This window comes from Sander lucioperca, chromosome 8, assembly GCF_008315115.2.
Source record: "Sander lucioperca isolate FBNREF2018 chromosome 8, SLUC_FBN_1.2, whole genome shotgun sequence".
NCBI classification, from domain to species: domain Eukaryota; kingdom Metazoa; phylum Chordata; class Actinopteri; order Perciformes; family Percidae; genus Sander; species Sander lucioperca.
In genome coordinates this window covers 10,709,771-10,822,503 of record NC_050180.1, presented here as the reverse complement: position 1 = coordinate 10,822,503, position 112,733 = coordinate 10,709,771, and the positions used below count along the sequence as shown (strand labels likewise).

The 112,733-nt window shown below is 41.6% G+C and overlaps 4 protein-coding genes and 1 long non-coding RNA gene across 20 annotated transcripts; 3 read left to right on the top strand and 2 right to left on the bottom strand.

Moving 5' to 3' along the window:
• The first annotated feature begins 653 nt into the window (after window positions 1–653).
• myo1b (myosin IB) lies at window positions 654–70,171 on the top strand. 13 transcript variants are annotated; one of them, XM_031281795.2, is made up of 33 exons: window positions 654–937; window positions 9,744–9,891; window positions 12,526–12,641; window positions 35,683–35,777; window positions 38,786–38,890; window positions 40,340–40,386; window positions 42,519–42,582; window positions 44,661–44,759; window positions 45,933–46,036; window positions 47,631–47,778; window positions 48,793–48,911; window positions 49,366–49,452; window positions 50,103–50,168; window positions 50,882–50,887; window positions 52,655–52,759; window positions 54,812–54,874; window positions 55,294–55,494; window positions 55,783–56,009; window positions 56,262–56,462; window positions 58,099–58,192; window positions 59,582–59,731; window positions 59,866–59,934; window positions 60,712–60,798; window positions 61,206–61,292; window positions 62,369–62,455; window positions 63,125–63,211; window positions 64,566–64,640; window positions 64,759–64,893; window positions 65,634–65,740; window positions 66,269–66,401; window positions 66,852–67,004; window positions 67,575–67,705; window positions 67,832–70,171. In XM_031281795.2, exons 2-33 carry the CDS (start codon window positions 9,766–9,768, stop codon window positions 67,962–67,964), a joined length of 3,507 nt encoding a protein of 1,168 aa, XP_031137655.1. In that variant the 5' UTR covers window positions 654–937; window positions 9,744–9,765; the 3' UTR covers window positions 67,965–70,171. The 13 variants fall into 13 exon arrangements, with proteins under 13 accessions (XP_031137655.1, XP_035859962.1, XP_035859964.1 ...); XM_036004069.1 differs by lacking the exon at window positions 50,882–50,887; XM_036004071.1 differs by lacking the exon at window positions 61,206–61,292.
• Window positions 70,172–87,407: 17,236 nt separating this feature from the next.
• Window positions 87,408–90,979, top strand: LOC116037788 (motor neuron and pancreas homeobox protein 1-like). Its single transcript, XM_031281818.2, has 3 exons — window positions 87,408–88,018; window positions 89,171–89,331; window positions 89,632–90,979. The coding sequence occupies exons 1-3, from the start codon at window positions 87,550–87,552 to the stop codon at window positions 89,968–89,970; spliced, it is 969 nt and encodes a 322-aa protein (XP_031137678.1). The 5' UTR covers window positions 87,408–87,549; the 3' UTR covers window positions 89,971–90,979.
• A 323-nt stretch (window positions 90,980–91,302) lies between these two features.
• cfap65 (cilia and flagella associated protein 65) lies at window positions 91,303–104,653 on the top strand. 4 transcript variants are annotated; one of them, XM_031281786.2, is made up of 35 exons: window positions 91,303–91,456; window positions 91,781–91,857; window positions 92,500–92,687; window positions 92,921–93,020; window positions 93,390–93,556; window positions 93,712–93,920; window positions 94,579–94,715; window positions 94,796–95,021; window positions 95,174–95,442; window positions 95,644–95,838; window positions 95,977–96,215; window positions 96,344–96,500; window positions 96,665–96,793; window positions 96,906–97,157; window positions 97,262–97,401; window positions 97,536–97,620; window positions 98,157–98,303; window positions 98,492–98,645; window positions 98,853–98,981; window positions 99,094–99,307; window positions 99,582–99,710; window positions 99,946–100,036; window positions 100,175–100,260; window positions 100,403–100,469; window positions 100,744–100,854; window positions 101,288–101,479; window positions 101,835–101,993; window positions 102,203–102,340; window positions 102,637–102,753; window positions 102,928–103,062; window positions 103,145–103,195; window positions 103,311–103,531; window positions 103,745–103,876; window positions 103,980–104,384; window positions 104,528–104,653. In XM_031281786.2, the coding sequence occupies exons 2-35, from the start codon at window positions 91,783–91,785 to the stop codon at window positions 104,604–104,606; spliced, it is 5,325 nt and encodes a 1,774-aa protein (XP_031137646.1). In that variant the 5' UTR covers window positions 91,303–91,456; window positions 91,781–91,782; the 3' UTR covers window positions 104,607–104,653. The 4 variants fall into 4 exon arrangements, with proteins under 4 accessions (XP_031137646.1, XP_035860503.1, XP_031137645.1 ...); XM_036004610.1 differs by having other exon boundaries at window positions 98,492–98,657; window positions 103,311–103,520; window positions 103,743–103,876; XM_031281785.2 differs by having other exon boundaries at window positions 98,492–98,657; window positions 103,754–103,876.
• A 1,610-nt stretch (window positions 104,654–106,263) lies between these two features.
• On the bottom strand, window positions 106,264–107,919 carry LOC116037795. Its single transcript, XR_004101949.2, has 2 exons — window positions 107,792–107,919; window positions 106,264–106,780 (listed from the first exon to the last, which is right to left on the bottom strand). It is a non-coding gene; the product is annotated as an uncharacterized LOC116037795 (long non-coding RNA).
• Window positions 107,920–110,050: 2,131 nt separating this feature from the next.
• On the bottom strand, window positions 110,051–111,116 carry LOC116037794 (FAST kinase domain-containing protein 3, mitochondrial-like). The gene is made up of 3 exons (XM_031281824.1): window positions 110,566–111,116; window positions 110,307–110,457; window positions 110,051–110,197 (listed from the first exon to the last, which is right to left on the bottom strand). Exons 1-3 carry the CDS (start codon window positions 110,776–110,778, stop codon window positions 110,115–110,117), a joined length of 447 nt encoding a protein of 148 aa, XP_031137684.1. The 5' UTR covers window positions 110,779–111,116; the 3' UTR covers window positions 110,051–110,114.
• Window positions 111,117–112,733: the final 1,617 nt, after the last annotated feature.

The following is a 112,733-nucleotide window of genomic DNA, read 5'->3' as shown; positions in this document are numbered from 1 at the left end:
AAAAAAAAAAGTAGGTTAGTTAACGGGTCAATGAATAGAAGACATGTCTCACACACCCCAAACAACTGTAATGGATCAGTTTTCTGGCCGTCAGAAGTGCGTTTATCCCTCTTTATTGACACAGCAAAATGACCAAGAGTTAGCCTATCATTAATAAAACGAGTCAACAAGTCGTTGCTATCTAGCATTAAGACACAGGAGGGGGGTGTTGTGCTGTCGGGCGGATGGTTTATCTGTCTATGGGATGAAGGGACAACTTTAATGGTGCGTTACCATTCTCCTCGTAAATCTTGGTTCTAATTCTAGGAATTTATGTTTGTTCAATTAAATCCCCTCACCCCTTTTTGGGTAAAGCTTGATTTTTTAGCTATATGATTGCTATTATTTACATGTATGCCAAACAAAATAGTTTAAAATAGGCCTACATGACAAGTCTACCCTCTGGCCCAAAGAAGGTTTGGGCATATGAGTTAATGCTGTTTGGATGGGAGGTACAATATTATAAATGGCTGGTGTTTGGTGAGGTTAAATTTATGGAAAGCTTTGTATTTCCACACAATCACCGTGGGAGTCATGAAGTGCTTCATGTGGCCAACCAAATATTTCCGACAACATTTGAAGGCATCACAGCCCCACCTCCCCCGCGCTGGAGGTGATTAGGGGACGCTGGACTAGCCCAGAGACGCCGCTCCAGCCACTCCCTACGCCCGGCGGACCCTGCACTCTCAAGTCCATCCAGAGCTCCTTTCAAAGTGCTGAGAGATCCAGATGAGAGCCGCGTTCCGCCTCATCCAGCACAGCAGACACGAGTTAAACTAAAGGCAGCGGAGAAGGGCTTCAGGAGCCACTCCACACTTGGAGAAACACCTCTGGGATCCTACTTTTGTCCGTAGAGTGGATTTAAGACGAGAGGGATCAACTCTTGTAGAGATAAGAGGCAAGTTTGACATCTTCTGTTTGCTACTCGGCTAGGTGCTGGAAATGTAACAACTGCGAGTCCTTTCTTAGCCAATGGTTAGGGTCATATATCATATTTGTTACACCGTTGCAGTCGCTGCAACTTTTCTCCAAAGTTAAGTTTGCATTGTCTTTAGACCGTCTGCTTCCCCAACTCATTCATTCCTCCTCACTTCGTGCAGGAGGGGGTTGGGATTTTTTTTTCTGTTTATCTTTCTTTTCTTTGTGTAGGCTAAGGATTGCAATGGTTGGAGGATAAAACTGGTTGGACTAGCTATGTCCGAGTTTAGTTTCGATGTTTGTCTTAATTCTTTCTTAACCCCAACCAAGGCTGATTTAGCATTTCCGATTGTTGTCGCTAATTGCATACATCTGCGGGTTTAAGCACCGTCTTAAGTCATTCAAGAGTCAGTCAAACCACTGCAGACCCCGACGCAGGGACAGCAGCACATGTGTCAACTCTCAAAAACTCATTCAGAGTTCAGTCTTTTCAGATGGCGCTGTGATAGAGTGGGCCTATAACGGCAAATGCTCGTGTATCATCACACAACTGAATGAACAATGTGTGAATGGCAAGCTCTCTGTGAAATGGGCGTTTTCCGTCAGTTGTGTAGAGTAGGGCTGAATGAAAACAGTAAATTCTGATCGCCACGTTGGGATCATTCAAAGTAATTTCATTAAAAGTATGTCCTTACATCCCCACTTGGATGTATGATAGGCTATACAAAAATAAGATCAATGCCAGCTTTAAACTAACTGAAGGTGGGTTTAGCCTCCAGTACGCCCGTCGCTGACTGGAATAAATTACTGCCCAGCATGGACTGCATGAATAAAACTATTCACCTCTCTGAGAAACATCCTAGAGTTCCTTCTTGTCAGAGTTGGCCTGCTTTCTTTCTGCTGGGATCCCCCTGTGGGATCCAGCCTGGAACTTATAAAATCAAACGAGGAGAGGAATGCCTTTATGGGAAGAAAACTGTAGTAGATTTAGGGGGGGGGGGGCTACACTACAGTATTAAATACACTGTGGTTGCATTAGATACAATAATAGTCTAAATCAGGGGTCTTCAACGTTTTTTAGGCCAAGGACCCCATAACTGAAAGAGAGATGGAGCAAGATTTAGTTGCATATTAAAGTGGGCTGCATAGATGAAAATGGATGGATCAGTATTTATATTTATACATCATGTTTTAATGTGAAACATACATGTGAAAGGCACAGTGCATCCTTAAGCTTAACTAAAGCGAGTCATCAATATTGTGTAAATTAAATGTTTTTTTGTTTGTTTTTTTACAAATACGCCGATTTATCTTTGCTAATAATATGTTGGATTCATGGTAATGTCTATTTTCAGGCATATTCTAATTTAAAAAAAAAAAAACAAGAAAAACTTTCAAAGAAATATCAAACAATAATTTGGTGGCCGCCCTGCAGCAACTCTGAGGACCCCCCTAGGGGCCCCGGACCACCTGTTGAAGATCTCTGGTCTAAATAATTATACCATAGAAGACATGTTGCTGTAAAATCACTATGGATGCATGTAGCCTAATGTCTTTGTTTCTGTAGAATGCATCGAATGTGTCTGCATTTTGTAATTGCAAACAGCAACTGTGATAGATGTTTTCAGATGTGAGTCAAGGCCTGCACAAACTGCTGATTACACTCAGTCTAAACAGAGGCTAAGTTTTACCTTGGCTTTTTCTCTTTTAGTATGAAGCAGTTTAAGTCAAACTATGAACATTTGCACATATTTAGGCTACAGTATATACACACATTAATGCTTCTGATGTATTGGGCCACAACTGATTCAAAACATGAATTCAGTGGAAATGTTACAAACTTGCAGTCTTGTTCTGCTTTAAATGTTCTGGCTTGTCTTTTGATGCCAGATTGTTTCTATGCTTGGCTCTGCTTTGAATCCTTAACCCCTAATTCCATTTGTGAACTTAAAATCCCAAGAGGATCAGATAAGACTTTTTTTTTTTTTTTTTTTAAGGATTGTGTCTTTCTCTTTGTGGTTTTCCACAAATATGTCCCGCCTCTGTTGGCCGGAGTCTCTCTCGGGAAGCCAGATGGGAACTTTATTACCCGCGCTGATCAAACAAACAGTGATGTAAGATGACTGTGAAAGGTAGTGTGTGGTAAGCCTTCAGAGTTGCACAGACTCCTGGAAAAAGTAACAACCGTTTTAGCTCAGACTTGGAAACGTCAGTGTGTGGGACTGTTGGCTTCTCTAGGCGCTCTCCTCAGTGTAAGCTTGTTGGCCGGCCTGCTTTGAGTTGCATCAGTGTTTTCTCAGTGTGCCAAAAAGCCTCTTCATGAACACTTTCGGGTGAGATGCAGTGGTATAATTGGGTGTGTATAGAGGACCAAAGTCCCCCGGCCAGTTCCATGGTGATGGATATTGTTTGCACTTGTCTGCCCGTGCAGCTTAGCGTAGTGAGGCGTGCGCCTTGTGTTCACCCTGCATCAACAGAGGTGGACAGGGGCACACATACAGCCCCACTGACTGGATCATGAAAAGCCTTCAACAGCCTCTGTTAAAGGATTTTCTAAAGCCAGGAAGCATCCAAAGTCCTGTTAGTGATATGTAGTTGCATCTCCAATTCAGTGACTTTGTGATACACCAGATCGTGTGTGTGTGTGTGTGTGTGTGTGTGTGTGTGTGTGTGTGTGTGTGTGTGTGTGTGTGTGTGTGTGTGTGTGTGTGTGTGTGTGTGTGTGTGTGTGTGTGTGTGTGTGTGTGTGTGTGTGTGTGTGTGTGTGTGTGTGTGTGTGTGTGTGTGTTCTGTTGCTTTATGCTACTTTTGAGTTGAAAGGGTAAAACAAATCACACATTGCCTTCCAGTCCACTATCCTAGCAAAGAACTTTCCCCTGTGCTGTTTGACTCGGAACATTTTCCACCAATTCAACTTAACTGCTTAAACTGTACGTCTCCAAGTCTCCCCGTGGAGCTAGAGTAATAACGCTGTACATTTTTCATTCAGCTCACTGTTGCTTTGTTAAGTCCACTGCAGCTGCTTTCTCCATTCATTTATGGCAAACCAAGCCAGACCAAGTGTTTGACTGCCTGTTGTGCAGACGCCGCCATAGCTGCTAATGCCGAGCAGTCTGGGGGAAACGTTTGAATGTAGTCATGTACTTTTAATCAAGTGAAAATTGTAACCTTGCAGGGTTCTCCTGCGTGAATGCATTAGATAGTTGCTAAGTGGTTAGGCCGCTTTAGAGCTGTTGTACTCATAAAGTGCAACCGCTTGGACCCTAAGGATCCAGAAGAGGACCGTTGACTATATATATATATATATATATATATATATATATATATATATATATATATATATATATATATATATATATATAATATATATATATATATATATATATATATATATATATATACACATACATACATACATACATACATACATACATACATACATACATATAATGCTGTTGATCAGTGGTACAGGCCCATAGCTTTTAACCTGGTCACCTGTTTTTTTTGCAGTGTGTTTATACTGCAAAGGAAACTAAGAAGTGCATAATATGTCTAAGCACACTTGTGCTCCATTGCTTATGAAGAGAAAGAGGAAATGACAAACATTCATCTGCTCCATTTGTTAAAATATATAAATGCACAAAGATTTAAGATTAAAACTCAGTCCTATAACATTTTCCTTATATAGCCTATTCAATTTTCTAATTGGGGGAATGGAGAGCCAAATAGTCCAAAACGGAGGGAGCCATTGCAGCTTGGTAGCTGTGTTGCACAATCTACTTTCATTTAAACTCCTGCCGGGGTATAAACTGCTCCACAAAAAAAGGAATTGTTTGCAGACACTTTTTTAGACGATGTGATTATTATTATTATTATTATTATTATTATTATTATTATTATGCAGACTATTTTGTGATCATGTCGGATCCCATTTATCATAGTAACAAGCTAATAAGGAAAATGTCTTCAGGGCCTTGTTTAAAAGCGAACACATCATACAGTTGTTCCTGTCATCTGGTCTCTTTTCGATCAAGGTTTTGTATGCTTGGTGGAGTCGTTATGGTATGGTTGTTTGATCCTTTTGTCATTTTGATTGCCAGCTGTAGGCTCATGTTTTGCAAATCGACCAGTCTCTCTCTGCTGTCGGAGCTGTCTTGTAAATAAAGCGCAGTGTTTGTTTGGATTACAGGTTTATGTTTAACCAGGCTGGAAGGTTGTTTGGCATGAAAGCTCCATTTGACTCGCAAATGTCCGCACTTTTTGACAGAAGATAGAAATCTTAAAAATCAGCAGTCAGTAAGTGCAAGTTGTGTCAAAGGGGTTTGTTCAGTCTTAGTGTGCCTGCGAGTGGCCTGCCAAATTGTCCGTGTGCCAGCCTTTGCTCACTCACTCTCGCACAGATGTGCACATGGAGCGGTGTTGAGGACCCTGGATTCCAGGTCACTTTCTCAGGCAGCATCTCGCTCTCTGCCCCTTTTTAAAACCTCCGTCCTCTCTGTTCTGTTCTGGCCTGCTGTTGGGCACAGCCCCATGCCCTGCTGCTGCTCCAGTAGGGAGGGCTTTAATCTCCTTCGTTACCTGCAGCCTGTGATGTTGTGAGTCACCTACCTCCTGACAAGGCCAGCCCGATCTGCAGGGAATTTTACGGGCCATTATGCTGCATTATGCCTTTTTATTATCATTTGTTTGCAAAGAGACGCCTCTTATGTTCTCTCAAACAACCGCTCCCAAGGTAGAATGACGCCAATCATCTCTCCGTGTAGCTCACACAATGACCATTTGCTTTCTCTCACACCACATGACGTTGTAGACTGCAAGCTTGCTTTGTTGATCATGATGACAATATTGTATTGATGGCCACTCTGAGCTGCTTTTTATTTTTAATCAAGCACATGCACCCTAGCGAGAAACGGCTGGTTTATTGGCTCCACTTTCTGTGTACTTTCACTACTTGCGTGTTTTGCGTGCATGTGAGTGCCAGCACGGCCTTTGACCTTTTGGTTGAGTGACGTTTCTCCTTGCTAAAGGACAGAAAAGAAAACGTGGCCTCACGTCTAGGGCCTGTAAATAATATATGTACATTTAATGGTGTTTTTTCATGTTGTCCCTCGTAGCTTGATCTGGCCGTGAAATCTAGGTCAATGTCAGCATCAGGAAGCATAGGGTGTCTCATAATATTGGTGGTGACAGGCATTGAAATCCCCAGGGTCCAGCCCACCCAACACACACAATCTCTCACTCGTGTTTTTTTTTTTCTTTCTGTTGAGCAACTTGGCTCTTCTAAATACACCACTTTAATCTGTAGTATTTATAGTTCAAACTCTAATTTAATATTCTTTAATTTGTACTGTGTGTAGGATCAAAACCTCCCCATACTGACATTTAAGGTGTGATCTTGATGATTTCGTCAGCAATGCTGCACATTGCATGACATCGAGGAGGGGGGAGGGGGTGTGTGTGTGTATGTGTGTGTGTGTGTGTGGGGGGGGGGGTTAGTGCCAGCAGCAAGTATTATGTTGAATTTATATTGCTGATAGCAGAGAACCAGGAAGCCCTAGCAAAAACTAATTATAATGAAATCCTATTGTATTGTATTTTTTTTTCTTAACATAATCTAATGGATGAGTAAGGTCAGCAGTTAATGTGCCAAACTTAAATGATGTGTATACTCCCATCTGACATACATCCAGAGGAGGGGTATTTGACCATAAGTTTCACTACATCACAGATTCACGAGATTATGATTTAAGATTAATAGCAGCTAAACCATGTGGGCACATGTGATGCTTACCTCCTAAACATGCATCAAAGAGATTTAATCAATCTCTCTGATGCAAAATGCATCAGAGAGATTGATAAAGCAGCACACTTCTAATCCAGTTCTGAGAGTCAAAGGTTCATACTAGAGTCACTTTGATTTAGACAGATAACATGAGTGTAGGCTAATTTAAAAAAAAAAAAAAAAAAAAAAAGTGTGTACATTGAGGCAACCCACTAAACAACTGTTTTACCAACATAGACTGGTTATATTCGTCACCTCTCCACCACTCAGCTATGAGGATAATCCCCCCGAGTTTAATCAAGACTGTCCGGTTTTTCTCTCATTCTCCCGCTGTGGATCCAGTACAATAGTTACACAGCAGGCAGCAACTCCTATTAATGGGATTGTGTCACTGGCTGCCTAGAAGCCAGTTCCAAATTTGGGGTAGTGGGTTATCAGCTGAGGGCACGCAGCATCCAGGCTGCAGACGGATGCAATATGTTGTTGGTCAGAATAGCATGGGCACTTAGGCGACATTAAAGGCTTCAGCATCTGGTTTCACTAAGGAGTGGGCTGTGTCCTTTTAGACTCCTGTTTGTTCACACCAAAGAGTAAACTAAGCACTTTCACTGTAGCATGGCTATGCACTTCCTGCCAGTCAGTATTAAGTCTGCAGAAGCTGGTTAGTTAACTACTTTTTAGTAACTGATTTTTACCAATATTGATTGTGGCTGTCCCTGGCTAATACATTCATCATCTGATGCTCTCAGGATGACCAATATTAAATAATGGCCATGACCTGTTTGTGAATTTGTGTGTATTTACATGCAAGTTATATGCATGTCAAATTCTTACTCTAGGAATCTATCTATAAGCTAATGTAATGCTCTGTTGTAGATACAGTATCTACAACAAAAACCTGGAATGTTGTAGCAAAGCCGCAGCATTTTGAAGCACCACAGATAACATGGCCTATGATGTGAGATCACAGAGCAGTTGATTGCCGTTTCATCCCTCTGCAACAATGTAAAAAGGAAATAACTTGATTTTTAAAGTAGCGTTGCAGACAAGCAAAGCAGCTGGTAGACATGAGCCGCCGCTGGCACAGTGCCATCAGAGCGGCACATTGCATTAGTCGGCATGCACAAAGTAACAGACCTCACTGGACTGGGTTGAAAAGTAAGCAAATATTTCTCCCCCTATGTTGTACATGCCTCTGAGTTGGGATGGAGCTGTTACAGCCCATTTTAAAAAAGGTCTTAATTGCAAAAGAACATCAATCATTTTTCAACATTCTGCCGCCTCTGTCTCAGCCCTCCTTTCAAAGATTTGTTTTCATGCTGAGTGTGAGAGTGAGTAGTTTTGGAACTCGAGTCTTGCCTCCCACTAAGAGCTGGGCAACTTATTTATGGGCCACTAACATTGTGCCCTGCAGGGGAACAGAAGCCAGGGAAAAAGTGAAGGGGAAGTCTACACCGGGAATCCAATTTTTATTTTCAGGAACGTCATGCTGCTCCGAAGTTGCTGCTAAAAGTTGATTTTGACAGATGATAGAGGGTTATGTCTTGTCGACAAAGTTTGGGTTTTTTGTGCTATGTTGTTTCGAGTCGTCCTGTTTTGGCTGTCGGGCAATTGTTTCAGGTCACATACTGTATTATCCCCTGATCCAGTTGTTTTAATCCCCCAAACAAGAACATCCCACTTCACACTTCACTTCACTTCTGTGGTTGCATTATCAGATATCTGTGTTAATCTATACAACATTTTGTTTTTGCCCACATTGTCATCATGCGTTTGCTAATTTCGGTGCTTCTTCTTCTTCCAATTCCCTTCACTGCTTTATTTATTTGAAAGCCTATCTAAAACGGAGTGCATGATAGATATGTAGCTTTGCCATATTGTTTTATTCTGTACCAGCCAGTGTCTGTTTCTGGTTATGCAAAAAAAACACATCTGTGCTAAGAGAGCAGTGAACAATAGAGGACTACATGGCCTGATCTATTAGCCTGTTGTGGACAGCCTGTCACAACAGCAGACATTGGGTTTTTAGTACAGCAAAGCCCTGTGTCAAGGCCCTGAATGTTTCGTAGGCCCCTCTTTTATCTCTGGCCCAATAGCTTTGGGATTACTGTCCCAAAGGAGACGGAAGGCAACACGGGACAGAAAACTGCCGCCCCCAGCAGTGCCTTTGTCATGGTGCACTCCAGCCCACATCCTTTACCAGCCCCAAATATTATATTGCTGCAACAAGCAAGACTGGTGCAGAAAAAGCCATGATGCCGTTTAGAAGTCCTGAAACGGGAGCAGATTCCAGCTGAGCGGACACCCAGAGGTCAAGGACAAAGTTCCTTAGTTATGTAATAGCCTATGGGATGTTCTCACATGCCACGGGACTGGATAGCCAATCAAAAGACCCCGCTCCTCCCCTTGAGTCAAACCACTGCTGTCCAAACATGTTCACCCCGGAGTTTATTTGCATTGGCTAAGTTTAGGACTGCTTATTTTCCGATCAGAGAATGGCTCTTAAAAAACTTTATTGGGCCTCACAAATAATGGACAACCAACACAAAGTAATGGCCTTATCGGTGTAATCAAGGTGTGTGTGTGTGTGTGTGTGTGTGTGTGTGTGTGTGTGTGTGTGTGTGTGTGTGTGTGTGTGTGTGTGTGTGTGTGTGTGTGTGTGTGTGTGTGTGTGTGTGTGTGTGTGTGTGTGTGTGTGTGTGTGTGTGTGTGTGTGTGTGTGGTCATGACAAGGTTATTGACCCTTTGCAAACACATCACACGACCACGTGACGGCGCCATGACGGACGGCGGAAGCACAGGCTAAACAGTAGTGGACGAGCGGAAAGTTTCATAGTTTCAATCAGTTTGAAATACATAACACTAAATAAACTGTATTTGTGTGTGTGTGTGTGTGTGTGTGGCGCCACTAGTGGTCCAAAAACCTCTGCACCTAACTTTTTTTATTTTTTTTATTTACAGTATGTGTGATGTATCTTTTCCTTCCTCTCAATTTTTCTTGCAGGGGGCGGACACCTGCAGCCAAAATGGAGGTGAAGACGTCACTTCTAGACAACATGATTGGGGTTGGCGACATGGTCCTCCTAGAACCCCTGTCTGAAGACTCATTCATCGAGAACCTGAGGAAGCGCTTTGACCACAATGAGATCTACGTAAGTCTACCACTGATTGTATCAACGTAGCTAAACCTCAGTGAGTAGTAGTGTAACAATATGGCTTGTCCCTGCTTCCAAAGACTGATCTAGACGGCTTCCCCAAGGAAACGTGCAGATACTTTTCATAACTCTATTGTTCTTTCATTCCCTCACTCATTTTAGTCTTGGCCACAGTGGCACAGATACAGAGACCACAGTAACCAACCAATCAATAAATCACATCACCAAGGAATGTAGAGGATGCCTTTTTTAAATGAGGCATGAAATCCAGAGCTCAGGGACAAGAAGGAGCTGGAAGGCTCGCTGGCTAATCTCTAGAAGAAAGGGGGTTGTTGAACTATCATCCCTTCATCAGACAATTGGTTCTGGGCTTTGCGCTGTGATACTTCTTCTCTGCAGGTTGGCTGCTCCCGACGTCAGCCAAGATGATTACAGCTCTGCTCTGGTTCCTGTTGGCTCACAGGGACCAGGGCCCAAGGGATGATGTCACCTCATATAGCGATGATTGCCTTAGCGACGCGCTAGATATTTTGCCGAGATGCAGCCCACATCCTGCTGAGGAATGGGAATGATGTTTTTACATTTCAGATGCCCTCAATTTTTCGGTCCTAAACCCTTTTTTAAAATTGTTTATGTAATCTACGCTCCTCCAAGATGCAAAATCATAATATTGCCCACTATTACCTAGTTTAGTCCTGGCTGCCATGAAGTGAAAGTAAAAGTGGCGCGTTCACGGAAAGGTAAATCACATGGCTCGAAGTCTTAAATGTCAAGCTTTTTGGTGGCACAAGCTGCCCCTCAAGAGTGATGACCAGGGAAAGCACTGAAGCCTGTACTTATCCAATAAATCTGTGGTGTACAATCCTTGCCTGTGAATGTATTTTTCCCTCATGTGGCATCATTCTTTACAAATGGCCCCAACCCCCACCCCAGACTATCATATGACAGCTCACAGCCAAAGAAACATGGCTTTGTTTTCCAGAGGGACAGCGCATCATGTATCCAGTAACTCTGTGGAAAATCAAAGGGAATGGAAGTGTCCCTGTTAACCGATGCCCTGCTTCTTATGTCAGACTCTTGATCTTTTTCTGAGCAAGATAAAATCAATGTGTTTCTTGCATGCTTATTTAATTCCTGAAGCCCTCCTTTGTTTTAATCATTAGCTCTGCGTTGTTACTTGCATGTTTAATTCCCTTTTCCGTCAAACCAAAACTGTGGCAGGATGATCAGTGCCTTTCTTTATCCCAAATGGATTCTCTTAAATTGTAACTACCATCTACGCCTTTTTTTTTTTTAATGGCTTTTAATGACAAAGGAAGATATCAAGATACCTACGTGTTTTGTACATAATTGCTGAGGTTTCAGCCCCACCCGTTTTTTTTCAATTACTCATAATCCTAGATCCTAAAGGTCTTTTCACACCAAGTCCCAATTTTTCACGTAAACACCTGCCAGTTTTGTAATGAACAAGTCCTATCTCTGCTGTCTTGTACACAGATTTCCAAACCTTCATGCTAAAGTGTTGTGATTTTTATCATTGCTGCTGAAAAAAATGATTAATGTAGCTGTTGGGCAAGTGATGTATCATCCACGCAGCTATACTTTTAGTGACTGAACAGATGGCGTATTATAACGAGCAGGACAGCAGGTGTAGAAATGCAAAAAAAGGAAACAGTAAATGTTTTGTTTAGTTTTTTGTCATTTTTAATGTGCTTTGTGGTTTTGGTCAAGAGAACACCCACATTATCACGTGGAACTTTGTTTACATTGCACACACTCCCTTTGTTATCCGTCCTCTGCACTTGAAAAAGCCTCGCTTTGCCTCCGGTGGGCTATTGAACAGGAGTCTGTGGGAGGCTGTGGCGTTGCCACAGGGAAGGCCATGCTCCGCTCTTGTCAGAGTGGGTTATGCAACAGCCATTACCATGGAAAGCAAATGAAAAGAAACATTTTTTCAGGTTGATGTTTGAAAGTGCTCTCTGGGTTTTGAGCGTAGGAGGATGTGGAAGATGATGGCTGGTTACATTCACTTTCAGATATCTGTTAATACCTGTGCAAATGTTACATAAAGGTGTTTTTTTTAAAAAAAAATTTATATGAAATGTGAAACCGAAAGCAGTGCTTTTTATGTTTTGTTGATGTCTGATTAAAACCCCACTGCTGACATGTTAGATGTCTTGCATTGTAATTACATTTTATGTAATTGACCAATGCTACAATGTTTTTAATTGGAAGCAAATAACTTAAAATTATTCAGTTTTTGAGTTGTAGGTATTACATAATGGGCATGTCAAGCATTGGTATGGCAGCATGAATACTTGCACACATTACTAAAACCCTCCTTCAGCATCTTGACCACTTTACAGTCTGTGTATACTGCCCATCCCACAGATTCCATGAAATGTTCCTTGTTTTTACATGTCTTTAGTTTCACTTCAGGCATTGCATGCCTCGACAGTGCATTAAGAACACCCAGCTGGGAAAAGCTGACAGTGGCAGAATTCCTCCCACCTAGACTTAGCAATTAACACCCAAATGGATAGAGGGGAGAAAAAGCTGTTGGAACCAGTCTGTGTTAAACAAAAAAATGTGGATTCCTACTAACGGTTTAGTTTTTTCTTCTTCTTTCAGACGTACATTGGCAGTGTGGTGATCTCCATGAACCCCTACAGGTCACTGCCCATCTTCACGCCAGAAAAAGTGGAGGAGTATCGCAACAGGAACTTCTATGAACTTAGTCCACACATGTGAGTCCGCCTCCTAGGTCTCCTCCAAAACCACCTGGTATCTATGTAAATGTCACGTCCTGCCTAAGGCTCAAGCACTAGAGTTTGACAGTGAGGTTTTTGCCGTAATTAAGAACTGCTAAGGATGGCACTTCACAAGGTTTTGTTAGTTTGAATGTTTTGACCAGGATCTGTCATCTGTCCATTGACGATACAGTGTATTGCAAACCACTGTAAGGATTATCAATTTGGTCCCAGTGATTAATGAAGGGGAGTAGGGAGGGGGCTGAGATCAGAGGGACACTAGCTCTTGCATGGAGAGTCAGTCTGGTGCACTTGGTGGCCATTCAGCACTGTGGCATGCCATCTGTCCATTGGCAACATTAAGTCAGCATTGCTGTGAGGCTGCCAAGAGAAAACAAAGCCCGCCACTCGTCAATTAGCCTGCTGCGTCTCTAGGCTGCAGCAAAACCCCTCGGAGAGATGGACTCAAAGAGCGAGAGTGCCCTTGTCCCAGAACAGACATACTCCCTGCAGACAAAAGCAAGCTCCTTGGCTTTACTTTACAGCCAGCTATACAGAACTGGCATGAAACAGTTCCAGGCCGTTTTGCCCCCCTTTTCTCCCTTTAGTTGTACAGTGCCTGTCTCTCCCCTCTTTTATTTTGTATACTGGTAGAGACTGCTGGTGTGTAAGTAAGTAAGTAAGTAAGTAAACTTTATTTATATAGCACCTATCACAGACAGTCACAAAGTGCTTTACATGCAGCAAGTTTAACAATTTAAAAAACATCATACAAACATAAAAACAATGATAGTTCAGTCAAGTGAAAGCTTGTCTGAATAGGAGTGTCTTCAGCTGTTTTGTAAAAGAAACAATAGAATCGGCCACACGCAGCGACAGGGGCAGGGCATTCCACAATTTGGGAGCAACTGCCTGAAAGGAGCGGTCTCCCCGAGTTTTAAGGCGGGTTTTTGGGACCATCAGGAGATTTTGATCTGAGGAACGAAGCGTGCGGAAAGAGGAGTAAGGGGTCAACAAATCAGCGATATATTTCGGCGTCTGTCCATGTAGTGCTCTAAAAGTTAAAACTAAGATTTTATAATCAATTCTGTATTTTACTGGAAGCCAGTGGAGAGTAAACAAAATCGGGGTAATGTGTGCCCTTCTGTTCTGTACAATGAGGTTTTCTCATGGTCAGCTACTCAGTGTACCGTTTTAAAGGAAGGCATCAAGTTTTTTAGGAGGTGTTGTGATTTACCTGTTGAGCGATGATAACTAATTTACAAGAAATTCCCCTTCAAAATAAAACTTCTGTTAGTGCTGTGTGCTTTTGTTGGCATAAAGCTGGGACATGTGCTGGCTGTGCTCTGGTAAACACAGCTCATCTGACAGACCAGCTTGGTAATTAAAACCTATAACAGAAATGTTGCACTGGAAGTGGATAAAGAAGGTCTCTTGTCATTTTGTTCTGTAAAGTCTGCCATTTAACCAATATTGTGTAAAGCACATATGCCCACGTGTTCCCAATCTGTGAACTCTGACATTAACCAAATAGGTACGTTGCTAGAAGGATAACCCAATGATTGTTAATATTGGAGCATTTAAACAACGTTGCTGTTTGGCAGTGGACAAGCATTTTCAAAAATGGTCACTGCTCTTAGCATTACCACGAGATAATTTACATAGTTACCAAAGGCTAAATAGCCAACTATTTGTCAACGTCTTTGCAAGATCATTTTCATACCTGACATGAACTGAAACCAGTGGCTGCCTTAGAAGAGCAGTGATGAGGATGTATATGAGCTGGACATGCAAAAAAACATTGGTATGGTTCGTAAAGCTGCTAACTTAAAGCTTGTGACTAAAACTTGACAGATGTAATGCTTGTTGCATATGTAATCCATCACCTTCTAAAGTGGAACCAGCTGCAATAGAATACACAACCAGAAAACTATACAAACTAGAGGCATGGTCAAATAGAAAGAAGCCTGCCATGTCCTTCTCTGTTCTCAACTTCTGCATCTCTAGTGTCAGATGACTTAGTTACATTTGCAAAAAGAAATTATTTTCTCTTGACTGAAATGAACATTCTCTAAACATGTTGAAAATCATCTTACCATTAGTCTGTAAGTAAAGAAGATTAAGCCCTCTTTTAATAGGACAGGCTCTTGTAAAAGAGCTAAAATGCCAGTCAAAGGCAGATTGTTTCAACATGCTACATAAATTGATCTTAATCCTCTGGTCAGGCCATCTGGACCAAGCTTTGTGGCTTTGCATTGATTGTCCACAAGTAATGTTAAACCCTCAGTCCTGTCATAGACGTCAGCACAGTTATTTTCAACTCCATGTCATTTTTAGCAAACAAAATGACTCTACGGTTATTCATTCATTTATGTATTCTGTCTAGAGATTTGAGCTGTCTAATTAAATGATGAGAAGAGAGACAGCAATTTGTATCTGTGTGTTCAATGCAGATAACCCTGTGACCTGTTTAGCGTCAGTTAGCACAACAACTAGCAAGGAGAAACGGCTAGCATGTCAAAGGAAAAACACATTCTTCACCTCCAAACTATTACTACGTCTTGTATCTTGAAAGCTAGCAATATACGTTACAAATGCATCCAACATTGAGCTTGATTAACGTTAAGCTAACGTTAGCAACTTCACTATGTGGACAAGACCTCTATTGTAGCCTACTGCTTGTGCAAGCTAACTGCTCCTTTTTTAAATTACAATGTCTATTTTATTTCTACACAGAGACAACATTTGGAGTATGACTTTTTTAAATACATTAAAATGTATAAGCCTAGAAGCAGCTGGATGGTTGCGGTTTGGTAACATATTTGGATGTTTGGTATTCTGGTATTCAAGGTATTCAAAGCAGAGTAGCGAGCAACTAAGCATCACAGGGGATTTAAATGCATGATGTGTCATGTCTCAAACACAAGGCAAATCATTTCTTTCCACTTTACCCTATAAGATACAGCTCACTTATCTTCACATTGATTTGGGTAAGTTATTTTAATGCCACAGATAATGCAAAGCAAGAACAGTAAATGCATCTATTAGACACACCAGAGTTCTGTAAATCAGTTTAAAAAACTGAAACAAAAAAAAAAAGAGTTCATGAGAATCAGCCTCGCTATGCTTTAGCTATAGCTCTACTGTCATACAGCTTTGCTGCTATACACTGCTATATTTGCATTTTGAGCAAGGCAGACAAAAAACACATACTGAGATAACAGACATTTAACAAATACAAACCTTTTTGTTTGATTTCTTTTTATGAGTGCAACAAAATTTGGATTTGAGCTTAATGCTTACTTTTAGAAGATGAGGTGATGTTTAGATTTAAAAAAAAATGACTTCCAATTTCTGGTGATGTTTCCAAAGCAGAAAAAGTTTTTCATGACCCTGTTATTTTTGCATGGCTGAGCTTTAACATGGCTGAGGGGCATTACTAGCGCATTGACTGAAGGGGATCAGTGTTGGGCTTTAATTAAGGTAACAGGGGGTCCGCGGAATCTTCCTCTTCCTGTCTTTGATCCTCATCAGACTATTGAACAGTATAAAGTCAGCAGCTCAGAACAGGTTGCATCGGTCAAGGTCTAGTAGTTCACCGGGGTGTTTTGATTTGCCATAGCCCACATCATACGTTGTATGTTGTTGCAGGAAAGATGGTGTTGTGACACGTCACATGATTGTTTGCAGAGATAATAATCTCCCAGCCTGAGATTTTTTTTTTTTACACTGAACATACATAAGAGCGAAATAAGTCATGTCATTACTACTAATTGGTACATTGTTAGTGTGTATTCAGCGCTGAGAGCATCGGGGGTCTCAATACCTCATTAAACATTGGGGAAATACTTGCTCCATTGAATTTCTCACCTTACTGTTGCTATTTTTCAAAATGACAAGCAACAGATAACTGCTCAACCCTTAAACCCCCTTCAGAACACACACACACACATACACACACACACAATGTAAATAATGCTACTGTGTCAGTCAGCAGCACCCACTTGGATTCTAATGTTTAAGATTTTTTATATTGACCCTTTGCACGTGACGTCACGCTCCACTCGCGCGAATTATGAACGCCATGACGGACGGCGGAAGAGCTATGCTGTAGATGGATGGCAAGCTAAACTCATACGTTTTCGTGCGTGTTTGTGTTCTCACATTCACAATGTGCAGAGTAATCCTCACCAACACAAGCATGTGTATGTATTGCCTTTGTTTCAAATGGAAATGAGTGATAAATAAAATGATCCTCAACCAGCTAGCTGCCGTGCTAACCAGCTAACAGGTCCAACCCGATGATGACCCACATAACTAGCTAACCGGTTATTCATTGACCTAGCTACATATCCAAAAAAGAAAGCCGTTCCATTGATCATTTAACTTAACACACATACAAAAAATATCGGTTAAATTAAAGATGACATAGCACGGAAACTAGCTTCAAAAACGAGTTAAATGCGGGTCTGCGGAGCTCCTACCCCGGCTAGCTGACGAGCTAGCTGCAGCTAGCTTTGGACGGCTCGCTAGCTGCTGCCCATCGCGTCGTAATATCCATCGGTCAAATCTAAACATAGGCTACGCAGCGAAAATAATCACAGATAAGAAGATGGCTAGATGTTACAATTATGTGTGGTTACTACTGATCATAGACACTCCGTGATTTACTGCATGGATTAACGTGTGATAGATAATTAATGACTGCACTTCCAAGAGCTGGGATGTGTTCAGGCATCCATTAGCTAGGAAGTTGCAGTGGCACACCCAGTGAACAACGGTATGGGTAGCCACGACCGACCATGTCCTCTAAAAACATGGGCTACGTGTTATATAAATCTTTAATTAAAGGAGAATTCCGGTCATTTTTTACGTTAGTCTTGATCGCTATGCTACGCGAGTACTTTCGATAGAAAAAACCCCGACCCGAATCAGTGCAGGTAACACGGAGAAGCTGCAGCTACGTACTACAAGCATCCACTGAGCTAAAACGGCAGTGGTCGGGGCCTTTGTGCCTCTTAACAGACACAAAATGCAATTAATATGTCCGTGCCACATGAACAGGGCCCTTACGTGTCAACAAGATGCGTTTTCAACTCAGACATTGTTTAAATTCACATAACCTGGTCCCTGTCTCGATCCTGCTGGTAGCTAGCTTGCCCTGCTAGCTGATAGCCGTTAGCTGCCGTCCGGCGAGTGCCGTCCAGCTACTACCACACTACTGTTTTTTTTTAGGGGGGAATAAACTTCAAGACGTGACATGACCTGTCCTCTGGAGGACATAGCCACACCACCGCCGCTCCGTGGATTATCATTGGGATGATTATCATAGAAGCCTGTCTGAATACACTCACCGGACGGCAGCTAACGGCTATCAGCTAGCAGGGCAAGCTAGCTACCAGCAGGATTGAGACAGGGACCAGGTTATGTGAATTTAAACAATGTCTGAGTTGAAAACGCATCTTGTTGACACGTAAGGGCCCTGTTCATGTGGCACAGACATATTAATTGCATTTTGTGTCTGTTAAGAGCCACAAAGGCACTCTAAAACTTGAAGTCGGGCAGACTGTGATTTAATGAGGTCCGTGAAAACGGAGGGAGAACGAATTAAGGGTCTGTATCCAATCCTGCTATCTCCAACTTCTCCAAATACTGCTCTTTGTGAGCACCTACCAGATGCCCTACCTCGACCGATAACGGCACGACAACTTGTTGTTCAATAGAAGAAACCATATAAAGCCACAAATACAGTTTATTTTGTGTTATGTATTTCAAACTGATTGAAACTATGAAACTTTCCGCTCGTCCACTACTGTTTAGCCTGTGCTTCCGCCGTCCGTCATGGCGCCGTCACGTGGTCGTGTGACGTGTTTGCAAAGGGTCAATAACCTTGTCATGGCCACCACCATGTCAGAATGTCACAAATCTTTGTTTTCTGTAATTTCTGGCAGAACAATGTGCCTATGTTGTCAGCCCCACTGTAAAAAGCTGTGCACGATGACATGTCAGCTGATGAGTCAAACACATGCTGTCCCCAAAACAATCACTGGTCCTCTCTGTCCCAGAACACATACCACAGTCTGTGCATGAAAGTTTATTCATTGTCTAACTTGGTGTTGTCTAAGCATCCTGGATAGTCTGTTTGGATGAGATGAAAGATGGATGTATCTTAAGGTTATTGACTAAAGCCTGAGCAGAATTAGTTTTGCAAAACGTGTTGCTTTTTAACGCTTTAGGCAACGACGTTGCATCGTAATTGGCTCATCCTGTGTATGATTGGCAGTGTTGTTGTGTGTTTTGTATGATCACAAGGTAAAGAATGGTGAGTGTGTGTGGAGGTGCTTATCCATTTCACACCTGCTCTTGTAATCCCCAGACACATCGAGAATATGTTTGTGTGTGTATGTGTGCATCAGCTGGAAGGAGAACTGCAGCTGGTCCTCTATCTCTAAAGTTGTAGGCAGACTAATTGCCTGTTAAGTTACATCTTACTTAAAGTTATTGCAGATCAACAGTGGTCTCTTGCCCAGTCCAGAGACCATTACAGTACTTATTGATCAATAAAGGAAAAGTCAGACAACAGATGTTTCCATGCAGTTGTCAAGTGAAGTTTACCAACACTGACAATATACAGGGGTGTGATTCTTCCGGATAATTCCGGAAATCCGGCTTTTCTGACCTGAAAATGAAGCTCTCGTAAATCATGCAAATCCGCTTTTTTTCCTTTTTTTTGGGGGGGGGGGGTGTCGCAAGGCACAGGTCGGGGGTATTGGTAAACATACTCTGACTCATGTCTTCATATCACTCCGCAAGTGGTCCATTAATTTGTCACGATGTAACTTCATTCAAAGCAGAGCTTCACCAAAGAGCCTGCAATCGTTGCGGAAGGTTATTTGAATAAGAATTTTGGACGTGTGGGGGCGAACTATCTTCTTAGCTGAAGCCGACAACGGGACAATATTGTTGCATGTTGGCAATGCAAGCTGAAGCGATGTAGCAGATGACGTTGAGAAGTTGCAGTGAGGAATATTTTAGGAGCACCATTTTCGGCAGTGCAGAAAGGTAGTGGCCCACACTAACTTAGTGTTGAGCCGGGAAACATTGCTAAAAGAGCTCTACAGCGAAAAGATGTGCTGGGCGAGCCGTCAGTCGGTCGAAGCTAACAGAAGCTAGCTGGCGTAAGCTGACAGCTGACCAACGCTACCAAGTGATCGGCGGAGACAGGGAGTACATGTATTTGAAAGAGTCCGGCAGTTGTGGTAGACGAAGTCGGGATATTGGATGGAGAGTCCACTGAAGTCCACTGCGGTCTGAAGGGCTAATCCTCGCTAGATCAGTAGCTAGTCGGGAGGTTGACAGCTAACGTTAGCCAGCTGAAGCTAACAGTCGATCGATGGTGAGTAACGTACGTTACACAGGCTGGCAGCAGCACAGAGTCCAGAGTTGATAAGTGTGTGTGTGTGTGTGGGTAGAAAGGTGTTGAGAATGACCAACACCTAATCTTAAACTTAGTGTAGCTACTTAATTTGCTACGACCCGATCAGAGGTTACTTAAATTGAGACGTTCAGTCAAAATCAATCATGTCACCTTCAAACGGGATCTCTGTTTGCAGGGTTCAGGCTGGACCCTCCCGGTGATCATGCTGCTCTGGGGGACCGGCTGTACAGTGAGAAGCCGCTGCTGACGGGCGCAGAGCTCTACCAGAACTCCGACTGCTGTCTGTCCGCGCGGCCGTCTGACGGCATCAGTATTAAATTGAGACAGTTTCATTAGCGGTTAAAAACGTCTCGCGTTAAATAGTAGTCTAATTCGGTACAATTGGTTTTAACGCCTGATGCAAAGTGTAGGCCTATTAGGAGTACACATGAAAACCCTGAACAAGCAGCGTCGCTCTGCTCGGTCTTTCTGCTGTGCCCCATTCACGTAGTAGTTTTACACTATGTAGATTAAACTCTGCAATTAATCCGCGGTTCACATGTATGTATGAACTGTGGTGGTCCGTTACACTCAAGGCTATATTCAACATCACTGATTAAGTAGCCTAAGTCAATCCAACAAACAACTGGACTTTAGGGTCAAGTGTTGTTGTATCCGGCCCATGTCCTGGATGTGAAAGCCTCCTTACTGGACTACTGAATATAATAATATTCCATTATATTTTGAATTGTTACCTGCCACCAGAATTTTGTGATTTCCTAAAAGACAGACTTTTTGCAAAGACAAATTCTGAGCAAGGAAAAACCCTGAAGTATAATCACAGACAGCCATAAAAAACATTTAAATTGCAGAGTTAGAGTTATAACTTAATATGTACAGTGTCAACAGAGAAACACGGACAATTGAACAGACAGTGACAACATACATACTACATACCTACATACTGTAGAGAATGACAGTAACAGCATACAAACGGCATAAATAAAAATTTGTTATAAACGTGTGCTCTTTAAAAAGTAGAAAGCATTGTTTGCCAGTTACGTTAAATGTTTAAAAATCCGTAAATGTCCGTGGGTGGGGCTGCATGGGCGTGGTAATGTGGGTGTGGGTGGGTGTGGGTGTGGTAGTAAGGAGAAAGAATAGGAGAAGGAAGTTTGTGTGAGGTGGACCTGGTCACCACAGACCCAAATCTTCTCAGCTGTTGCTACTGTCATATGCTGCACTGTCTCTTCATGTGGCACTATTATTTATATTATAACAAGGTAATGCAATGTGTGATCAAGTGATGACTGATTAACAGTAATGTAAATGCTAAATGCCCTAATACCTACATATCATGTAAGACTCAATTTCTCCATTTCTTTGCACAAAACTCTCCAGAAAGTGCCATTTAATGGTTTATTTTTTTTTTTAAAAATGAGGGGGGGAGGGGGCTGTCGCAGCGTCATGGGTGCGCCGTATATTTTCCTGCTTTTTTGTCCTTTGCCAATCACACCTATGAATATAGTGTACAGAATGTGATTCAGGTACATTTTCATCGACTGAATTGAAGCAAATGAGATATCTAAAAGGAAAAACAAAACAAAGACATGCATCAATGAGAATGCATGTACCAACTACAGGAAGCATGCTATCAATGTAGATGGCAATATATTCAAATTATGTCAGGAAATTGTACCATTGAGTTCAACATTTTTTCAATACGGAACATTTGTAAGAAATTTGATTGGTTTTCATTTGAAATATCATAATCATCAAAACAAAGCTACCTAAATGTAAGAAGAAATGGCCCTGGCTGTGCATGTCTCTGGAAATGTGAATGAACTCTCCAGCTGGGTTACAGAGAGGACCACACCTGTCCATCATTTCCTCTGCCGGCCAATTTAGTAAAACGCCGTCTGCCCAGATGAGGCGCCTCATAATTAACTGGCAGGTGTTTTCCTCCCCTCTACACAAAGTCGAAGCATTAGAGATTAACTAATTACTGGCCTTTCGCCATGCACAGCAGCATTACAGATGGCCTGAAGTCATCTTTTGTATGTCCCCTGCCACCCAAGCCGGACACAGATTGAGAGGTGTGTGTGTGTGTGTGTGTGTGTGTGTGTGTGTGTGTGTGTGTGTGTGTGTGCTAGTCCCACGTCTCTAGGGTAGGATCATATTTCCCCAATGTTTAATGAGGTATTGAGACCCCCGATGCTCTCAGCGCTGAATACTCCAGTGCCACTAGAGCATTGGCTACAGGGGGGCATCGCGACTGGCTAATGGAGCAACGAGGCCCTTTGCAAGGCGTATTTGTCAGGGTTTTCAGCAGTTATGCACGTGGTTATGACAGCTTGACTGTGAAATCTGCTTTGTTGTAGTGTGTGTGTGTGTGTGTGTAAAAATAGTGACAGTAAGGTGAGAAATTCGATGGAGCAAGTAGCTTTATGCTAAAAAAAAACCCAACACACTAACAATGTACCAATTAGTAGTAATGACATGACTTATTTTGCTCTTATGCATGTTCAGTAAAAAAAAAAAAAATCTCAGGCTGGGAGATTATTATCTCTGCAAACAATCATGTGACGTGTCACAACACCATCTTTCCTGCAACAACATACAACGTATGATGTGGGCTATGGCAAATCAAAACACCCCGGTGACCGATGCAACCTGTTCAGAGCTGCTGACTTTATACTGTTCAAGAGTCTGATGAGGATCAAAGACAGGAAGAGGAAGTAGTTTCTTCACAAGAAGAAACTGCAATGTCTACACATCATTGGCTAATAACACGAAGCACTGATTACATTGAATCATTCCTTCCAGTGAAAGACCTGTGCCCTCCATGTCAAAAGCACTGAAGAAGACCAGACATCATATGTGGAGGAGTAAGCTACTTTACTGAGCGTCTGCCTGACCAGCATCAGACTAGAAGCATTCCCTCTATACAATCTCGTCCCACGTAAAGTGGATGTTCATTACGACTATGAGGTGCTTCTCATCATATTTTTGTCGACCCTTTGCATAGACCTGTAAATGTGACTTTTGCAGTAGTCCTGTATTTAGAAACAGTTGATCCATTGTAGCTGTAAAGCTACAGGCTTACTTACTACAGGCTTATAATAATATAATAATAACTTTATTTATATAGCACCTTTTTTATAAAAACTGAGTTTACAAAGTGATTTGGTAGACAAAGCAGAGCACAAGCAGGATACCCGGAAGCCAAAATAAAACCGCTGCCAAGTTTGTGAGAGCGAATTGATGACTGTATTGTGCAACACAAAACTCCCAGCGACCCTTTTATGTTAGAGTTCACTTCAAATATGATCAATAGGCATACGACTAAGTGTTTTACAGCTCGATGGTGTTTTAAGCCCCCAACGTCAACTTCACGGCAGCGCTGCGACCGTAGACTTCAAGGAACCTAACCCTAACCCTAACCATTGCCTAATCCTAGTGCCTTCCGCTGCCTGGAAGGCGACGTTGGGGGCTTAAAACACCAAACACCTGTTTTACATGCAGGATGTTGGATTAAGATAAAGGACCCATGGTAATTTACCGCGCTGTCCGTGGGTAGGGTGGACTTTGGAGCCATTTACAGCATCATGTCATCATACCTGTGTTTACCTTTCCAGTGTCGTCAGACACACACACACACACACACACACACATATATATATATATATATATATATATATATATATATATATATATATATATATATATATATATATATTTTTTTTTTTTTTCACTCTCGGTTCCTTAGCATAACGAGGAGTGAACCCACTTATGAGTCGCATGGTCTTTAGAGAGAGAGAGAGAGAGAGAGAGATTTTCGCCAAAATGAGGACTGAAACAGAACTATTTTGGTACAAACATTTACTCGCCATGTGGCAGATAGTCACATAGAAATACATAGATATAATGTATTATTTAAATGTAATATTTAGTGTTTAATAAATAATTGTTAAATGCAGTACAGAGTCTGTAGTCTATCACAAACACTCGACTAATGCTGCAAACATTTGACAGCCAGTACGAATTGCCTGGGAGAACATACGTGTCACAAACGGCAATTCCACAACTGTACAACAGCGTGGAAGACGACATACTACAGGAGATCAAAGACATATTGTGGATATTTAAAATGTCTTCCAGTTCCAGTGTTAAATATTCTTTAGAAATAAAAGTGTATTGATCTTTGAAAAGGTGTACCTGCGTTATTATGTCATTATCATTATATTAGATGAAAATGGTCTCAGAACGACAATATTATCGTTTATCGCAATCATTTCTGAGACAATTTATCGTCCAGCAAAATTTTTTGTATGTATGTACCCTTGCCTTGTATTGGTCTAACCTTTTTAAAATTCTTTAAACTGCAAGAATACTACATTCACCTACAAGTTTTGTGGATAAATGAGTTCCCTAAGTTGAAAAGTGTGAATGCAGTGTTGTTTTGCAGCAGATCCAAGTGTCAGTTTGTTGTAAAATCTCAAACTGTAGGAAAACCGACTGCAATGTAGGCCCTTAGTAAGAAACATGGATGTTAGTTATAGGAAAGTCTTGTTTGGTGTCCTTGTTTTTTAAAAGATATGAACCATGGACAGCCACATCTCTGTTAACTAGTACTTTATTATATTCTTCCTGTTATTTTATCTATTACAGCTGCAGTTATTCAGTAACAAGCTTATGCCACGTGTACACTGGTATTGGTATTATATAAGATTGTTTTCAAGGAGGCCTACATAAGTTGCAGCCCAGAACCTGTACGTAGGTAGATATAAGTGGGCACTTGTTGAAATGGCATTTTGACTCAGGTGGGCAGAGCGAGTCCTCTCCAGCATGTGTGTTGGCGTAATGGTGAGCTCGGTGAACCTAGAGAGACACGAATGCGAGTGTGTGTTCCTTTGTCCACCCACTTCTTCAATTGAAGAATAAAATCAAAATGTATTACACTGGATAAGGCAACCATTTATAATTATAATAATTGCTACATGTGTGCATACAGGTAGCATGTCTAATAAGTTACACACAACACTTCTATACACACTTGCACACACAGCCCTGATCTCTTTTCTCCCCATAAAGTGTATAGATCCCAAGCAGAGCAGGTGTCAATTTAAAAATGTACTCATATTTACCATTTGAAGTCATTGACCAACCTAATACTGTTTCTTCTTCCAGTATGTTGCTAATAGCTTTCCCTTGGCACTTAGGAGAGCTGTCCCTTACCACATACAGTAACCTCAATGTCCCTGGTTCACGTTTGGCATGGGACTTTTGTTACATGCCATCCCCCGTCTCTCCCCATGGAGTCTGTCACTATACCATCAAGCTGGGAAATGCAAAATGCCAGAAATGGTGCATGTATAGGCTTGTAGTTCCCATAGGAGGGACCTGATGCTAGTTTAAAAAAAAAAAAATGTAATTGCATTTTATTTATTTATGGTAATTTTATTTCTACCTTAGTGGTTTTACCATTTTGTATATTGAATTTGGTATCGTGTGTGTGAACCAGGCTCGGCTAGCACATAGTATCTGAGATTACTAAGCCTTTTGGAGCAATCTTCAGCGAAAGGTTATGAATTCCTGTTGTTTTCAAAGATAATGGACCTACCTGCTGATAGGTTAACACAATACTGATTAAACATTGCATGCACTTTCATTTATTGCTTCTGTGAGCATAAGATTTTTCTTCATAGATCTCTTTTATCCGTGACCATTGTAAACTCTCATAACCAGAACAATGGGTATTGAGCTTTTTATCTGTGTACACGTCTTGCATAACAACGCGCGATGGGCATACCAAAATGGAGGCAAATAGATAGACTCTTATCAGCAGTGTAGACTATTCCACCAATGAACCTTAATCTATGACAATAGTAAGATATTTTTAGTTAATTTTTTTCATCATCAAGAGGCACACATATTTCAAATAATTCAGTGAAGGTGCTATGTACAAAAAATGTTGTATTGTTGTAAGGACATGTTTTGGGTCTGAATCCTCTTTTTAGGGTTTAATCTACTTTTTTGTATATTTGGCCATGCACAGCAGTACTGTACTAAAGTGATGTAGACAATATAGAAACAACAATTTTTGATGGAGGACTGCAGCTCCTGCTGTTGTACAGCTGAAGTGCTGCTTTCACTGTGCAGTTGGTGCACAGTCATGGTGGGGCAGCATGTGATTGGTCACATGCAATCAAACAAGCTGTCGAAGTGATTTGTGCGGATTGAGGATTCAGTTTGTTTTGGAAATTTGGCCAACACCTCCCAAAGGGCCTGACTATGGGCCATAAGGGCCAGGCTGGCATTACACAGAGAGACTGTAAATGCTAATGGAAATGTAATCTGCCAGACATCGTAGCGGGGTTAAGCTTGTGTCAGATAATGTCCACTGCCAAACTATTTTTTTTGCATTTGAATTTGGGCTTATACCATTTATATTATAAAACGTTGATAAATCGGGGCATAATTATCAATGTCTTATTTTAAAACTGAATCCAGCGCATGTATTCTGTACCCATATACAGCAGACATGGATATGAGCTGTTTGACTCCAGTCGAAATACATTTTAAAGGGTTATACTATGTTGCCTTTTAATGCAAAGTGAACATAAAGTGTGATTGATCACTGCATGCTCATTTTCACTAAAGGTTGATGCTTTATTATGATAATGGTGTATTCATTTTTGGTTGGAGCTGCTCTTTATTTCAGCCAAGGCAGCCCACCTCTGCTATTAAATGCAGCAGGAATCCCTGTTTGATGTCAGGGTTTTGATTCGCTTTTGCAGGAACCCAGTTTCAAAAAGTTAAAACAGTTGTTGAGCACAACAAGCGGCATGCGAGTCGGTCCCAATATGGTGAGCGCAAATGGAACGCTGGGGCTGGAAGACCCGGTATTGGAATGAAAACGCATCAAAGATCACCTGATGTGTCAATCACCAGGACGAGGAAAAAGCAAATCGAGCCCAATTCCTTATCCCTGCAGCTTTGAAAGCAGTTTCATTTTAAATATCATAGCGTAAGAGATGCTTTTCAGTTTTAAAGTGTATTGGGACCTGTTGCCTTTTTGTACAGTGTAATACAGGAGTGTTTGAAATGTTGCTCATGTTTTATAATGAAAATAGTTAACCAAAAGTTGCCAGAGGGCAAAATGCTACCCAGCAAGAGGATTCCGTCTGTCCTTGATACTTGCACTACAGCCTGCTCAAAATAAATCAAAACATATCCTTATGCATTTTGGCTTTTTTTTTTTTCTCTCGTTGTACTGAACTCCCAACAAACCGTGACTCCTAAACCAGGGTATGAACTGAACCGTGACTTCTGTGTACCGTTACACCCCAACTTTCAACTGCAATATTTCATCGTAAACTGTTTATTTTGGCTCTGGTAAAAAGAACCCCATGATGCTTTATTCATTTCCACCATAACCTCTCAGTCTGTGGCCTCCTCATTTCCTGGTGTGCGGAGCAGGAGAAGTTGTCACCCAACACTGTGGTGCTGATGTAGGACCAACATTACACTGTGGGTCAAACCCACAATGACTCTGCCTGTTGTCTGAATGGGCTCAGCGGGTCACACGGTCACCCTGAGGCCTTTCGCTTCTTTTGAAGACATGACAAGTGATCTTGTGCTAAATTGGGCATAACAGTTTATTTCTATGAAGCCTTTGTGGGCATGCGAGTGTGCACAGGGGCAGTTGCAATGCCTGTTGGGCTCAAAGATTAAACATCTATTTTAATTTTGAAAAACTAATCAAACAATACAGTGTAGTAGATAAGACATCATCAGGTAGGTAGGTAGGTAGGTAGGTAGGTTTGAGATGCCAGCTGCAGTATAGTTCATACTAGTCTAGTTCGGTTAGTTTCACAGAAGATCAGTTGGTCTGTATATGTCAGCTAGGGGTGCAAGATATATCGACTCAATATCGTTATCGCAATATATCAAAAGTGTTGCAGTAAGTATGCAATATCTTGTTTATTTTGTGGAGTGCTGCGTCCCAACCGTTGGCTGTGTGGCTTAGTTGTGTTTGATTTAGAGCCCGCTTGAAACGCTATAATGATCATGTTTTCATTGGCCAGTTACCGTGCCACTTGCACATGTTAGTACACGTCAGCGCACGGGTCCACTACGTGACAAACCCTATGGAGCGTACCACGTGTGTGCATATTTCGACAGAGTGACAGTGTTAGTGAATAAATAGAGACAACAAAACGGAACAAATCGGAGAAGAGAAAGAAAAGTTGTGTCCTGTTCTCTTTATTTATTTATTTATTTATTTTATACTGTCCAACCAGTAAAACATGTCCTGTTCTGTAGACATGGTCCTTATTTATTTATTCATGTTGGACCAGTCCAATATGACCGTCACTTGAAATAAACCTTGTAAGAAAACTTGTTTAATTTGTTATGAATCTATTTTGATCCGTTTTCCCGTAATTTTAAAATTAATATCGATATCGCAATATGCATAATCAATATAGCAATATCACATTTTGTCAATATCGTGCAACCCTAATGTCAGCATGCTTCAGTGTCGAGGTGTGTTTTACGTTGCAAGGCCGCAGTGGAAGGCTGAGACATGGAGAGCAGGATGAAGAGAGGAAGTCCTCAAACCTGACAGAGCTGGTGCTTTCTGGGCTATAAAAAGACATCTTGCTCCTCTGTTTCCATCATCCTGTCTGTGGCTTTGCACATGTGGCTATGTGTTATTTTTTTCCTTAAGTGTGTTTTTTTTTTTTTTTCTGTATCTTCTAGCCAAAAGCACAAGGCCTCCATTTATCATTCTATGAAATCTCATAACCCAGTCAATCCGGTCAACTCTTTTAGCCCTTTTAACACCCGATAATTTGGAGTCATTTGAATATTCTGTTTTTTTTTTTTTTTTTTTTTTTTTTTTTATAAATATGCCGCATGCTGATTCCTGCAAACAGGCTGAAAGTGGCTCAGAAGAGTCTTTGTTTGAGCATTACTTTGAGGATGTTTTGCTAACTTACTCAGCATGCTTTTTCCCTGCTTTACCATGGATCAGACAAACAATTTGAATCTGTGTTTTCCCCTGCTGTGGAACACTAAATTGCTGTGCAGTGAAGTAATTTAAAGCCCTGGACCCCCTCAAAGTTTGATGTATGGGCCGGGGGAGTATCAATGAGTAATTTAGCAGAGGTCTCAGGCAACCCCGAGTGAGTGTTGAATAAATTAGAGATCTGTGGCAGCAGTACTTCACTCTGAGCTTTTAATTTAGAGAGTTGGAGGTATTCGTTATTGCACCTTGTTGGTTGTGGGTGCTCTTTTGAATATAGGGCTGTCATTATGATTTTGTGTCGGAGGTTTGCTAGATTATTACATTGGCTAGAGTATTACATTTCACTGGAATTGTACCTCGTACGAATCATTGTGACAAAAAAAGATTTATTGATTGATTCTTGCCCTGCGTGCTGATCTTTTCCTCACCACCTTTGTACAGCAACACATTGCCATTACACAGATGGGCCACATCTGTCCGAACCAAGATCTTTTTGTCAGTATGTGTGCATGTGTGTATCTGCTCCCTGCTCATCCACACCAGCAGCTTCCCTAACAATCTCTGAATGCATGCCACTGTACTGCCTCTGTGTGTTTCTCACACCAGCCAACCACTCATCCACCTGGTCATAAAGCATCAGGAAAGTGTTGCTTCCTTGGCTGCTCTGTCAGAGCCAGGCGGATTTCCTGTGGCCTTTAGAGGAGCCAGATCACACTGAGATCAGAGGCCCCACTCCATGTATACAAAGACATAATAGAAAAATAGCTGGATTTAGCATCAAAGTACTGAACCTTTTTTTCCATTTTAGAGCTGGACATTTATTTTTTCTTTTAAAAAAAAAAAAAAAAAAAAAAAAGAGTCTATGTAAATGTGCTGCATGTCAGTATGAAGACATGGATAACAGCCTCTGAATAAGATTATTATTGTTTGCAAAAGTCCTGTCATCTCCCAGTAGCTGGGTGCGCTGCAGCCCATATTACAGCTTTATTCGCTTCTGCAAATCATGACTTTTAAGTGTGCTGAATCTGCCCTCAGAGTACTCCACCCTTTTTTAAGATTTACGTCATACGCTGCAGGCCAAGTATCTTCTCCTGTGCCCCAGTTACCAGAGGTCTGTAGCAAAAAGAACTGACTAGACTATTTTCTACTGCTTACCTCATGCCAGTGTGGCTTTGTGTTCACCGCTGCCACGTGCAAGTCCAAATTACAGCCTGCAGGCAGATGTGAAGGGGAGGTGCCAAGTGGCACTTATGGTCCGGGGCCTTATCCCAGCCTAACCCCCACACACCCAGCTCCACACACTGATCAGGGAGGCCTCTGGGATTTCAGTACCTCACTCACTGCTTCCTCTGTCTTTGATGGTGACCTCGGCGCTTCATCATTTTGACTTTCCGCGTTTGTGAAGTGGTACAGCCAGTCGCTCCTAATGATAGCACACTGTTGTAGCCACAGGGGTGATCATTAATTCTAATTCTGCCTGCTCCTTCTTGCTTTTGTATGTGGGAATAAAAAAATACAGATTAGTTTCTTGTAAGAGGTCGGTTGTGACTTGCATTCTTTTTTTTTTTTTTTTTTATGTTTTAAGATTTAAACATTTCTATAATCTGGACTTGCATAATTTGAGGTATAGCCCCTCACTTCTGCCAACTTCTGTTCATATTGTGATTGTGCAGTGGCCATTCATATTCATATGACTAGCTGTGTGTGTCTGGCAAAGGACCTCCCACTCCTATTTTACACCCCTTAGCTTTTCCTGGTGCACTCCCCTCCCACTGGCCTCCGCTGGGGGCTAGGTAATTGTGTGATGGTTTGCTCATTGTCAGGATCAAGTCAGGCAACAGGAGTGTTTTCACAAAGCAGACATCTGCTGCGCTGTGCTGCCGTTTTTCAACAGTGACATAACGTCCAGTGGCAAGTCTCATCCATACAAACGTGGTGTACAGGAGAGGGTAGGGGCTGGGCTGTGGTCAGAGATTGTGGGGGTGGGGATTTGTGAGTGAGAGGCTTGTGCCAAAAAACATTTGATGCATCTGAGGGCACCAAATTTTACATTCACTGCTTCTCACCAGAACAAGTTGTTTGTACCTTTTGAGGCACACTAAGCATGTTGAATGCAGTTCTTTCCTTTTGTTGAACGTAGTTGTTCCTATGTTAACATTGGTTAGCTGTCTTCGTCCCTGCATTTTGCTTTGGTATTGCTTAGTTTCTTGGCTAATGTGGATGAGTAGTGTGAGGACATTGTATGATTAGCATACAATACAAATTTGAAAAATTGAATGCCCTCTACAGTCGGCAGGGATATGTTTTGCTTCACCTGGGTGCTCATCTGTGTACACCACGGATGTATTAAAGGGTATCTTTGGTTTTTCTCAACCTGGTCCCTATATTCCTATGTTTTTGTGTGTAAGTGACTGATGTGAACAACAATATTCCGGCTTTTCATAGTTTTATTTTGTTTCTGTCCAATTTCAATGGAGTGTATTTTAAAATAATAAAATTACTGTTTATTTACATGGAGTCTGGTGGGTTTAGCGATCTCGGGGATGGTTTTATGTTTAGAAAAATGATTTTACCCTTTAACAGAAAGGTCTATCTCCTGTAGGGATCCTTTCCATAGTGTTGTCAGACACTTGGAACAATAATCTGAGCCTGTCAGTGGCAAAACAAGCACTTTTGTGGGCGTAAATTGAAGGTTTTTGTCGCTGCAGACTGCAGCAATCTGGCTGAATACTGGACCAATTTCAAAGATTGTTGTTCCCATCAGTCACTTAGACACAAAAACATGGGGAAATCTGGTCCAGGTTGAAAAAAAAAGCTGAAGTTAACCTGAGTGCTGCATACTGGAGTGCCGATCGGGCCGCATTTTTCTGTCCGAGCCCGGCCCAAGCACGACAGACATTAAGATATTTATGTCCGAGCCCGACACAGTTAAAATCAAATTTTTTTTCTCCTACTAATGACACATGTACGTTTGTTTGTGTGGAAAGCCCGCTTTTATTAAACAACTGTAGGAAGGCATTCGGAAATGTCAACAGATGAGTGCATCAACGCACACGGGGCAACATATGCATGTGTTTCGTTGTCACAGCTACATACATTTTGGCACACAGTAAGACGGATATTAGGGTAATATTTTAAATTTATTTTAATCAGAAAAACAAACTTTTGCATCAAGTGAAATGGGCCCATTGGCTACCTACATAATAAGCTTTTTTAAATTTAAATTGTTCAATGCCTTATTGCGCTGATGTGACCGAGCCCGACCCGAACCCGAACATCATTTCTAAATGGGCTCGGGTCAGGTATCCATCCTCTACTGCAGTGGTTCCCAACCTGGCAGCCCTCAGGGGGGCGGCAAAGATCACAGGGGGGGTGCAAGTCTTTATCTGGTTTGAGGTTGAGGTAAAAAAAAAAAAAAATTATGATAATACATAATAATAAACAAATTATGATAATACACTAGAATATATATAATGTATACGAAAGTCTGTATGAAAACTATATATTTTTGTTCTTGCTTAAAATTGTAGGCAGGCTACTTAGTAGGCCAAACCTCCGGGACCTCTTAACCTGGGACCTTGCTGTCATCAGGTCAGCTGCTAGCTGCTATTATCCTCGTTTTTCCTGCCGCCACGGCATCACTATTTTATGAATGAAACATGGCGGAGAAACGTAAAAGTGCTGATAACTCCTCTGTATCAAAAAAGAAAGTAAGGCTCTATCTCGAGAGTTACCTCAACTTTGGTTTTGGGGGGGGGGGGGGGCTCAGCTTTTCTTAGACATGAGTAGGGGGGGCGCCAAGGAAAAAAGGTTGAGAACCACTGCTCTACTGCATACGGCACAACCAGTCAGCTCTGTCAGTGGCCAGCTGCGGTACTGCAACTAAGAAAATTCACTGGGTCCCAAAAAGCATTTCCCTCATGGACATCCATTATAAAACAAAACTGTTGACAGGACACTTCCAGCTGCAAACAACCTCAATCAGTACTCTTCGTCCTATGCCGTTTTAAACCACGAAGATTTTATGCTTGCAAAACTATGTGTGCGACATGATTCCAATGTAAAGCCCTGTAACAAAATACTGCACCATAGCACCTTTTTAGTGTTTAAAAAAAAATGCACCTTCTTGAGTAATTTGACCACCAGCTTGACTCAAAGGAACCCCTTCTGTATTTGCGTACCCCTTTTCCCGAGGGTTTGTTGGTGCAGGGCCCACACTGGGGTCTGACGGGAGAGGACCAGTTGCCGGGCTGCATAGGCTCTGGTCCAAAACCAAGTGTGACGGTGCAGAACCCTAAGCTCCATTAGCCAGCCTGAGCTTTAACTTTGTATTGTGCCCTGGAATGCATTCATCTGGCTGTCCATCTCTGGCCCCCTCTCGGTCATGGCTTCTTACTAGCAATCAGCTACTTTTCAAATTGGAGGTCAGCAATAGTTCGGCAGCATGTGATTATATGCTAAGTTCTGCTCCTCACCACACTGACTCCACTAATGCATTCGTTGCTGTATACAACATTAGATTTATTTTAGACATTAGCTTCTTTTTCCACAGCTTGATGTATTTATGGATTTTGAACTAGATAATAAACCAATTGCACAGTAATGCTGCATAACCGTTCAGCATACAGACTCAAATGCAGTCTGAACTTCTTAGAAATCACTTTGAACCCTGTCTATCTAATTTAGTTTTAGCCTGCTGCCTGGTGCCACGCTACATTTTGCTACGCAGTGCGCTTGAATGTGACAACAGCTTTGCCTCGACAAGTAAATCTAAACTCGGCAACCATGCTCAAGAGTACAATATCCGATTACAGACTCAGGTACAGTCCATTGTTGGTGCTGTATGAAAACCCCTGTTAGCATCTGTGAATGTCAGACATTCCTGCGTTCATGTCTAGCACTCTTAGTGCATACAAATACTTGATTAATGATATTACTCAGACCTGGGAGACTTGGAGTGCCCCCACCCTCCAGACAAGGCATTAGACCAAATTAGACACTGGGGAGAAACTATTTTTAAGCATTCCTATACAATTACGTTAAGCTATATTTACCCTGTGAAACATAAGACTTAGATGTTAGATCTTAGCTTGATATTTAAAAATCTGAGAGGTCATGCCATTGATGGTTTTGAAGCCAGCAGCGTTCACCCATAGACGTTGCGTTTCATTGTGATGTCTGGTCTTGATGCAGCAATTTGCCTATCTCCAAGACAATTTTCTCTAAAGGGATACAATAAAGTAACCTTGACCTTAACATAACACTCCTGTAGAGATGGTAGGGATTTATCATCTTGCTCAAGGGTACTTCAGTCTGAAACAAATTTGACTGATATTCTCCTCAGTTACCTTACCTGTTTCCCTCCTGTGATTGTCCACCAGTACAGACAGACCTTAAAGAGACTCTCCATAAATCTAGCATAGCTGATACATTCTTCCAACTCCACTTTACCTGTTCACAAACTAACTCCCCTAACTCCTCAACAGCACAGGGCACAATCACTGCTATTACCAGACGTGGCTTTGGAAAGAATTCCTGAGTAATGAATGTCAAAGTACGGAGGGCGGGGGGGAATGATAAAGAAAGCAAAGTTGCAGTCTCGTGTCCTGCTGGAGGAGAAAGTTGGAACACACTGCTCGCAGCACTGTACACGACTGTTTGCTTGCCAAAATGGATGCTGTAAAAAGCTATTGCCACAGCCTCTCCCTTTTTAGTGTTCCTTCTTTGTGGGTGTATCACATTGAAATTACAGACCACTGTGCCACCCAAGTTAAAAACGTCATTGTGATAACACCATCCACACCCTTCTCTCAAACCATTATACTGTAAGGGATTGTCTGCATAAAGAGAACAAATAATGTATTGTTCTGGAATTCGGTGGGGGGTGAAACTGCAATAATCAGTCCCACTTTGCCAGTGTATCGCTGTCCTGGAATGTATAACAATAGGATTCACTTTATAATAGGCGCTCCACTTTTATCATTCACTAATCCACCAAGGGTTGTTTTACATTGTTAGTGACTAATTGCATTATTCAAACACCTGTCGGAGTCTTGTTTATATATATATATATATATATATATATATATATATATATATATATATATATATATATGCATGCATGCAGGAAGAAGTCTGAAAGTTATTAGTTATTATGTGACCGTTAAAACAATTATTTTACATAAGGGGGGAAAAAGGCATGTAACTGTTCTTGTTTTGCATTTGGGTGCAGTAGCTTTCACAGCATTAGTGTAGTAGTTAGGAAAAAGAGCAGAAAATGGTCAATATTCCAATTATCAAAGCCAGATCCCAAATGTGAACCAGCCAGGGTAGCTAAATTAAGCTGCAAGTCACTCCAGTCCTGTGGCTGTTCTACAGATGCGACCTAATTTCCAATAAAGCCACATGTTATTGATTAGGATGGACGCCATGCGGCCTGGCACAGTAGTGAGTCGTTCCTCTGAACTTCTTTTACCCCACTATCTCCACACCGCTGGGAAATACTTGGGAAATAAGGATGTTATGCAAGCTGAGGGCATGTAACTGTAATGTGAAAGCTTATGACTTTGTGCCTTTTTATCTTCCAGCTATGCTTTGGCAGATGAGGCCTACCGTTCACTGAGGGACCAGGACAAGGACCAGTGCATCCTCATCACAGGGGAGAGCGGTGCTGGGAAGACCGGTATGTAGCCAAATGCTATCTCCCTTTAATCCTAACATCTGTTCATTCCAGGAGAAATTGAACTCTCGATATCAGGCAATCTACACTCCGGTCCAGCATCACCCTGCTTTAATATTCTGTTACACACATTCATACCTTGGATCTGCTCAACACAAATGCATACCTTAAGGCTACTGATATCAGTAATGCATATGTTCCCAGTATGAAAAGTTATCCATTTATTATAAGTTAAGGGGGGAAAAACACTTTAAAATTATACAAGTATCCTGTTAGGAGAGTTAAACATGTACCACAAGACCCTGTTGTCTGCTCAGCTCTTCTTGTTTGTAGTGCTGAACACAAGTTTGTTCAAAGTGTAGTCAAAACCTATTTGTAAAGGTGGTTCTAAGATAAGGGTTGTTATGTATAAAGCCACAGTGCAGATTGAGATCAGATGTACCTTTGACGCCACATTTTTGAGAACATCATGTTTGTACATGAAACGTGACTGTAACCCTGTGATGATCTGTATGTGGGTGTGAAATGACAGAGGGAGACAAATCAAAGTAGACCAGCAGCACACAGTTGGATCCCTGGTTTACAGTCAGCATCCACTCTTCCCAGTTAAGAAACGTAAAAGCTCATGTCGGACTGTGCGTTGGACGAGAAATATTAAATGGAACCTGCTGATGCCACTGGTCTTTTTTTATTATTATTATTATTATTATTATTATTATTTTATTTTTTATTTTTTTACAATAGTTAGGCCATGTTCGTGAGCAGTTTCACATACTTTACAGAAATCCAAGAGGAATGGAATTTCCTGGTCTCTGTTGGCCGTGCTGTGTCGCAGGTAAAAGCCATGTTGAATTAGCAGAGCAAAAACTGGAGGAAGCAGTCACAATCTACTCATAAAATACCTTCCTGTACAGTAAAGACACAGATATGCATTCATACTTTAGAGTGTTTAATGTTGACCCTTGCACTTTGGTTGCGTGACTGATTCCAGTATATACTAATGGCTTGGGGCATTTCAGCTTTGATAACTTCTTTAATGATTGTTTCTTTTTTCATAAGCATTTGAAGCACCGTACCAGTGCCTAGACTTGAGGTCGGTTGGAAGCTCACTCTCAGCTTCAAACTCACACACTGGATTTGCATGTGTGCGACAGACTTTAAGTGTGGGAGTGATTCGTAATCACAGTGTCCATTTGGTTCCAATTAAGACTGGCTTTAATCAAGGGGTGAGATAGATATATATATATATATATATATATATATATATATATATATATATATATATATATATATATATATATATATATATATATATATATATTTAAAAAAAGTTATAACAACGCTAGCTATCACAGCGTTAGCTCTATGTTGGAATATTAAGTCCTGAATATCATACAGCGAAAAAGTTCATACTTGTGCTTGTCCCATTTAACCCATCACTCAATTAGACACAAAGGCACCGAAGGCAAGATGAATGAACACGTGGATTTATAAACTGCATCATGCAGAGTTATGGCTCTGTATGTATGCATGGCTGTCCCCTTTTTACTATAAGTTTAATCTATTACCCAGCCCTACCTATGTCTCTTTTGTGTAGTACCACACTGATGCCATATCCGTTGCCTGTATTGATAATGTGACCTACTGTTTTCATGCTGCTGATGGCTTTAAACCATTGGCCCATTGATTTCCGGCTGGAGTTAACAACATCCCTTTCCCTGTAGCACTTTGGCAGAAAACATCAGGAGCCATGAAGCCACACGACACACACTTTGAACAAAAGCCACTGTCAACAACACTGTATGAGATTGTCAGTCATCCACAATAATCCTAATCATTTCAGTAGGGTATTGCCGGGAAACGACAATAAAACAGACCCAGGACAAGGCAATGGACGGTACAGTTTGATGCACTAGCCTTTATTTGGGTTCTCTCAGCCTCTCATGAATATTAAAAAAAAACCAGTCCAAGAAGCTGCTCAGCCAAGTTGAGAAGATAACTTTGGATTTAAGTAATCTCATCGGCCCCGGAGCTTTGTGGTGGAATAAGGCCATCCAAAATGTGCCTACCCCATCGATATGGGTCATTGGCTTTCATGTCTATTTCTTGTGCTGTGTCTTGCTGTGGCTCTTATAGAAGCGAGGAGCCCAGACGAACATTATTATCAGATGCCAGCAACAGCGTACAGGAGACATAACAGTTCTACTGTCTGCGAGAGATGACAGTAGTTTATTTTGCTAACCTGAGACATAAATGTGAGATTAAGCCGGGCGTACCTCGTTACTCAGCAGAGCAGTGACTCTTGATCTCTGCATTATTTATTTTTTTGCACACCCTCCTCTACCTTGCCAAAATGTATGAGTGTGTCTGGAGCTGTCTGTGTCCCAGGCTCGTCAGCAGTCTATATCAGCAACTACTGCCAAGCTCTTCTCTATCCCTGCTTGGCACATCGCACACATCATCAGTACTGGGTCACTGTCATCTCACCGGACAGGAGAGATGATCCTGATGCCAGCAGTCATCCTACAAGGCATGTTACTTGTTTCTGACAAGATGCCGCAAGATGCCTTGTAATATGCCTTTTGAGCCTGTCATGTTTCTCATCCAGAAAACTTTGGGAACACGCTTCAGTCACAACACACACTCTCTGAGTCTTTCAGATCAGCTTCAGTTCTAACATGAGAAGTGGATGAACAGGGATCACATATGCAACCACCTCCTCAGTTCTCAATGAAATCAGTCATTCAAATGATAACATGATGCAATAATGGCCACCGTCTAACTAAACAAAGTGGGTCTCAACCATGAGGGCGTCGTCCCCTGCTCTGTACTGTACCCCAGACTCATGAATGTCCCACACCCAGCCCTGATGGGTGTCGGGGGAGGGGGGAGGTGAGGTAAGGGGGATTTTATGGGGAATGGTGAGATGGGTGGGCACGTCGCACTTGTTCCTCAGTCATGTCTAGCAAAAGGCCATAACCTAATATTTACACTGTGTGTGTTCGTTCCAGAGGCCAGTAAGCTGGTGATGTCATATGTGGCAGCGGTGTGTGGGAAGGGCCAGGAGGTGAATAAGGTCAAGGAACAGCTGCTGCAGTCCAATCCCGTGCTGGAGGGTGAGTGAGCGCCGTTCACACTCAAGCTAATCCAGGGCCTGGCGCGTCTGAAGTTCACATGTGGAGGCTGAATCTGAGCTAACATGTTGACAACGCTGTCCCATTTTTCAAAGGCTCTTCAAAAGGCAGCCTTCTTTTGCCAAAATTTGGAAAACAGATGTATATTTATATTGTGTATTTGCAGCCCTCAGCCACCTGACACCCACCCTGCATTAGTTCGTCGTTTAGTAGAGTTTTATGATAATGTTTAATATTTATGCTTGATTTTGGAATACGTAATGAACCGAAAAATACATTTCATCACCGCAAAACTGCTAATCGCCGGCTAACCAACACAATAAGTCACACAGCAACTGCAAAACATAACTTTTAGATGTGTAGCACGTAGACACCGACAAACGCATTAACATGGACATAGTACAGTCACAGACAAGTAAGATGATCAGCAAAATAAATACTATGCAACACTTTTTTTTTTTTTTTTTTTTTTATTTCCCACACACAGACACACAGACACACACACACACACACACACACACACACTGTCTCAATCCCACAGCTCAGTACTGGCAAGGGAACAGCTGTCTTTTAATTGGGGGCAGTGAACAGGAAGTGCCCATGAATGATGAAGCTGTACGCCCGGGTTGAGTCGCTGCAGACAACCTGCACATCTGCAAGAGTTTAGCTCCCGCCAATCTAATTGCCCTAACGCTGCAGTAGAGGGAGAGGGGGGGCAGCTATCGTGCATACAGACAATGTGTCTGTGTCATGTTTGCTCCTTGTGACTCTTGTTTCACCTTCTTTCAGAACCTTTATTGGTTTCACTCTGTCAACCAAAGACGGACTCAAACGCACATTAATCAGCCACTATCGACAATTAAGCAGTTGTGCTCATAGCGCTGTGACGCATGACACATTAATGGCATTTTAATGTAGAAATGTGGGTTGGAAGCTGATTGAGAGGGATTGGAAAATACTGTTCTCAAAGACATTAATCTATGCACACAACATGACGCGCACATACGCACGCGTGTTTGTGCTGCATTTTTACGATCACACTCAAAAATCCATACTCGACAACACAGTGTTTTCGTTATTGTTTGTCTGTAAGCACTGGCACACATTGAAGCACTTTGACTTGGATGTGGTGCGACAGCAAGGTTCAGCCCCCTGCTAAGCCTGGAGAGCCCTGGTGCTTTGCTTAATCCATACAGAATTATGGGGTTTCATCAGTGCAAATAGCTTTGCCATTCAGCTGAAATATGATTGACAGCTAGCTGGAGTGAGGCACAGTATTCAAGGTCATTAATAATATTTGGAATATTTGTAAACAAGTATTGATTAGTTTTGATGTTATCCGCTATAACTTTATACTAGAGGGATTAGCACAGACTATGCATTGGTTGCAATGTTTCCAACATGTCCCATTCTGATTTTCTTCCCTTTCAGCCTTTGGAAATGCCAAAACAGTGAGGAATGACAACTCTTCCAGATTTGTAAGTATCTTCCTCAAACACTACTTGTTTGTCACAACAAGTGTAGTTTAAATAAGATGTTTGCTCCTCTGATGATGCCTCATTTGTTACGTATTATGCACAGCTTGGAGGTTTTCATTCAGACTTCATTCAAGCTCGTGCATCATCCGCCACTTTGATATATGTGTTTCTCTTTCCCTCAAAATAAGCCCCACAGTGTTTCTATATTCCCTACCTTTTGTGTCCCTTTTTATATTTCTTTTCATTTCTTTACACAGTGAATTTCTCATTCACGTGCTAGCGTCAGTCAGCCTCTCACTAAATTGCACTTTGAGTAGGTTTTCCTCACTTGCGCAAATTGATTGAGCTGGATCAGTTCTAATCACAGTTATTCTGTCTAGACACTACTTGGCGTTAAGTCACAACAGCCTTTGTAATGGCTTGATGGTTTAAGAAAAGGCCTGCAGTGGTTTGTACATCTACTGTAAGCTCGCTTGAAGATGTCGAGGCTGATGTTGCCTGTAGACACAAGGCCTTGTTAAGTGATGCCTGTTAGTACGTGTTTCACAGCAAAATTAAATACGGGGCATACCATCCTTTGAGGGGCTTTTGTCACGTGTGTGTTCTAATGTCTTTCCCACATAATGTGAAGACCAATATTGGCTCGGTACTTTACACCAGCCCACACACTGCCTCAATCACAGCAGACGTTGCTCGCTTGATGTATTACCTGTGCACATGTTGAATAGCCTTTGTTAATGCTCTTTACATACAGCATACAGGACAAGGCCTTTGACCTACACTGCTGTTCATCAACTGCAGAGTGTGGTGAAATGCCACTGCAGGGCAAGCACACCGCCCTATCAGTTTGTCCAAACTTTCATACGGTTGCACAGATTTATTGTCTACGCATCTCATAATGTAACAACATTGCACTTGTTTTATCAGTTGACAGGTTGCTCTCAGGGCCCACTGTAGTTTGAAAATGAGGAAGCAATCAAAGAAATTGAATGCTAATCTCTATGGCAGAGATAGCATCATAAGAAGGATTCGGGGTATAGACAGATCCAGGAAATTAGTTATTTTCAGACATTGGCCGTATGAAAGGAGACGGGTGTGTTTTTGCTTTTTGTTTTCCCAGGAGGGCATTCTCTCACTTTCTGGCTCTGTATGTTCAGGGAGGCCCGACCCAGCAGCAGCAGCCTGCTTCACTTTCCTCCCTTTATGACGTGACATTGCATCAGATCACCCCTTTCCCACTACCAGTTGTGTTCATGTTCAATTTTTCTAACATAAATGTTTATTTAGCTGGAGATTCTTCCAAACGTGAGTCAGTTTATCTGGGGAAAAAAAAATCGGATTGCAACACACAGCCCTGTTGCTATTACACTGAAGGGATTTTTTTTTTGCCTGAATGTTTGTTTTAATGGGGACTGGTTATACCAGCCAGTAGCAGCTAGCAGGCTAACTGCCAGTGTACTTTTCCAACCCCAATTTTAGATTTCCTTTTCGCACTATATGCAATCGCCTACCTACATTGGAACATACAAACACATGCCGCTGCTTGGATTTGGGAGTTGTAACAGGGATTATTATTAAGGATTATGCCCCTGATCTGTTTATATTTAGGTAACCTTGGTATAAACCTCCAGACAAGGACCTCAGGCCTCCCCACTAGATAGTTGGTCAGAGCTCCATCAGTTTGATCAGATCAAACTGTCACTTCATTCTGCTGAGTGCAGCAGGCTTATTGAGTTTGGCAGAAGCCCACTCACCAGTAGAGCTTGGCCTGCTCTGAGGACCTGTCTGCTATTAATACATCAGAGGGGAGGGGAATCAAAAGACACAGGACTCTATGTTCTAACATCCAAGTTTGAGAATGAGAGAGGAGGCCTGACATGCTTTGTGTAGTCCTCCTGTAGGAAAAACTTGGCATGATGGGATGGATTCCCGCCACAGAGGCCACTTATTTCATAGCAGTTTATGATTGGCATCTGGTGATGTTCTGTGTTCTATCTTGAATGTAGGATGGGATGCAGAGATCATCACTGTGACCTGACCTGAACTCACGAGCTGAGTTTTGGGCCCAGCTCACCGTGTACAGTCGATGTATGTTAAAGTCCAGTTCTAACTGTTGGTGCTGTGATCCACAGGGAAAGTACATGGACATTGAGTTTGACTTCAAAGGAGATCCTCTGGGTGGAGTCATCAGCAACTGTGAGTAGTATTGAAATGAGAATGTCCTTAACAAACAAAGAAATTAAGAACATCTGCAAATGTTTATGCGGAACTGCACACATCCTTTTTCCGTAATCTTTATCCTATTCGTCAAATTGTTGTCTTCTTCTTGTCATGTCCTTATTAACCTGACACAGATTTTTGCCCCAGCAACAGTTGAACAGTGCAATTAAAGTATCCGCTGCTTTTCTTTAAAAAAAAAAAAAAAAAATGTCTAAGAGGGCGTTGAAGTTTTCAAATAGTTTAGGTACAGATGCATATTTTACGAAAGCCTTAAAAATGTATTCATGCTTTCTTAAAACCAATCTCGCTCCCAGACCGAACAGAAGGCACCCCTCTGCGCTCAGCTCTTTTCTCTGTTGTCTTGCCTCTGTTCACATTGTTGTGTCTGCACTGACTTCTCCGCCGGAGGTCACAGAAACAAAGAGAGGAGCCAATGGCTGAGACACAGATGAACCTCTGTCTGTTGGCTCGAGTCAGTCCAACACAAGGGACGGTCTGTGCCACTGACATGTGACTGCTTCAGACAGGGCGGGCTGGCTGGCTGGCTGGCTGGCTGGCTGGCTGGCTAGACAGATGGATGAGGATGCTCTCGCAGGGCAGGCCTGGATGGATTTTTTTCCTCAGCTCTCAGCTTATTATATTCCCCTTGATATACATCCATCTAGCCCTCAGTGCTGCCTACAACTGAGATTAGATAGCTATATTTTTTGAAAAGCCAATTCTGCGTAGCTTCGGTAATGATAGAGTGGTAAGCGTTTTTGGCAGCCAAGCAGCCAAAGTCACAACATAACAGGATATTGTTACCACTTTGCTACTTAAATGTGTGTTTGCTTATCTAAGGCAGAGGGAACATGTTGTGAACAGAGCATGCAATGGATGCTGTCCAGGATGGTTTATTGCAGAAAATGGGAAGCTGTGCTTTAAAAAAAAAAAAAAAAAAAAAGAAGCAATAACAAGATGACTGAAGGGTTTGGCTGGACACAACGTGAAAGGTCACTTCAGTCCCCTTAGGATGAGAATAATCACAGACTCTTCACAAAAGTCCAACAAATGGGGCCAGATATATTAAAAACATTCAATAAGATGCTAGAATGTATGAAGTGGCTCTTCACTGGTATTGTTCTCACCCTCTGTGTCTTTCGTTCACCGCTCTGTATTGCTGCTGCCAGCCACTGCAGTCATGGATGTTGTATTATTGATGTGCTCGCTCTTATAGAGTCACCTATTATGTGATTCATGGCCAGTGTGTGCCACAGATTCACATTCAGCCTGACCCACCGCTAACTCTTGACAGGCCCAGGCCCCTGTGGAGGGCTCTCTAGGTAGGTGCTCGCAGTGTGTCCACAGATACTGTGCAAAGTGGCACTTCTGTCCTCTCAGCACCCACAGACTGGTGAGTCAGAGTTTATGAAGTTCAGGAGCTTTCTTCCTTTGGATAGGAAGAAAAGGAGTTTCTTTCTTTTTTTTTTTTTTTTTTCTTCTTCTTTTTTTTTCATGGCTGGAAATTTGACCGTGGTTAAAATGGCAGTTCATGTGGATATTTCTTTCTCTCCACTTTTTTTTTGCTTCAGTCAGTGTAATGTAAACCCCTTAAGTCTCCTAAAATAAGATGTTTTCTAACCAGACAAATTGAAAGCCACTATCCAGCCAGACTTGCAGTGAAGATGCCTCACATGCTGAGCTCTGCTGTTGGTCTTTTAATTAAATCATACTCAGCCTAATGCGGGGAACAGATGATGGCAGATGATGGGTCCCCCTTTAATCAGGTACTGTTGCACTTGGTCGGTAGCCCAGGAGAAAGGGCTGACGTTTGATATCCTTGTGTGGTTCCTTTCTTGTACACTGTGTGTGTGTGTGTGTGTGTGTGTGTGTGTGTGTGTGTGTGTGTGTGTGTGTGTGTGTGTGTGTGATGCTTACTATAGCAGGTGGGCCCCTATTTACTACTCAAGGACACCTCAGTGAATCACCGTAGAAACTGTTCCTGTGAAGACTGTTGTTAGGAAATTACTGTTTTGTCATTGTTTCCTTTTGTTGTCCTGACACTTTTTTTTTAGATCTGCTGGAGAAGTCACGTGTGGTGAAACAGCCGAGAGGAGAGAGGAATTTCCACGTCTTTTATCAGCTCCTGTCTGGAGCCTCAGATGACACACTCAGTAAGTCGTTAAAAAAGCTGGAATGCTTTACATGGAAGCATCAATGTAGTTTTTCTTTTTAATTAATATTGTGGATAGTCGGGGGGGGAGGGACTTGAAGATTAAAGTGCTTCTGGATCTGGGAGAAGTGGCAGTTTCAAATACTGAAAACTTGAAATCCACCCTCCAACCACAAACTGGGGTTGTCATATATTCAGCCGGATTGCCTGGAATAACTTTTGGTCTCAGATTATGCACACGTCTGCTCACAGGAAGTAATGAATCAAACTTTACAGTAGCAAGCCGAGCAGTCCCGTCCAGAGGAAAAGACCCCTCGCCACTGTTGGATCTCCTTGACACATTGTTTGGATTTAGGTGTCACACACCAGACTGGGACGGTTAGCGCGAGCATGGAGTTTGTGTTTCCTTATTTGAATTTCCTATTTTCGGTTTCCTCTTCGTAGCTGTCATCTGGAAACGCCAGCATGCCATTCCTTAGGTAAAAGTCTTCCGTGAATATTTCCCAGCAGAATATGCAGCTGCACCGAACACATGGCTGATGCATTAATGACCCAATCTTCCTGCCTAAGTGTACAGTACAGAGAACAAAGACTAGAAACCTGTTCCCTCTATTTGCTTTTGCTGTGGACAGAGGGCATTGTTTAATGTCCGGAACACAGGAGAACAACATCACGGCCATTGACTCTACAGCTCTCACACACACACACACACACACACACACACACACACACACACACGGCCTGATTCAGCTGTAGTTAATGCAGCCACTAATGAAATCTGACACATGTACCCACCAGAGGAATAGATTTCTTTGCTGCTAGATAGGGGGGCCTTTTAAGAGGGCCTTTTGATCTTCCAGAATAATATTCACAGCAGTAACTCTAAGAGCATACACTGTATAGAAATGGTGTTGGGAGTGACAATGGCCTGAGGGTTGGATAAAATTGTATTAAGGGCATGGGTGTCATATTTGAACCTTTGCACCTTCAAGTGATTTTTTTTTTTTTTTCTATGCGGACCTTGCAAAATGCAGCCTTTTTTTATTTTATTTTATTTTTTTATTTAGTTGTGTAAATTTACATTTAATGTAAATAAGACTTCAATTGCCTTTAGCCTTCCAGCTTTACACACATGTAGTTTAAATTGCAGCCATGTGTTTCGTGTGTGTCGCAGAGAAGCTGAAGCTGGATCGGGACTTCAGCAAGTACAACTACCTGAGCCTGGACTCTGCCGTGGTCAATGGGCTGGATGATGCGGCCAACTTCAGGACAGTCAGAGTGAGTATACACATTATTTGTCTGAATGGTATTACACTGTGTAATAATGTAGACATAATCACAGTTTCTTTTTAAGAATAACTTCAAATAGCTGCTCGGGACTGGTAGAAAGTCTCAGTTTTCTAAAATTATAGAAGGAAAAAATCCTTGCTTATATTTAACTTAACTAGAAAAACGGGTACACACACTCATCACAGCACTGTGCGCTCAGCACCGACTTTCCTTTTGCATCGTGACGAGAAAATCTAAACACTGTACAGAGGTTAGAGGCAGTCGGATTTCTCCTTATCTCCTGGACTGACTAACTAACTAACAGAGCGTAGATTATAAAAGTGTCGGTAGATTATAAAAGTGAAAAATCTTCGTCATTGTGAAAACGCTCCACACCAGACTCCCTCCCACGTGTTGCAAAACCAGGTGAACTTTGAACTGGACCTAAACTTGAACGTGAACTAGAACCTGAACTCCTAGTTTTTCATTGATTGAACTGGGAATTCCATGTGCAGCATTTAACAACATGTCAACAGTGGTTCAACTTGTAACAAACACGGTGGCAGCAGGAAAATAACCCCCAGGAGACCAGGCAGCTGCTTCCTTTATTTTTTTTTTTTATTTATTTTTTTTTTTCAAATACGCTTGTGCAAAATGCACGCACGATCTTGTCCGCATGTACGACGCCACTACTCCTTATCCTTGCTGACGGTGGCACAGAGGATGTTGTGTCTATAAGACACTTTTTCTACTACGCTCCATTGTGATCGGTCCTGCTCCAGCATGCTCCACTCGGCTACTGTGTGAGCCCCTGCAGTCTGTCCTGCCACTACTTTACTTGTTTCCTTGTTGCCTTTCACATCCTGCTTCTCATCACCTCTCACATGGAGTTTTCACAGTATTCCCCATACAGCTGTGTTTCACTGCCGGAAACGCATGAGGACATTCCCACTAAACAATGAGTCCCTCCACATGCACACACACACACACACACACACACACACACACACACACACTCTAACATTTAGAAATGTGACTTAACTATGGGGTTTAGTTTCAACTAATATGAAAAGACTTCAGTGCCTCTTAAAACTAAAAACATAAAGCCGTGGGATTTTGTTACACAATAATCTAAAGCTCTTCATTAACTGGCTGTTTTGTTCGCTTGGTAAAGGAAGTGGTTTCATATTTAGCACTTGTATGATGGACTGGGATTCAGTTCAGACATTTGAATAGTCAATTGGGGAATTTGCAGTTTTTCATGGGTAGATTGAGTCGATAAGTTTGTTTGTTTTTTTTCCCTGGATTTATGCGTGTCTCCTCTTTTCTTGGCACGCATGGATTTTGTAAATCAATGTAAATAAATGCACTCTGGAGCCCCTCAAAATAGAGACCTCAGTCTGAATTAGAGGTTAGAAAGACATGGGGATCTGGTTGACACAGCAGACCTGGTGTTTTGCACAGCTGTAGTCACTGTGACATTACAGTACATTTATAGCTTAGTTCCCTTTTTGCAACCCCTTTGTCCATGTTTCTTATTAAGGTTCAACAACCTCAGCTGATCTGTGACTCATTCCTTTTTGTGCCCCCCCCCCCCCTCCAGAATGCCATGCAGATCGTGGGCTTCATGGAGGACGAGGTGCAGTCGGTGCTGGAGCTGGTGGCAGCCGTGCTAAAGCTCGGCGACATTGAGTTCAAGCCAGAGTCGCGCTGCAACGGCACTGACGAGAGCCGCATCAAAGACAAAAACGGTGAGTTTGACAGACGACAAACGGCAAGCAAAGAGTCTCTCCTTCATGAAAACATCACATCAGCTTCATTCATTTTGATAAATTGACAGCACAATGTGGTCGTGAACAACTGAGCTGGGTGTTTATTCATGGTCAGATAAGTATCAGACAAGCTGAGGAATTGTATTGATTTGTTCATTTTATTTTTATTTATTGGGAATATTTTTTTTATATAATATTCTTTTGACCCACATGCCCTACTGGCCTGATGTTGAGCCACTGCCCCCTATTGGCTGCTTTGAGCTCTCCTGCAGCCGTCTTTACCTAATACATACTGTATTTGAGTTTTATGATTTGCGTGACAGGGGCTTTCTGTGTCATCACTCCCACAGCGTTCTCTTCAGGCAAACATTACATTTACATATTTCCCTCCATGACAGTGGCATGATTCATCTTAGTGCCACTTTTGCTGAGACAATGCATCTCTTTTTTTTTCTCTCTGTGTGAGTCACTGGCTTGTTGCGATCATATTGCACGCATCTGTATGCTCCCATTTTCAGTTACTTTAAAGCAATCTTCCATCTCCACCAGTGTAATAACTATCGTCAGAGCTATATTTATGTAGTCCATAGATAGCACACGGGGTATCTAATGTTTTGCTTAAACTAACAAACTAAAAAAGATCCTATTCCTAATTACGTTAATTAAAATGTATTAATTTATTAAAGATTAAAGATGAGGAAAAATTGATAGGTTGATGTTAATAAGTATTTAGCATATAATCACCCGAAGTTTCTGGTGAGTATATGCAATAAAGTAGCTGTAAAGCATCACAGTGGCCACCCCCAACAAATGTTTCACTAGAAAGAGGGAGCGTGGAACACACTCGTGGTGATCTCAATTTTCAAAAAACAAAACGAGTCGACATCCATTTGATCTACCAGCTTTATGTTCAGCTGCAACATAATATATAGAATGAGAAAAATGGTCACAAGGCCATACTTATTATTTCCTCTTTTTTTTTTCCTTTTGCAGATTTGAAGGAGATGTGTGAGCTGCTGGGGATCGAACAGTCAGTGCTGGAAAGAGCGTTCAGCTACCGCACAGTGGAGGCAAGGCTGGAGAAAGTGTCCACCACCCTGAACGTGGCCCAGGTCAGAGGGATGGTTACAAATCTGTCTTGCACCAGTTATGCCAATGCGTATCTGCCCTACTTGTATTGACATTAACACACACACACACACACACACACACACACACACACACACACACACACACCGACTTACAGGGCTTAAACAGGCCATGTCTTCCCCCTGACTTGCTCCTCTGGCTGCCGACTCTCATCCATGTCAATGCTACATGAAAACCTCTCCATTATAGATAAGCCGTATTCCTTCTAGGTCATATTTGAGAGGTTAGTGAGTTCACTCAGACTGCTCTTATGACGTGAATGCTGTGTCCAAAAGCAGAAGAGGAAGAGTTCCAAGATTTTTCAGAGACCCCTATCTCAGAATAATGTTGCCGCTCATTTTTACCTGTTTCTTTATGAGATATAGTGAAATTGAAATCATGCTTTTTTCACCACCAGTAATGTGTGTCTATTTACAGGCCTACTATGCCCGAGACGCCCTTGCCAAAAATCTCTACAGTCGTCTGTTTAGCTGGCTAGTTACCAGGATCAACGAAAGCATTAAAGTAAGTATAGAATATTTTTATATATATGTATATATGTTTGCATGTATGTATGTACAGTGGCACTCATAAGTTTATGAACCCATGCTAAAGTTGACTAAAAAGAGGAATAAAAAAAAAATCATCTTTTGGAAATTGATCTTAATGCCTTAATTAAAAAAATGAGGAAAAAGCCAACCTTTTAAGGACACCAATTGTCTTTGTGAATGAATAATGTATCGTAATTAAATAAATGTTCTTCCTTAAAATACAGGGGGCATAAGTAAGTACACCCCTATGTTAAATTTCCATAGAGGCAGGCAGATTTTTATTTTTAAAGTCCAGTTATTTCATGGATCCAGGATACTATGCATCCTGATAAAGTTCCCTTGGCCTTTGGAATTAAAATAGCCCCACATCATCACATCCCCTTCACCATACCTAGAGATTGGCATGGGGTACTTACCATAAAACCATCTCTCAATGCAAATCAAACCAGCTATTAGGTTAACTGAAATAAAACCATGCCAATCTCTAGGTATGTATGTATGTATGTATTTTGCTTCTTTCAGTTCTTGTAATTGATTATTCAATTTTTATTTAGCAATATTTTTCATGCTAAGTTAAACTCTTCATAGTGTATTTCTAATAATGTCAATATTGTCTCCCTGCAGGCACAAACTAAAGCTCGCCACAAGGTCATGGGTGTGCTTGACATCTATGGCTTTGAGATCTTCGAGGTAAGACAAAAGGCAGATCAGAGCCGCTCTCCTTATTCTAAGCCACAGAGACAGGATCTGACCACTCAAACAATTTTATTCCATTTAAAATGATTCAGCCCCAGGCTGCTTGCATGTGTGGTTTGGTACCTGTGAGAGAGTCTTATCAACAGGAAGTGAGGGCTGATAAAACCACGTTCAGATCCGATTAGTTCAGCTTTATTGCTCCCAGGGGTGAAATAGTTTTTTTTTTTGATTTTGTGGCAGGGGAATTCAACATTAAAGTCAGCATTTCACCGTAGACAAATGGCAACGTAAAGAACTGCTCAAAACACCAAAGGAAACGCACAACACATCATATACATGTTACACTGACTGGCAAAGACATGACACAGTAAACAGTATGTCTTTGATACCTCAGCTACGTTGCACAGTACAGCAATAGGTATGGGCTGTATGTTCCATTATGTTAATTAAATACTGTAGGGACCGGCCATTTGGGCATCAAGGTGCATGCAAGTATGTGCATGCAAACACATGCATGGCAGAGTTTGAGTGCACAGCATAGCCTAAATGAGAGATTTAAAAAAACTGTCCTTGTCCTGTTGCTTGATGCCTTCAATCCCCTTCCCCCCAATATGTTCATGTCTTTATTTTATATCCCTGCTTGTTCACCGCATTCACTCTCAAGTCCTTCCTCTCCTCTCACTGTTGTGTTGTGTCTGGGTCACCAGGATGGAGTAAGTAACACCTGCACCGGCCTGTGTGCTGTGCCAGTGTGCATGCTGCGATCTGAACTCTAAACCACTTAATTCAGCTCCTCCATTAAAGACAATTTCAGGGCTCCTGGTGTGCAGCATACAGCCACACGGCTGAAACGATGCAAAGGAAGCCTTTGCAACGATTTAGCAAAAAAATAATAGCAATGCCATTAAGGGCCAGTCCTCCCTGTAAGTATGGCAAGCCACTGTACTTCCCCTCCCCCTGGATATGTTGTTGATTAAAACATGTAACACATAATACTAAATTCAAGGACTTTCCCCTGCCTTGGGGCAACACCTCTGAGAAATGGGACCATTAACTTCAAACATAGTTTTAAGATGGTGGCTTCCTCAATCTTAACAGCTCAGTTGCAGCTGAAATATTTTAGGGTTACCACACAAGTCTGTCATATTTCAGGCTGCTGTCTGCTGCCACTTGGGTATAGACAAGCTATGACGTGTGTGTGTGTGTGTGTGTGTGTGTGTGTGTGTGTGTGTGTGTGTGTTTACTAGGAGTGAAGACAACCTTTTGGTTTCTCGGTAAAAGGAAATGAAGCCTTAACATTAATAACCGATCTCCTTGAGGCTATGTGTTCTGTTTCCTGGTCACTGAGAAACCTTGCTGTGTCCTTCACTCTGAGCTCTTAAGACTAAACACGCTGCTCTCTAACCACTGTTGTGTCCTTTCTTAGCAAATGAATGTTAACCTAACCCGGCACACAATAGGGCCATCCGCCAATAAGCATGACTCACCACTCAATGGTCATAATTGACAACCGTAATAATTGAGAAATGCGGGGAGTAAAAATGTACGTGGCTCTTAAATCGTTAACAGTCCGTCAATGTTTAACGAAGTTTGTGACAACTTACAGAAACTTGTTCTGATAAGGGTTTATTATCATGGCTTGCATCAGCAAAATGTACTGGTATTAGTTGTTCACTGTCCAGATTGATTATGCGTTTGTCCAGGGATGGTTGTTAAAGTGACGAGGTAGAAGGAGTAGGCTGCAGGTCATAGTTTGTTCAGGCTGATTATTGCCAGTATTATATCAGATGTACTGCTTTTTAAAATGTAGAGTCTGCCTCCACAGTAAAAAAAAAAAAAAAAAAATGTTGCAGGCAGTTGAGATGAGGGGAGGTTTTTCTCTTAACTGGATGTAACTTCAGACACTTTGCTAGACTAATGCATGGCTAAGTGAGTTTGCCCATTTTGGAAATGTGATTGCATCATTGTGGATGTAGTCCTCAGATCAAATTCACAAAATCTTATCTTTATACTAAATCTAAATTCCAGGAACCTTCTCTGAACTTTCTCTCAAGAAAAATGTGTCTAAACATACTGTAAGCCCTCCTCATCAGTTTGCGTTGGTACGGCCGTCCTCTTTAATAAAAACACTGCAGGAAATTGATGGAAACAGCAAAAGTGGGCAAAGTAGTGGCCGTGCCTATGAATGTTTGCAGGGAAGAAAGAATGCAGTCGGAGCTTTGGGAAATGGAAAAAATAATGCAGGACTAGTGGTTTGTGAAGAACAGCCGAAACAACAAGAACCAAGCTCCGAAATTTTCTTTAAGTTCTGTAAATTGAACAGATTTAACAGATATGGAAAAGTTCTGCTTTCTCCTTTTTTTCTTTTTTTTTTTTTTGTAGTAAAAAACAAAGCCTCGAGTTAACAGGCGCCATCATAATTGCACATGTTGACAATGGCTGGAACTAACAGGTTTTTCCTCCCGCTGCTGCTGCCACAGGACAACAGCTTTGAGCAGTTCATCATCAACTACTGCAACGAGAAGCTGCAGCAGATCTTCATCGAGCTGACCCTGCGTGAGGAGCAGGAGGAGTACGTCAGAGAGGTAAGCTTGTATACTCAGCGTTCACACACGCAACACACACACACATTCCATGTACTCCTGAGTGGACTGGTAGTGGACAATTGGATAAATTACCCATGGAGCCTATCCTGTAGCCCTGGAAACACTCTCTCACCTGCAACTGTACGTCTACATCATTATACACGTCGGCACTCAAGTTGTTGTGTTGACAATCCCTCATTGCACAGCCCCCCTCATTGCAGCGTGATCCCAACCCGGTCCTGTCACTCATCTGTTTAACCTTGAAAATCAGCATTCTTGCCCTTCTATCCCGTTCTCTGTCGTCCATCACACTCTTGGGTTTATTCTCTCCCCGTCTCCCCACGGAAGTGATCCCTCACTCCAGCGAGAGTAAACACTCCCCGTCGTGGGCCTTTTACGCTCTGTTTGTTTTCAGAGCCCTATGTATGCTAAGTGCTGCAGTGGTGACCCCCACACCCCTTCCCCACTAACACACCACCACCAATGATATTCCACTCCTGGCCTCAATCCAGTATACTGCATGGGAAAATACCAAAGCGCTGGAGGAAGGAGGGAGGACCACCAATCAGATTTGACCAGTCACCCGTCACTTAAGCCACACTTATTTTTGCCCCCCCCCCCGCCCCCTGTCCCTCGAAATATCTGTCACATTGCTTACATCAACCTTAGCTACGTTCCCAACCCCATTAGCAGCTTTGAATGAGATGTCGCCGCGGTGGGTTTTTCAAGGGAAAGTGGCCTTTTTTTTAGAGGGTAAGATGGAGAATGTTTTCCCTTAACACTCAGAAAACAAACAGAAAGCCTCTTCGCTCTGTCCTAACTCAGATGATGGGAAGAGCTAGAGCAGGAGAGAAGGCCTAGTGAACATAACCCAGCAAGGACAAATATGGCTATGAAGATGGATGTAGCAAGATTTGGACTGATTTAATAATGAAAACAGCACTGAAGTTTGTGATGAAAGAATGCTTAAATAAGGAATGATAACTGTAACTCTAATGGGGCCTCGCCAACTTAGTATTGCCAGGACATTTGTTCTCATTAGGCCCAACTTCCCCACGTAAATGCTAAGTGCTAGTGATATAAATGTGTCTAGACTGAGTATAACCTCAGTTTATAATGACGTAAAACCTATGAGGTTTGAGATTAGAGCTAGAGACACATTAAAGAATCATACATTATACTGTGGACAAAACAGTGTTGTTGTTTTTTCTCCTACCCTTCCCTGTTGGAATAACTGTCCAGCACTGATTCGTCTTTAGAATCTGACATGTCAGTCCAATGTGAAGAATTTTTTTTTTTCTTCCCTGTGTCCAGCATTGACACATTTCCTGAACAATATGAACAGAAATAGAAACACAAGAGATGCTTTGTCTCTGTTTTCAATCACAAGAGTTACTGTTGCCTGGAGGAGATTATGTCGGTGTACAACAAAGAAAGGATGTCCCAAATGGAGAGGAGACAGAGTATACGCATGAAAATTAGCTGCTGCTGAACAACTCTGGTTGTGACTGCCATCCATTGTGGCTACTAGGCCTCAGCTAGCTGTGTTTACACGTTTTCACAAACGGTCGTGGTTTGATAAAATTGGAAAGCAGGCACACTGTGTCTTTGTGTGCTTGGTTGTTGCTGCATCCAGTACCGTCAGTTCTGTCTGATTAACTTTGCTGCATCTCAGAATCCGAGTCAGAAGGGGTTTTATTGCCAAGTGAGTAGCGCTTACGAGGAATTTGCCTTGGCTGTCAGTGCATACAGAAACATATTAAACATTAATATGAAATAAACAAACAACAAATACAGAAACCAATAACACATCTCCAGATCTCTACAGTGAAAAGTTAAGTACTTGTTGAGGGCTGTTTGACTCTGAGAGCAGCAGTGATTAGGTGACTGCCCTTTAGCTACTTGACTAGGGGCTCAGTGTTGTGTCGAAACACAGGCAGGTTCATGAACCTCTCAATTCTTGAGAGCCTTGCTGGTGTGGAAAATATGTCTTGTTAGCTCAAGATAGAAAAAACTCATTGTCCCCTTTGACCATAATTTCTTTTGTTACAGGGCATCGAGTGGACCAACATTGAATATTTCAACAACGCTATTATCTGCGACCTCATTGAGAATGTAAGTCCCCCAGTTATCAGAGACCACACAAACCAGTGAAGCATGAAGCCACATTCACATCCAACTGCTCTTGTAGCACTTTTCACAAGCGTTTTTGCACTAAAGACCAGTAACAAGGAATAATAGGTAACACTTTACTTGAAGGTATCTACATAAGAGTGACATGACACAGTCATGACACATGAACCCTAACCCTAACTCTAACCAATACTTGTCATGACAAAAACCGAATGACACTAAAAGAAGCGTTACGTCATAAACGTTTATGACTTGTTTATAATGTTTATGACACGTTTGTGACAGTGTCATGTCACTCTTATGTCGATACCCTCAGGTAAAGTGTAACCAAATAATATTCAATATGACGCACAAGTATTGAACACAACCCGTGTGATGTCTACCCACCTTGCTTCGTGCAGCACCAAAATGGCATCTTGGCCATGCTGGACGAGGAGTGCCTGAGGCCGGGCACCGTCACAGACGAGACCTTCCTGGACAAACTGAACACCATCTGCGCTGAACACCAGCACTTTGAGAGCCGCCTCAGCAAGAACTCAAAGTTCCTCACCGACCACAGCCTGCCACACAATTGCTTCCGCATCCAGCACTACGCCGGCAAGGTACTGGGCATTGGTCTATGTACACAACAACAAGGAATAAGTAGTAGCGGAGCGCTGTAAAGGGAATGCAAAAAAACACTGACCAGGTATAGATGGTACTGTAAAATTGTGAATTTATGCATCTGGTCAGACAATTAAATTCTTGACCTGCACTCGGTAGTATTAAAAACTGAAATAAACTAGCAAGATGAGTTTTTGTTCAGGTGTGCTTCTTTGCATGATGAGAAGAAAACATTGTAACAAGTGTAATTATAGCTTTTTTCATCTTTTTTCCCCCCCCCCATCAAGGTGCTGTACCGGGCCGAGGGCTTTGTAGACAAGAACAACGACCTGTTGTACCGGGACCTGTCGCAGGCCATGTACAAGGCCAACCACAGCCTCATCAAACAGCTGTTCCCTGAGGGCAACCCCGCCAAAGTCAACCTGAAGAGACCACCGACTGCTGGGTTCCAGTTCAGAGCATCAGTGGGGACGCTGATGAAGAACCTGCAGACTAAGAACCCAAACTACATCCGGTAAAGTCCTGTCATTCATACGGAGACTATATCTGTGTGTGTGTGTTTGTGTGTTTGTGTGTGTGTGTGTGTATGTTAAATGAAATATCCACCCAACCCACAGTCATTCTAAAAATTGTTAGCAATATTAGTATGGTATCATTACAATACTGTGACCTAATAATAAGAGTCAACTATGTATCTCTAGAATCCATTCAGGTAAATGTTCTTCCATGGACGAGCAGTGTATCAGACTCTCTCTTTGCTTCCCAGGTGCATCAAGCCCAATGACAAGAAGGCCTCCCACATCTTCACCGACTCTCTGGTCTGCCATCAGGTGCGCTACCTGGGCCTGATGGAGAACGTCCGTGTGAGGAGAGCGGGCTACGCCTTCCGCCAGGCCTACGAGCCGTGCCTGGAACGCTACAAAATGCTCTGCAAGCGGACCTGGCCCCATTGGAGAGGACCTGCCAGGTAATGGTGGTGTTTATTCTGATGCAGTGACTAATTGTGGGGTAGAGGGGGAGGGGGAGGAGGGGGGGGAGCAGAGAAAGGGGGGCTTGTCCCTAGGTCTTTTGTGAGAAAATGTGAGAAACGCTTGTAGGTGTCTTTAACTAAGCCACTGAACCTGGGACTGCGCCCAGGGGAGTGACTGTGAACAGGACTAATAGACTGCAGTTGGAGTGGTCAGCTCCCAGGTGGGATTGTCAGGAGCTGTGTGAATGTGGAACAGGTTCTTGCTGGAAAAGGGATTAGATGGCTTTCCCTGGATAAATAAAGGTTTAAAAGGGCGGGGAAATAATCAGCTGAACGTGACAACAGTTTACCCAACACATACTGACATCTAGCTCTAAAGATATAAATCTTTTTAAAGTGCTCATATTATGCTTTTTGGCTTTTTCCCCTTTCCTTTATTGTGTTATATATCTTTGTGCACGTTATAGGTTTAAAAAGTGAAAAAGCCCAAAGTCCACCCCAAAGGGATTTACCATCTCCAACAGAAAACACTGTTCACCAACTGCTCCAAACAGCTCTATCATAGTCCAGCCTTTACTTCTGTGACGAGCGTGCGTCACTCTGTAACACACGTTATAATGCTCGCCTAGCTGCTAGCGTGGCACGCCCTCATACTCTGCTTCTGACAGGCTAGCAGTCCTTACCTAGGTACTGCGCATGTGCGACTCCCAACAAAAAAGTGAGATGTCTCACTCTGTAGCTAAAACAGAGAGCTCAACACACAGGGTGAAAAGAGGAGCTGCAGCAATGTGCAGTACAACAAAAATATGGTGTTTTTTGAAAATTAAACCACATAAACCTATTCTGGTACAGCCTCTAAATACAATTATGAACCTGAAAATGAGCATAATATGAGCACTTTAAATGATGATGTGTTTGCTAGTATCCAACTTAATTATTACATACAGTACACCCAAATACAGTTTCAGGTATTTGCTCACTCCACATGAAACTCCTCTCAGAAACTATCCGCAGTCTTGTCGCCTACTGGACCAGTTGTTTTCACTCCCCGTCGTCCCTGAACCACAGCATGTTGAGACATTTCAGCCTTATCTGTCTCTGTTCCATATCGGCCAGGCTTGCGTGATTCATCCTCTGTGCTGGTAAAAGCACTGATTCCTATCTGCTGTACCACACGTTGGTATCTCGTTGTTCAGCCATCCCTCAGTGCTTTGTGTGGTTTCATTTATTTCCTCCCTCCACAAGTTTCTCTGGATTTGTTTCGTTCTCCTCTTTAATCATTAGTTCTGTCTGTTTCTCAAACTCTACATCCTCAGTGCTGCTCTCTTCTGTTCTCTCTTGTGTCCAACATCTCCTCACTACTTCTACATGTTGGATGATCTTCTAGGATGTTGTGTTTGTGCTGTCATGTGTGTCCTTTTTGTGTCTTAGGACGCTTTGTTGATCTCATGTTTATGTTGATTTTATTTTATTTTATGTTGATTTTAGAATGGTTTTTCTGTTACATGTTTATGTTGTGAAGCAACAGATTGTAGCAAGTAATGTAATGTCCAAGACAAATTTCCCCTCTGGGACAATAAAGTGTGTTCTATTGTATTCTATGGCCCATCTGACCCTTTCTGGCTTCCCACAGGGAAGGAGTGGAGGTGCTGATGGCCGACCTACCGGTCCCAGCAGAAGAGTTCTCCTACGGACGCTCCAAGATCTTCATCAGGAACCCAAGAACGGTAGAAAACAGATAAAAGCAGCCCTGCTTCCCTTTTTTTAAATATGTTTTGCAGCCAGTTTTGGATCAAGCTGTGTTTGAATGTCTATATCCAGTGTGCTCAGCTGCCCCTGTTTTCTCACAGTAAGATGTTTGGGAAGCAGGGTGGGCTGCTCTTGGAGCCCCCCACTTCAGCAATTAGCATGCAACCACCAGAAGGAAAAAAAAAAAAAAAAAAACCCACATGGTTTCACTTAGCCACCCCATCTGACATGGGAAATGAGCGTCTTTACTCAGGCTCTTCAACTGCTCAAGCCTGCAGCGTTTGAATGGACTTTCTCCCCACCCAGTAAAAAGACCAACAAAGCTTGGAATAACATGATCTCATAGTGGGAGAATTTTTCTTCTTCTATAATTGCTTTTTTTCTATCTGATCAACTTATCTGCCTTGTATATCTGCTGCTGCGAAATCACTACATAGAGTCTAGTTGAGTGGATTTGAATCCACCTTTCCAGACATTATTGCTTTTGGCTGATAATCCAATGCAGCCACGCCTCCTATTTTAATTAGATTTATTTTATTGTTTAATTATCGTGGGGCAATACCTATAACATTATCACAGCAAGGTGTTTTAGGACGTCTGTTTGGGATTTAAGTTCAGTGGATAAAGAAGTGTACACCTTTTACTGACCGGGAGGATTGACCAAAATTTGTTCTGTACATTGGGACTCTACAGTTCTGCTGAGCTACTCCTCTTGTCGTGGTCCGGCCATTATTTCCCTGTGCAATGTGTTTAGACGCCGCGCCAAATAAGTTTAAAAAAAAAAGAAGCAAAATTTATAAAATTGTCAAAATTCAGTAGATTGTATTTCTGTATAATTTTGCAGTGCTGCATTTTATTGGTTTTTGATCTAAAATGTTTAGAGCCTGTTTATAAAGTAATGACAGAGGTCTGACGCTGATTGCTCTCACCGTTTGGAGAGATCTGGAGAAAGACGTGGCGTTGACCACGTTACTACAGACCCAAGGTGGGCTGCCTGCAGATGAACACATTGCGTGGCAGCAGGAAAATAAAATGTTCCATTGTACCACTGTCCATGTACCACCTGCAGATAGATTGGACCTTGTACTTGTACCTTTTACTTGATATCGCTGAATCAGTATTTGCTGAGATAAAAAAAAAAAAAAAACATTTCCATTGATCTCATAGAGGGAGAAGTTTCATTTTCACCTCTCTTTTTCTTCCTTTTATGACTTTGCTTTCCCTATGACCTTATTGCAGGGATTAAAAAGACACTGTACTTGCCAAAAGATGTGATACACCTGCCAACTTTAACAACAGACAGGACTCTGTAAGTTAGGGTGTTTTCCTGCTGCCTCATGCAGTTACCTTCCTACTCTTCCCCGCAGCTCTTCTTCCTGGAGGAGAGGAGGAGGCAATGCCTGCAAGACCTGGCCACACTCATTCAGAAGATCTACCGGGGCTGGAAGTGCCGCAGCCACTTCCTGCTGCTGAAAAAGAGTCAGATAGTGGTGGCGGCATGGTACCGGCGATATGCGGTGAGGCTCTTGATGGGGAAATGCAATGCTCACGATCAACACACAAAAGCCAAAGTAAACAAATTGACAGATGGCATTGATACCTGAAGTGTAGTTCATTCCCTATTGTCGTTTTTTTTTTTTTCATCTCACAGCAAGAAAAGAAATACCAGAAGATCAAGAGTGCCACCACGGTGGTGCAGTCCTACACCAGAGGATGGCAGGTGTGTGCACCTTCCTGGGAATTCCCTCTGTTCAGAATAAACATGTAGCGTGCAGAAATCATGACGGGAAACAATGTTTGCTTGTTTACTTATCCCCAACCGGCACCGGCAGATGTCCGCCCACCAAGAGCCCGGGTCTGTCCGAGGTTTCTGCCTAAAAGGAAGTTGTTCCTCGCCACTGTTGCACCAAATGCTTGCTCTTGGGGGGAATTATTGTAAATGATGGGTCTTTATAAATTATAGTGTGTGGTCGAGACTATAGGATGGATACCCGAACCGAGCCCGACGGGCCGGGCCGGGTTCGGACAGGTATTTAGAAATGATGTTTGGGTTCGGCTCGGGCTCAGTCACATTAGCGCGACAAGGCATTGAACAATTTAAATTTAAAAAAAGCTTATTATGTAGGTGCGCACCTGTGTTAACTTGCACTTGTTGCCCCGTGTGCGTTGATGCACTCATCTGTTGACATTTCCAAATGCCTTCCTACAGTTGCTTAATCAAAGCGGGCTTTCCACACAAACAAACGTACATGTGTCATTAGTAGGAGCCGGGCTCGGGTCGGGCTCGGACATAAATATCTTAATGCCTGTCGGGCTCGGGCCGGGTTCGGTTACTGCTCTGTCGGACGCGGGCCGGGCTAGGACAGAAAAATTCGGCCCGATCCGCACTCTAGTCTAGGCCTACTCTATCTGTGTCTAAGTGTCTTGAGATAACTGTTATGTTTTGATACTATAAATAAAATTGAATTGAAGTTTTGAATTATTATTTTCCCACCAGGCCCGCAAACTCCTGAGAGAGCTGAAGTATCAGAAGAGGTGTGAAGAGGCAGTGACCACCATCTCGGCCTTCTGGCACGGCACCCAGGTACTGAGAGTGAGCTTTTTACCTCAGCGCAGCATCAGCCTGACTTTGATACAGGCTTTTATATTCATGTTGTTGGTGGGGGGGGGGGGGCTGCTCTTGAAGTCATAACAGTATAACACTTTTTTTAACTTTTGTAACTTTTTTTTTTTTTTTTAATCTTATGCAGTGTTGCTGCCAAATTGCCCAACAGTTTTACAAAACATTCTGTTCTTTAACAAAGCTATCCTTGATGTCATTGCTGCTGTTTCCCTTTTGATCCTGCTTCTTATTTTTTTCTTTTTTTTTTTTGCTGATCACACAACTGCCACTTCTCTTTTTCTCGCCCCTCCCCCCCCTTTTCTTGATTCTTTTTCCTTCTCACTCGTCTCAACACCTGCCTTTACCTAACGCCCACCACGTCCCACCAGGCTCGGATGGAGCTGAGGCGTCTAAAACAAGAAGCGCGGAATAAACACGCTGTGACAGTAATTTGGGCATACTGGCAGGGAACCAAGGTATTTCCACCCAGCCGGAGTGTGTCTCTGTCCCAGCTGTCTTGTCATCCCTGTTCACCATGTCCCGTCCCATCCCATTCCCAGTATGAAAGCAGCCTCGTAGAGTAGCAGCCCCTCTGATTGAACCTCGATCCCTGCCCTTCCGTTACCCACCGGCCTGACTGATGTGCCTCACTGTTGTTTGTCCTGTTTTCTGTTTTGTCGCTCTTCCAAGTAGGATTGTCTTCATATGTTTTGATTGTTGAAAAAAAACTAGATTTCTACACATGCAACCCGCTTTACTGTATCTCAAACATAGCTCACATGTTTTAGATTTGTGTGTCTTCGATTTGGTTTCTATCCAATGTGGTGTTTTTTTTAAATGTGTCCGTCCTCTTCTGTAATCTGATTAGTTCAACCATGCAGTGCCCACCACACAGATGATTTTTTGTTTTTTACTGTGTTATTTACTCTGGCTCATGCTGAGGTGGCTCTTTTTAATATACTGATATGCTGACAGCAAAATACATAAGCATGGAATTATCTCATTATGGCATATATGTTGCCACTTTATAAACCCTCTGTGGCTGTGTTTATTCAAAGCCACTATGCAGACTTTGTAGTCTGCAAGTATAACATCTTATCTTATTTACTCAACCAGCATTATCATTTGACATACCCCTGGTTGTTAATAATCAAAATTTTATTTCAAGGTCTCGCAGCCTGCCGATGACTGAATTCTGACTCATAGATGCTGTTAAAGGTTATTCTGTGTTGTATGCAAACTTTGTTCTTAGCAAACGTAATAAAGGCTTCTTTTTGGTCCACCTCTTTTATGAAGCTCGAGATAATGTAATGATAATTCCGACTCTTTCTTTCCTCTTAAGCATGGGGTTTGCAGAGTCCCAAAACGCGAGCACCACTGAAAGTCGCTGGCATGTTGATGTTAACCACCCCGTTGTCCCATCTCTTGACATCCTTTGTTGTCTTTCGTCAATGCCTTTTCACACCTACTCAGTACCTCTCTTGGGACCATTACGTTTTGAATGTCACTGAAATTAACCCCCCCCCCCGCCACTGCCACCGCTTTTCATTAGGCCCGGAGAGAGCTGCGTCAGCTGAAGGAGGAGGCGAGGAATAGGCATGCCGTATCGGTCATTTGGGCCGGCTGGCAGGGCACCAAGGTATTTGGGAAGCCTGTTGACTTGACTTGTCGTGACTTGCCGCCTCCATCGAACCCCTCCACCCATCCCCCTCGAAAAAAACCTCAACATACCCATCATTCTGCTAAACACAATCTAAACATGTCATGTGTGATGTAAGGCAGTTTAGCCTCCACCCTCTCGAACATGATCAGGTCATGTTTTCAGTGTGTTTTCAGCTTCTTCCTCCAAGGCCCATGCCTCACCAGTGCATGCTGCCTGCCCTCTGCATGACTTCTTCCTTTCTCGTGTAGTTAATGCATGTTTACTCTTTGCATCGTAGCACCGTTTGTCTTTTTTTTTTTTTTTTTTTTAGATGGAACTGTTTGGATCCTTTTGAGGTGACCTCTGCTGCCTGAGTTGTGACTTTTGCTCTCCGCCTCCATTCCACTAAAAGTCTGTTTCCATTCCAGAAGTTCCCCTGATAAATGTGTGCCATATTTGTTTCTGGAGTCTGGAGCAGTCGAGCTGTACTTTTTACAGTCTCTCCATGGTCACAGAGGGCTTGTGTGTGTGTGTGTGTGTGTGTGTGTGTGTGTGGATGTGTGTGGATTGCTGACTTCAGGCAAAACAATGTCTCCCTCTTCTTCCTCTCATCTTCTCTCGCTTCATTTGTTCCCGCTCTCCGTCTCTTCCCGTCCCCCTGAACAGGCTCGCAGGGAGCTGAGGACACTGAAGGAAGAGGCCAGGCGTAAGCATGCTGTTGCTGTGATTTGGGCCTACTGGCAGGGACTTAAGGTACCTACCAGCCCCACAGCGCAGCCATCACCAAAGTCTGCCACCTAACCATCACCCCTGACCCTCTTCATCCTCCTCAACCATCTGCTATATGCATACTTGTACAGGAAGCCAGTGTCTGCCTAGTTCTGTGCTCCCACTTTCCCCATGACGGTATTGCTTTAGACTGTGCTTTTGACGCAAAGACCAAGGTTAAGCACATTGGAACATGCGTGGTTACACATGATTATTGGCTGATAAAGAACATCAAATCATCTTTTGTTGCAATTCCCACAATCAAAACAGTGAAACATTTGGTTTTAGGCATAGTCAATTAAAATGACAAAACATTCCTATATATGCTAAACCACCACAACATATAACAGTTCTACAGTAATTACTTGAGCAAAGACTGATTAGTCGTATTTTGGAGTAATTACATCAAAGTCAAGTTTTTTTGTTTTTTTTTTCTTGATACAATGTTTTTCCTCCAATATGGAAATCCCATTTCCCGTTGCAGTGCAGTCTTGTGGGACTTGTAGTCCCCCTGCATCACCTGTGTGGCCCAGAGAAATGTATTGAACACAATGATGTCACCTCATCTTAAAGGTGTAGTCCACCTAAATCAAAAGTATAGTACGCAAAGATGTAACAAAGGTACTTCTAAGGTTAACCTCCTCCCCTAAATCCAGAATTTTAGATAAATTCGAGATAATTATTATTCATATTGTCTTTGTTTTTTAATGCTGAAGATTTAAACCAACAGAGCTGGACTGACATGGCCAGAGTCTCTCTTTCTGATCTGTTCTTTTCTAAACGTCCCCCTCTGTCTGCTTCCTCTGCATCTGTGCAACTAACCCGATATAAAGCAGCACCATGTTGTGTATCCAACAGTATTTGTTTGACGTGTGTGTGTGTGTGTGTGTGTGTGTGTGTGTGTGTGTGTGTCCTAGTTTCTGGTGCTTATCTGTTACGTGTCTCTCTGGTTTCACCAGAACAACTGTCGTCACACTGGCCATTTGTTGCAGTGTTTGTGTTAACTGACCACCCTGCACCGAACAATGCACCTGTCAACAACTCAATTTGTGCAATTAAGGTCAGCGTGAAGGCCATTTGTCATAACCATCATTCACTTCTCAGAAATGAATTCAGTCATTGTTGTAATTTCAATGAATTCCAGCAGCTTGGAGTAGACTTTGTTCCAGGTGTTCATTGTTTGTGACTAACCCTTTGCTGTTGTTCTAGTGTGCCGTTTGTCTATACTGCCATCCTGCTATCAGTGTACTCCTTTTTTTTTTTCCTGGTTCACATCTGACTAATGGCTGGCAAACGGTGATTGACAGTTTGTTTATGCTTTCCTTTAATGCTGTAAAAGGTCCGCAGAGAGTACAGAAAGTTCTTCAGGGCAAATGCAGGGAAGAAGATCTATGACTTCACCATCCAGAGAATTGTAAGTAAACAAATGAGTTAAAAACTGTTAGAATTGTGCTCCTGAGTTTTTCTTGTTTTTCATCAAAGATTTGCTAGAATGTCATTAACATGTCATGCATTTATGTCCATCTCTCCAGATGCAAAAATACTTCCTGGGCCTGAAGAGCACCATGCCCTCCGTGTCACCCATAGACAAGAGCTGGCCTGCCAATCCTTACCGCTTCCTGGATGGAGTCCACACAGAGCTGCGGAGAATCTTCCATCTCTGGAGGGTCGGTCACAAATAACCAGAGCCCCTCTCCTCTGTCTGTCCCATTCACCCACATTCAATGATTTGAATATTGTCTAACACACACCTGGTAGACGGGCCCTATGGTCATTGACTTTAGTCAAGCATTTAACTCACAGTGTAAAATCCTTATATCGGAGCCACAGGCTGTAACAGCCAATCCAAAAAGGGTCAAATCACAAACACCTGAGGCAACAATCCTGTCAGTTATTGATCGAATGTATACATAGTAGAGCTGCAAAGATTAATCGATTAATCGATTAGTTGTCAACGTTTAAATGAATCGCCAACTATTTTGATTAATTTTTTAAGACAAAAGTAAAAATTCTTTGATTCCAGCTTCTTAAATGTGAATATGTTCTAGTTTCTTCTCTCTGTGACAGTAAACTGAATATCTTTGAGTTGTGGACAAAACAAGACATTTGAGGACGTCATCTTGGGCTCTTGGGGAAACACTGATCCACATTTTTCACCATTTTCTGACATTTTATAGACCAAACAACTAATCGATTAATCGAGGAAATAATGAACAGAATGATCGACTATGAAAACAGTCGTTAGTTGCAGCCCTAATACACAGAATGAACATTAGCAACGCATCACAAGATGCACAGAACACACTCCCGGAAAATAGAAACCATTGGCAATGGAAAATATTTTAAATAAATAATACAAGATCCCATATTTGAACTGCGGTTGGTATGTGTGCGCTTGTGTGTTCAGTGCAAGAAATACAGGAGCCAATTCACAGAGGAGAAGAAGGCGGTGTATGAGGAGAAGCTGGAGGCCAGTGAGATCTTCAAGGATAAGAAGGCTCTCTACCCGAGCAGGTACCTGAGATTCACCGGGACCGAGTGCTCTTTGTGTCACGGTATAGTAGGGGTGTGAATCTTCACTGGTCTCACGATTCCATTACGATTATCCTGTCTACGATTCGATGTCCCGATGCCTCGCCTCCTCAATATTATTATATATTGCTACACATGGTTTTCATCAACAAATTCTAGCAGTTAGATAAAGACGAACTCCCCTTTTTATTGCACCTGCTCTTAAAAAAAAGACACTTCCTGAATGTAGCGGAGTCTGAACACAGCAGGCAACAGACACAAGGCAAAACCCCCCCAAAAAAAGCAACATCAGTAGGCAATAATCGATTATGGTCTGTCACTGCATCGATGCAGAATGATCCACGTCCGCATCGCGGTGCATGGATGCAGTGATTAATTTCAACACCCCTACTGTATATAAAAAGAAATGTCTAGATAAATGAGAAGATTAGCGAATCTCTCAATTTCACGGTAAACGAAAAGCATCTGAGCTCTCAAGTGGCATAAAAAATGTGAATGTCTTTGTCGCAGTGTGAGTCAACCCTTCAAAGGAGACTACCTGGAGATCAGCAAGAACCCCAAGTATCAGAAGCTCCACAGCGCCGTGGATGAAAAGGTTCTGCTGGCTGATGTTGTCAACAAGATCAACAGGGCCAATGGCAAGGTAAGAAAGATCACTCGCACTACATGTTAAGTTACATTTCCAGCTCCTATACGAAGCTAAATGGACTGTAAAAGTCAAAAAAATACAAACTGCGATTACATCGGGACCCTGCTGTTTAGCTCCCACACAGGCCTTGTGGAGCACAAAACTATTAAGTTGTTTTGATGGGTGTTTCACCCATACTGCACTCTCTGCAGCAATCATATGTTTTTAGACATCTTAACAACTGGCTTTTTTTCTTTTCTTTTTTTTTTTTTTTTTTTTTTGCTCCAGCAGATAGCAGACATGCCGGGACACACGCATTATGCTTTTACTCCTAACCCTGTCCCAGTTTCAAGATCAGATAGGCACTTTAAAAGAAATGTACCTAAAAAGACATTTTGGTCCGTGCAATTGCTTTTGCCCTAGCACAATGTTAGTGTGACAGACATTTTCTGCTCCGGTTCGCAGGGTACCGCTCGAATCTTCCTGCTGACTAAGAAGAGCGTGGTCCTGGCCGACCAGAAGACGGGCCAGGTGAAGGCCAGCGTTCCCCTGCCAGACCTCGCCAGTGTGTCGGTCAGCACGCAGAGCGACGGCTTCTTTGCTCTCAGACTCAAAGAGGTGACCTGTTGTGAGAAGAGAGTTGTTGTGATGTGTGGTTTTAGTTCAGGTATGATTCATGATTGATCTCTCTCAGCAAGAATGCTGAGAGTAAGAGGATTTCCCAAAATGTCGAACTATCCCTTTAAGACCTACTGAGACACTAAAGTGGTTAAACGGCAGTCAATTGTGCACTTGTGTTGTTCGGTTTAAATGCTGGTGGGAGACTGATTTTAAAGTAATGATTCAAAACTTTCTTTCAAAGTTTTTATTTTTTAATCCAATATCGATGAGAAACGCAACTAATAGACATTTTACAAGTTGTTTTTCATTTTAACCAACTGACAAAAAAAAAGTCATACAGCTTATACCCACGCATGCAAAGACAAAATAAGAAACCAAGATGGCTGTACATTACATTTAAGCAGTTGCAAAACATAACAACAAAAGATATGAGAAGAAAGTAATAGAAGAATTACGACTAAAAAGAATAGTTGTTCAAATCAACACTCGCATCAAAGTATATGATTACAGGGGACTGAACTTTTTGAGTTTTTCTGAAGCAAATGTCATCGTGTCATTTTGCTTCAGGGGTCGGCCTCAGCCGTCAAAGGAGACTTCTTACTCAGCAGCGATCATCTGATCGAGATCATCACCAAACTGCACCGCACCGGGGCCACGGCTGCAGACAGCGAGCAGCTCGACATCGACATCTCAGACGAGTAAGAGAGCATTCAGGGTTAAATCCGGTCATTCTGGTCAAAGGATGCGATCCGTTTTCCGCCCGGATGATGATGATGATGATGATGATGATGTTTAATGACATGGCTAATGTTTCTGTGTGGCAGGTTTCTTCTGCAGTTCAAGCACGACAAAGTATGCGTGAAATTCATCCAGGGAGCCCCCAAGAACGGCAACAGCGTGTCGTGCAAGCGCAAGAACAACCGCCTGCTGGAGGTGTCGGTGCCCACAACAGCATAGTGCAGCTCCCCGGCCAGATTGGGGGACGATTAAACACCGAAACCACCACCCACTCCGAATCCTCTGGTCTCAAGAACCATCACCGGTGCCCACCCTGAGCCCAGAAACAGTGCAGTTATTCAGCTTGTTGTGTTGTTGTTTTTTCCTTCAGTCTCTTCCTATCAGATTTACTATTGCACCACTATAGCTGTAACCATGTGCCACCTTTTTTTTTTTTTTTTGCAAAGAAAGCCCTTATTTGGGTTAAACGCCACAGAAGTTTGGCAAAAAAAAATGTTTCACTGGTGTTTTGTAAAACTGGGGTAAAGAGTTGAAGATGGATGAGAAAGGAAGAAAAAAAATAAGATCTTGGTAGAGCACAAGAGACTTATGTATACCAGTGGCTATGTTGATGATTGTTCTGCCTGTATGTTGATATCAGAGAAAATGTCATAAGAACTTTGTGACAGGCTCCAGCCTCAACAGGCCTGGACTCATCAGTTATTTTAAGCTCTCCTGGCTTTCAGCAGACAGCTTCGAATTTGAGATAAACTGGGAACCTTTGGGCTCGGCCTGTCGGATTTAGTTTCTCTGAAGAACTTAAATACTGCACTTGTTTTCACCTCGGTGTAACCAAAAGAGGATGAGCTGAAAAAGTTTTGATTGTATGTCGTTTTATTTTCTATATATATATATATTCTCTGAAACAAAGAACCGTGGGCAGTTGAGTCAAATGTAATTTGCTAGATAATTGTAAAAACCACTTTTGTATCTTACTGTATGTGCCATTGAACAGGTCCCGTGACTTGTCGCGTGTCAGTGTACAAATACAAACAGAAAATCCATGTAGGTGATGGACCTTGTTCTTGAAAACATCATTGCCAAAAAATGTTTGAAAAGGGGAATCTCATCAACCTGTGGTGGCAGTTTTCTTGTACGTTTTGACAGCACTACACAACATGATCAACTTCCATTTCTTCTACAAGAATATTACAATGTATGATCATTTCCCAGCTTTATTTCATTTACAAGGAGTCATTGTACACTTAATTCATATCCTTAACTCATAGAAGTCATGTGGCACCCAAAGAAAGATCCTCTCGCTTTTTGAGGGACACGATTTAAAGATACTGACAAAGGCAGAACAGACATCCCAGTGGAAGGGAAAGTACCTAACCACGAGGAGCAAAAGGTACCTCCAACTTCCACAATGTCTTCACCAGATTCAAAGCGTTCTCTGGTGCAAAGCGAAACCCTTGATATTGATCTTTTCCTTTTTGTGTGCAATAAATAAAATGCTTTGTCTCGATTATTCTCTTTCCAACAAAACCATAGTGAGAACCTATAGCAGTCGCCCTCACTGTACCATATAAGCTGTACATAGGCTCTGTAGCCTGTAACCCTGGCATGGACAAAGGGTTTCTCTTAATATCCTAATTTTAATTGCAGTGCTTGTGAAATAGCCGTTGTTGCCAATGCAGCTTGAGTAACTGTAGTGCTTGACCCACTCTGACCTAATGTGTATTTTGGGGAAAGACCAAAAATTAAGCACACATTACAATAGATTCTTGATGTATCTGAAGAAATCGAACACGATACACCTTGTAGTACACTCATGTACACATTTTAGTACACATATTTACACACAAGCCAAATTTGATTGTCAAAGAAGCAATAGAGTGCTATATTTTCAGGTATGTTGAATATAATCTTTATTTGGATGTACTGGTAGTGGGTTTTGTACTGTTTATTTCTAAGTCAGCCAGATGTTTCTCTGGTGACGTCTGAGGGAATAACACAGCCAAACTTGGTCTAGTCATGTTTTGCGATCCAGGGTACCTGGATTTGTAAGTTGTTTTGTATTTTTTAATGTCACACACCCACACGACACAGGGACTTGAGAAATCGGTTGTTGCTGTCCCTTGCGCGAGAACGATCGGGCTGAATGCCCATTTTTGATGTATTCTCTTCCATGTTCACTGCACAGTTTAAATGCAGTTCTGCTAAGGTGACACCTTCCTCCCCCTCGCCCTCTTCTCTGTTTCGTATTTGAACAATGGCTAGAGCTGCAAAAATGTCTGCATTCTTGTGTGCCTAATGTTAACCTGTGCTAAGAGACACAACATGGAAATGTTTCAATAGAACTCAGTGTAACATTTACAAATAAACTTTTTTTTTTTTTTTTTTTAAATTAAACAATCTGTAATAAATGTTATTGTGTGATTCTGTGCCATTTTTGTTTTTTAATTATTTTGATATTTATTCCAGCATTGCTATTCATCATCCAAACCTACCCGTGAATGAAACTTCTGACCCTAAATCAATACTGAATGAAGGCTCTTCATGGAGCGCTCTGTGTGCAGCCAACAGTCGAAATCAGCCATCAGAGTATTGAATCTTACATTCCTGCGAGGGCCTTGATTGCTATTTATCAGCAGTATCAACAAGGGGTTGGCCGGGACTGAAAAGTCTTATGGGGGTTGCTAGCATTGATGCTGGACAGCCAGGCCTTATACTCAAGCAGCTGGCCAGATGTTTTCCATCACATCTGGGGGAGAGCTTTCCTAGGGTTAAATTCCGCGGCTTGGGGAGAGCTGCCGGCAACAGGTCTCCAGGGAGCAGCCCTCATATTGAGCACATAGTGGTAAAAATAGCATACCATTTTGGGCTGCCCAGTACCCGGTTCCCACCACTCTGCAGGCTGGGAAAGGAAGGAGGAGTCCCAGCCTCCCTGTAGATATTCAACCCTCAGTGGGAGTTGGAATTGTACAAAGCACAATCATATGGGATTGTGCTTTGTACAACTGATTAACCTGTAGGATTCGGACAGTGATGCAGATCGGCATCAAGTCAGCACAATGGGGCAAGAGATCCTTGTTGCACCAGACGATCCACAGCAAAATAAGGAGTTGCATACTAAAGTACAAATATTTATTGAATTAGCTTTATTCATCTTAGATTTGATGGATACTGGATCTGCCGCTTTGAACATTCAATTGAGTATTATTTGTGAAAGATCAGAATTATATTAACGTATTCTACTGGAAGGTGAACATATAGTATCTCACAGAGCAGGGGCAAATGGGAGGTAGAACCATGCTGCTTTTGAGATTATGTAGTCTTTGGTGACATCCCATGGATTTAAGATGACATTACAATAAGAAAGACGGCGGGAGGAGGATATACAACAGAGAAGTTGTCTTTCTGCGAGGCTCATTTTAAATAAGTGTGTTGTAAAGCAAACATATTTAATTCCCTTTCAGCAAGTTCACTGTATTTTACATGTAACGTGTAATGTAAGACTATAAATGAAGCATCTGTAAACTGTAATAACTTGATATACTGTATAATTTTGGAGTGTTACATTATCATTTTGTTATATATCTAGTCAAAACTGTGTCAAAATATTTTCCTGAATAAAGCAACATTGATTCAACTCAAAACCATTTTCAAAATAAATGCCTCAGTTGCCATGCAGAACCCCTCACACAGTATGTTTGATAGTGAGCAGGCAGATGGAGAGCCTAGCATGTAGAACTCTCCTTAGGGGATTTCACATCCTGTCCAAAATCCTATCAGCTGCAGTGAACTGTAGTGCTGCAGGCAATAAAGGCAATGCAGAAAAACATGTACAGTTAGTGTACTGCAGGTATGGAACTCACATGACAAAAAGATGTTGGTTCCTGCTTGTCAAGTAAGGTTTATTCAAACTACATTATTGCCAAAGATAAATTACATATTTACAGTACATTATATTTCACACAATAAAACTAAATAGGTAATCACAAGATACCAAATACACTTAAAACACACACACACACACACACACACACACACACACACACACACACACACACACACACACACACTCTCTCTTTTACAGGTGTTCAGTCATCAATCAGAAACATTTACTGCAGAGCTTGTTTTTCTTAGTGTATGGCAACGTCAACATATTTTGCAGCTAATATTGCATAATGATTTTTCTCCCCGTAAATAGAGCAGTTTCTGAGGACTGGGGAGATGTATAATCTCAGAATATATATACAGCACATATGTACTGTATATGTATTCTGAGATTATTATATTCTGAGATATATATATATCCAATGTTTTCTCAGTTAGCCTTTTAAAATGATATCAGATTAGTAAACAGAATGTGCCTTTGGAACATTGGATGAATGGCTGTGATAATGGGCAATGTAGATATTGCATTAAAGATCAGCCACTTCTTTCTACAACAGTCGAGAACCCTTTTGCAATTATGTAAAAACATAATGTAATCTGAAAGCTGCTGCCCTGATTAAAAAAACAATGCAACTGATCTCAGCTGGTATTCTGTCTGTAATGGAGTGGAATGGAAATTTCTAAGTGACCCCAAACTTTTGACCGGTATATATATATATATATATATATATATATATATAAAACCTTGTGAGATTCTGTCTCAGCCTCTCTTTTATAGTCTCGCATTGCCAGACGTTACCTTTATGTCAAAGTAAACACATGGTGTCCACTCAGTCTGCACATTGTCAACGTTTTAGTTTTTTTCTTACTTTCTCATGTACTCTTTGTTTAGGGTTGATTTGAGATGATTTGATTGGGCCGGACTGTTTGGTGTCTGTCCTGAAGCCCTGGTGTGAGTTTGGGCAGAGCTTCAGGACCAACTGGCAGAGAGGACTCTTATCTCTGTTCAGCTCTGGCACTGAAGAGCCTTGTACTGGCAGGAGTGGGGGGTCTGGTCACTAGGTGGTGTTTGTAAAATTTGATGGCTCGCTTTTGAACTTTAATTAATTATGGGCCAAATGAATTGGCCAAGTTCTGCAGTATGCTGTATGTTTCTGCACAATTCTGCATGTAGGGCTTCCAGGGGATGTTTTTTTTTCTCCCCATTTTGGGACTTAGTCAAAATGTCCAGTGGAATTGATGATCAAGCCTAAATACTGTATGTAGTCCAGTCCATGACTGTTAAAAAGTAATTGCATTGCAATGAAAGCTGTCTTTGAAAAGTGGTGTGTGCTGTGCTAGAGCTTACCTGTACGTGTTGTTTCTGTTTTCCTGCAACTTTGTAGCATAGGTCTCTTCCAGGTATGGCTGATTGGGCTGATTGCTATGATATGATATTTTTAATGCCAGCTTAACAGTTTTATAAAGTCGCCTCAGTTCAGGCACACAGAGGTTAACAAACCTCCACCAGGAACACTGTCAACAGTGCACCAATAACTGGTCACCATAAGTTAAGTCATAAATGTGGTTTGGGTAGTCCAACTACAGCTCAAATCAATAATCAGTAATGTTTGGTTTTGCATAGAACAAAACTAAAAATGATTTGACTGAAAGTAAAACTTTCAGTAAAAAGCTGTCTGCTTTTAGGCCTGACATGGCTGGCACTGCCACTAGACTTTGATGTCATTGTGTAGTTATGTACTGTTGCACAGACACTAGGGGCCAGTCAAATTCAGCTTGTGGAGCCAACAATAGCTTCCCTTTGGAAGCACTGATTTTCAGAGGTGATTTGAAAGGAAAGAATTTCAGCTGGCCCAGGGGTCCTTTGACAGTTGGTAAAAAAAGCTGTGAAGTAAAACAGTTAAGATCTTGCTTTTGTCCATTTTATATAGGTGTATTTGATGTTGACGTGAGATCTCCTCAAAAAGTCCACGTGGATAAACGATCAATTAGTTTCTCATCAGGCTTTAATGCATTTACATTTTACATTACCAGAGGAAGCTTTTAAGTTGTTTTTTTTTATTGCCTCTCCAACAATGCAACAGTGTGAACGCCCAACTATGTTAATCATGACCGCAGTTTGTCTGTAGGGTCACCAAGGAGACCCAAATAAACCAAATAACATTAAACCAAGGAAGCTGTCATTTTTATGCCCTTGGCTGATTACCAAGGGTTTTTCCAAGTCCTGAATTTACTGCCGTCCAGTGTCAATACGATCAAAGTTCAGTGAGAACATAATGAATCTCTAAATTCAACATCCAGCCCTCCATCCCTCCCACCTTTCTCCTTCTCCCAACCTTTCTTCCTTTCTGCCATTAATTTAATGTTGCATATTATTAGAGATGAAATCTTCACGAGTAACCTCCTTTCTACGTGAAATATTGGCTCATGAGATATTGCCTTATTGTGACTTTACTGTTTCGATTTAATAAGCATATTGTCTGCCTCTTAAAGAATAATTCACCAGAGACATCAGAAGCATTTCTCTGACTGCTCTCAAACCGTCTACTCTGATGTTGTTTGTAGTCAGTGTTCCATCTGCTTTTTAAGCACTTTGGTTGGCAATGGCTGCAAACACCAGCTCAACAATATAAAGAGCTATTGGTTTTCAGAAATTGAGACAAGATCAATTACTTTTTGACTGTCTCACACTGTGAACATTTGAGTTTTCGCAAGGCAGATACATTACAATCACATCCTACATGTGCTGGAGGTTAGTTAACCGTATTGACTGCATTGAGCTGTCAAAGCATCAAGGCTGATTTCATTATTGAGTGAGGGAGTTTAGGATGTAGATGTCAACACATTGGCCACCAGCCTGCTGATTTACTTTGACATTAAATCTATGCTGTGATTTAAACAAAACCACCCATCAACACCGGAAACAAACTATCTGTCATTAGGAGGAAATTCATTTTGTGTCTTCATTTGGGATTAATTAGGTGAATGTCTAGTTTTGGAGGTCATTTATTAGTGTTCTCATCTTCTTTATTTTTGCCTTAAACCATGTAGTTTTCAAAACCAAGTTAAGATGAACAGATCAGGGCGCCTGGTTAGCTCACCTGGTAGAGCGGGTGCCCATGTATAGAGGTTCACTCCTCGACACAGCGGCAATGGGTTCGACTCCGACCTGCGGCCCTTTGCTGCATGTCATTCTCCCCCCTCAAGTCTAAGCTGTCCTATACAAATAAATGCCCAAAAAATAATCTTTAGAAAAAGATGAACAGAACAACTTGCTGGTCAATTCTCCAAACGGTTGATTAACATATCATTTTTGTTTTTTTATCTTACATTTCTAAGCGCAACAATACAATTTTTTAACTTTTTCAATTGCTCTTTATCATGAATCTGCACTGTGAAGACTGCTATTGACATAAAGACACAGTCCCAGAGAAGAAGAATACAGACATAAGACAGAAATAAAGGCAGACAGGCAGGGACACCCAGAGACGGGGACAGACACACAGAGTATTCCATTACTGGCCCCCGGCAGTGTGTCAGGCAGTCTAGAGGGAGGGACAGGGGCTGGAAGAGGTCTGATTAATGAGTGTTACTGGGTGGTGGAGAGATTGTGTCCCCACTCACCCTCGTGTCACCAGCACACTCAATGGCTTCATCAATTTGTAGCCATTATCACGTCAATAGGCAAGAATGGAGGGAGGATTGAGAGGAAACAAGGGGGCTTCTGCTGCACCATCTGTGGATAGATGAACATGGGTTAGCAAGGAGTGATCACTTCAGTAATCTCCTATTTACATGTACAAAATGTGAAGTTATAACTGTCAGTTTAATATGGCTAAATGTTTATTACTAACTAACAAACACATATGCTACAGTGTGGATTGTTCTATGTGCCGACGTAAATTATATCACAAATATATTACATTGTCGCTTGCCAAAATTGAAATAAAAGCTTACTTTAGCTGTTATATAATCGCAAATATTTGACATCTTAAGAACCTCGCACACCTTCAGAGCAGCTCACTATTCTAATTAATAAAGTGGAGGAGTTTTTAAAATGTAAAATATTTGTTGGCTGGACACAGTGGATTTTTCCTGATGCATTGTAAAAATACCAGCTTTAGTTTGTGTGAGTTTTTGTGCCCAAAACTAAAAGGTTTAAGAGATATGAACTGAGCTTTGGTGGTCGCATCCACCAACAGAAATCCCTTTGTCTGGTAAAGTGGCTTTTCTACTTAAAAAAAAGAAGAAACAAGGGTAGGTAAACAATTATTTTTCTGCTGAAGGGACACTTGCAACACTAAGTTTGAACGAGTAAAATAAATGGTCGCTATCTTTTTACGTAATTATCTTTGCACCTTCAAAAAGAATTGGGTCTGTCTGTGTGTTCAAGTTAGTATGTGCATGTACGTGTGAACACAAGCAGCTGCGGAACTGATATGGATAAGCAAATAGCTGCACACACATCATTAGGTGCTCATTTACAGACATTAGGCAGGAACACACAGGGATCTAAACAAGCATGTGTGTATCTGCTCACCACCCCACACCTATGAATGTAGGAAATTGCAGGCATCTCATGCAGGCCATAATGTTTCCTAAATGAAAGCTAGTATTTTCCTCACGATTTACTCAATCCTTTCTCCGATAGTACCGAAGCTTCTATTTTCACGTCCAAGTCCAAAACATGTAATTTAACATAACAAAACAAAGGCTAACCATTCCCTGGAGTAGGTAGGCTATAAACCAAACCACAATCGTTTTGGGTGGCGCTAAGCGCCACGGTGCCACTGCAAAATAGCCTTGGGATGGTACTTGTTAGAACATGTGTACGTTCAAAAGTTGCTTTAGTCGTGCAACAGAAAACTCAGATTGGACAGATAGTCTAGCTAGCTGTCTGGATTTACCCTGCAGAGATCTGAGGAGCAGTTAACCATAGTCCTCATAAATCCATTTAACATTACAACACAAAGAAAGCAGAAGGTAATGGACATCCAAAAACGGTCATCCGAAAAGAATCACATCAGGCGGAATTTCCAGCAGAACGAGAGCAATCCCGGAAGTGGAATGTCGTTAACATAGACTATGTTTTGGCTAACAGAGGCGTAAAACAGACTTTTCAGTGAGAATAATAATTCCTCATCAAGCAGTTTATATGGCCTGTAATGGCGCTTATCAGTTCAACAACTGTTTTTTTATTGTATATCACTGTAACTAATTAAATTGTTCAGACTGTCATTAGACAAGCAACGTCTTGGGTGGGGGCATAGAAAAGAAGCCCAGGCAGGTTAGAACCAGAGGAGACACTGGCAGAAGGTAGAGCAAAACAAGAAGGAGAGAAGGTGTAAAGACAGGACGAGGGGGGATCAATTAGGGAAATGAAATCTCATCGTCAGCGTGGGACAACATAGATCAAGCAGTGACAGCCACGCCTCTAAGACCGTCAGTCCCGCCTGTCAGAACGACCAATTAAAGCAAAGCTAATCCCCCTGTTAACCCCTGGATAGCCTCTCGAACACAAACTCCTCCTGTATAAACTCTGTCAATCAATCAAACACACACAAGCACATGAACACATTTGCCACACAGTACATTTTAAAACTCTATTTCTGTGTGTTAAACACATCCTTATACCTAAACGACAGTATAGGTTAATTTCCTAAGACGCCCAAAACGACACATGCGACCGTTGTATTTACTACCGCAAAGTGGCGGTTTAATCATGTGACTGTAATCATGTGACCATTCTATTTAATGTAACGAGCGCAGTTTTAAACATTGTGAAATGGAGTTGAGTTTAGGCATGGATGTACAAAGAGCACTGGATACAGTGTTGGAGACGGGCCCCATTTATATGAGAGTTGCTCAGTGGTGCATGAAGCCAAAAAAGTTCAAGTGCCTGCGTGTAAAAATACCCTGATGATCGGCACTGCTTCTGCACTTTTGAATGGGGATCAAGTGATTTAATATGCAGCTCTTTTAGGCTTTTTTTTTTTATTTTATCGGACCGAATGGATCAATTTCTGATAGTGAAACAAATCATTTCACGTGTTTTGTGTCTTTGCCATTAAAAGTCTATGGAAAAAAAGTCTTTTTGGGCCCCATGGCATCACGTGACGGACACAGAATTTGTAATTCCTCCGTTTGGCCACTATGTCATGCGTCAAATTGGCTTCAAAGCTGGGCGCACTTCCTGGGGGCCTGAATTTAGGGCATCAGGGATTGGCTTCAAATGAGTCACGTAAAACTACTAAATTAAGGACTTAACATGAAGTCATGGATGTCACTGCGTCACGGACTAGGGTCCGTAAAACTTAGTTAATTTTAAAATGGCATGGACACAAACCCTGGTCTCCTGAGTGAAAGTGTTTATTTGTTTGACTCACCCACCAGCCCAACCTGCCTTCTTGTGGCAAAATTACGAATCCCACTATGTCCACGCCAAGACCCATTGGCGTGGCCATAGTGGTCGATTGGTTGGTTTTAGGCATTTGACCTTGAGTGGTTAAGGTTAGGATAGCCGATTGGTCAGGGGATAGGACCTGTACAAATGAGGTTACGTTACCTTGCGTAAGCATGGACACCTGGCCAATAAGTGCTGTTGAAGGGCAGGTCTTGGCGTGGCCATAGTGGGATTCGTAATATCGCCTCCTTGTGTGGAATTTGGCAGGTCTTATACTTTGTCACCTTACTTCCTTGTCACGCAACCTGTGAGAAACTTAATTGTGGGTCGTTATGAGTTGCTTGCATGATTTACCCAAAGAGTCATTTTCTGTATTTCAAACTACACTACGCTCTTAAAGTCTTACAGAAGAATAATGGTAGTGATTTCGATTTGGTTTCATTCTGAAAAAAATATATATTATAGAAGAAAAATGACATTATTATGGCCTTTAAGTTGAAAACATTTTGTAACTCATGAGGCATTCATACTATTACTCTCCCAGACATTTAACCTTTTTGTGAGCATTTTATGAGAAAGAATTTCCCTTATGTTTAAATGATCTCTTTAGCTAACATACAGAATTTAGTTATTGGATTTCAGCTTTATATTCCTTCAAATCAACAGAAGCAGCATGGACAATTTTTCAGTTTACACCATGGCTGAACAAGACAAAAGCACTATGTAGCTATACTAAATATCTTTAAAATACGATCCAGGAAAAGAATATGTCATTGTAGAGGACACATCACCAATGTTGCTTATTGCCTCTTTTATCCAAATTGCTTCAAAGCCATAAATCACCATGCAGGTCATTTCAGTACTCTCTCACATACAGGCTATAGCAACATCCCCACAGACTACAATGCAATGACTTCAAGAAACCTGTAACACTCATTCCCAGAGTTACAACATTCTCCCTGCAGCCTTTTCATTTAATCGACCTCACTTAAACAATACATGTTCTTTTTTATTTTAATTCTTTAGGTGCTGGAGAAATAAAAACCAGGAGAGGAGAGGTGATATGGCAGTGTCAAGCGAGGTGGTGATAAAGAATTATGTGTTTCCCCTTTATCACCTAACCCTAACCCTTATGCACACGCAAACATGCAAACACATGCACACAAACCGATCTGATTAAACCCCACAAACATGGATTGGTGGGAGTGTCCGTGGACCACAAGGCTAATTGAACTGTCTCCACTCTGACAGGATGAAGGGTTATGGAGAGAATGATGAGGACTAGATTAAACGAGCAGGAGTAAAACTCACAGAAAAGATGCTTAGAAAGGAAAGGAGTTGTCATTCAGTCTGTCCTTTGTCAGAGGTTTATAGTCATGTCTGAACACTCAAGAATACAAATGTAAAAGAGGAAAATTCTGTCTGTCCTGTATGTGTCTATGCTGTATGATTCCCCGTTTTTTTGTGGATAGGGACGGCAACGTTTGTCGGTCGATCCTCCACTTTGGTCCACACTGAAACATCTCAGGAACCGTTTCATGAAATACCGTGGAAATTCGTACAGATATTCAAGGTCACCAGAAGATGTAGCTTCTGACTATTAGCTCCGCTATCAGGTTCATTTTTGTGTTTCAGAGTTGACAACTGTTTGGACTGGATTGCCATGAAGTTTGGCACACGTGATCTCACATTTCTCTTTAGCACCAACATTAAGTAAAATGTTGTGGGAAGACAGAGAGTAAAGGAGTGGATCCTTTAAGTGGTGGTTGAAAAACAGTGTGAAAACCAAGGCACTCTTGTTTGAGAAAAAGTTTAAAAAGCCTTCATTGATACGGCTAATGCATAGCAAAGAGTAAAAAAAATATGCACCAACATGTTGTGGCCCACAGGCCTTCTTCACGGGGACTAACCCAAGTCATATTAAGTCAAATTGAATTGAATTTATTGCCGCATCAACAGCTGAGTCTAGTGCTATCCAGATTCAGTCTTGCAGGAATCTTGCTTGATTTTATCGCTATGTTCAACAATTACTTGTTTTTTTTATATGTACAGTAGACACTTACCTGAATGTATTTGGTACTTGTACACTGTAACTTTATTATTTGTAACATTTGGAGGGGAGATTTGAGATTGACACTAGTTCCTTCCTTCGACTAGATTTGGAACTTTACATGAGGGTTGTGAGTTTGTTTCAATTTGTTGAAGCCTACCCTGAAGAAAGAAAAGACTCCTTTAATGATGATGCCACAAAAATACTTAAAGAATCAGGTGCCTGTTGGTACTTTTTGTACTTTCAATATATTGTATATACAGAGGAAAATGGTTTCCACTCACGCAAAATCTTCTTACAGAGAAGACCCATTTAGTAGAAGGGTTTAAACTCGTTTACAGCCATCATGTATTTGTGTTAAAGGACGGACATATTTGGGTAAAGAGTATTTTTTAGGAACATGACCCTGCAAAGCAGTCTGGGTGTCCCACAGAGCAACAGATGTTTAACTACTCTCTGCAGCCACCACTCTGCCGCCCCGTCACTGCTGCTGTCTTTGTGTGTTAACTAGCTCTACGTGTGTCTGTCTCCTCCTCTCATTCACAGATCACTGTTTAGGACTAATTAGCTATGTGCCTCCTTTCCTCTCCCCCTCCACTTCTACCCTGAAGCCTCATCTCATTGTACTGTCATCTCACCGTTTACCGTGCTAAGTAATAATCATCCAATCTCAGGTCTCCTCCTGCCTCCCCCCCTGTTCCTCCTCTGCTCCTCCTCCGCTCCTCCCTCTTGTCCTCCTCATTATGGCCTGGTCTCAGTTGGGACGGCTGTCATCAATCAACTCATTTCTTTTTTTTTCACGACGTTGAACTTTGCAACCCTGAACACCCACCCCTGCTCAACCAGGAAATGTTCTATTCCCCTGCGGTCCATTAGGCCAATCAGAGCAAAACATGACAATAGATACAACAATAGCAACCAAATGCAGATATTAGACAAGAAACCACAATAGGACACAAGCAGCAGGAGAACAACAGGCTTTATTATACTCTATCTATTGGGGATTTTTTTCCAGCCTTAATGTTTCCTGGGATACATAGTCATATTTTACTTTACTAACACACTGGCCCTATTAATCTGTGCCGCTTACAACAAGGAGGGTCACTAAAGTCACTGCCATGGTTAGGTACCTAATTTGCAACATTTTGATATAAAAAAGCAGTTTTTTTTGGGAAAAATCTCTGATACAGGAGTTCATTCTATGTATGTGTTTGACAGCAGCAAAGTTCACAGGAATAAACAGAATATGAGCTTGAGTAGTTAGTATGAGCAGTAATAGCCGTCATGGCTGAAGAAAAGCGTGGTATCAAGTCAAACTGACATTACATTAACAGAAAAACAATTCCATATTGTCTCAATGGACGTGAATATATCCAACTGAAATTTCCACTGTGATATCGCGCAGTAATCATTAGTGTTCACTTTTGGCATGAAATGACATGAGCTACACAAAGATTGTGCAAACATAAAGATTCTTTCTTAAAATGTGATTGCTTTCGGAGCCAAATCTGAGTGGAAATTGATAAAATTATGTATTTGGCTTATCTAATTTTTTTTAGAAGTTGCCACTATTGTTATTATATTGATGTTATGCTGTATTGCACACATAAAAAAACAGAAAATCATTAGTGAAATCAAATTAGTTTTGATTTAGCCTCTCCCATATTCCTGTGCACCAGACATGCAAGAATGTGGTAACCTTTTTGCCTCTTAACTATAGAGGCCTGACAGAATCGCCCACTAGGTTAACCTCTCTCACATTTGTGTATGAATAGAAGCAACATGAATGGTTCTTTTACAGCTAATGCTAGAGAGGAGATTTGGCCTCAGTAGTTCTTCTGTCTCCTAGACTTGCTCTTGTCTATTTTGCTTCTGTGGTCTCTGTGTGTGTGTGTGTGTGTGTGTGTGTGTGTGTGTGCTTACTTACTGTAGAGTTGTGCCTCCTCAGAGTACATTTTCACAAAAAAAGACATCAGAAGAAGAGGTATAGTGTATCCTGGGATTAAATACACTGTAAACCCAGATTTAGTTATAATTCAATTTTTTAGTGGTCACAACTTATTCTTTCATGTTTTGTTAAAAAAACATTCATTACTAAATAATCACCTTAAGTATGCAGTGCACAGATCATTTTAAGCAGAGATAACTAAGGATGTTAAATTTCTGTATGGGAGGGGCGGGGTCGTTTGAACTGTTCTGCCTGGAGCGGTGCAAAGGCTCATTCTGAACAGTTTCTGTCCTAGTTAAAGTGTGTTTTATAATGTTCTGTTAATGTTGGGTGTGCATTTATGTTATCTGGGTTTTAGTTTTGTATGGTTGATTTAGTGTTCATGTTTAGCTACATTTATTGTTCCACCATTGGGACTGATGGGGTCTGGGCTGTGAAGAAGTGTTCATTGGATTATACGCAGATTAGAATGGAGTGAACATTAGAGTGAACATTTCATCACATACATTGCAAAATTCCAATGTTGCAAGTGTATCGTTTTCATTTCTATTTTTTAGAAACAAATGTATTGAATACATTGTTTTTAAAAGTATACTGTTATAAAGGAAAATACATATTTATACAGGGCAAGGCAAGGCAAAGTTATTTATAGAGCAACAAAAAATAGCCGGTGCAACACAGATGTCTTCTTAGTAGATAGTTTTATTACTTAAGGTGCAAAACAGTGACTAATGTTTCAATGTAAAGTTGCATCTTCATCAGAGTCTCTGATGAAGATATAACTTTCATTTATACCGTTTTTTGTCCAGCCTTGGTTGCACCGGATTGTTGTGGTCTGCAGAAGCGCAGGGAACTTTCTCTTTTTTATTTATAGAGCACTTTCTCATATACAGAGGTCATTCAAAGTGCTTTACAGGCTGAAACAACAACAAATATACAATTGAGATACATGAGAAGACAAATTAGAAAAGCATAAAATAGTTTAAAAACAAATAATAAAGTAATTAAAATACCATCAAGCAAGACTAATTGAAAGCTCTGGAGAAAAGAACAGTCTTTAACTTAGATTTAAAAATGGTTACAGTTGGTACATGCCTTAGATCCAGCGGAAGCTGATTCCAGCAGTGGGCAACATAATGGCTGAAGGCCGTTTCACCACTCCTGGAAAGAACTCTGGGCACCACCAACTGACCAGTACCTGCTGATCTGAGAGACCTACCAGGCTCGTAGTCAATAAACATGTCGGCAATATATTTAGGGCCTAGACCATTGAACAACTTGAAGGCAATAAGTAAGGCCTTGAAATTGATTCTGAATTTAACTGGAAGCGAGTGCAAGGAAAGTATTTCTTTAGTAGATATATAGCCTAATGTATATATATAATTTTTCTTTGCGTGTTTAACTTAACATGCTTGTTTTAGACAACAGGACTCCAGAAAAAAAAAAAAAGTATGTTTACTACTGATTTTTAGTAATGACTACTAATGTAAACTTGATTTGTCTACTACATCAACATACCGCTCTGTTAATACAACTTGACCTGTTAAGTTTAAAAACTAAGACGGCTACTAAGGCAGTTTGTTAGTGTGCATGCGCGAAAGCTGCATGCTGCATGTTACGTGCTCCAGCTTTTGAGTTCGCTTTAAATAATTTCCCCCTGGGATTATTAAAGTATTTCTGATTTCTGATTCTGAAGGCAACAGGTTTCCACGCAAATTTCTAGTAAAGTCAACTAATTTGGGATAACAGTGTAGTAAAATGCCAACTTGGTTGACATTTAGGATTATTGTAAATATATTTAGTGGAATTGACCACAACTAAAGCATCCATGTTAATGTAATTGGAGTGTAGGCTAGATAAGAACACTATGCTTTTATTTATAAAAGTCCTCGTTAATTAATTCTGACAAAGCAAAACTCAAATACTTGTCAATTCAAAATCAGTGTTAAAACTATAAGAAAGAAAGAAAACCTGTACTTTCGTTATACATTGGGCTCATATTGCTGCTGAGAACATCCAACTAGAGAGCTAAAGAAATAACGCAATATCAGGTGAATGCTAACTGATGAGATAGCCACAGCTAAAGCTACATTTACTTGTACATTTACATTTCCCCCCCAGCTGTTATTTGTATATTTATTATACAAAAATATCAATTGAGATGGAGCGACATCTTGGTGATTTAGTTTATTATTCAAAAAACCGTCTCAGCATTTGACTTGTCATATAATCACATATTCAAATGTATAAGATTAGATTGTCATTTTTTCCTTTTTTTTTAAGATTATCTTTTGGGCATTTTAGGCCTTTAATTTACAGGACAGCTGAAGACAGGAAAGGGGAGAGAGAGGGGGAATGACATGCAGCAAAGGGCTGCGGGTTGGAATTGGACCTGCGGCCGCAGCGGTACGGACTGAGCCTTTGTACATGGTGCGCACGCTCAACCAGGTAAGCATTGTAATACAATTTAATAAAAATAAATAAATAATCATAGGCTATTGATTTCATTATGAACATTAACAGTATGGGCAGACACCTGATTAGACCTACTTAAACAAATAGCTAAAAGGGCCTGACGTCTGACCTCTGGGATAATACATGCTGCTGTAGATGAAGGAATTCCATTGATGAACAATGATTCCATTTTGAACAGAAAAGATATAGATAGTTCAACCTTAGTCTCACATTGCCAGACCTTCCTCCACAGCGCTGCGGAGGAGGGTCTGGCTAGTCCACACAGCATTCCAGGATGGGAGAAAAACCGTGCTCTGGTTTATTGGCATTTCTTTAAACCAATCACAATCGTCTTGGGCGGCGCTAAGCTCTGCTTGGAGCCGCTGCCTTGGGATGGAACTTGTTTTGGTGGAACGTGTATGTTCAAAAGTTGTTTTAGGAGTGGGAGAGAAAACTCAATTGGACAGATAGTCTAGCTAGCTGTCTGGATTTACCCTGCAGAGATCTGAGGAGCAGTTAACCATAGTCCTCACAAATCCACCGGAGTTTAACATTCCAACACAAAGAAAGCAGAAGGAAACGAAAAGAACATTGGCGAAAAGACATGCATCCGGCGGAATTTCCTGCGGCACTGGAGCAATCCCGGAAGTGGAACTTCGTGGACATAGACTAGTTCAACCTCAAACAGCTGATAGCTCCATCGTCAGATCTGAGTACATTACTGTACAAGGTATCATAGTATAACTGCTATCTATTTGTGAGTAGATATGCGCATGGGAAATGTGAATACAAAGACTCTTTTGTTATGGGTTATTAAATGGCAATCTAATGACCATAAATCATAATTCAAATATATTACCAAACATATTATCTCTTAGTGGTGTGAAATTTCAAATGATGCATCCTTAATATCTGCAGAACCTTATCTCAGTCTATGTTATGTTTGTGCTAGGATATCAACATGTGCTGTACAATCTTTATTAAATGGTGAAATATATCCACCCTTATCTAATGCAGAACAGATCCCAGAGTATTAATTATTTTACAGCTAGCTTTTCAACCTTAGTCCTGTCCTGATACGTCACACATTAATGTGATCTGTCTGACTACCAAGGGCAGTGAGGAAAAAATGACTTAATCGCTAACAAATAAAGCATTTAGTTAGTCATAAATAATGCCATGTAAGATTTGGTAACCTTTAAGTTGCAATTGAATTACTTCATGTTATTAAACAACTAAAAGAAAAGAGATTTAAAAAACTGTTATGCTTCATGCTTCAACGTATATCCTAAGTTGCTTTATGGACTTTGTAGATCAAACATGACTTGACACCACTAAATGACAGAACAACTTTTCTTGTTGCTTTTTGTTTATGAAATAGATTGATTGCATTTATTGTATTATACTTCATATTCTCACAGACCCAAACAATTGGTTATGTCAACAGCTCCATGATAACATTACCAGATTAACAAATGAGAAACATGTATTTACCAAGTATCCAGTCTGACCCCTTTCTGCAGCCATTTGATTTCTTTGTAGCTGTGCTGTTGAACCTACTGGGGTCTACCTGTGGTCTATGTGAATACACCTATGTGTCTATGTGATTCTCAGTAAGGATTGATGACGGAATTTGTGAATTATTAACCTGTGTCTCCTGTGAGATGACTTTAAACATGGAACATCATAGCCTCTTCATGCATATGTGTCTGTATGTGTTAAATGCAATACTGTATCAGTACTTGTGAGTTCATTAAACTAACTCTACAATGGCTGTTATTAAAAATAAAATAAAAACGTTGTGCAACATGGAGAACATTGATTTCTGAAGACTCCTAATGTCTAAAACACAATCATATTAATAATACTCAATCATTTGCCTTAACGGTCATGCAGTATACACACATGCCTGCACACACACACGCACACACACACACACACACACACACACACACACACACACACACACACACACACACACACACACACACACACACACACACACACACATGCATCCATAGGCCGTTAAGTTTATATGTTGGGTAGTTCAGCAGGTGTTGGTGTGTTTGTCTTTGAAGTGAGAGCAGTTTGTTTTCCCAGGCCTCTGACAGTCTCTTATCAGTCCTGTATAAACCAGCAGGAAATCACTTCTGGTAAAACTGTGGCAGATAGATGCAATTTGGACACTGTAAGTGAAACTGAATAGGTCCAACTGAAGCCTTAGATTGAGGCAACTTTCCAGATCAGTAAGGAACATTTCACACATTAAAAGAGTTTCATCAAATTACGGGCTAATATGTGCACATGTATATCTCACTACCTTTTTGTAAGAATCCTTGCATATTATGAGGTACGTCTTGATTAAGTAAACGCCAGACAACTGCTACAGGATTTTGTCTCACCTGTGCATACTTTGTGTGTGGTTCTGGTCGGCAGGGAGAGAAAATGAGTTTGCTCTCTGTCAGTTTACTGCCCCTTTATCTGCTCCATGGTGTGGTGATGACCGATAATCATGGCAGCAACCACCGATAAGAGCTGTTGGATTTCTGTCAACGTTAGCAGGCAATAAAATTTAATGAAGACTTATAGTTGTAAAATTATGAATTTTGTCATCCCTCTAAAGTGAGATTCAAGTAATTAATGCAATACAGTTTTCAATTGTGTCTCACATTTGAATACAGTGTGTGTGTGTGTGTGTGTGTGTGTGTGTGTGTGTGTGTGTGTGTGTGAGACAGTGTGTTAACTTTGCTTTATTGACTAGTTTAGAATTCAACATATACTGCAGATGCATGAGTACACAAATGCCAATTAACCCTTCAGAAGAAAGAGTTAACCCTGCCCCTGCGCCACATGGCTCTGGCCAATCACAGCAGAGCAGACTTTATAGCGCTATAGTAATTTCTCCTTGGAGTGAGTGAAGTGGTTTTAACGCACAGGGCTTAAGTGGAGTGGGTCAGAAAGAAGACATTTCTTCAGCAGTTTCTTTAGAAGTTTCTCTTAACTTTTAGATATTACAGTGTGCTCAGATATTAGAGACACTTCACTTCAAAGTTCATCGTGGGACAGAATGACTACCACCATGGAGAAATCTAAAAACTTTCGGATTGATGCGCTACTGGCGCACGACGTGGAACAGAGGAGGGAGAGTGATGGTGCGTCCCCGGGGTTGTATTACAGCAGAAGCCCCGGCGGCAGTCCGGTTTCAAACCGCGGCTCAGAGACGCCCTCCCCGCATCCAAACCCAACAGAATGCTCTCCTGCCCCGCCAGGAGTCCTATCCAAAGCCCAGCTCTTCAGCTTGTCCCAGTCAGGATTCACTGCTCTGCACCAAGGGGGTCTCCTCGGAATGCACCCGAGCTCCATGTATCCTCTGGCGGCCCTCGGAGGCCAGCACCCCGCCTTCATGTACCCCGGTTTCACACAGCTGGTCCAACCATACCCTGAGCAGCTAAAGGGGGCCACCATGGCCGCGACGCTGACTCTGGAGCCGTGGATCAGAGCCGGGATGATGATACCCAGACTCGGAGAATATGGAGGTAAGCGGATCTCCCTGTCTCCTGCAGTTATGAACTTTATTATTCTTACTTCCTGTAACTTAAGATGGTAAGAGAACCAAAATGCATCATTAACCACCTCTGAATTTGTGACAAAAATGACATGGATGATCCAAAGGTCATAGTTGGCTAAGCTTTAAAAGAATAGTGATAATATTGATAATAATAATATTTGTCTAATCGTAATAATACTAAGGCTAATACTATATTAAAGAGTACTATATTTATATAATTGTAAATAGCCTATTAAATATTTCTCTTCACAACATCTTTTTATTTAGATTTGTTTTGAAGACGTGCATGCATCTTTTATTTCTTGTTATTATTTCATCAAATGCATATTTAAAAAAATACATTTAGGCTATAGGTTAATTTACTTACAAATCTGTTTTTTTATTCTAAATGGTATATAGGTATAGGCCTACTACAGCTTAGACCTAATTAAAATCAAATGGACCATACCTTTGTTTCCCTTTAATTAAAAATGTTATTAAATGTATGCCAATCCTGTATGTTTTTTTTGTTGTTCACTCTAAACAGCCAGTTTAATAATGTAGCCTCCTAACACCTGTGTGTTGGTATTAGGTTTGAAAGGGCCGTGCCATTGATATGCTGTCTCTTAAGGACAATATCTCATAAACAATAACGCACAGCATTTACGGTAAAGGTAACACCTGAAATAGACCTACTTAATCAATTGATAACATTTATAGTATTTTCATTAAGGAAATGGTCCCCCTTGATGGTTTATTACCCCTCCATAGCAATATCCTCTCACCACGGCCTCACACCATGGCAATAAATGTTAACGGGCAGAGAGAAAACAAGATATAGGCCTACAGGCAGGAAGACAGACAGGCCTAGGATCCAACCAGTGAATTAGGGAAACCAAACTAGAAGATTTTTTGAGGATTTGCTTGAAGATTTAATAGAAACATTTTTGTCAAATGAATATTTTCTTTCTTTTTGTCTTTCTATCACTTGTAGGCTACTGTTTGCCTAAGTTGATTATAACCCAATATCCATAATAATAGTATTAGAGGTATTGTGCTCTTACAGAAAAAGATGAAAATGTAAATAATGACAAATGCACAGAATAACCCCTGTGTGCCTCTCTCTGTTTGCCCCTCTCAGCCCCGTCCCAGGTAGGTTTGTTTGGGAAGTGTCGGAGGCCCAGGACAGCTTTCACCAGCCAACAGCTGCTGGAATTAGAAAACCAGTTCAAGCTCAACAAGTACCTGTCCAGGCCTAAACGCTTTGAGGTGTCCACTTCCCTCATGCTGACTGAGACTCAGGTGAGAGAGTCAGAGTCTGAAGGATGTAATGTATTGAATTATTGGAACATTATTTTAGTGTGTGAGTGTCCCTCTATCCCCATCATTCATAGTCTCTGTCAAGTTATTAAGCTTATACCACCATCCTTATATAAGACAGGGTAATGGTGTCCTGCTTTATTTTTTATTTATTTTTTTTACATTATTCTCCTCCCCTGAAACGAATACTTTAAGAGAAGAATAACACATGTTTTGCACCCTGATCACACAACTAAATATGTTTACACTGTTTAACATCATTCCTGTTGTTTTTCACTATAGGTCAAGATCTGGTTCCAGAACAGACGTATGAAGTGGAAGAGAAGTCGCAAAGCCAAGGAACAAGCAACGCCACTGACACACACAGAAAGAGCTGGAATGGATTTAGACAGTGCCAAGCCTCAGAGTGATTCACACAGCTCGAGCCTGGAGGATGAAGAGGAGATAGAAAGGGATGATGAGGATGAAAAAGAGGAGAGAGAAGTGCTGAGGGCGGGTTCTTTAGGCTCTGTAGGCTTCATGAGTCATGCTGGAGAAGGAACAGGAAACTACAGCTCTTACTTAGAAGAGGAGGAGCAGGAGGAGGGAGGCCCAAGAACAAGAAGTGGGGTTTTCCCATAGTTTTAAAGTTCAGCATGCCTTAATTGTGTGTCTTTTTATATTTATTACCCTTGAGCAGACAATACACAATGCAATCAGGTGCACAAACATGGTGGAATGAAGTGGAGAACTAATTTTTCACACCCCAACCCATAGTGCCGTGTCTGTACCTGGAGCTCCCAAATTACCAAAAGAGTAAGCTGACATCTGCACATTGGGCTGGGTATGAAAACTGATCACATCCAACCATAATAAAGCCATCTCTACCTGGACATTTAATGGTTTACTGGTCAGTAGTCCATCTGAGTTATGACTTCAGATTCAACAAATAATTCTGACGTATAAGGGGCATTTTTGTGCATGATTTACTTGTGATTTAAACAGTGCAAATACACAGAAAGCATGTTCCTGTCCTGTCATCTGCAATAAACTGATTTATCTATAAATATAAAACTGTATGCATGTATGCATGGGTGGGGTGGGACAGCACTTTCATGGAAGGTAGTGGATGCAGAGAAAGAAACATTAAACTTGGAGACCCGTGTTGTAAAGAGTGTGAGTGTTACATTGTTATCAGCATCCTGGTCTGTTACAAATGCTGGACAGATATTCCACCAATATTTGTAACTTTTCATATTTTTAATTTTTAATGAGACAAGACGTTACAAATAATGCATTTATTTTCACCTAGTTAAAGATTTAGGGCATTAGGGGTGGCAAGGAAAAAAAGCTATATACTTGTAGGCTACTTTTTTACTGTGTGGTCATGGATCTTTGTTGTACAATATTTAACTCTTTGTTTTGTATTAGCTTGTTGAAACTGCATGTTATATTTTGTTCAAACCACACATCCACAAGGACATGGCTGCATGTACTGTATGGTATTTGAAATTTACTGTTGATATGGCATTTTCCCTGTATTTTGTAAACTATTCTCATATTAAGTGTGTTGTCATTGTCAATATACAGTAATTTAACATTATAGAATTTAATATATTTTACTTTTAAAGCAATAATAGTGTTTTTTGTCGAGAGGAATGATTTGAAAAATAAAATTGAATTATTGTGTGTTGAGTCCAATAAGTTCAGTCTATAAAGGGATATTCATATTTGTAATAAGAGGAAGTAACATGTGTGACTTTCTGATTGGAGGGTGAATTATTTGGTAGTGTCGTTTATTCATGGACACTACTTGTAGATCATAACTTCTTAATAACTCTAAAGCATTGGTGACATGTAATACGATGTTGGGTATTACATGTCATACATGTAAACACGCCCCAGGTTTTATAAATACCATACCAGTTTGCGAATTGCATTTGTCCATCCTCAGCTGCCGTAATTACTATGGTGATTGCAAACAATTGCTTGTTGCCTTGGTAACGCCGTGGTCGACAAACCTTTGACACCCATTCCGCTGACTGTTGGAAGCGGGGTTTTTATAACTAAAATGGAAAGAATATAAAGTTGTGAGCTTTATTGTTTGGCATTTGATAACCTTTATAAGGTAAGGACACGTTAGTCTGTTAGACCAGCAATGTTTAGTTTCTATTGAATTTTTAATCTGTTTAAGCTGTCAGCTTTCTAACCTTACTCCCTGTGTTAGCTAACGTTATAGCTAACGTTATGGTCTTTATTTACGTTTATTCCAAAACGCTCTCTCAACGTGGTTTTATTTAGCTATGGTTTAGCTAGATACTTCTTGGGGTGAGACTGTAACGTTAATAAATGTGTCAACTGTACGAAATAACAAATCCTAGAAACCATGGTAACTTTCCTGTAACGTTATTTAATACTTTGTAAATGTTAGATGTCTTCTGTCATTTTCCAGGCATGTTAGCTGAGTCTCTGGGTCCTGGCCCCTTGGCCTCAGGAGCAAAATGGAAGCCCTCTGGGAAGAATATCAAAGTAACTAAAGTTTGGATAGAAACAGCTTCTTGTCATAATGTACAACTTGTGGTCAACTTTTCCTTTGTAACATAGCTGCATTTGGTCTCATTGAACCAGTGTGTTCAATTTGATCAGTTACTATATTCCTCCCTGTCCAAGAATAAGCAAAATGGCCCATGATCCACAGCAGTCTATGCCTAATGTATTATAGTATGTATTATTATATTGACTTTCTTCTCTACCTATGTATATATCCCTACAAGAAAAACAACCAGGAAGTCCTTAATTAAATGTATCACGGTTAACATAAGTCTACATTGTGTGTCCTAAACATTGACTGTAAAAAAAACCTAAAACAGTTACAGCAGTTACACATTATCTGGTTTCTACTGGTGGACACTGCACTAAAGTAAAATTGACCTCATTTTATAAAAAAAAAAGTTGTTCTGACATAGTGAAACGTGCAAAAAACATTTTGATTATGAATGATTCCATCCTTTTTTACTGGTCTTTCCCACAATATAATTTTAGCACAACATTTTTAAGACTGAATTACATAACTCACTGCTGGTTTTTCTGATATAGCTATCAGTATAGCTATTAAAACTCTGAAAAAAACATCACACGCTAAATGTTCTCCTGCAACACCCCACCCGGCAGGATCCAGGGATTCACCAGAGGCAACGGGGTGGAAAGTACCGGCGACAAGCTTCCAGCCAAAGAAGCTGCCTCTTGGGGTTGGAATTGAAGCCAGAGCTGGTCTGGGAGGACTGGGACCTGGGAGGAGAGTTCACTGAGACATTAGTGTTAAAGAATATCCATAGCAAGCTGCAGAAGCTGCACATCAGGTCTTACAAACACACATAGACACATACATATGCATACAAACATAAGCTCAAATATTCACACACACACACACACACACACACACACACACACACACACATACACACACACACACACACACACACACACACACACACACACACAACATATGGGTTATTGTTTACCTAACCACTAATGCAATGTAAATTTGCTGAGTATCCACAGGTTATACTATCCTATCTTTGTCCCCTCACAGGCCTCCACTGTCCAAGTTTTTCACCTTGATTCCCCAGATAATTGTTCTCAGCCCGGGGACTTCGTTCTCCATGCCAATCAGCTTTAGACCACTACAGAGGGTAACACATTACAAACTTATACATAATTTCATCTATTATATCTTATCAGTATTTTGGAAAGTATTGTGTTCCAGGGCTTTTTAGTGTGGGCTGAATTCAAACTTCTAGACAAATACGTTTGTCAAATACTGTAAGTCAAAAAATATAATTAGTGTGAGGGAGATGAGACCATTACAACAAAAGGAACTGAGATCGTTCTAGACCACTATTATTTTTTATGATTCTGTACTCTTTGTTGAGCAGAAAAAGCATATATGGCATTAAAAAGATTAAAGATTATTATTCATATAATAGAGGTGTAACATGACCTGCTCCTCGTGTTTCATGTCTTCTATCTGTGTTGGTGTGTCTGTTTGTCTGTCGGGACAGTGTGAGTATGAAGACAGCATTGAGTTTCAAACTAAAGATGGCAGCTTCCAAGTATGCCTCCGTGCCACCATTCCCTGTCATGCCCTGGAGGTGCCTGACTCTGTGCTACTGCCACTTTGTGCTGTTCAAAACTCCTCACATTCTACTTTCCTGTTGAAAAATGTCAGGTACATAGGAGTGTGTGTTTAGACTAATGCAGAAAAGTGGGCGGGATAAATAACTTGGGAAGAAAGAAAGCAGAATGCTTTGTATGAATATTTTTAAAGTGTGTTTGTGTGTTCATGTTCTTACTTTTGTGTTTGTGCTTCTCTTCTTCCCACAGTAAGCTTCAGACATGCTTCCAGTGGGAGTGCGCAGCACCGTTCCAACTAAGCCCTGAGCAAGGCCTGTTGAAGCCTGGCCAGGAGTGTCACATCACTGTGCTCTTCCAACCGCAAGAGGCGCTGGTGTACCAGCAACAGGCCAACTGCAAGTTTGGAGAAGAAGGGGACAAGGCAGAGAGCTGCTGCACTGTGCTGCTGCAGGGACTAGGTACTTTAACTATAAGCTGAGACAGGACAAGATGAGATTAATAGATCCAGACAGATTTTGGATACAGTAGTTAAATAGATTTGAAAGGTTACCAATTAAACTGACCAGCTTTGACAACATAGACTGACTCATAAATCAGTACCATAGACTGTGATCAGTACCTAGACAATACAGTTTGGGGCACAATTTGTGATCCAAATGTAAACAGCTGGTGTTGGTCTACTACCAGAATCACATTATAAAACTTTCTCTCAGCTTGATTGCTGGTTTTGTTACATCAGTAATATTAGTAAAATTGAAAAAAGTACACCACAAAAACACAAAATGCTAATTTTTAATGTAGAACTCCACTCCTTATTTATGTTTGTGAACAATATATGATTAAAAAAAAATGACTGATCTCACAGTAAAGCAAAAATATTTAAGCCACTGGTTTTACCCAGCTGTTCTCCAGTCTGACTGTGTATAACTATGCAAATTTGAGCAAAGACACATGTTCCATATTTGCTTTATTTGCAACTATACTGATGTGCATCTGTATTATTGATTGAACCATGTGGCAAGGGGGTATATAGTTATCCTCAGAATACTGTTTAAAAGGAGGTGAGGAACCAATACTCTCACTCTCCTCTTTTCTTGCCTCTGCTTTTCTTTTCAGCCAAATACCCATGTCTTCAGCTGAGAAATTCAGGTACCAAGGATGAAAAAAAACAGTGTGGTAAAGAGCTGCACTTTGGCTCTGTGGCAGTCGGGCAAAGTTTGCAGAAACACTTTTACATCTTTAACCCCTCCCCTGTGAGTAGTACACAAAGATACACAAATGTACACTCTCAATTACCTTCCCTCTGATCTCTCTTGTCACCTCTCTCCTCTAGGTAACTGCGTCTTTCTCTCTTTCACAACTGTCCAGTGGGGCGCCTTTGTTGGGGTCAGAGTTCAGCTGTGATGTGCCCAGGGGTAAGGTGGCGCCTGGAGGATCACTACAGGCTACAGTCACCTATACTCCTGCTGTGGTGGATAGTGTCTCTGTTGAGTACTTATCTCTAAAATGTAGAGGAGCGCTCAATGAAACTCTGATCAAACTCACAGGAAACTGTGTAGGTAGGGGCACACGGAAAGGCACACACATACACAATCTATATTAAAAAAAAACATACCCCACTAGCATTATTCTCCAACTTGTTTTAAATGAAAAAGGAAGGTAATCTACAATTGGATACATGTATACAAAAATTATGTTTTTTTGGAACTAGGTCCCAACGTTTCCTTGTCCTCCTCTGTGGTGGACTTTGGCTGTGTTGAGGAAGGAGGAGCAGTCGTACAGACAGTGGAGCTGGTTAATTCTTCGCCTGTTGAGGCTCTCTACCAATGGGTCCTTGATTGTAGTGGGAACAGTGTGTTCAGCATCCAGCCAGCAAGTGGCACTCTATGCCCACATAGCCATACCACACTGAAGGCAGTCTATAGGCCCACGCAGCCTATTGCACATCACAGGAGAGTGGCATGTCTCATACTGCACAGGGTAGGAGTCAATATGCAGTATACACACCATTATAGCACACACACACACACACACACGCACTCACGCACGCACGCACATGCACACACACACACACACACACACACACACACACACACACACACACACACACACACACACACACACCATCACCATCAAGACTATTTATTCTACTTACCTAGATATGTCTTATCTCCCCTGTAGGACCCCATGTTCCTTGACCTGATTGGTACCTGTCACTCAGAGCTCCAGCAACCAGCCATACTGAAACCTGAGCACTTGGTTCTTTACAAGCTCCACTGGTATCGCAGACAGGACCTGGCAGACACTCCCAGTGACATTCAGCAGGATAATAATGTACACTTGGACCAACAGGGAGCGCTCTGCCCAGTGGAGGAGGCAAATTGCAGATTTGTCTAGATTTTAAATATCTTATCAGAAAACATTAAATCACGCATGGACACTTGATGTAACCAGTAGAAGGCACAGTATAGGTTTTGGTGTTGTCTCTCTGACTTTTTCTCTGTCCTTTTCTAGCAGTCACACCAGAGACCAGACAGTGCTGGTGTTGTGTGCAGAAATCCCATGGAGGAATATTACCAATCCTGCTTGGGGTGCATGGATCCCCTCTCTTCCAGCTCTTCTTTATCGTCTCTACATGTGTCTGTGATGCCCAGTGAGCTACTGTTTAATCACAAAATTTCCTCCATTTTGTCTACTTCATCCACTTCCTCTCAGCCTGTCTCCATCACCAACCACACCAGGGAGAAACTCAGGTATCCATGCTTGCACTGGATTGTGACTTCTCACTATGGCACATGTGTTTGATTTTTCTAAAATAAAACTAGAATATCTGTTTTTCTTGCTCAATCTGGTTTTACTATTGCATGTGATTCTGCTCCAGCCTGGTGTGGACTGCTGCCCAAGACTCTCCGTTCACTGTCTCTCCTCCATTATGTGAGCTGGCTCCACTGAAGTCCACCTCATTCAGGGTGACCTATGACCCTAAGCAGCTCAATACTTTGCACGGAGCGCAACTCGAATGCTTTGCATTCTATAAGGTAATAATGATCTACAGTAAAAATTCCTTCACATCAAGTGATTGTGCTTTTCTTTTTGTCTCAAAAATCATGTCCATTCAAAATGTGTCTCCAATCTCTGTTGACAATAAAAGAAAAATAATTTTTGCTGCCACTCTATTCTCTTCCTTCTCTGGATGCTGCAGGACAATCAAGACCTAGAGGAGCGAGTGCTGTTTCCACCCTGGTGTGTGACTGTCAGAGTCATAGGCCACTCCTTTCAGCCAGGCAAAGAGCATTTCATCCCAAGCTGCTCTCTGAAGCCCCCTCGAGTGGTGAGACACAAGCATGAGAAAGAACACGAATGTTACAGCATATCTTACTCTTTCTCTCATTTATGTATAGTTTTGTCACTCTCTGGTAACTGTAATATTCTGTTCTCTCAAGGTCTTTCCAGCGCTTAGTGTTCTTTCCCATCAGACAGTGCTCCTCCAGAATTGTGGAGACCTGCCTCTCACTTTCTGTCTGGACCACAGTTTAAACCCTGCCTTGGCAGAATCTGTGTTTGTTGTGCCGAGCTGTGGTCTGATCCAGCCTGGGAGTCACCAAATCCTCATGCTCAGAACAACTCCCACAGAAGACAGTCCTAAACAGGGGTTCAGTTTACACCTTCGGCTCAATGCAGCTAAACACACAAAGGTACTATATACACGACACAGGAACACGGAGGACAAAAGCAGCAACACTCCCCACACTGTGCTTGCAGGTTATTTTATCTGTGCAAATGTCTCTGTGTCCTTTAGGAGCTGGCAGTTGTCAGTGTTGTGGAACATATTTGTATGTCTCTGGAAGGAGACAACAGCTTATATTTCCAGCCAACAGCCGTGGGCTCACGAACGCAGCGTTCCCACCACATCAGAAACCTCAGCCGCCTACCTCTACGGTTGGTTGCCATAATGGTTGTTATTCCAGTGCTGTACTTGGGACATTTTTCCATGTATTGTTTGTAGTCTGGACTTTTCCCAGCATCATTAATCTTGTCTACAGCTGGCTTTTTGTGATTGTCCTTTATGATAGATTCCAATGGAGCATTCCAGAGTCCGAGCAGGAGCTTATCTCTGTTGAACCAGATGCTGGTGAACTGCATCCCAATGAGAGCTCGGTGAGAGGCTGAAAGAATCATAAATAAATTTAATGCAAGCAGATATTGTGCAAGTGGTTTAAAACAAATATGAAGCATAGTGTAAGTTCTGGCAGGTCACGGAGTCAAGCTTGGCTATTAGCTCAGCTCATAGAGTTCCTACGCCAGCACACCAGCTGATGGCTCAGCTGATTCCCTCTTTTGATTGGATTTCCAAATAGCACGCTCTTTTTAAACTGCTTTTCCCAGCCTACCTTGCTGCATCTCTGCTAGCGCTTGCAACCCACCTCCACCCCAGCTCCTCCTTTTAAATTCATGTTGTCTGACTTAATCAATGTCATGTCTCTGTCATTGATGCTGCTCTGTTCTGTACCCTATGGGGATCCTGCACTGCTGCTGTCCCTGCCTCATGCTTTCCACGTATGCACGTGGAAGTGCGGGGAGGCCCCAGAACAGAGCCATACCGCCAAATACAAATTGCAGATGAATGACTCAACTTAGCAACTGACTTTATTTACCGTTTTTAACTTTTTGTTTGTGACTGGTTGATGTTACAGGTTCAGATATGGTCCTTTAGCCCACTGGCAGAAAAAACATACACACTCAAACCCACTCTCACCTTCTGGCCGATCCAAACTCCTGGATGTAACAAGTCACACCTTACCCTTAATGTGGTGGGGATGGGTGCGAAAGGCTCCATAGAGGTGAGGCTGTCTTTGTCTTGTTTGATTTTATGTGTGTGTGCATGAGTGTATGCATGTGTGCATGTACTGGAACTATATGTCAATTTTCAAGAAAATTTCAAATGAGTGTCACACTCATCTTTTGGAGCATGAATTACTTTTGAAATGAACCAAGCAAAGCAGCGTGTGCATGTTTGTTTACTCCCCAGGCAGAGAAAGCAGTTCTGGATGTTGGGGAAACTCTGGTCGGAAGCTATCGGTCAATTCAGGTTCCTCTGGTGAACAACAGCCCCTGTCCTGTCTCCTTTTGTCTCTCTGTACAGCAGATACTTCTGGATGAGGAACTTACTTATGACCCCAAGAGTGAGCCAAATGGTATTCTCTTTTGTGAGGTCCTTACTGTCCTTTGCTTACTGCATTTACATGATATTGATCAGCTCTCAGCAGAGTAGACTTTAGCATGGGCAGTTGTCAGTAAGGCAAATGAAAAGTCATCACTGCTGACTACAAGTGATACAGATATAGTTTAACCAGTGTTAAACATCAGCTGTGTCCTGTTTGGCCATTTAGCCCTACAGCTGGACTGTGACAGGGGAACCATCGCCTCACACGCCACAATGCTGCTCCGATCCACTGTCAGGCCACACAGACGAGCCCAGTACCTGTGGACCATAAGCTACCAGATGCTGAATGCCAGTGGTAGATAGAAAACTCAGACAATACAAACCTGAATATATTCTGCCTTTTCGTTTTCCATTACTTGATACTTACTGCTCTCTCGCTTTCTCTATCTATCTGTCTCTCTCCCTAGGGTTTGTGTCATCCCCTCCCCAAACAGTGTGTGAAGTGCGAGCTAAGGGTGTGTTTCCCACCCTCCAGGTGATTGATGTGTGGGGTGGTGGCAGTGTGGGCAGCCTCAGCAAGGTGCATCTATGGAAACTCTTCTCACTGGACAGTCTCAATGAGCACATGCTGTCCAACCCCTCCCCTGCAGAACTCACTTACAGAACCCCTACCAGGCACAGGTTAGGGGCAGAATATATGAATACTCAATTAAACATTGTATATTAAAAAAAAAAAAAATACAGATCATGATAGATTCATGTTTGGGAGTTGTAAAGGTTTTGAATGTCATCATTATTTTGTTTCATTCCATATTTACTATCATAATTTGATTGTTTATTTATTACAAAAAAGAATGAAATAATACTTAAATGATATTTTTTTCAATAGATATTCTGTATTTACATTGTCAGGATGTGATGTGTGCATGACCATGTTTGCTCTTCCTGCCTCTAGTCTGAGCAGTTCTCCTTCCGTCTTCACCAAAGTCCTGTTGGATTTTAACTTCAGTGCCGCTCCCCTGACTTCAGAGCCCTCAACTTTTGTGTTGATGTTTCACAACCCTGGCTCCATCCCTGTAGACTGGTAAGTAAAAAGCAGACTGTAGAGATTTTGTCAAAAATTGCTCAATGTATGTATACAGTGCAGAATAACAGACCAGACGTTGTATACAGCTAATCATTTTCCATTTTACTGATAATGAAAATACAGGTTTTACTCTTAGAAATTGAGCTTGATAGGGACAATTTGAATATACTTGTGTTTCTTCTAATCTTTAAATCTTTGATTTACTGATTTTTGGGCTTCTCTTCAATATTAGGGCATTCTTGTTTCCAGAGGACCAACAGATAGAATTGGAGTACTGGGCCGAGACCGGAGAGTTTAGCAGCGCTGAACTGCACCGAATGAAGGTCAGGCATGTCTTTTCTTTATATACATTTAAATATGACTATGTGATTAAAATGTTCTGAGATTCTCACATTTCAAAATGTAACTTTTTTTTGGATAGATACAGACACAAAGCATACATATCTTCATCTCGTTGACAGGTTCAAGACAACCATCTGTTCAGCATTTCTCCCCGTTCTGGAACCTTGCTCCCTGGCCAGCAGAGAACAATACACTTCACCTACAGGTCAGAGATTATTGCAAAAGATACAACAGCACAGAATGATAAATCAGTCAATTTAATAATAATGGCAGGGATGAGAGTTGTCTAAAAATCAGTTTACACAAATAACATGTTCCCAAAATAATCTCAATTTTGTCCTTCACAGCCATAACTTTGCTGGGACAGATCGGTTTCCTGTTGTGTTTAAACTTTCTTATGGCAGAGAGATCTTGGTGAGGCAAAGCTGCATATCAATTTACACAAAGCCCATATTTCTTCAAGTCTAACAACACAAAAACAAAATTAGCTTTCTATACTGGTAGAATCAAATTTTCAAATTCCACAGTTCTTTCACTTCAGTAGTGCTATTCCTGTATTATCCCATTTATTTTCTGTAGGGCCTGAGAAATGCAGTAATCTAATATATCACTAAAGTTGGTGAACTCTTTATAATTGTTAGATCATTTATTTTAACTTGATGTGTATGTGTTGTGGTTCTGTGTGCAGCTGAACTTTCAGGGGGTGACGGTGGAGAGAGACAGACCCTATCTCCACTTTGCCTCCAAGCGACATGTCTTCACTTCTGTAACTATTGGGAACTGTTCTCCTCTGAGGCAGGTGTGTGTTTAAATTCTCCAACATAAAGCCTATTAGGATCGGCCTATTCACAGTGAGCTGAAATGTACCGCAATCTAGTTGATAGCATAATATTTCAACTCATATTCACTGAAACAGCTTCCACAGATTTCTCCTGTTATTAAACTTACAGCACTAGATTCCATCAGAAACCTCAACATAGATGTGATCCACTAAGCAGCAACAATCTGAAATCAAACATCTTTTATTTTTTTTATTTTTATTTTTTTCATATGTAGATAAAGTGATAAATACAGTATCCATAATAACTGTTTGGAGATCCATTATTTTCCATTGTTTGACCGGAATGTGTTCCTCTCTATTAAAAATACGTGTATTAATGCTGTTAACATTACAACCTGAGCTTCTCTGAAAGGCTAGACAAAACCCAGGTGACTTGGCATTTGTCCTGCAGATGTATGAACTGAATAATGGCGGTGCAGTGCCAGTCCGTTATGAGGTGGACATGGCTGTGTTGTCACAGCTGCAGGTGGACAACTTTAACCATCCATTGCTGTGCTGCCTCAATCCAGAGGGAGTGGTCCTACCTGGGAAGACGGCCATACTGGAATGGATCTTCTCTCCATTAGAGGCTAAAGTGTACCACGTAAGGATCGAGCCATACACTGCCTACCTTCTGCTGCCCTCTTACCACAGTCCCCTCAATCCTTTCATACAAGTGGTTTGGGGAGCTTTTATTGTAGGCAACATGTTTCTCTCCATTGTACATGTTTTGTCTATAGCATTATAATCAACTTCATAGCAATTTAAAAATCAAGCTGGAACAGAAATGTAATGAAACAGCCACAGAAGTTGGTTTACTTAGATACACAGATAAACAATTTAATGATTTTTTTATTCATTAAATTATTTAGAATGGCACCTACCGTATCATTTACACCATTAGCATTACCTACATGTCCAATCTCTGTGATTTTGAGTCCATTTTTGTGTATCACCAGATGGATATTCCTATCCACATCCAGGATGGGGACTCTACGCTGGTGAGATTTGAGGGATGTGGGTTAAATTCTCCTACACTGGGCTCCACAACCCCATTTGGCTGCAGTCATACTAAGGCATCTGAAGCCTGTGTCCAGAGGCTGCCCTTCCCGGGACAGGTGAGAGCACTTCTTGTCTTTTCAAATTATTCTTTTAACTTGAATTTATTCTGCTGAATACCAACAGTCTATTCCTTATACGTTTTCTTGTATTTGTGTCGTTGAACATTTGAGGCTCTATGTATTCATCTCAATGTGTGTGTGTGTGTGTGTGTGTGTGTGTGTGTGTGTGTGTGTGTGTGTGTGTGTGTGTGTGTGTGTGTGTGTAGGTGCTATTTCTGTCTGAGGACAGTGTCTGTCTTGGCGACATCCCTGTGTGCTCACGATCTTCAAGAATCCTCTTCTTGACCAATGTGTCCCACACAGACACTGTCCATTATACATGGGACCAGCAGAGCAATCAGCAGGTACAGGAAGGGTTACAGGTAGCCTGTAAATTACATTTTAAGTATGTGGGTAAATTTTCGCATTCTGAGGAAGAAACAAGCAGATCCTCCCTCTTTGTGCCGGACTGTCTGTCATAGACTGCAGAGTTATTCGTAGGTTGTATATCAGGGATTCTTCCCAAGTTATTTTGGAAAGACTGACATAACAGTTCTCTGTTATCTGTGTGCCCCATGACATCTCAATCCAGGCTTTGAGGTGAAAGTGTTAAAATATCACTGCTGACCAGGTTTGCATGTGTGTCTGTGTGTTGTGTCAGGTGGTGCAGATCCATCCAGATCAAGGTAGTCTGTGTCCAGGGGAGAGTGCCCTTTGTGCCCTTACCTTTACCTCTACTGACTACCCCACTGCTTATCAGCTAGATATCGTCTGTCAGGTAACACAGCAGATTTAGAGCTGCATTAGCTGCCTAGAGGTTTCTGCTTTTTTTGAGCCTAGTGAATTTAAGTCCAACATTTAATGAATTGGTCCACTCCCCACTCCCCTCCCCTCCTCTCCTCTCCTCTCCTCTCCTCTCCTCTCCTCTCCTCTCCTCTCCTCTCCTCTCCAGGTTATTCAGGAAGCGGCACTGACTCGTTATCATGATGCTTTACAGCGCTGGAAGGAAGAGAAAGCGAGACAGCAAGATGAATTCACTATAACAGACAAAGACCTTACACAAAGTCAAGAAGTTCTGATAGATAAGGTCCTCCCTCAAATTCACAGTCATATATTTGACAGTGATGTAACAGTCTTCTTCACCAAATTCACCCTTTGTCTTGTTACAGGAACCTGTAGCAGCTCCAGTAAGAAAAGGGCCACCACTCAGGAAATACAAGGTGGTACTCATTTGTTTGCCTGTCTTGCGAATAAATATTATTATCATCAAATACATTTTTAAAGCCTGGCTTCATTTTGACTGCCCCTTTATGTCTCACTTTCTCTCCCCTCTAGACTCTTCCTCCTATCTGTGCCAGTGCTAATTGTGAAGCAGTGGGCACTATATGTACCAAGCTAACAAGAGCTGAGCGGCGGGCGCAGCGAGAGACAGCAAAAGCATGGAGGTGCCCTGAACCCCCCCAACCTGCTCTGCTGCATCTGTGGGTTACAGCACACTCCCACTGCATTCTGGAATACCCCCCACACTTCCCTAACCAGTCCAATGAGCACTATAGGTAAAGCATTCTCATACTATTTACAACCTCTGAACTTTGATACACACCTTTTATGTAAGAATGTCCTTTATACTTAGGTTTGTACAAAAACGTATTTACGACTTATTTTAGATTTAGAAAATATGTTGTGACTCCTGTGAAGCATCCAAAAAATCCTGATCTCCATTCTATATGTAGTAGCAGAAACATTTGCATCTGTGCTGTCTTCCTAATATGCCCCAGCTCAGTCAAGCCCCAGCAACCTGAAGCATCTTCTTCAAGCACATCCCTCCCTGCTGGGCTGCCTCCACCGACACACGGCCCTGATAGAGACATCACCATGCATGTACTCACCTCTCTGCTCAGGTAACAGTTACACAGACACCCAGAAATTGTTTGATATTAGATGGAATTTTAGCATACGTGTTTATGGAGATCATGTGTGCCCTCTCCCTCTCTTCTTTTCCAGTGGCATACTAGATGATCCAGCCTTCACCCAGTCTCTGATTACTTTGGCATCTAAGCCCATCACCTACCAGCTTCGGAAAACTAGTCCCTCCTCACTTCCATCCTTCCTCCCTCCCCCTTCCTGTCCTACTATACCTTCTCACCCTACACACCAACGTCAGGTTCTGTTGAGTGGGACAGTGGGACAGAAAGAACAGCACAACACAGTGGACAGCGAGGGGACTGCGGGATGTTGGAGAAACAGGCGCCCGACGCAAAACACACCACACACTGAGCATGTGCCTGCTGACATGAGTGAAGATGTTTTGCTCAACACGCTCCAGAACCTGATGATAGAAGCTGTCAGAGGGGAGCTTGTCCTTACAGCGCATCCCCGCACTGTTATCCTGCCACCTTTTTCAACCAGGTATAGACAGACAGACACACACACACACACACACACACACACACACATACACTTACGTTAGCTCTGGCAGTGTTACCTCTCTCCTCTATTTGTCGCACATGTCAGATATAACCAAATGGCTAACATATTGTGAGTTCCATAAGATCCAGGAGGACGTCCAAAGCCATGGCCGAGGAGGAGGAAGTAGATCTGAGAAACAGAAAGGAATCAGCAGGGACATAAGTCTCTCCATCTACCCATCGTCCCATCGTCCACCATCCATTCCTCTTTTCAATGTTCACTTTGCCCTAGTCTATATCCTTGACGTTCCACTTCCGGGATTGCTCCGTTGTCGCTGGATTTCACTCATTTAGGCCAGGTATCCGTTGCCTTGGGCTTCCTTTGTGTTGGCATTCTAAACTCCGGTTGATTTATGAGGACTATGGTCAACCTTTTCTCAGATCTCTGCAGGGTAAATCCAGACAGCTAGCTAGACTATCTGTCCAATCTGAGTTTTCTGTTGCACGACCAAAACAAGTTCCTTCCAAGCCTATTTTGCAGCGGCACCCCAGCTTTTCTCCGGTGCTTAGCACCGCCCAAGACGATTGTGATTGGCTTAAAGAAATGCCAATAAACCAGAGCACGTTTTCCTCCCACCCCCGAATGCTATGTGGACTAGCCAGACCCTCCTCCAGCGTGCTTTGGAGGAGGGTCTGGCAAAGCGAGACTAACTTTGCCCTGACACCTCTGTAGCTTCCTCTATCTCACTCGGTGCCATCCATCATTTTCTCTCCACCCCAACTGCTTTTTTCATGTGTCTCTCTTTCCTAGTCTGTACAACCTCCTTCCTCACAGACTCCTCCATAAACATTGTTATTTTAGTTGTATGAAAATGCTATGGGTATTGCATGTGTGTGTCATTTTGAAAGACTGTTAAATGACATTTAGATGCATGTAAAACTGACAAGTACAGAGAGACAAGGTCCAATCATTTTGTACGCTTGAGGATGTGCTTGAGGATGCAAGGGGACAACAGTATATAAATATTGTGTCTTCATTCCCCAGTTGTACTGCACACAACATTTACAGATCATTTGGTTTTACTTTTTGCAAATCAGGTTTAGAACTGTTTCTTGTTTTTTTAATCTTAGGCCTTGATTCAATTTTCCACGGTGTTGCTTTTTCTGTTTCTCTGTCTGATCAAATTAATAGCAGTCAATAACAGTTAAGGTAATTGTACAGTACAGGGATATCTTCATAGCTGTCATTAATTGACTGTTAAGTGTAAATCTTTCACTGTGAAATTAATTCGTGCATTTTCTGGATACAGTACATGACATCAAGTGTTCTCGTTTATGGTTTTGATGAAGCAACCGCCAGTCTAAAGGATAATACGGATAAAAGGCAATTTATGGTATATCAAATAAAAGCATATTTAATGTTACACATTTGTACATCTCATGTATATTTCATTTTGAACATCTCAAACATATTGGCCAGTAAATGAGGTCACATTCCCTTCCCCAAAGAAAATCCGGAACCAATGGCACAACAGGGCAAAGGTCAAAGCAACAACACTGTGACACTTAATATTTACACATATTTTCTATTTAAATGTATCACATAAATAGTCCCGATCATGTAAAAATGTAGTCAGTATGCCAGTAGCTATTACTGTATTAAAAAAATGTTGCTCCCTGAAATCAGTGGCAAAGTCAGTGTAACAACATCATAAGGTGCAAATATCACATATATAGTCACACAAATGGCCAGGGACGTACTAGGGACAGCTGCTAAGACGACCAATCTTTAGCAGCTGCATTTCCAAACCAGTTTGATTTAATTCTTCAACTTTTTAAAAAAAGATTTCTTGTAACACTATCCATTTACTCTTTTTTTGTACCTTCCATGCTCAAAACAAGGCAGGTTGCTTCATAAAATGACAAAAAACAAACAAAGGGAACATGGGAACAAACAAAAATATTATTTTTATTTATTTTACAGTAACTTCAGTTAAATTATGCCTATGTTACTTGGCACTTATGTGCCTGCTGAATGTTTTATTCTGCCTTATTTCCGGACATAAGTATCCTTATCCTAGGATATGTGATATGTAGGATATGTGCTGAATCTGAATATCACAGACAAAAAGTATTTACATTTTCTGCCACGCCTTGTATCTTCTTCATATAGTGTATAGTGTGCATCACTCAGCTGAATGTCCATGCAGCTCATCGGACTATTGCTTGATTTGTACAGCAACATAACCGGATCAACCAATAAAGCTCACAGAAGAATATTTGGTTGGGCGACTAAGATCAGTGATTGAACTTGAAGATGGTGGGAAAGATCTTGTTGTGAAGATATTGGACCTGTTGCTCCTCAGTTATCAGCTTCTCAAATTCAAAGTAAGGGATCTGGAAGAGAAAAGCAGCAGGGATCTTGTTGTGCATTTTATTGACAGCCATCTTTCCCTTCCAAATCATGCCTTGATGAGTAAAGCTGTCAATGTGTCAATTTTAATGGCAATGGCAATTTTATTTATAAAAACACCTGTCATGCTTTACAGTAACTGACAAAATAGTAAAATATAAGCATAAACATTAGAACACAACATCAACACAACAAGATTTTGATGTTTCTTAGGCCTTCTGCACAGTGCCTGCATGCCGTGAGCGTGGTGTTTCTGTTGCGTGTCAGTTGCGTGGCGTTTTCTATGTCTTTGCACACCAGAAACGTGTCTGACGCGGTGCTGCTGCTGCTAGCCTTGTCTGTGCACATATATGTTTCCCATTGATAAAATGAAATAATAGCGTGTTCTTCAACTTTAATTTGTCAATATTTTTTTGATTACAGCAAAGACAACGTTGGCAGTATTGACGACAAAATAGGCTACAGAATATTTTGATCTGTATTGAGAGGTGCAACATTTGAAAATCGATAATTATTTATTATTATTTTTTTAAATTACATTTATATCTGCATTTATGTCAAAACCTAGAGACTTTCAAACATCAAAATGTCATTTATTACTAAGTATCTGTGTCAAAATGACATATAAACATCTTTTCGTATTCTATTTTGCCTGGAAACACTTCCAACACGCTTGCGTGTCGCGTGAAAAATAGGCGTCGGTCCTATTTCTAGCATGTACGCGTTTTCAGCATGGCTCGAGCCTCGCCTGAGACGTGCATGTCACACAGGCAGTGTGTAAGCTCTAACCTGTTAACATGGGAGCCTAAATAAAAACGGACACGCCACGCAGCTGACACGCTCACGCCACGCAGGCAGTGTGCAGGAGGCCTTATAGTGGAGCCTACTTCAACAAATTGGATACCAAGTAAACTTCAGTTTGCCAAAACACAGCTTTAAATTAGCCAAGCGGTGGTACCTACAGTAAATGCAATAACCTAGTTTGTCAAGCATACCTGCACCACCACATAGCCCATGCTGCGAAGGTGTCTCCTTTTAGTGGCTTCCTTCCCCAGCAGGTGCTGTGTGTTGCTACAGAAACGGTTCTGATCATCCAAACACAGTGCCATCCTAAACATGAACAAGACATAAAGGCAAAGTTGAAATTATCAGTTAAGAAAAGGCACAAATGTCATGCAGCTTACTTGCAACTCTAAACAGGCCAGGCTTTGTTCACTTTTATTTGGTTCAAAATGTATGAAGATTGGTGTTTCAATCGGACAACACCACTGCAGAATGTGGTTCTTAACTTCTGTAAGTGTGATCCCTCTGTGACAGAGGCAGAACATATCCCTTCTCATCCAGGCATATTTCCACATCTGGATAGAAAAATGAAACAAAACAACATGGTATCCCTGAGTACTGCAGTTTAGGTTAGCCACTGACACGTTTGATTATTTTTTTAATTAAAAATGGATAAACTGCAACTGGTTCAGTAATCACATACAATTTACATTTCCCCATTTCAATCATATAGTTGTGTATATCCCTATAGTTATTGCTTACCTATTGTGTATCCACAGTGAGTAAAGATTCTGGTGGAGTAAAACTTTCCCCCCAGCAGCTCTGTGAGTGGCCCTTTGACCTGTTTGTAGAGGAGACTCTCCACAGGTGTCTCAAAGGCCTGGTCCGCAGAGGAAAACTTCTTCACATGGAGGAAGAAGGGCAGTCTGGGACCCTGATGAGGAGGACATCAAGGACAATTCATTGCGGTTATTTATTATCCGACTCAATTCTTAATTTTTCATCTGGCACTCAGAGCACTATTATTGTACCAGTATAATAGTCCCACATGCACTATTTCAACTTTAAAGGTCCCATGGCATGAAAATGTCACTTTACGAGGTTTTTTAACATTAATGTGAGTTCCCCCAGCCTGCCTATGGTCCCCCAGTGGCTAGAAATGGCGATAGGTGTAAACCGAGCCCTGGGTATCCTGCTCTGCCTTTGAGAAAATGAAAGCTCAGATGGGCCAATCTGGAATCTTCCCTTTATGACGTCATAAGGGGAAAGGTTACCTCCCCTTTTTCTGCTTTGCCCGCCCAGAGAATTTGGCTCGCCCATGAGAAAGAGAGAGACATCATGGCTTGAAAACATGCGAAGCATGGTAGTTGGTCAAGTCCACACCCCCACCCTCCACCTTGCCCCCCCTCTCTCCTCCTCAATAGCATTTAAAGCTACAGACACAGAAATGGCACATCCTAAGGAAAGCTCATTGTGGGACTGGCTCTAGTGGCTGTAATTCTGCACCAAGGCTGAATTTCTGGAAAGAGACTTCAGATACAGTATTAGGGGACCACTAAGGTCTATATAAAAGAGACTTCAGATACAGTATTAGGGGACCACTAAGGCCTATATAAAAGAGACTTCAGATACAGTATTAGGGGACCACTAAGGTCTATATAAAAGAGACTTCAGATACAGTATTAGGGGACCACTAAGGCCTATATAAAAGAGACTTCAGATACAGTATTAGAGGACCACTAAGGCCTATATAAAAGATACTTCAGATACAGTATTAGAGGACCACTAAGGCCTATATAAAAGCATCCAAAAAGCAGCATGTCATAGGACCTTTAAAAACCACAAAACTGCACTCTAATGAGGTGGAGAGATGGAGCTGTGTCAGTTGTCCCAGTGCATTCTTCTCCAATGGCTCCCCCTGTGCTGTAGGACAGACAAGGACCACGTACACATCCCACATCACACACATATGACATACACTGACATGTTGTATAGGCTGTGCTGTGGATGCAATACTTAACTTTAACTTTTATTTATTTATATAGCACCTTTCATGCAAGCATGCATCCCAAAGTGCTTCACAGAACAAAATTACAAAATCACAAAATACACAAAATTAAAACACAGGTGAGGGAAAAAAAGCAAGACTAAAACTTACAAAAATAAGAACATACAATGTTAAAACCAGCAGAATAAAATGAACACCAGGGTTAAAAGAAATGATTTAACTAACAATTATTAACACATGTAAAAGAAAATGCATAACATGACTAAATGACAAATCAAAAGCCAGATTAAAAATATAAGCCTTTAGTTTTATTTTAAATATGCAGAGAAAGCTTGCCATTCTAATATCCAAAGGCAGTGATTTCCACAGTTAGGGACGTAAAAACAGGATGCACTTTCCCCGGTACTTTTATGTGACACGTAAGGAACATTTAAAAGAAAAGCAGTGGAGGACCTGTAACAATCTGTTTGGCTATCTGAAGGGTGGTGTGCCTTTCAGCATAGCATACGAAGTTCTCTGCCACAGCCTCAAAGATTGACTCGGCACCTCATTTGCAGACAGTACTCCATGACGGTGCTGATCACCTCCGGATCACACTTTCCCAGCCTCCCTGACACACGGCAAATGGACTTAAGGATTAACTTCAAATAGCACATGGCATGAGGAATACGTCTATTTCGACTAAAGGCCACATTTCCCCTAAGCACAATAAACCACACCTGGTAAGTCTTTCTCCATAGCAGCCAGGAGCTGCTCCTCATGCTGTCCCAGGATCATCAGTGCAGAGAGCACCTTAATAACTTCATCATCACTAAAAGCTTTGAAGACCCGAGATGCTCTGTGACTCAGCCTCAGCACCAGGGAAATGGCCTGTGAAACAAATATGTTCAAAAACATCCAAGTGGAATCTCATTCTGCACCGCAAATCAAAGAGGAGTTGTGAAGTGGCTGCTCTACCTGTCTCTGCTGTAACTTTACCAGGGACTGCAGTATATCACTGACTTGACTGGCTTTTAGCTGATGGACCAGCCTCTGTGTGTGTCCGTGCAAAGTGTGCAGCACGAGTTTCGGCCGCTGGCTGGCAGGATCGTGACACAAAGCCAGCAGGGAGAAGACTGTGGCAGCCTCGCTGGGAGAGATACCATCCTCTTCTACAGCATCACCTACAGAGTCCAGGACCTCTGTCACCATGGCTGACTGGCGGCCTTCCAGGGTGTATGCCACCTCGCCCAGGTGGCACAGCTGTGCCACCCCAATGTCCTTGTTGCAGAGGAGCTCCAGGCACTCATTAATCAGCCTGAGGACTAGAGGGCTATGGGCGTCCAGGCCAAACTCAACACATGCTCCAAGTAAAGTGGCCAGTCCCTCTGCCCTGCCATTGCCGGGGGAAGCCTGCCAGCCTGGAGCACAGCTCAGAGATCACCTCCCCTTCAGTCAGAGACTGGATGTTGACTAGTGCAGCCGTGTTGCTCTGTGGTTTGGTGTATGGTGAGAGGTGTGGAGCAATTCTTACAGCTGTTTTAGGTTGCGTCTGCACGAAATCCACATTAGAGCATCTGCCCACTGGACTGCAAAGATTTGGACCTCGATTTAGAGGAAAACAAGCAGAGGTGTTCTGACAGGCCGCTCTGACAGACAATGAGAAACAGGCGATGGACTTCATTGTTGTCTCAGTGATGTAACAGCCCCTTTCTGTCTCAGAACACCGTAAAGACAAGAACAGTCACTGTCAGTGCATTTACATGCTTTCATAAACAGTGCTTCACTCAACAGATTCCAAGAAAGCAGTTACACAAGATAACTGTCAACTTCAAAGAATGCAATTTACATGGTTTTAGGCTACACTTAGAATGAAACTTAAATAAAATATATGCGTTAAAGACGACTTACCTTCCGTGAGACAGGAGTACCATAGAGGTGCCACAACATATTATAAAACTCGCCTTCAGCGTTTGGTAATGGGTTGTGTAAGAGTACATGTGTTTACATGTGCTGCCACTCTGTGGTCAAACAGTGTACCGCAGGCCGGCTGCATATACTCACCTGCATTATGGTTGATCGCACACACACACACACACACACACACACACACACACACACACATACCAGCACCATACCAGCACGGTGGTCAAAAGATACCTGTGGGTTTCACAGTCTCAAATAAGCCACCAGTCTGCAGTTCTATATGTCAATAAGTTGTCAATACATGGATTCTGTCAATATTTTCTTTTTTGCCCAAAAGGCATGATATCCATCAGAGTTTTTTCCTTATGTATTAAGTGCCCTGAAGGAGGATAAAAACCTGCCATAAGGATTTTTTTTAACAATATGGCAACACAATAGTTCTTCTTACGCAACAATTGCTACAATTTGATCAATAAAGAATTATAAAAGAATTACCTTGATGATGAACACTGATAAAGCCATTAGTTACAACTTACAAACCCTTTATAATTGGTGGCTCATCAGAAAATGGCTCCATGATCTTTTATCCCCAAAAGCTACACTTCAAATAGTCCTTCAAACCCCACCAGAAGCCAGAACAAAATACGCAGAGCCAGGCATGTGTCATGATTATTTATTTGTGAACGAATTAGTAATCTGCAAAACCTACAGTATCATTAGGCAATCACATTTATGACATTTCTCTCTGACCTTTCAACTCTTTGTATACAGCTGTGTTGCTCTTGAAAGCTGTTTCAGCAAAGCTACTTTTGACTCTGACTTTATCTTCTCCCTCCTGCTGGCGGTGTCCATCAACAGCTTTTAACAATTCCCACAAGATGGTGCTATATACAAACAAACTGACTTGCCTCTAGTTCACATTGCCTCAAGTCACAGCTGAGCTTAATTTTGCCCATATTTTACGGGGGAACAAGCCATTAGTGGGTATGTTACAGTAACAGCAGAGAGCCTGTATTAAACATGTGTAGCCTCTCCCAGTCACATAGTACAGAGCACCATCATGGTTTCTCAGATGCCGGAAATAGAGTTCGTTATCATTCATCAAAAAATGACAACTTTTTATTCAGTGATACATAGCGTTTGCTCTGATATGCACTGTTTTTATTTAGCATAGTTGCAGAACATGTTTGTGTTGGGTGTTTTTTTTTTCTCTCTGGTTAATTATTGAGCTTGTGCTTGTT

What these genes read in the sequence shown, in the direction of transcription:
- myo1b (XM_031281795.2), top strand. Translation starts at nt 9,766, where the DNA reads ATGGAGGTGAAGACGTCACTTCTAGACAACATGATTGGGGTTGGCGAC. An exon ending in AAGAACCCAAACTACATCCG is followed by an intron (nt 56,010 to 56,261) that starts GTAAAGTCCTGT and finishes TTTGCTTCCCAG; the next exon opens with GTGCATCAAGCCCAATGACA. An exon ending in GAATCTTCCATCTCTGGAGG is followed by an intron (nt 64,894 to 65,633) that starts GTCGGTCACAAA and finishes TTGTGTGTTCAG; the next exon opens with TGCAAGAAATACAGGAGCCA.
- LOC116037788 (XM_031281818.2), top strand. Translation starts at nt 87,550, where the DNA reads ATGACTACCACCATGGAGAAATCTAAAAACTTTCGGATTGATGCGCTA. An exon ending in CAGACTCGGAGAATATGGAG is followed by an intron (nt 88,019 to 89,170) that starts GTAAGCGGATCT and finishes TGCCCCTCTCAG; the next exon opens with CCCCGTCCCAGGTAGGTTTG. An exon ending in TCATGCTGACTGAGACTCAG is followed by an intron (nt 89,332 to 89,631) that starts GTGAGAGAGTCA and finishes TTTTCACTATAG; the next exon opens with GTCAAGATCTGGTTCCAGAA.
- cfap65 (XM_031281784.2), top strand. Translation starts at nt 91,783, where the DNA reads ATGTTAGCTGAGTCTCTGGGTCCTGGCCCCTTGGCCTCAGGAGCAAAA. An exon ending in CGCTCTGCCCAGTGGAGGAG is followed by an intron (nt 95,839 to 95,976) that starts GCAAATTGCAGA and finishes GTCCTTTTCTAG; the next exon opens with CAGTCACACCAGAGACCAGA. An exon ending in TGCATCCCAATGAGAGCTCG is followed by an intron (nt 97,621 to 98,156) that starts GTGAGAGGCTGA and finishes TTGATGTTACAG; the next exon opens with GTTCAGATATGGTCCTTTAG.
- LOC116037794 (XM_031281824.1), bottom strand. Translation starts at nt 110,778, where the DNA reads ATGGTGACAGAGGTCCTGGACTCTGTAGGTGATGCTGTAGAAGAGGAT. An exon ending in GTGATATACTGCAGTCCCTG is followed by an intron (nt 110,458 to 110,565) that starts GTAAAGTTACAG and finishes TTTGTTTCACAG; the next exon opens with GCCATTTCCCTGGTGCTGAG. An exon ending in TATGGAGAAAGACTTACCAG is followed by an intron (nt 110,198 to 110,306) that starts GTGTGGTTTATT and finishes GCCGTGTGTCAG; the next exon opens with GGAGGCTGGGAAAGTGTGAT.